This window comes from Emys orbicularis, chromosome 4, assembly GCF_028017835.1.
Source record: "Emys orbicularis isolate rEmyOrb1 chromosome 4, rEmyOrb1.hap1, whole genome shotgun sequence".
NCBI lineage: Eukaryota > Metazoa > Chordata > Testudines > Emydidae > Emys > Emys orbicularis.
The window spans coordinates 120,685,835-120,828,212 of record NC_088686.1 but is presented as its reverse complement, the minus strand read 5'-3'; the positions used below and the strand labels follow the sequence as shown (position 1 = coordinate 120,828,212).

The 142,378-nt window shown below is 43.2% G+C and overlaps 3 protein-coding genes across 3 annotated transcripts; 1 reads left to right on the top strand and 2 right to left on the bottom strand.

The window, feature by feature from the left end:
• Nucleotides 1-25,733: 25,733 nt before the first annotated feature.
• LOC135877698 (serum amyloid A protein-like) lies at nucleotides 25,734-29,006 on the bottom strand. The gene is made up of 3 exons (XM_065403233.1): nucleotides 28,904-29,006; nucleotides 26,619-26,757; nucleotides 25,734-25,875 (listed from the first exon to the last, which is right to left on the bottom strand). Exons 1-3 carry the CDS (start codon nucleotides 29,004-29,006, stop codon nucleotides 25,734-25,736), a joined length of 384 nt encoding a protein of 127 aa, XP_065259305.1.
• Nucleotides 29,007-36,529: 7,523 nt separating this feature from the next.
• Nucleotides 36,530-77,299, bottom strand: HPS5 (HPS5 biogenesis of lysosomal organelles complex 2 subunit 2). The gene is made up of 23 exons (XM_065403146.1): nucleotides 77,264-77,299; nucleotides 74,812-74,984; nucleotides 73,662-73,772; nucleotides 70,784-70,848; nucleotides 70,036-70,228; nucleotides 66,232-66,365; nucleotides 65,200-65,415; nucleotides 63,699-63,770; nucleotides 63,017-63,105; nucleotides 61,658-61,836; nucleotides 61,239-61,397; nucleotides 57,261-57,420; nucleotides 52,877-53,000; nucleotides 46,581-46,733; nucleotides 45,733-45,804; nucleotides 43,135-43,754; nucleotides 41,603-41,723; nucleotides 41,161-41,316; nucleotides 40,548-40,667; nucleotides 39,692-39,805; nucleotides 38,699-38,805; nucleotides 37,621-37,906; nucleotides 36,530-36,706 (listed from the first exon to the last, which is right to left on the bottom strand). The coding sequence occupies exons 2-23, from the start codon at nucleotides 74,917-74,919 to the stop codon at nucleotides 36,646-36,648; spliced, it is 3,420 nt and encodes a 1,139-aa protein (XP_065259218.1). The 5' UTR covers nucleotides 74,920-74,984; nucleotides 77,264-77,299; the 3' UTR covers nucleotides 36,530-36,645.
• A 5,634-nt stretch (nucleotides 77,300-82,933) lies between these two features.
• On the top strand, nucleotides 82,934-114,220 carry GTF2H1 (general transcription factor IIH subunit 1). Its single transcript, XM_065403172.1, has 14 exons — nucleotides 82,934-83,087; nucleotides 85,138-85,330; nucleotides 90,998-91,160; nucleotides 92,057-92,150; nucleotides 94,740-94,889; nucleotides 96,475-96,554; nucleotides 98,050-98,180; nucleotides 100,781-100,868; nucleotides 103,145-103,233; nucleotides 104,918-105,035; nucleotides 106,151-106,241; nucleotides 110,144-110,259; nucleotides 112,985-113,077; nucleotides 113,762-114,220. Exons 1-14 carry the CDS (start codon nucleotides 82,934-82,936, stop codon nucleotides 113,846-113,848), a joined length of 1,647 nt encoding a protein of 548 aa, XP_065259244.1. The 3' UTR covers nucleotides 113,849-114,220.
• Nucleotides 114,221-142,378: the final 28,158 nt, after the last annotated feature.

Below are 142,378 nucleotides of genomic sequence, written 5' to 3'. Positions count from 1 at the left end.
AGGATGACAGAGGAGTACCTGATTTCCAATCCTTTTTACACCTATGATAAATAAAACCTTGGTGTTCCTGAAGATATAGGATGGCACATTTGTGCTGTTTCCAAACTTCAGCTGAAAATCTCAAACCCAGGAAAAACTGAAGCTGAAAGAGGACGTTTTGTTGGCTTTTCACAGACAGGAATCTTAAGGTATGAAATACCTGCCACTGGGCCTATTTCTGTAGACTTTTATTCCTGCTCCAGAAGAGCTATGAAATGCTCCACCATAAGGCAGTAACTTGTTCTCGCAACTGAGACAAAGAGGTTACCCATCCAACTCCAGTTTTATATATCAGACCAAACTTCACAAATTAAAGTTACTTTGATAAAAATAAATACATAAATAAATAAAATCATTAATTTGGAATGCAGCCAACTATGGAGACAAAACTATGTACATAAAACATATAAAGGCTTTTTTTTTTAAAGGGATACTGTCAAGTAAATTTACTCACAAAATGTTGGTGTAGGAGAAAAAAAAATGAAATTTTTTTTGAAAGGGGGTTAAGTTCTTTGGGGTTTGACCATTGCCTAGATATTATAGCATTTTGCTAGTGAATGAGGCTCTAAATTTGAAATGAGATAAAACCAAAAGTACATCTCACTAGTCTGTTTTCACTATCCAAGCTCTAGGAAGTTCACAGAGTAAACAGAATAGGTATAAAGCTAGTTGCAAATCATTAAGTAAAATTGGGTGTTTTAAATATTCAGTTTTAATAATCTAATGTTTATCTTAACAGAGGTAAACGTTTTTTAAAAATAGGATTCTTAATTTGACAGTCTCCCTTTAAAAATACTTTTAAAAAGTCCATTTTAGATAAAAAGGTATGCAGCTACATCATTTCATCCAAAAAGAGTAAAAAAATCAGTTATGAAACACTGACATCTAAAGATATGTTGATTTGTGTGGTAACTCATCTGAAGATGACCTCGTGACAGATTCCTACAATTTTCGAATGCGGCATTTACACTTTTTTCCAGTGTTCTATTAATAAATGAGTATTTCAAAGATTTAATGCATATTTCAACACTATGCAATCAATACCCCATAACATTATTTTACATAGCTCTTAAGATAAAGATGTAGCTATTCCAAGAAATAAATCAAAAGGGTAGATATTCTATACAATTACGGAAAAAATCTGCATTCTTGCATGCATTCACTGCAGCTATTGGCAAAAGTGAATGTCAGAAGGGGAAAACAGTTTGGGTGAGTCTTAATGTTTACCGGGGGGGGCTGCTCATGCTCGCAACATACACAGAATTAATCATTTCAAAGTTTACATCTTGACCAACCTACAGAAAAGTTGCTGAAGGCAAAATGCACTATTTTCAAACCTAATTTAATGTTCAAAAAACTGTACCTTTAACCAAGTGTTTTAATTCATTCAGAGTTGTCATAACTATAAAGGGAAGGGTAACAGCTCTCCTGTGTACAGTACTATAAAATCCCTCCTGGCCAGAGACTCCAAAATCCTTTTACCTGTAAAGGGTTAAGAAGCTCGGGTAACCTGGCTGACACCTGACCCAAAGGACCAATAAGGGGACAAGATACTTTCAAATCTTGGGGGGGGGGGAAGGCTTTGGTGTGCTCTTTGTTTAAGGGGTTGTTCGCTCTTGGGACTGAGAGGGACCAGACATCAATCCAGGTTCTCCCCATCTTTCTAAACAAGTCTCTCATATTTCAAACTTGTAAGTAAAAAGCCAGGCAAGGCGTCTTAGTTTTACTTTGTTTTCTCAACTAGTAAATGTACCTTTTACTAGAGTGTTTATCTTTGTTTGCTATACTTTGAACCTGGGCTAGAGGGGGGTCCTCTGAGCTCTTTAAGTTTGATTACCCTGTAAAGTTATTTTCCATACTGATTTTACAGAGATGATTTTTACCTTTTTCTTTAATTAAAAGCCTTCTTTTTAAGAACCTGATTGATTTTTCCTTGTTTTTAGATCCAAGGAAGTTGGATCTGTATTCACCAGAAGTTGGTGAAAGGAAGGAGGGGGGGGAGGGTCAATTTCTCCTTGTTTTAAGATCCAAGGGGGTTTGGATCTGTATTCACCAGGAGTTGGTGAAAGGAAGGAGGGGGGGGAAGGGTCAATTTCTCCTTGTTTTAAGATCCAAGGAGTTTGGATCTGTATTCACCAGGGAATTGGTGAAAGGTTTCTAAAAGCTTCCCAGGGAAGGGAATGGTGGCAGCGGACCAGAACTAAGCTGGTAGTTAAGCTTAGAAGTCCTCATGCAGGCCCCCACACTTGTACCCTAAAGTTCAAAGTGGGGATATAGCCTTGACAAGAGTTATTATCAAATTCATTCAGCACTTTTAATCCTACTGTAAAAAAATAAATCTATCAGACACCTGTGGTCTTAATTTCAACAAAACATTGGAGTATTTCAATCTAACAATTTCTAAAACCTGTTTTAGAAGCACGTTTTAAACTATTTAGGAAGAACTGTAGAAGAAAACCCAATTCAGGTGCTATTTTCATGCAGTCTGACTGAATACATTATTTTGTGGACAAGAGTTTGTTTCTTTAAGAGGTTATGACGCTTAAGAGGCACTTTAATGTAGAATATGTACACTACACAACTTCATTTCAGTGTTTCCTGGCATATTTGCTATGCCTGCTGAGACCACAGAAAACGGTCACACCTTTCCAGCATGGACTGTATCAGAGCTCTACAGACAAAAGAAAGAAAAAACTCAAACATATTAGTTACCTAATTTGCTGGATGCTAGCTTTTAGAAAGAGTTTAAACTGGCTGATGCAGTGATAAATATGATTCAGTTTCAGAGAGAGCCCTATCATTCCCCCTCCGGCCTTTGAAGAATTATCACTATCATGAATGGAGAGCATGAGTGACAAACCATAAAGAATAGAAAAATGATGATAGCAAGGTATTTTTTTATTTTATTTTTTAGTAAAGGTTAGTATTTAGGGATTCCTAGATTCCAGATTCTTGCTTGTAACCACCCCTCTCTATTGACGTAACAGATTTCAACAGCACCTTTTTAAGTGCCATCTTCTAGAACTTAATTCACTTAATTCCAAAAACTCATGTTTTTCCATGCATGCTTTTTTGTTTTTAAGGAGTTAAACAGTGTATCTGTGGGTGAACTACTTTGACAGCAACAACTGCAGTGTAAGTAGACCCCCAAATTCCACATACTGTAATGTCTCATTGCACTATTACAGCATTTATGGAGAAGCCATCAGAACAGTCTAGATCTAGGAGGATGCAGTATGGGTAAAGAGTTGCTGAATTCTTCAGCGGTGGACATTTGATGGTTTAGTCATTGATCCTCATTTTTATTTTTTTTGGAAAATTTATTCTGAATATATTTTCTGTTAATACATTTTTTATTTTTAAGCTTCATGTCTCAAATATACCTTTTAAATTGGGGACAGAAGTATTTTCAGGTAGTTTTATCACTCTGTAACACTGTTTATACTCTTGGAGCTGAAGTCTGAAATGTTTTGACTTTTTTTTTTAATTTAATGAAAAACAAAACTATGGCACTGAGTGAAGTATCAATAACTGTTCTCTACGTACACACAGACACACGTCTTACCTTTGACTTTTTTCAGCAATTCTCAGTATTTCGCAGATCCTGGTAAATTTCTCAGACAATTCAGCCGTCAAACCACACTCCTAGCAAGTACTGGCAAGGCACGATCTGGGCCAATTACCTTAGCCAACAAAAGAGCTACATTCTCAACAGTAATGCAGTTTGACCAATTAGTGCTACCATTGCCAATAGTATTCCCATTCTGTCTACCATGATAGTGGAAATCAGTGCTGCGACTTTGTGCAAGATGGAGAAGGAAATTCCATCCTTCCACAGTCTCTGGAATTAAGCCTAAATATATTGGAGCTAATTGTTAGGGCTTATGGACATTTAGCGCTAAAAACAGCTTTCTTCATAGCCATTGTTGAGGTTCTGGATTAAATTAAGAGCCAAAGAGTTCCTTTGCGTGTCTTTTTAGGATATTGTAGATTTTCACTGCAATTCTGCCATCTGATACAGAAACTTGCTCACTATATCCTAGAAAAGTCACTAGATGGTGCTAGTGAATTAGCTGATTCTCCAAAAAGCAACAGATTGTCCTGTGGCACCTTTAAGACTAACAGGTGACACAGGACTCTGTTGCTTTTTACAGATCCAGACTAACAGGGCTACCCCTCTGATATCTGATTCTCCAAGGTACTGGGCAACAAAAATTCAGAGGGAAAGCTGGAGCCAAAAGAAATCTGATTGAAATGTCAAGAGATTTGAACCACTCAAGACAAGACTATGATTTAAAAAAAAAAAACCACTGCTGTTTTGTTTTAAGACAAGAATTAAGCTGCAAAGAGTGTCACTGATTTATACACTCAATTATATTTATGTTGTACAATATACTAGATGAAGTTATACAAGATGCCAAGTGATCTTCCTACATCAGTGCTTAAAAAACACAACACATCTTTCAACTCTGGACAAATGCTTCTCTATACTTAATCAGCAATCAATAGTCAATATAGATCATATATTATACTGGTGCACTCATGTGTTATTTGTTCTAAACTAAAGTCATTGGTAATGAAATGCTGATTTAGCAAACTCATCAGTAAGAGCAAATAAACCCAAATACTAGGAATAACCTGGCCATTTCAAAGTGGCATAAGTCCCCAGAACTGTCAGTTTACTGAATGAATTTGTGCCGGCCTTTTGTCAAACACCACCCTCACAAAGGTCATAAGTGCTCAATGATAAAACACATCCAGGTCCCATATTGCAGTGAGGGTTTTTTGGTGTATGATAGTGGGAAAGGGTCAAGGGGAAAACAACCATCATATGGAGGTAAGAACTGCATAAGGAAAAGAAGGGAAGTCATTAGGGAAATAAGGAAGTGGAGGTCATTAGGAACAGAGGGAATGTCTTTATGCATACAAGAGGTCCATGAAGACTGGTGGGTAAATTTCCCTCTGCTAAAGCAGGTTAAATATGGGAGAGGCATTAGTGTAATTATGAAGGTACAACCCTTGTGACTTGCTTTGGGGTTATTTCCTTGGTCACATTTTAGGTCAATAACATTTGCTGGGAGCAGGGCCGGCTCCAGGCACCAGGCAACCAAGCACATGCTTGGGGCGGCACCTGGTAAGGGGCGGCGGGGGGAGCGCGGCACGGCATTCCGCGGGGGGGGCGCTCCGGCGGCGCGGCACTCGGCGGGGGGGGGCGGGCTCCGGCGGCGCGGCGCTCGGCGGGGGGGCGGCGTGGGCGCGGCACTGGGGGGGGGGGTTCCGGCGGCGCTCGGCGGGGGGCGGGAGCGGGCTCCGGCGGGGGGGCGGCGCGGGGCTCGGCGCTTGGGGGGGGGTTCCGGCGGCGCTCGGCGGGGGGGCGACGCGGGGCGCGGCGCTCGGGGGGGGGGGTGTTCCGGCGGCGCTCGGTGGGGGGGGCGGGCTCCGGCGGCGCGGCGCTCGGCGGGGGGGCGGCGCAGGGCACGGCGCTCGGGGGCGGGGTTCCGGCGGCGCTCGGCGGGGGGGGAGGGCTCCGGCGGCACGGCGCAGGGCGCGGCGCTCGGGGAGGGTGGCGCGGCGCGGCACTCGGGGGGGTTCCGGTGGCGCGGCGCTCGGCGGGTGGGTTCGGGGGGCGGCGCTTTTTTTTGCTGCTTGGGGCAGCAAAAAAGTTAGAGCCGGCCCTGGCTGGGAGTAAACAGAGCTTAACAAGTAATGATGTAGTACGTGCTACAACATGACTTTGTTGCTTCTTAGCTACAAAGCAAGGTAATACTGCAGAGGTACGTTTCACATTGGCTATTTATAACCTATACATGATGACACTTTCAAATAAAGCCAGCCACAAAATACTTCATTTAAATAGAGTTAATTGAAAGTAAACTGGCCGGAAACATATTGGTTTTCATTTGTATGTTAAGTGGGACAAGATGCCAACTAAACTAGTTTCAAGAATAATCATAATTTTTCAGTAAAGTACAAAGTTTCCAGCTTACCCATATGACTTGCAGATGTCAGCCATCTTCTGTTTTGTTACAAAATCAGCTGGGAGTTTAAACAGAAGCAGAATCTGTCAGCTATAGCCCCAGGTAAACAAATGTGAACGTGGTTTGGAAAGACAGATTAATTCACAAGTTAAATGTTAACAGTCTCATGAGTTTAAAAAAACTATTTTTATCAGGGGGCCAAATAGATGAATGGGATTGTTTCATCTTTCACATTAAGTTTTGACAATATTAATTCAAAGAGCAGTGTGTCCAACTATTTTCTTGACAGACTCACTTAAAATGAGATTTTCTTTTAGGCACGGACTAACTTTTTTCTGTCCCTCTGTAATCACATGTTAATGTGGCCTTTTTGTGTACCAGCATCAACGTTAGGAGGCATGTGCACAGCTTGCTCAGGAAATGGCATTTTTTATATTCCAACTGAGCCAGTAGAGGAATTTCACACATTTTAAAAAATGTGTTCCCCAGAAACTAAATATTATTCTTAAAACAAAGTGGCAGCTTCTTAAGACAGATGTATATATAGTCGTTAAAGAGATCATTCTCAAGGCAAGACTATGCCTCACTTACAGCCCTTGCTTAACTGAAGGCTTTATGGGGATTCTCTCCATTGGGGTTAATTTCACCCTCTAGGGAAGTGAAATTACTCCGAGGTAGCCAGCTCCATCATGGAACATATAGCAAATCTGGACAACTACGTCTGGTTTGCACAGTGCAATTAAATATACATGATTTACTACCTTACCTAGGGTTTCCTTCAGAATCCACCGTATGTGTTCTTTATGGTGCATCATGGGAAACTGCCAAACACAGCCAATCCGGTTGTAATGCTTCAGGCTGAAAAAGAGATCCTGGGGGGAAAAAGTGTTAATTAGACATATTTTCTTCCTTTTTAAAATATAATATCCATATACAAATCAAATCTTTCTCTAATACAATCAGGCTGGATCAAGCAGTTGTTACATTCACTATGACAGGTGAGTTATCTACCAACCCATGCTGGCTTGTCAATTACAGTCAATAACAAAACAATATATATACAGTAACTCCTCACTTAATGTCGTTCCGGTTAACGTTGTTTTGTTGCTGATCAGTTAGAGAACATGCTCGTTTAAAGTTGCGCAATGCTCCATTATAATGTTGTTTGGCAGCCGCCTGCTTTGTCCACAGCTTGCAGAAAGAGAAGCCCATTGGAGCTAGCTGGTGGGGGCTTGGAACCAGGGTGGACCGGCAGCCCCCCTAAGTTCCCTGTGCGGCAGCCACCCAGCAGGCTATTGATTGTCAGGCAGTTCAGCTGTCCCTCCCCGCACTGCCGAGTGCTGGTCCTGCCCTCTGCCTTGAAGCTGCTCCCGGGAGCCTCCTGCTTGCTGGGGAGGGGAGGGGCGAAGAGGGGTGCTAATGTCAGGGTGTCCCCACTCCTGCCCCCCGCTCCTTTACCCCTATTTCCACAGAGCAGGGGGGGACATGACAGGGCTCAGGACTAGGGAGCTTGCTGGCAGCAGCTCCTGTCTCAACTTGCTGATCTACTTAAAAAGGCAGTTTACTTAGAGGGGCAATGCGCGTCTCTCTCTCTCTCTCACACACACACATGATGTGTATCTGTCTCTCCCTCTCTCTCTCTCACACACACACACACACACACGCACGGAGTGTTACTCTGTCTCTCTCTGCCATGCTGTGTCTCCTCCCTGCATTTGTGCTGCCTTGTAGACTGTCAGGCTACATTAACAATGCGTTAACCCTTGAGGGCTCAGCCGAGTGCTAGTTCATCATTTAGCAGCAAGGCATTCCCTGGGAAATATCCCTCCCTCTTCCACCCTCTGACTCCACCACCTCAACCAAGATTCACAATCATCGTTGCTGTGTACAGTATTCAATTATTTGTTTAAAACGTGTGTGTGTATAAACATAGTCTCTTGTCTGGTGAAAAAAATTTCCCTGGAACCTAACCCCCACCCCCCTATTTACATTAATTCTTATGGGAAAATTGGATTCGCTTAACATAGTTTCGCTTAAAGTAGCATTTTTCAGGAACATAACTACAATGTTGAGCAAGGAGTTACTGTACATTGATGTGTCCACAGGCTTTACCATCCTTATTCCTTCAATTGGATTAACGAGAAATTCTACAAACTCCTACTCAGCATATCTCCAAATTCTTGAATTATCAACAGTGTACCAAAAAAATTTATAGTTTAATTATTATTTTTCTCTCAACAAACTTGACCCTTCCCTAAGCCATGAGAATTTAACCAATGCCCTCACACCAGGCATATAAAAAGAAACACAAGGCAAGGGATTACCATTAGGATTTAAGTATCAGAGGGGTAGCCGTGTTAGTCTGAATCTGTAAAAAGCAACAGAGGGTCCTGTGGCACCTTTAAGACTAACAGAAGTATTGGGAGCATAAGCTTTCGTGGGTAAGAACCTCACTTCCTTGCATCTGAAGAAGTGAGGTTCTTACCCACAAAAGCTCATGCTCCCAATACTTCCGTTAGTCTTAAAGGTGCCACAGGACCCTCTGTTGCTTTTTACATTAGGACTTGATCAGAGTGTACAAGAGGAATATATTAGAAATTTTATCCTCCTCTTATTTCACCTCATTAAGCCACAAGAAGTGAAGGAGACATCTCCCAAGTTGTTTATTTTGAAGATCGAAAGAAGCAGCTAGAGAATGTCTCTTTTTCTTTAATTGAGAATTTGTTAATACTTCAGTGTTTGTAATCTTTGGGTATCAATCTGTCCCACAAAATAAACAAGTCATGTTATATCACTACTTTGGGACTTTGTCAATCAAACTGATAAACTTAGTCTATTTATCAGATTTAATTACATTTAATAGCAATAATAGTTATCATGGCTATAGAGAAATGTGTCATTTTAAAGGCAGCATCACATTAATCTTCAGCATTTTTAAGTATAGTGATAAACAGCCATTATAAATTTGAAAGCCATCAGAATTAGCATCAATAATGGCTGATGTATTGAGCTCTAATTACCGAAGGCTTTAGTTCAAATCATATGTAAAATACAAGGAACCGCAGCCATTTATCCCCGCTGATCCTCGACCAATGACCAACAGATGGTACTCCATGAGCCACTTCCCTGAAGCAACTCCCATAGCCCTGCTCCCTTACTTCAAAGATCAACCTGGGAACTAGCTTCTTTTTTGATTCCCATCTGCCAGCTCAACAGTGACGATGGGGCCAAATGAAGTCTTTCCATCACTTTCTGTCTTGTACCAGCTCCATGGTTTTGTTAATCTTTAAACCTTTTTGTTCTATATCATTCTTCACTGTGCCTATCCAAGAACATATCCTCAGTCTTCCTCATTTCTAGTTCCTTGCACTCTGGTATATATCACCATATATAATATCCTTTCAGGGTACATTCCTGACACGTGTTCAAACTGCAATTATCTTTCTTCACTCTCCCATAAAAGCATTATTTCTTGCTTTACCTGTTTTCTTATCATTTCATTGTTCATTTTCTGCAGTCTTGAAACTCTCAATACTCCCCTCAGCCAGTTCATTTCTGCAGTTAGTATCTTACATTCCTCAGCTTTCCTCACACTCCAACATTCCAATCTGTACAATGGTACAGGCATGGTAACTGTCTCCTACACACTGATTTTAGCCTTCTACATCTTGCAGAGTTTTCTGAATGCAGTAGCCACTAGTCCCACTCTTCTTTTAAATCATCTTCGCAAGTCCCATGTTTTTCCAATTGTTCTAGTTCTTTGTCTCTAAGTTTGATCTTGACCTCTTCCCTCTTCTCTTCCAGTTGTCACAGTTTTTGCCTTCCTCGTGCTGATCTTCAGTCCAAATTTTCTGCTTTCCTAATCTACGTTGACAGTTATTCTCTGTAAATTTTCCTTGGGACAATGCTATGAAATCAATATCCTCTGTGAATCTAAAGGTGATTCACTATCCTCCCACATGAAATAAAAGGAGTCATATTATCTCTCAGTGCTAATCAATACTGCTTCCAGTACCAAGTTGAACAAATCTAGCTAAAGTGTGCATCCTTGTCTCACTCCTGTGATTATCCTGAACCTTTCCATCAGCTTCTTGTCTACTCTCGCCACATTCATTGACTTGCTGTAGATGTTTTCTACCAGCTTGATCAATTTCTTGGGGATGCCATATATTCTCAAGACTTGTCATAATCTTTTAGGCCAAACGCTATCAAAAGACTGTTTGAAGTCTCTAAAGTTGTTATAACAAATTTGGTTGTGTTCTATCTGCTTCTCTGATATTTGTCTCATCACAAACAGCTGACTTTTTATACTCCATCCTGGTCTAAATCTGGCCTGTCCCTCTGCAAGCACTGCTTCTATGTACCTCTTCATTCTCCTCTGAAATGTCCTGGTGAGTACTTTTCCCCCACACATTCAGTTAGCGAATTCCTCCATAGTCCTTAAACTCATTCAATCTCCTATTTTATAGATCAGTACTATTATTGCTTTCCCCCATTCGCTCTGCACTTGCTCTTGCTTGTAAAGTTTGTTACATAGTTTGTGCATTGCCTTTAATGTGTGTTCCTCACCTGCGCCTAACTGCTCTGCTCATCACTTCCCAGCACGTTTCCTTGTTCAGACTTTCTAGTGAAATCTTTACTTCTAAGAACTCCAGCTTCTGTTCTTCCTCGTTTGTACAGGAAAACTTGTCCGGGACCATTTCATTTACTGTGTTTTGAACTCCATACAGCTCTGCAAAATACTCTTTCCCTCGTTTGTGATTTGCTTTTCATCCTCAACTATTTGCCCTGCTTGTCTTTCACTGTTGACATCTTCAACTCATATGTTCCATTCAGTTTTCTTATCTTGCAATACAACTTGTGTCACACTTCTCTTTGTGTATTCTCTGCTTCTTTACACTGTTCATTTATCCAGTTGTTTTGGACTCTCTTTGCTTTCTATCTCACCTCTCTGGTCAACCTACTATACTCACCTCTTAGACTTGCATCTTTCCTTTTTATTCTCCTTTAGCTTACCACACTTGTTGCTCAACCATAGCACTTCATCCGTTATTCAGCTTTACAGTTGTATTCGACACTTTATTACAGGCTGCTCACCAACATACCTCATCCATTCACATGTCCCACACTTTAAAAATGTCATTCTCCATTTCTTCATCTAGCTCTGTCTGTACTTCCTCACGGTTCAAGTTGGAGCCACTCTTTTCAGGGCTAATGACCTATCAAGTGAAGTAAAAGAAAATAGGGCAATAGTAAGGGAGTCACAATGAAGAACTACAACAAATTGTTCAAGACAATCTATTGCTTTAGTTATCCAAAGACAGATGTCACTAACAATCTACTCTTTCCAGACCTTCTAAAACTGTACTGCTCATTTTTAAGCATTTTCTAAATGAATATTCTTAGGCAGAAAAGACTTTCCTTTAACAATATGCAGGCCTTTCACCTCACCTTGCCTCAATTTACCCATCTAAAAAAGCAGGGACAACAATACTTACCTGCCTGACAGATTGCTGGGAAGTTTAACCAACATTTGTTAGAGGGTGGGAGGTCCTCTCTTGAAATGTTCAAGTATTACTTCCTTTGCAGAGATATTACACACAGGTGAGTAAGATATATTTCTCATAACAAATCTTCAGACTACTTAGTAAAAAATTATATGAGTGACAAAGTGAAACTCTTGTGGATCAGAATTAATTGTGTGGACTGGACTAGCCATATTAAAGTTATCAAATCATACAATGATATTAGAGATGTCTAGTGAACTTCAAATAACTAAAGCTTAGATGAGAACAAGTCAGTCTTACAGTTTAAGGCCAGAAGGGACAGCCAGATCATCTAGGCCTGGTCTACACTAGGAGTTTATGTCGAATTTAGCGCCGTTACATCGAATTAACCCTGCACCCGTCCACACCACGAAGCTATTTAGTTCGACATAGAGCTCTCTTAAATTCGACTTCTGTACTCCTCCCCAACGAGAGGAGTAGCGCTAAATTCGAAATGGCAATATCGAATTAGGCTAGGTGTGGATGGAAATCGACGGTAATAGCTCCGGGAGCTATCCCACAGTGCACCACTCTGTTGACGCTCTGGACAGCAGTTCGAGCTCGGATGCTCTGACCAGCCACACAGGAAAAGCCCCGGGAAAATTTGAATTCCTTTTCCTGTCTGGACAGTTTGAATCTCATTTCCTGTTTGGACAGCGTGGCGAGCTCAGCAGCACTGGCAACGATGCAGAGCTCTCCAGCAGAGATGGCCGTGCAATCCCAGAATAGAAAGAGGGCCCCAGCATGGACTGATCGGGAAGTCTTGGATCTCATCGCTGTGTGGGGCGATGAGTCCGTGCTTTCCGAGCTGCGCTCCAAAAGAAGGAATGCAAAGATCTACGAGAAGATCTCTAAAGCCATGGCAGAGAGAGGATACAGCCGGGATGCAACGCAGTGCCGCGTGAAAATCAAGGAGCTGAGACAAGGCTACCAAAAAACCAAAGAAGCAAACGGACGCTCCGGATCCCAGCCCCACACATCCCATTTCTACGAGGCACTGCATTCCATCCTAGGTGCGGCCGCCACCACTACCCCACCACTGACCGTGGACTCTGAGGATGGGATATTGTCCACGGCCGGTTCCTCGTCGGAAATGTTAGCGGACGGGGAAGATGAGGAAGGAGATGAGGAGGACGAGGCAGTCGACAGCGCTTGCACCGCTGATTTCCCCGACAGCCAGGAGCTCTTCATCACCCTTACCGAGATCCCCTACCAACCGTCCCCATCCGTTACCCCGGACACCGAATCAGGGGAAGGATCAAGCAGTAAGTGCTTTAAACATCTAAACATTTATTTTTAACATAACTGGAATATTTATATTATTAACAATGGGGTTTTCATTCAGTCATTTAAACATATAAACTTTTATTTGTAACACAACAGGAATATTTATAATATCAACAATTGGTTGTTCATGATTTCTTTGCCTTAGGCAACTATTTAGTCCCAACTATGTAAAAAAAATCAAATAATGTCCGGATTTTCATGATTAGGCAACCACAGGACGCTCCACTCTGTAGTCCCTTCCAGTACAGCTACACCAAAATACGGTCTATATGTCCGGGAATTGACACAAAATCCTCATGGGAGATCTTAGCATAGTTCTCCTGGAGGTAGTGCTCAAGCCTGTGCATCAGGTTCCTTGGCAGGGCGATCTTGTTAGGTCCACCATGGTACGACACGTTCCCACGCCATGACTCTATCAAGTAGTCTGGGATCATAGCACGGCAGAGCATGGCGGCATACGGCCCTGGTTTCTGCATGCTCTCCCGAAGCATCCGTTCCCTGTCGCTCTCCGAGATCCTCATCAGCGTGATGTCGCACATGACGCCCTGCTTTGAATTAGGGAGGGGAATGTTAGTATTGGGACTGCTTTACAGCCACGCGGTGGAGGCGGCAGAGGGGCAGCATACAGGGATCTTTCCCTGGGACAGCCGCGAGGTGGTGGGACAGGGGCAGAGCTCATGCTTCCCTGATTGCTGCCAGCAGAGACTGGCATTGCTTTCAATGCGAAAGGAGCCCAGTGCTACTATTAAAGTTTAAAGCTGCCACAAGTCTACGGCTTACCATGTTTGCCTGCTACAAAAGTTCAGGTGTCCTGCCCCGCTTCTCAGATCGCAACTGCAAGACCCCAGGCACTGAAGGCGAGGGCCGAAAATTCGACCTTGTCCTGAGTGCGCATGTGAGAGGTGCAGTGCATGGTCTTGTTCACAGAGAAAGACTATGTTCTTTGTTCACAACTTCATTTATCTGTCTCAGGAATTCACTCCCTTTTTCCCATTCTCACAGACACATCTGCGACTGTCTCCCAACCCAGCCTGGCATCACACTCCCAGAGGCTAGCGCAGATTAGGAGGAGGAAGAAGAAGACGCGTGAGGACATGTTCTCAGAACTAATGGACTGCTCAAGAGCCCAGGCAGCCCAGCAGACACAGTGGAGGGAGAACATGTCCCAAATGCACCGAGCAATCATGGAACGGGAGGAGAGGTGGCGTCAGGAAGACCAGCAGGCGACTCAAACGCTGCTTGGACTAATGAGGGAGCAAACGGACACGCTCCGGCGCCTTGTGGATGTTCTGCAAGACCGGAGGCAGGAGGACAGAGCCCCGCTGCAGTCTATCTCTAACCGCCCTCCCCCGCCACAAAGTCCCACACCCCCCTCACCCAAAGTCCAAAGAAGGAGGGGCGGCAAGGGCCGTTAAAACTTTCATTCAACCCCTGCAGACTGCTGTAGCACTAGAAGGCTCTCGTTCCCCAAAGTTTGAAAAGTCCTTTCCTACCCACCTCACACAAGCCCCCGTCCAAGTTTCCCCCCCCCCTTTTCATGTGCGGTTCATAATAAAATATTCGTTTCTCTTAAGTACTGTTTCCAAGATTTTCTGTTAGAGGAGAGTCTGTCTGAAGGGGGGGAAGGGGTTTGGTAATTGGACAGGACAGTCACCTTTAGCAGGGTACAGAGGCGGGGGCAGGTCCAGCATCAGGACACATACACAGTGCAGTCACCAGTTACCCTGGTCAGTCTGGGAGGTGGTTTTCATGTTCTGGGGGGCGGGGGGGGGTGATCTGTGACTTTGTGGCAGGGGAGGGCAGTTAGAGATCTTATGCCGCGGTCCTTATCCTGGATCACAGAGCCACGCAGCAGGGGGTTTGTAACCCTCCGCCCCCTGCCAGAAAGTCACTTGGCCGACACATACACGCAGTCCCGCCCAGGACTGCTGGCAGGCTCCGTTGAAACAACCAGTCCACCACTGCGGAGCCTGTCATTCCCGGAGTTTAGAAGCATCATTTGCATCAGAACACTAAACCCGCCCCCCGCCACAGTCTGCGTCCCCGGTTTAAAACATTCCCGCGAAAACAGTAATAAAGACAACGTTGTTCATTAACAAAACGGAACAGATTTTATTTTTTGGGAAGGTGGTGAAGGGGGTATGTAACTTGGAAGGATGGTCAACAGTAACTGGGTAAAGAAACGGGGGCAGGTTCAGCATCTGTGTCCACAAACTTAACAGTCACTGGATACCCTGCTCAGTCAGGAACCTAGCTTTCAAAGCCTCCCGGATGCACAGCGCGTCCCGCTGGGATCTTCTAATCACCCGGCTGTCTGGCTGGGCGTAATCAGCAGCCAGGCTATTTGCCTCAACCTCCCACCCCGCCATAAAAGTCTCTCCCTTGCTCTCACACAGATTGTGGAGCACACAGCAAGCAGCTATCACAATGGGGATATTGGTTTCGCTGAGATCACAGCGAGTGAGTAAGCTTCTCCATCTCCCCTTGAGACGGCCAAAGGCACACTCCACCACCATTCTGCACTTGCTCAAACGGTAGTTGAACAGTTCTTTTTCTGAGTCCAAGGCGCCAGTATAGGGCTTCATGAGCCAGGGCATTAGCGGGTATGCAGGGTCCCCGAGGATCACTGTAGGCATCTCCACATCCCCAAGACTTATTTTGTGGTCCGGGAAGTAAAGACCTTCCTGCAGCCGTCTAAACAGACCAGAGTTCCTGAACACGTGAGCGTCATGAACCTTGCCCGGCCATCCAACGTTGATGTTTGTAAAACGTCCCCTGTGGTCCACCAGTGCTTGCAGCACCATTGAAAAGTAGCCCTTTCTGTTAATGTACTGGCTGGCCTGGTGGTCCGGTCCCAGGATAGGGATGTGAGTCCCATCTATAGCCCCACCGCAGTTTGGGAATCCCATCGCGGCAAAGCCATCTATGATGAGCTCCACGTTTCCCAGGGACACTACCTTTGATAGCAGTACCTTGACCATTGCCTTGGCTACTTGCATGACAACAACCCCCACGGTAGATTTGCCCACACCAAAGTGGTTCGCGACTGACCGGTAGCTGTCCGGCGTTGCAAGCTTCCAGAGGGCTATGGCCACTCGCTTCTGGACAGTCAGGGCTGCTCGCATCCGGGTGTCCTTGCGCTTCAGGGCAGGGGACAGCAACTCACAAAGTTCGAGACTTTGTCTTCACTACCCGCCGATCCGGCGGGTAGCAATCGGTCTATCGGGGATCGACTTACCGCGTCTAGTGAAGACGCGGTAAAATCGATCCCTGATCGCTCTGCCGTCGACTCCGGAAATCCACCTCGGCAAGAGGCGGCAGCGGAGTCGGCGGCAGCGGTCGACTTTCCCACGTCCTCACCGCCAGGTAAGCCGACCTAAAATACGCAACTTCAGCTACGGTATTCACGTAGCTGAAGTTGCGTATCTTAGGTCGGACCCCCGCTGCAGTGTAGACCTAGCCCGAGGAAAGTCCCCTTCCGCATGCGAAAGTTTCGCAGCCACTGGGATTCATCCCAGACCTGAAGCACTATGCGGTCCCACCAGTCCGTGCTTGTTTCCAGGGCCCAGAATTGCCGTTCCACAATATCCACAAGACCCATTGCCACCGTGATGTCCTCGGCGCTGGGTCTCGTGGTTTCTGACAGCTCTGTGCTACTCTCCGACTTCAGGCCCTCACGGTGGTGCCGTAGCCTCCTCTCCTGATTTCTCTGCATCTGCCTCTGGTAAAGGTGGATGAGAAGCTGCGAGGCGTTGAGAACGGCCACAACTGCAGCGATGGTCGCAGCGGGATCCATGCTCGCACTGCTGTGGCGTCCGCGCTGTCACTGATCAGAAAAGTGCGCGAACTGATTTCCCGCCGGCGCTTTCAGGGAGGGAGGGAGGGCGGGAGTGACGGACGGATGACGACAGGTACCCAAAAGCACCCTCGACACATTTTTTTACCCAGAAGGCATTTGTGGCTCGACCCAGAATTCCAATGGGCAGCGGGGACTGCGGGAACTGTGGGATAGCTGCCCACAGTGCACCGCTTCCAATGTCGACGCTTGCCCCGTTAGTGTGGACTCACAAACTCTCACAAAGTCGAATTACTGTCCTTAGTGTGGACACACACGTTCGACTTTGTAATATCGATTCCACATATTCGATTTAAGTGAAATCGAACTACTCTTGTAGTGTAGACATACCCCTAGTCTGACCTCCTATATATCATAGGCCACCATCACCACCCAGCACCTGAACACTAAACCCAACAACCAAAATTTGACAAAAAATTTACAGCCCATAAGTGACTAGACTATTATGTGCCACATACAGAGAACAGGAAAGACGAGGTGTACCAGTGCCCGAGGCCCCTGAAATGGGAAGGAAATAAATCAATTACGTGAGATTATACTTAGATAAACCTGGCAAGTGACCCTAATCCACATGCTGCTGAGAAAGGAAAAATCCCCCAAGGCCACTGCCAATATAACCTGTAGGGAAATTCCGTCCTGACCCCACATATAGCAATCAATTAGACCCTGAGCATGGGAGCAAGAACTAGCCAGCCACGCACCTGAGAGAGAGAATGTTTGGTGCCACCTCAGAGTCCTGGCCCTCCCCGTCCAGTATCCTATCTCCAGCCCTGGTCATCCCTGTGGCTTCGAAGGAAGGTAATAAAAAAAAAAAAAGGGAAAAAAAACCCCTTCCAGAATACGGGGGGGGGGGGGGGGGGAGCAGGAAATCCCTTTCTGATCCCTGCTAGTGGCTGACTAAAACCCTGAAGCATGAGCTTTTAGGAACATAAGACATAAACCAGAAGTAAACCCCAGGCTCTTGAGCCTTAACCCCCTAATCACAATCAACTCTGTTATACAATTACACTCATACATTTCTCCAGCACTTTCTTAAAACTAATTGAGTTGGCTGCCCCCACAACTCCTACTGCGGTGCTGTTCCCACCCCTCTGATGACTAGAAACATTAGTCTAATTTCCAGCCTCAATTTGTTCATGGACCGTTTATATCCATTTATTGTTGCACCAAAGTTGTCCGTTAGCTAAAACAGCTCTTCATCCTCCCTTGTATTGACCCCACTAAGGCATTCATAGTGAGCAATCATATTGCAGGTCACTCACTGAGGAGGTCACTTTCTCTCCATGTTACAACACCATTATTTAACCTGCAGGCCAACTGTTAACACAGAGAGAGCTCAGTACCTAAGAGTGTCCCCAGCATGTCTTCTGAGACCGAGGAATGGTACTTATCATAGAAGATTAGGGTTGGAAGAGACCTCAGGAGGTCATCTAGTCCAACTCCCTGCTCAAAGCAGGACCAATACCAACTAAATCATCCCAGCCAGTGCTTTGTCAAGCCAGGCCTTAAAAACCTCTAAGGATGGAGATTCCACCACCTCCCTAGGTAACCCATTCCAGTGCTTCACCACCCTCCTAGTGAAATAGTGTTTCCTAACAGGGCCGCCCAGAGGATTCAGGGGGCCTGGGGCAAAGCAATTTCGGGGGCCCCTTCCATAAAAAAAAGTTGCAATATTATAGAATACTATATTCTTGTGGGGGCCCCTGCGGGCCCGGGACCTGGGGCAAATTGCCCCATTTGCCCCCCCCCCCCTCTGGGCGGCCCTGTTTCCTAATAGCCAACCTAGACCTCCACCTCTGCAACTTGAGACCATTGCTCCTTGTTCCATCATCTGCCACCACTGAGAACAGCCAAGCTCCATCCTCTTTGGAACCCCCCTTCAGGTAGTTGAAGGCTGCTATCAAATCCCCCCCTCACTCTTCTCTTCTGCAGACTAAACAAGCCCATTTCCCTCAGCCTCTCCTCATAAGTCATGTGCCCCAGCCCCCTGATCATTTTCATTGCCTTCTGCTGGACTCTCTCCAATTTGTCCATATCCTTTCTGTAGTGGGGGGGCCAAAACTGGACGCTGTACTCCAGATGTGACCTCACCAGTGCCGAATAGAGGGGAATAATCACTTCCCTCGATCTGCTGGCAACACTCCTACTAATGCAGCCCAATATGCCGTTAGCCTTCTTGGCAACAAGGGCACACTGCTGACTCATATTCAGCTTCTCATCCACTGTAATCCTCAAGTCCTTTTCTGCAGAACTGCTGCTTAGCCAGTCGGTCCCCAGCCTTAGCGGTGCATGGGATTCTTCTGTCCTAAGTGAAGGACTCCGCACTTGTCCTCGTTGAACCTCATGAGATTTCTTTTGGCCCAATCCTCCAATTTGTCTAGGTCACTCTGGACCCTATCCCTACACTCCAGTATATCTACACTCCAGCAGATCGAGGGACATGATCATTCCCCTCTATTCGACATTGGTGAGGCCTCATCTGAAGTCCTGTGTCCAGTTTTGGGCCCCACACTACAAGAAGGATGTGGAAAAATTGGAAAGAGTCCAGCGAGGGCAACAAAAATGATTAGGGGGCTGAAGCACATGACTTATGAGGAGAGGCTGAGGGAACTGGGATAGTTTAGTCAGCAGAAGAGAAGAACGAGGGGGGATTTGATAGCTGCTTTCAACTACCTGAAAGGGGGTTCCAAAGAGGATGGATTTAGACTATTCTCAGTGGTACCAGATGACAGAACAAGAAGTAATGGTCTCAAGTTGCAGTGGGGGAGGTTTAGGTTGGATATTAGGAAAAACGTTTTCACTAGGAGGGTGGTGAAGCACTGGAATGGGTTACGTAGGGAGGTGGTGGAATCTCCTTCCTTAGTGGTTTTTAAGGTAGGGTGACCAGATGTCCCAATTTTATAGGGACAGTCCAGATATTTGGGGCTCTCTCTTTCATAGGTGCCTATTACCCCCCACCCTCTGCCCCGATTTTTCACACTTGTTATCTGGTCACCCTATTTTAAGGTCAGTCTTGACAAAGCCCTGGCTGGGATGATTTAGTTGGGAATTGGTCCTGCTTTGAGCAGGGGGTTGGACTAGATGACCTCCTGAGGTCCCTTCGAACCCTGATATTCTATGATTCTACCTCCCCCCGAGCTTAGTGTCATCTGCCAACTTGCTGAGGGTGCAATCCGTCCCATCATCCAGATCATTAATAAAGAAGTTGAACAAAACCGGCCCTAGGACCGACCCATGGGGCACTCCACTTGATACCGGCTGCCAACTAGACATTGAGCCATTGATCACTACCCATTGAGCCCAACAATCTAGACAGCTTTCTATCCACCTTACAGTCCATTCATCCAGCTCATACTTCTTTAACTTCCTGGCAAGAATACTGTGGGAGACTGTATCAAAAGCTTTGCTAAAGTCAAGATAGAGCACGTCCACTGCTTTCCCCATATCCGCAGAGCCAGTTATCTCCTCATAGAAGGCAATCAGGTTGGTCAGGCACGACTTGCCCTTGGTGAATCCATGTTGACTGTTCCTGATCACCTTCTTCTCCTCCAAGTGCTTCAAAATGGTTTCCTTGAGGACCTGCTCCATGATTTTTCCAGGAACTGAGGTGAGACTGACTGGTCTGTAGTTCCCTGGGTTCTCCTTCTTCCCTTTCTTAACTATAGGGAAAACTATATAAGGGCACTATATTTGCCTTTTTCCAATCGTCAGGGACCTCCCCTGATTGCCACGAGTTTTCAAAAATAATGGCCAATAGCTCTGCAATCACATCAGCCAATTCCCTCAGCACCCTCGGATGCATTAGATCTGGATCTATCACGCACCTCTATCAGTTTTGTAATGATACTGAACAGCCAATGCTTGCTGTAGACTGTGTTCCCAATGGAATCCCCTGCAGCCTCCTCATCTTCAGCATCACTAGAAGGGGGTGAAGGATTCCAGTCCATTTTTCAGAAATCCAGCACGATCTCTGGACCAGAAGCTTTCCAGAAATCCTGCTTCTCTGGAAAAAAAAAAGATGACTGGGGAGTGACTCCAGGCAAGAGCTGTCCCTGTCCCCACCAAACCACGGAGGGGTCCCCTGCAACCACAACCTGTGTCCCCATCCCCACCATGACATGAACTCCTCATAGCACTAATTCCTCCTTCCACCCCATCTACTCTCTCTAAACCCAGGTCCCTACCCTGCCTGGATACCCTCCTCCACGGGGCACCGGCTCCCCCACCCTCCACCCCACGTACCCAGACCCCACAGCACACACAGCAAACGGGGCACAGGCTCCTCCATCCCATGTAGGCATACCCCACAGCGCACACACCCCACGGGGCACTGGCTCCCCTGCCCTCCCTCCATGTAGCTAGACTCCACAGCACACACAATACATGGCTAACAAGCTTTCCCAGCCCACGTACCCAAGCCCCACAGCGCACACACCCCATGGGGCACCGGCTCCCCCATCCCTCCCTGCCACACATACCCAGACCCCAGAGTGCACACACCCCAAGGAGCACCGGCTCCCCCACCCACCCAGGCAGCCACTGGTCTGAGAGTGCTGGGCTGGGACAGGCGGACTCCGCCCATCGCCTGGCGAGGCAGAGGTGTGCTGGGCACCTGGAGCGAGTTGCAGTCCACTCCCTCCACCCCTCCTCAGGGGCTCATGCCACTGCGGGGACCGGTGCAGCTTCTGCATCAGCCCCACCTGGCTTCGCTGCTCAGCCCCGCGAGTGTGGCTCCTGCCACACTGAGCTCACCTGGCAGCAGGGCCTTATTGAAAAACCTGGGAGGCGGGCGGGCACAAGACCATCCGCCTCTAAAGGCCCCTCCCCCAGCCTTGTGGGAGGGACCACTGGACCCGGGATCCAAATGAATTCTTGGGACAACTAAGGAATAATGGGGATGGGAGTGGAGGCCACAGGTTCAGAACTAGGGAATCCAGAGAGCGACACCGAGCAGAGAACCCCAACAGTGCCCACTGCTCCTCAAAGCTGTCTAAGGAGCCAGCGGATGCTGCCCAGAGGAACTTTGCCCGGATGCATGAGACCAGGGAGAAGCGGAAATAGGCCCCACAGTCACAGAGCACCTCCTTTGTCTAGCATCCTCCTCCTGGTGTTGTAAATGGCCACTTTGGCCAGTGCCAGGAGGAGGTTGACGAGGAGGTCTCGCAACTTCGTGGGGCCACGGGCAGTATGTGAATATATGAAGAGGGGTGGGGAAAACTGCAGCCAGAACCTCAACAGGAGGTTCTGGAGGAGCCAGAATAGGGGCAGCAACCTGGCACATTCGAGATAAGTGTGCGCCAGTGTGACGTTATTGATATAATCTGGGACCATATCGATTATTGTTGCAACCAAGGTCCTGTAATGGCACCCAAATCTTGTATAAAGGGGGTCAAATGGGGTGTCTAAGACAAGGTTATGGTTTACTGGTTATGATTATGCTGTCTATATGTGTGTATCAGTGTTATAGTTGAAGTTATGAATATTGGCTCTATACTGTCTGTATGGCAAATTTATGCTATGCTGCTGGGTGACATCCCAGACAAACTGGTGTTAGCTCTGCCTAGCCTGCTTGATGGCCCATTAAGGACCATCAGCTATACAATGGACCCATTGAGAGAAGGCAAATATGCCTTGAGACTCAGCAAAGTATGCAGGAACTTGCCCATATGACTCCAGACTCCATTTTGCTGTAATTGTCCACAGTAAGAACAAAGAGGTGTTCTTACACCTGGAAAAGACTATAAAAGGCTGATGCCTCATCTCCATCTTGTCTTCAATCCTGCTTCATACCTCTGGAGGAACTTTGCTACAAGCTGAAGCTTTGAACAAAGGACTGAGGACCCATCCCAGCGGGGGATGTATTCCAGAGACTTGATTTGAACCTGCAGTTTATTCTATCGCTGCTGCAAGCCTGAACCAAGAACTTTGCCATTACTGTATGTAATTGATTCCATTTAACCAATTCTAACTCTCATCTCTATCTTTTTCCTTTTATGAATAAACCTTTAGATTTTAGATTCTAAAGGATTGGCAACAGCGAGATTTGTGGGTAAGATCTGATTTGTATATTGACCTGAGTCTGGGGCTTGGCCCTTTGGGATCAGGAGAACCTTTTTCTTTTACTGGGGTCTTGGTTTTCATAACCATTTGTCCCCATAACGAGTGGCACTGGTGGTAATACTGGGAAACTGGAGTGTCTAAGGAGATTGCTTGTGAGACTTGCAGTTAGCCAGTGGGGTGAGACCGAAGTCCTCTTACCTGGCTGGTTTGGTTTGCTTTAGAGGTGGAAAAACCCCCAGCCTTGGGCTGTAACTGCCCTGTTTGAGCAATTTGTCCTGAGTTGGCACTCTCAGTTGGGTTCCGCCAGAACCGCATTGTCACAGCCAGGTTCTGCCTCACGCTGCAAAAGGGGTAGGTGTCAGGAATGGGGGTGAACCATGCTAGTTACACACCTGTGTTCATGGCTCCATGAAGGAGCCGCCAACCGATATCCCCGGCGGGATGTGGGACAAGGGTGGAATAGAGCCTGCCCCACCAGGGTTCCTCACTGTTTACAGGTGGTAAATAGTCCCGCCACTTGGTATCGGGGCGGGACACGAGGGTGAGGAAGTGAAACATGTGGAGCACGAGTTTGTATAGTTGTTCCCGTAGCACGGTTCGGAAGCGAACCAGCTGCAGGGCGCACAGCCGAGTCGGGGTATAAAGGGGAGGGTGCCGAGGGGGTCGCGGGACAGGGGCCTGATGAAAAGGTCTGGAGGGCCAGGGAGGAGCGGGGAGCACTCTCCCATAGGACCCACTCAATGAAAACCCGAGAGGTGGGCAAGAAGGCTGTCCCCACCTCATGGAGTATGTGCAGGGGGTCTGAAGGGTGGAGATCCCCATGCACCGACCGAGTGCTTGGGGATCCACCCAGTGCCTGCTGTCGTAGTCCAGGAAGTGTCCAATTCTGGTAGTTTCTGCCAGGACCAGCCTCCAGCACAACGAGGTGGTTGTGTAGCAGGGGCACCGTGAGGAGGTCCGCTTCCTTGGTGACCACAACGGACCTGGTCGCCGAGAGCAGCTTCCAGGTCTGGAGGAGGTAGAGGTGCAGCTCGGAGAGATCTCACTGAAGACCCCTTGATAGGCAAAAAAAGAGCTGCAAGTCGTATCGGAGCCCCCGGAGGCAGCGGATTATTGCAACAGGCTCCCCCGTCCCACGTACCCAGACCCCACAGCACACACACACCGCATGGGGCACCGGCTCCGCCACCCTCCACCCCACACACCCCATTGGACACCGGCTGCTCTGCCCCCCACCCCAGTACCGAGACCCCACGGAGAACCGGCTCCCCCATACCACCCAAGTAGCTGCTGGTCTGGGAGTGCCGGCCTAGGGCAGGCGGACTCTGTCCAACACCTGGCGAGGTAGAGGCACAGCGCTGGGGGCCTCCCACAGACAGACGGCCTCAGTCACCCCACAGCGCCCCCAAGCCCTGCCCCCCTAGACAGACAGCCGCCGCAGCCGCCCCACCGCGCCCCCTGCAGCCCTGCCTCCCACAGACAGCGCCTCAGCCACCCCATAGCGCCCCCTGCAGCCCTGCCGCCACCCCACAGTGCCCCCTGCAGCTCTGCCTCCCACAGACAGCTCCTCAACCACCCCACAGCGCCCCCTGGCTCCAACAAATAATAAGATTTGAGGCCTATTGACTATGCATTTTTACCCTAAAAATTTAGGAAAGGCCCAAAAAATTATTTGACCAGCATCACGCTATGAACCCTCCCCCCCCCACTGCATGCTGCAAATTTGTTTGATCTTTGGTTCAAGAGTGGGCCTAGGGGCTAATTATAGAGTTGTTGTAGCTCTAGTGCTCCCTGGCTATTAGAGACACAAGGTGGGTGAGGTAATAATGTCCATTATTGGACCAACTGCTGTTGGGGAAGAGAGTAAAGCTTCTGATTTGCACAGAGCTATTCTTCAGGACTGTTAGGCCAACACGATTTTGAGTTTCTAAGATTCCTCTGTTTTTAAGTGAAGATGTTAGGGTTAAACGCACTACCAGAAAACTGTAATGAGACTGCTGTCAGCTGCCTGGTAACTATCCAAAGACTAGGAAGCATACAACCAGAAAACACTGGTTTCATTTTGATTTGGTTTTGTGCTTCTCCTTTCCTTTACCTTCTTTTCTACTTCAAGTTGTGAGCATTGAGCCTTTTAAACCCTATAATCTTTCCAAGTTTTTATCAATGTACATTAACTAGTCCTGAACTTAGTTTTGCCACCCCTTTCTGATGCTGTTTCCACTCACTCCTGCTCTTCGGCAACAATGGGAAATTTCATCCAGTGATGACTCTGATCCAGCCTTTCTAGCCGGACCTCAGAAGGAACCGAGGTTCTACCCACCTGGCAACAATATATACTTTTAAAACATAAGCACCGTTACTGCTCATTAAAGTGGACCTAGACTCCTAGCACCATGGAAAATGTGTTTTCATCCTTTCATTTAAAATGTTAACTTTCCTCCTGACCTGCCCCAAACATTTATATTTTTGCCATGATACCTAAAACTTTGTATGGTGGTTTTTACGCCCCAAACTAATTAGCCAGGTAGGATGGTCTTATGGTTAGAGGACTGGACTCCATTCCTAGCTCTGCTATAGACTCCCCTATGAAGTTAGGCAAGTCAATTAACATCCTTGTCTGTAAAATGGTTATAACAATAACAAGGAGAATTATCATAATGGATCACAATAGTCCAGTAGCTTGTCTCTGACAGTGGCCAGTGCCCGCTGCTTCACAGGAATATGCAACAAATCCAGTAAAGGACAATCATTAAATAATCTGGAAGAATCTTCCAAATCCCGGGCAGTTAAGGGTTACCTTTGGCCCCAAGTCATGAAGATTTGTGTGTATATTGCTTTTTATCCTTTCTAATGTTGCTGAGGATATTTGTTCATTCACTGAGAGCTTCAGAAATTTAAGATTTTATTTATTGTGGTTTTGCACAACTGGTAGAAAAATGGAACCATTGTAAAGTATTACAGGCTGCATTAGTATTTTGAGGGAAGGCCCTCTGGTCTGTAGCGGTTTGGGTCTCCTCCACTTCTGCCCCATGCATTTGCTTCCTGGTCTTGACGTGTGTCTTCTGCTCCTCTGCCACTAATGCCACCCTGCCAACCTTCCCTAGCATCACTGGAAAAAGGAAACAAAGATTATCTTAGTTTATTATTAAATCTCAATAACTAAATTATTTACTTTTCACTTATCCCCCACAGTTTAATCACGACTTTTCCATAAAACTGAGGACCCGCACAAATACCTCACCAACAGAAGTTGTTCCAATAAAAGATATTAGCTCTCCTACCTTGTCACACACAAACACAGACACAAACCTTAGCCTGTCTGTGAATAGCAGAGGTCATCCCAGAAGTGCATCAGTGCAGCAGTTGTGAATTAAAAAGCTTTCCCATTACTTGCCTCCACTAAGTTCTACCCACTCCTCATAAGCTCCTTTATATCATAGTCATCACGTTCAACAGCAATATTTTAAAATAGTCCTTGTTAGAGGACTACAAGTGAACCTATGATCATAGTTTTCTTGGATGAAATAGCAAGGGCAATATGTACTGGTTCTAGATTAAAGTGAGGTCCTGCAATTATTTAAATTTTAAAAGCCCTCTGGTGAAAACATTGGCCTCCTGGCACATAGTAATGAGATCTGATATCAGAACATATTCAAATAGGTCAGCTCAGAAATCACCTTTACAACTCAAGAATGGGCATGGTCTTCACACTTAGCCAGTTCAGAGGTCAAATAAAAATGTCCTCACTTCAAACAGGACAATAACTAGTTATGAATTACATGTACTGCATAGTAATTTGATTGCATAGCTCTTTACCGACTTGTATCTCATAATCCAAGTAGAATCCATTACCTAATAACTTCTGCTGCCCATTTACCGCCAGGCCCTCTTTGGGCAGCATCATAATTCCCACGAGCATGGAAATATTTATCTGCATTTTTATAATTCGCCTCCCGCATTTCGCTGTATGCACGCCACATATCCCCAGCGCCTGGAGAAGAGAGAAAGGATTATAGAGACACTGCAAATTTAAAACAAAATTTGATGTTATTCCACCCACATTCCTCTGAAGTAGTCAAGCACCATTCTAGTCACTTCACCACTCTGGCTTCCAAGTAAAGTGCTTCTAGAGAAGGCAGAAAGGCTCCTATATACCGCTGAGTAAATACTTCATTTTTTTGTTCAGTAGAAGATCTGAGAAATCCCAAAAAGACTGTTTAGTTTCAAACCCAAACTGATTTGTTATGGTTTTTCTCATCAAAATGAAAAAAATTGTTCAGGTTGATTTGAATAGACATTTTTGCAGCAAAGTGTCAGAATAGGCCACTGTGAAAATTATTAGTTTTGATTTTTGTTTCTAGCCTTAACTATTTGCCAAATTTGACCAAAATTTGCAGTGTCCCCCTGAAATGCATTTTTTGGTGAATTTAATATTTGTCCCTCCAAAAAATTGCCCAACTTTCTTTGGTACCCAGGCCTCCCTTTAGAGATACAGGGATTTGCAGCTATTTATGCTTTATTAACTGTATCTTCCACCAGGTGACATCTTTGGAGGAGGAGATGAAAAGGAGTTCCTTTGAGAAGGATCTCATAAAACCATAGAATCTCCACAAAACTCTGTTGCAATATCTTTGGGGAATTCTTTAGGGGCAAAGAAACCCTCAAATTTCTCTCAGTGCTTTTCTAAGGGTCACCAGGACAATGGAGTAGAGGTGTGATTCCATGTTAGAAGCATCAGTCTCCTTTAGGGCTTTGTTTACATACAGTTTCTGCATCAATGTAACTAAATCTGTTTAGAAACCAATTTAGTTAAATCACTGACACACTTAAGTCCATTTAAACTAAATCCATTTAAGGCATTTGTAGGAGTGTTTATTCCAGGGTTTTGCAGCAATTTAACTAACAATTTCTAAACTGATTTAGACTGGAGACAATTGGGGACAAACTGATGAGAATCTTTAGGCTACGAGTGTACAATGTGAGAACAAGAAATCTGATTTCATAGACGTGAACCTCTATCTACCACTATAGTTTAAAAAATAAACAAAAAAACAACACTTCTTACAGCAAAAGGGAGAGATCATGGAGTATCAACCTAAAAGTTAAAACATGAGGATATTAGGGTCTAAAAAGTGCAATGGCAAATAGGAGACAATAACTAGAATCAAAGATGATGCTGAGTTGTTTCTTGAGACTAAATAAATCATAATAGAAGAAGACTTGGCGGTCCACTATAATGTGATCCACATCTCCATCCACATACCTCTGTGATTGAAAGCATCTCTATTCAGGAAGGGTACTTAAGCACATGCTTAAGATTTCTTAAATAAGGATTGATTTAAGCATGTGCTTAAGTGTTTTTCCTCAGTCAAGACCTAAGGATGTAGTTCTGCAAGGTGTTGAATGCCCTCAACTCACCAGACTGGGAATTAGGGAAGTTCAGCACCTTGCAAAAGATGCTCATTCCTGTAGTGCTGAATCAGGACCCAAGTTATCTGACCCCAGAAACATTTCCGGGAGGGGGAAGGAAAGCTTCTGAAATTATTCAACAAACATTTACAGTATGTTATATTTACTTTACTGGGAATTGGCATACACCTCTCACAAAACTAAGAACTAACAAATAAAAGGTAATCATTAGTTATCAATGCATTTTTATGCCTCCAGATTTTACTAGACCCACTGAGATCCACATCAGGAAGTTGAAACAGTTAAAGTCAGAACATGGTCAGCTGGGTGCACAGGTTGCAGTTAAACATCTTGCTAAATGTTAAATGAACCTTGTCTGGTGAAAATATCTGTTTAATTATAATCCATAGGATTTAGTACAATCTATGGCCCAGACCTGCCATCTGATTTGCTCTGGTTCAGCAGCCTTGTGCTTGGACTCCTAATGAGGGACCTAAAACTGCATCTTTTTAAGGGGTCAGAAAAAAATTCTAATGTATCTTTTTGTGAAGAACTGAGTAAATTTCTTATTTACCAGAATTTATCAAAAATTGTTCTCGAGCTCCTGTCTTTGGCTTGGCTTTGGTTTTTATTAATTAATTTATTTTATTAATAGCTACACCATGCTCCCTGCACATAACTTTTGAGAACAGTTTGGATGAGGAACATGCAGTGAGTAAAAAGCATACCTCGATAAGCATCCCTTATGAATGCTCCAGCATCAGTGAACCAGTTCTGGGCACTGACACACAGTACCAGGGACAACAACAACATGCAGTTGTAGAACTTCATAGTTCACTTATTTAGCCTGCAATAGAAGGAGAGTATATGTCAGAAAACTGGGCAATATTTTAAAGACTCCAGCCATAATGTTCATTCCTCTTATAACCGCTTTAGAGCAGGTACATGGATCAAAAGGATCACACACAATTCAGAAAAGTTACCAAAGTGATGATTTCTACTCAGAAAAATGAAATGCTCTCTGCCACCACAGCATCAGTCTCAGAGCTAAGATGTAAATATAGAAGTTTTAGTTTCTGGTTAACAGTTTCTATATCATAAAAATCACTTGTTCTAAGACAAAAATTGAATACAAAGCAAGGTAAAATGGTATAAATATGAAGTTTCCATTTAGAATTAAACTTACCGGTGCTGTATTGCAAAGCCCCTGAAAAATGGAGTTCTTTCTGGTGGATTCTCACAAGAAAAATGGTACTATATTTATAGGAAGCCTTATCTCAAAGAGCAAATAGGAAATAATTTACAGAAACATGGCTAAATTCAAATTGGGCAATTCTTTGCTTGTTGAATACAAACAAACATTGCTTCTGTTGGGAATTTACTGCAGTAAATTCCCTTATTTCTTCTTGAGGCTTCCTGCTTTCAATTGGTCAATGTCTGTATTGTCTCTTTATAGATCCAAAGATCAATTACTTAACCAATGCCTAATATGATGAAATGTCCAACATTTACTGGAAGTTGCAGGCAGTCACTTTTTCTGACTTGCTTCTATTTTTTTTAATTAGTGAAATGAGTAATGCTTTATATGAGATTTTTATGCACTAGTTTTAAGTAATCATCTTGCATGTACCATAAACGCCAAATCAGTTTTATCCTTATGTATAATTGTTTGTACAGTGCCTAGCCAATGGGTCCTGGTCCATGACTTTGGCTTCAAGAGGCTATGGTAATAGAAATAAATAATAAAACTTAAATTATCAGAGCTGGTCAGAAATGGGATGTCATCTTTGCAGACATTTTCATTTTTCCCCCTTTTAAATTTAGATGGAAATTTGTCAAAATTTTGAATTTTGAGTAACATCAACTAGCTTTTATTACCACCATTATGATCTCTAAAGGGAGAAGTTAATTTGTCTGAGTAGTGGTTAACTTATTGTGTAGCTTTGTTGGCAAGATCTAAGCCATAAGCTAGATGCAGTTATATGAAGAGTTACAAAAATATCTTTTAATTCAAAATATTACCTGTGGATTGGAATCATCAGCTCTATCAGTAATTCAGGTTACTTTGTAAAGTGTTTTCATTTGTGAACAATAATCTTAACTATCAAAATTTTATTTAAATGGAGTAAATACGGTTTACATTCATCAGTGCATGGGCGATAATATGTAAAACTCTTATTGATTCTAACTGGAAAAATGCAGGTAAATATCTGCTAGTTCAGGTCCGACTTTGCCCTCCAAAGTTTGCAAAGTAACCAGCAGATCTTGTAAATGGTCAGTGTGGTTCTTATGGGAATGTAATCTGAATAAAGTCATCACGATCAGGAAGGTGTTGTGAAACAGTGCTAAATCAGTCCCGCTCACTAGTCCAACAGAATTCTATGACTTGCAAACAACAAACCGTAGCTGTATTGTTCATGCTCAATGCCCTGTTGACCAATCTGGCTTTGAGCTTTCTGGAAGCTTTTGGAAGTGTCTATGTTCAACAGTAACAGCCTTGACAGCAAAATGACATATTAGGCTGAATCATGTAATTTTCCTTTAATCTTACTCATTTTATTCCCATGAGCATCTACACTTTTCTAGACAAACTCCAACTAATCTTGTAAAAAAGGGAAAGATAACTCCTAGGTAGTGTTATCCTGTATAGAATTTACTACTTGTAGTAACAAAACTGTAGAGATTTAGACGCTCAGTAGTCCCTGAGCTACACCTGCATTTTCCCTTAGATTAACTGAACTTGCTGGATACCACTCATTGTAATGCATTAGTTTTTCAGACCCTCTATGATCTGCCTACCAGAGACACTGCACATCATCATTTAAAGTAGCAGTGGGTTGTATAGCTGGAGTTCTCCTAACAGTGGTATTTAAGGTTATCTACATGTTTCCTTTAGCCCTCTTTTCATTCACTCAACATTCTGAAAACATTCAAGCTTCTGGACTGAAATTTTACAGGCCTGGTCTCCACCCAAAGGGAAACATTTTTTTTTTTTTTAATTTGAAACAAAATCCATTCAGTACATTTTGTCCTATTATAACAAAAAAGCTTGAAGGGCAAAATGACTGGAGATAAACAATTAACATTTGGTAAGAAAAAAGGAAATTCCTTGTAACAATACTTTGGATTTGGCAGGCATGCGGGTTTAAGAATCTCACCTTATATTTAAACACTGATTGGTATGATTTTTCAGCGCTTTTTAACTGATGTCCTAAGAAAGAATATGCTGCTGTGGCTAACTTTGCCAGACAGTATGCCAGCCAACTGCCTTCGGACCTTCACAGTTAAAATGCAAACAGTACGAAGCAGAGTGCTGGTAATTTACAATATCATGCAGACAGTCCTTTAACATTCCTCAATGTTAAAAGCTTCATCTGTTCCATGTATAAAGTTGTCAATTCAGTAATATGCATAATTCAGTGACATTCAGGGTTGTTCTTACAGAATATGTTTTTCTTTTCTTTTAAAAGCTTAAATTCCATAACTTTCTAAAGTTCTTAAATTTACACAGGCAAAAATAAGATTCCACAGTTGTTTGTTTGCATAGTTGAAAACACTCTCAAAGAATGCAATTATAGTATTTCTACAATCTTGTAAGAGGAGTGAAGAGTGATGTAGGGCCCTGGCCCTATTAACTATACATCTTGTGTATAAACTATTTTCACAAACTGCATGTGTGACTTATGGATTGTACACAGGGATATAAGTGTCACACAGGTGTCTAAGGCCATCAGAAAAAATGGCATAATATATAATGTTATCAAAAGTTTGACAAAGTATTTGAGGGCGGTATAGTGATGCATACATGCACATAAGCAGTGTTAAGGTTGCACATTCAATTTTAACGTTGGCATTTCCTGACTTCAGCATGTTTCAAGGTAGAATCTTTATTGCTCTTACTGGAGTTTTTCAAATGGTGTTTGTGCAGGGAACACACTTGACACCGACATCACATGCACCAGCCGCAGGCTGCATGAATCTCTTGCATATATACAGTCTCTCATATCCACAGATCTCCAAGTGTTTTACATAGGCAGGTAAGTATCTTCAGTTTACAAGTAGAGAAACTGAGGCACAGAGAAGTAATAGATCAAAGGCCACAGCACTCACTGGTAGAACCCAATTTTACTGATTCTCAGCGAGGTTGTCTTATCTTTTGAGACCTACCCCACCTCACTGAGAGGATATCCAAAAGGCTAGGCTTATTGTGAAAAGTTGGAAGTGAGCCTGGGCATTCCAGTAAGACAGATGATTAGGGTATCTAATGAGGAAAGGTACAGTTTCAGTCACAGATCAAGAAAGTCCTTTCAGTTTGTCCAGCAGAGGATGGCTAAGCATCAGAATAAAGTGCTGTCCTCATGCTTGCAGGGTAATACCTCCAGTTAAACCCATGATTGCCCTGTTTGTGAAACCCCATGATCTAATAAAACCTAATTACGGCTAAAATAGAAGTCAGAGTATTAGCACATCTTCTGAGTCTTAAGAACACCATGCATCCAGTTTACCTCCAGAGGAGTCCAGATGCTTTTACTGGATACAGAGTGGCTGGTGATCTTTCTAAGAGAGGGGATATAATGTTCTGATTCTTTCATGTATACTATTTGACAGTTGGGCTCTTTTGTATTTTTTTTCTTCTGAAACAATGTACAAAAAAGTAAATTCACTTAGGTATTATTGCAACTACACCTCTTTTGGAGTTTGACCAACATATTTGGATTTCTTGTCTTGACATGCAAACCCACTATACAGACAATCTTAATAGTAAGCCAAGTGACAGGATTTCACAAAGAATTAGCCAAAAAGGTTAAACATGAGTGTTAAATGGCTCAGAATGTATCTGGGTGACAGACTTTCCTTTCTTATGCTAGCAGTGTGCAACTGCAGCATTTCTTAGGATGAATTCACAATGTGTTCACGTATCCTTCACATCTTATTCACATATAAATAAAGAAATCAAGACTAAGTCAGAAACACTTTTCTTTTTATTGAAACCTCTTAAAATTAGTTGAAACCTGAATACAAGTTCATTGTAGGTGCAATAAATTTAAAAAATATTGTATAACTGTGGTTAATATGAACAGTGCTACGCAAAATGAAAAATAAGCTCTTTGAAAGTAAGTTTGTGATATATTGTAAAAGTCAGCATTGTTAACTGTGTGTTTTAAAATAAAGGTTATTCTGTACTGTGATAGACCCAGGCCAGTTGGGTACAACAAAGTAGTAGAAGGCAGATATACTGGCCACTGGATTAGCAGTTTTCTGTTCCCTGACTGACCAGAGCAGGGGCTGCTCTAGACTAATGAGAACACCTGACTCCAATTAACCTGCAAAGAGTCAGGTGAGTCCATTAAGGTAATGTGAACACCTGACTCTAGTTAAGGCCCTTTTGATACTATAAAAGGGCTCACTCCAGTCAGGATAGGGAGAGTCAGAGGAGAGGAAGTGCAGCTGAAGGGCTAGTTAATGAAGACACCCTCAAACCATTGGTAAGGGAGCCCTAAGGTAAGGGTGAAGAAGGGAGAAGCAGGAGAGCTATGGGGAAGTGGCCCAGGGAAATGTATCAACTCTGGCAGTGAAAGGTTGGCTGCCAACAGCTGCTACCATTAGGGTCCCTGGGCCGGAACCCGGAGTAGAGGGCGGGCCCAGGTTCCCCCCAACCTGCCACTACAGAAACACCTCCTGGGAAGGGAAGACAGGCCCCTGTCAGGACAGGAGGCTAAACTGTTCTGAAATAAGCCCTAGAATCAACAGAGACTGTGGGAGTTCTCTCACCAACCTCCTTGCTCGCTTATGATGAAAAGGGCTCAGTAGACTGTAACCCTGGCCTTAGGGAGAGAAGGGCTACGTGGAGGGTCACAGGTGAGCCACTGCGGCTAGCATAAACTGCCTAGAAGCGCAGGACCCACGGGGACAAGGTCAGAGCTCTGCCACAGTACAGAAAGCTTTCAGCTGTTTTTCCAGGTCACTTCATCCTCTAAACTGAAGAGATTTCACTAGACTTTTCCCAAAGAGAACTGGTTATGTATTTTCCTGAGACAGATGATTTCCATTTATATAGATCTTTACTTCTTTGAAGTGCTGTATAAAACTGAACCAATTAATTCTAACACCCACATGAGGTAGAAGTGCTCTCATTTTAGAGGTAGGGAAACAGGCACAGAAAGGTAAAATGATTTGTTCTAAGCCTCATGGCATTTCAATACCAAAGTTAGGACGACAGAAGAGTACCTGACTTCCAGGGCCGGTTCTAGGCACCAGCATTCCAAGCATGTGCTTGGGGCGGCACTTCTCAAGAGGCAGCATTCCATTTTTTGGGGGGGTTTTGCTTCAGCGGCGGCACTCCAGTTTTGTGTTTGTGGTTTTTTTTTTTGCGCTTCAGCAGCGGCAAAAAACCTGGAGCCGGCCCTGCTGACTTCCAATCCTTTTTACACCTATAATAAATAAGACCATGGGGTGCCTGAAGGGATAAGATGGCACACTTGTGCTGTTTCCAAACTTCAGCTGAAAATCTCAACCCCAGGAAATACTGAAGCTGAAAGAGGACATTTTGTTGGCTTTTCACAGACAGGAACCTTAAGGTATGAAATACCTGCCACTGGGCCTATTTCTGTAGACATTTATTCCCACACGAGAAGAGTTATGAAACGCTCCACCATAAGGGAGTGACTTGTACTCGCAATTGAGACAAAGGTTACCCATCCAACTGCAGTTTTATATATCAGACCAAACTTTACAGATAAAACTTACATTGACCAAAAAATAATTAAATTTTAAATAAAATAAAATCATTAATTTGGAATGCAGCAAACTATGGAGACAAAACTATATACATAAAACATATAAAGGCTCTTATTTTAAAGGGATACTGTCAAATAAATTTACTCACAAAATGTTGGTGTAGGAGAAAAAAAATGACTTTTTTTATAGGGAGTTAGTTCTTTGGGGTTTGACCACTGCCTAGATATTATAGCATTGTGCTAGTGAATAAGGCTCTAAATTGAAATGAGTTAAAACCAAATCTCACTAGTCTGTTTTCACTATCTAAGCCAGGGGTCGGCAACGTTCGGCACGCGGCTCGCCAGGGTAAGCACCCTGGCGGGCCGGGCCCGTTTATTTACCTGCTGACGCGGCAGGTTCGGCCGATCGCGGCCCCCACTGGCCGCGGTTCGCCGTCCCGGGCCAATGGGGGCGGCGAGAAGCCGCGGCCAGCACATCGCTCGCCCGCGCCGCTTCTCGCCGCCCCCATTGGCCCGGGACGGCGAACCGTGGCCAGTGGGGGCTGCGATCGGCCGAACCTGCCGCGTCAGCAGGTAAATAAACGGGCCCGGCCCGCCAGGGTGCTTACCCTGGCGAGCCGCGTGCCGAACGTTGCTGACCCCTGATCTAAGTTCTAGGAAGTTCACAGAGTAAACAGAATAGGTATAAAGCTATTTTTTGCAAATGATTACGTAAAATTGGGTGTTTTAAATATTCAGTTTTAATAATCTAATGTTTATCTTAACAGCGGTAAAGGTTTTTAAAAAATATGATTCTTAACTTGACAGCATCCCTTTAAAATACTTTTTAAAAGGAAATTTTAGATAAAGGTATGCAGTTGCATCATTTCATCCAAAAAGATCAAAAATCAGTTATGAAAGATATCTAAAGATATGTTGATTTGTGTGGTAATCCATCTGAAGATGACCTCGTGACAGATTCATACAATTTACGAATGCTGTGTTTACACTTCTTTCCAGTGGTCTATTAATAAATGAGTATTTCAAAGATTTAATGCATATTTCAACACTATGCAATCAATATCCCATAACATTATTTTACATAGCTCTTAAGATAAAGATGTAGCTATTCCAAGAAATAAATCAAAAAAGTAGATCTTCTATACAATTAAGGAAAAATCTGCATTCTTGCATGCATTCACTGCAGCTATTGGCAAAAGTGAATGTCAGATGGGAAAACAGTTTGGGTGAGTCTTAATGTTTACCAGCAGGGGCTGCTCATGCTGGCAATATACACAGAATTAGTCCTTTTGAAATTTACATCTTAACCAACCTACAGAAAAGTTGCTGAAGGCAAAATGCACTATTTTTCAAACCTAATTTAATGTTCAAAGGACTGTACTTTTAACCAACTGTTTTTATTCATTCAGAGTTATTACCAAATTCATTCATCACTTTTAATCCTATTGTAAAAAAAACAAATCTGTTAGGACACTTGTGGTCTTAATTTCAACATAAACATTGGAGTATTTCACTCTAACAATTTCTGAATCCTGTTTTAGAAGCATGTTTTAAAATATTTAGGAAGAGCTGTAGAAGAAAACCCAATTCAGGTGGTATTTTCATGCAGTGTGGCTGAATACATTATTGTGTGGACAAGAGTTTGTTTCTTAGAGGTGATGAAACTTAAGAGGCAATTTAATACAGAATATGCACAGTACACAACTTCATTTCAGTGTTTCCTGCCATATTTGCTATGCCTGCTGAGACCACAGAAAACGGTCACACCTTTCCAGCATGGACTGTATCAGGGCTCTACAGACAAAAGAGAAAAAAAATAATCAAACATATTAGTTTTACTAATTTGCTGGACACTAGCTTTTAGAAAGAGTTTAAACTGGTTGATGCAGTGATAAATATGATTCAATTTCAGAGAGAGCCCTATCATGCCCCTGCCTTTAAAGATTTTTCCCTAACCTGAATAGACAACATGAGTGGCAAACCGTAAATAATAGAAAATAGAAGATACCAGGGTTTTTTATTTTATTGTATTTTTTATTTAAGGCTAGTATTTAGGGCTTCCTAGATTCCAGGCCTTCACTCTTGCTTGTAACCACCCCTCAGGATTGATGTAATATACAATAGGACCTTTTCAAGTGCCATCTTCTAGAACTTAATTCACTTAATTCCAAAAACTTTTACATTTTTCCATGCATGCTTTTTTTAAGGGAGTTAAACAGTGTATCTGCAGGTGAACTACTTCGACAGCAACAGCTGCAGTGTAAGTAGACTCCCAAATTCCAAATACTGTAATGTCTCTTTGCACTATTACAGCATTTATGGAGCACCCATCAGAGCGGTCTAGGTCTAGGAGGATATAGAATTCTTCAGCAGTGGACATTTGATAGTTTAGTCATTTATTCTCTCTCTCTCCCCCCCCCCCCACTTTTTTTTTTTTTTAACATTTATTCTGAATATATTTTCTGATAAAACATTTTTCATTTGTAAGCTATATGTCTCAAATATACCTCTTAAATTGGGGACAGAAGTATTTTCAGGTAGTTTTACCACTCTGTAACACTGTTTAAACTCTTGTAGCTGAAGTCTGAAGTGTTTTCACTTTTTTAAATTTAATGAAAGAAAACTATGGCCTAGGACGGCACTGAGTGAAGTATCAATAACTGTTCTCCACACACACACACACACACACACACACACACACACCTTACCTTTGCCTTTTTTCAGCAATTCTCAGTATTTCGCAGATCCTGGTAAATCTCTCAGACAATTCTGCCGTCAAATCACATTCCTGCAGTACTGGCAAGGCACGATCCGGGCCAATTACCTTAGCCAACAAAAGAGCTACATTTTCAACAGTAATGCAGTTTGACCAATTAGTGCTACCATTGCCGATAGTATTCCCATTCTGCGTACCATGACAGTGGAAATCAGTGCTGCGACTTTGTGCAAGATGGAGAAGGAACTTCCATTCTTCCACAGTCTCTGGAATTGAGCCTAAATGCAAAATTAAATGACTGGCTGTAGTTATCTGTGAGGAAAAAGCATGTAGCAAACCTAATTTTACATCTATTTGCATTTAAAAGCAGCTAGTTTTCTAGAGTCAATATTCTACATTCATATCTTAGTTAAATGGCTTAAAATGCATTTTATTTTTTGACAGTTGCACAAAACTGTCAAAAAATTTTCAAGTGTATTGGAGCTAATTGTTAGGGCTGAGGGATATTGAGCAATAAAAACAGCTTTTTCATAGCTATTGCTGTGATTTTGGATTAAACTAGCCATTGCTGTGATTTTGGATTAAAGAATTCCTTTGTGTCTTTTTAGGATACTGTAGATTTTCACTGCAATTCTGCCATCTGATACAGAAACTTGCTCACTATAGCCTAGAAAAAACACTAGATAGTGCTAGTGAATTAGCTGATTCTCCAAGGTACTGGGCAACAAAAACTCAGAGGGAAAGCTGAAGCCAAAAAATCTGATTAAAATGTCAAGAGATCTGAACCACTCAAAACAAGACAGTTTTTTTGTTTTTTAAACACTGCTGTTTGGTTGGAAGACAAGAATTAAACTACAGTGTCACTGATTTATACACTCAATTATATTTATGCTGTACAATATACTATATTAAGTGTTACAAAATGCCAAGTGATCTTGCTATACCAGTGCTTAAAAAAATACATCATTCAACTCTCGATAAATGCTTCTCTATACTTAATCGGTAATCAATACATAGTCAATATAGATCATGTATTATACTGGTGTGCTCAAGGGTTAGGATTCACTAACCATGTTCTCCATCCAACAGGTTCATATCATCCAAATGAACAATATTAGTAAAGGCTTCTATTCTTCTATCCAGTTCCAAGCAGAGAGAGAGATATCCAGGCCAGAAGCTTAAAAAAAAGAGATTGAAGATTTCCAGAATCAAATACATATCTGCTTTAAACTAAAGTCATTGGTAATGAAATGCTGATTTAACAAACTCATCAGTAAGAGCAAACAACCCCAAATATTAGGAATAACCCGGCCATTTCAATGTGGCAAAACATAGGCCATGCCGTAAGTCCCCAGAACTGTCAGTTTATTGAATGAACTAGAGCCGGCCTTTTGTCAAACACCACCCTCACAAAAGTCATAAGTGCTCAATGATAAACACATCTAGGTCCCATATTGCAGTGCAGGTTTTTTTGTGAATGATAGTGGGAAAGGGTCAAGGGGAAAACAACTATGGGGGTAAGAGCTGCATAAGGAAAAGAAGGGAAGTCATTAGGGGAAATAAGGAAGTGGAGGTAATTCGGAACAGAGGGAATGTCTTTATGCATACAAGAGGTCCATGAAGACTGGTGGGTAAATTTGTCTCTGCTAAAACAGGTTAAATATGGGAGAGGTATTAGTGTAATTATGAAGGTACAACCCTTGTGACTTGCTTTGGGGTTATTTCCTTGGTCACATTTTAGGTCAATAACATTTGTTGGGAGTAAACAGAGCTTAACACGTAATGGTGTAGTACGTGCTATAACATGACTTTGCTCCTTCTTAGCTACAAAGCAAGGTAATATTACAGAGGTAAGTTTTACATTGGCTATTTATAACTTATACATAATGGCACTTTTAAATAAAGCCAGCCACAAAATACTTCATTTAAATAAATTTAGTTGACAGTAGACTGGCAGGAAACATATTGGCTTTCATTTGTATATTCAGTGGGCCAAGATACCAACTAAGCCAGTTTCAAGAATAATCATAATTTTTCAGTAAATTACAACGTTTCCAACTTACCCATATGACTTGCAGATGTCAGCCATCTTCTCTTTTGTTACAAAATCAGCTGGGAGTTTAATCAGAAGCAAAATCAATTGGCTATAGCCCCAGGTAAACAAATGTGAACGTGGTCTGGGAAGAGAGTTTAATTCACAAGTTAAATGTTAACAGTCTCATGACTTTAAAAAACGATTTTTTATCAGGAGGCCAAATAGATGAAAGGGATTGTTTCATCTTTCACATGAAGTTTTGACAATATTAATTCAAAGAGCAGTGTCCAGCTATCGTCTTGACAGACTCGCTTAAAATGAGATTTTCCCTGTGATTAGAGAGGGACAGAAAAAAGTTAATGTGGCCTTTTTGTGTACCAGCATCCATGTTAGGAGGCACGTGCACAGCTCAGGAAATGGCATTTTTTATACTCCAACTGAGCCAGTAGGGGAATTTCACACATTTTAAAAAATGTGTTCCCCAGAAACACTCTGAAAATTATTCTTAAAAACAAAGTGGCAGCTTCTTAAGAGAGAGATGTATTTATAGTGGTTAAAGAGATCATTCCTGCCTGGATTATGAAGATAGGAAAGTTGTTTAATTCTTTGGTTGCTGCTGTTAAACATCTTGAGGTACATGAGGTAACATACCCTAGAGTGAAATTCAGCCTACCGCAGAAGGGTAAGGCAAGACTATGCCTCACTTACAGACCTTTGCTTAATTGAAGGCTTTATGGGGATTCTCTCCATTGGGGTGAATTTCACCCTCTAGGGAAGTGAAATTACTCTGAGGTAGCCAGCTCCATCATGGAACACATAGCAAGTCTGGACAACTACGTCTGGTTTGCGCAGTGCAATTAAATATACATGATTTACTACCTTACCTAGGGTTTCCTTCAGCATCCACCGTATTTGTTCTTTGTGGCGCATCATGGGAAACTGCCAAACACAGCCAATCCAGTCGCAATGCTTCAGGATTAAGAAGAGACTGAAGCAGGGACGACCTAAAAAAGAGTGGGAAAATCCATGGGTTTTAAATGGACCAAATATGGAAGTGTGATAAACTTTATATATATACTATTTAAAGGAAAGACGATTTCGAGACAAGTTATGTTTCCTTTAATCTTCAGAAATATTACAGAATACATCCATATTTGAATTTTACATATTGAAGTGTTGCCCATTTCTAGTTTGAGTTAATTTGATACATTACAGTCTAATAAAACACTAAGTCATTAAAGAGTTGTTACAAAAATCTCGATAAAATGGAATCTGCTTTGTAATGAGGCGACAGGGGAAGAGATTGGTGCACAGAAATTAACTGGCAAAACAAAAGGTTATTTAATGTTCAGTTCCACTCTATTTTTAATGAGCAGGCAAAGTAGCATTACATTAAAAAAAAAAAAACCACACAGCTGCATGATATCCAGTCTTTTCATTACGTAACCATTTCCCAACAAGAAAAAAAGGCACACAGCACACATGCAGCCCCTTTACCTTTCATCTTCTGGCTTTGATTTAACAAGGCTGTCTAAATATGCTAAAAAGTGGGCAGGGTGATGTCTACAAAGCTGCATGATGTCAGAGGGCAAGATTGATGGGTAGAACTTGATCAAGGGCCTTACAGCTGTTTCCCCAAACTTTTCATAGAGCCTGTACAAACAAAAAAACATCTTTAATGCCAAATCACAGCAAGATTGCCACTTTGATAAGAAAATACAACTCTATTTCAAGATACTAATTTATTTACCAGCATGTTTCAAGTTCCTCTGCTTGAACACTGCTAACACTAGAACTATCATTGCAAAAAAAAGTCTCACAAAACATTGAAGAGGCTAGTGGGAATACAAATCCAGAGCAAGGCAAACAGAAGTGAATTGACAGTCTGAAATTTGTCATATTAACCAACATGAAAAAAAGAAAGTCACGCACTACAGACCTTTGAGCATGTGCCAATAACAGAGGACTATCCCAGGGCCCCAAGTCATTTAACAGTTTTAATATTTTCAACATATCTCCATTTTCCATTGCCAAAGTCACTGGACTAGCGTGAGTCAGTTCTGAAACACAAAACATTGTAAATGTTTTAAGTTTTTATTTTTTTCAACTCAGCTAGTTTAAAAAATAATTAAAGAAGAGAAAAATTTCCTTTATTCTTCCAAAGTCCCCATCATGGAAATGTATCTCTAGCCTGCAATGGAAGCAGGTGAGTAAGTCACACTTAAGCTGTGTGTTTGGCTTTGATTGAATTACCATCAATAGTGTTATGGCAAAGTTAACATTATTAAATTGATTTTTTTTGTTAGGGAATTTTTTTTATATAAAAATTTCAAGATAAAGTTTTCCGCTTCTCCTTCCCTTTAAGATTTAAGGCAACTTACTTTCTACTATATAAAGTTACATAACCCATATGAAATTTCAAAACATATGCTTCATGTGTACAGAACAGACCAACCTCAATTTATTTTCAGCACCAACTGTTAATGAACCACAAGTTCAATTTAAAGCTTAAATTACCAACAAAGGACATTATTAAATTCATAGGAAGCAAACTGGGCACGTAAGCCCTGATCTTGCGAAGCCTCACATCCTTAACTGCATGCATATAAGCAGTCCCACTCAAACCAATGCAAGGATGCAATACATACTTTTCTACTCTAAACTTCGCTTAAGCCAACATGGAACAGATTTCTGCATGCCCAAACATAGTCCTCCATCCAGCAAAGAACTTAAGCATGTGCTTAACTTTCTATGCTGAATCAGGGTTCTATCAATTGGTTGCCTTGAAGACCTGTCTATAAAGGTTTTGTTTCAGTTTTAGAAGTTGCATATAGCGGACCAAATACTGTTCCGAGTTACATCCAGGAAGCCTCATTCATTGGGATTGCAAAGGTATGAGAAAGGGCAGAAGGGACTTCTGAAGAAGGAAAGGATGCCTGCGGTGATCAACTGCATGCCAATATGGGGAATGCTTTTCCAGTTCACTAATGATCTTCATAAATGTGCTGTTGTCCAAGCTTTGGAAACAAGCTGAAATATTTGAGCATACTTGTGCCTACTTTGCCACTGAGGATGCTGAAACTCTTCCTAATTTTAGTTTTATATGTTAAATAATTGAAATTATTTGAGTTCAACAGCACCACATTTTTTCAAGTTCTCTTTGAAATTTGCATATTCTGTTTCAACACATTTGATTCATATCACTACCGTGTTCAGCTAACTGAAGTTGTACTATATATTAACTTGTTTAGAAATAATGTCACTGTAGTAACTAAATAAGAAGCATTTTCCCCTAGAAGTCACTGGTTCTTATTAACTTAGTTTTGTTTATTAAAAAAACCAAAGAGCACTTGTTTCAGAGGGGATTCAGAAAGGAATGTCCCCTCAGGCTGGATTTTTTCCAGAACAAAAACCTAAAACTTAGCTTCAATTGGTTTAAAAGTGAAAACAAAAAGCCACCACAGCCATTACCTTTCAATCCTTCAATGTAAGTTTCCCAAACACTGGGACTGCTAGTGTAATTGATTGTAATACATCGCTTCAGTCTTTTTAAATCCAAGAGAAAGAAATAGTCCTTTATGAACCGACAAGCCAAGACCCATGACACTGTTGGCTGTAAATCCTGTTCAGCACTTTCTTTCGCATTCCCATTCTCGCAAGGAAACACATTTAATTCAAAACATAATGTTGTCAACTCTACTAGGTCCTTTTGAATATCGCGTGCTATGAGACATGGAGGATACACTTGAAAAACATGGTCTGAGGCTCCCTTTGAATTGGCATTGTTTTCACATACTTCTCTGCCAAAATGAGCTTCGCTAGTTTGATCCTGTCCAGTATTTCCTTGCAAGGCATCTGTCTGTCCTTTGCCTACATGATCTTCACTGTGTTGATCTGGTTCAATATTTTCTTCTAAAACCTCACTCTGTTCTTCAGCAAGCACATTCTTATCTTTCTTAATGGATAAGCAGTCATCTGAAAAGGAAGGTTCTTTGAAACCAAATGTTTCTTCCAGATACAAAAACCACTCCTGCAAAACTCCTCTCAAGCATTGTGGTTCTAACAAAACCAGTGGATCTTGCAGTTTGTTTCTGTAAAACAAAGTGGAAATGCGTTGCACTTGCTATTTAATAAATAGCCAAGAGATGCCAGAGCTGATCTATTATACATATCAAATGGACAACTCAACAGTTAGTATATTCCTAGATCAGGGGTGGGCAAACTTTTTGGCCCGAGGGCCACATCGGGGTTGCGCAATTGTATGGAGGGCCGGGTAGGGAAGGCTGTGCCTCCCCCAACAGGCTGGCCCCCGCCCCCTATCTGCCCCCTCCCATTTCCCGCTCCCTGACCGCCCACCTCAGAACCCCCAACCCATCCAACCCCCCTCGCTCCTTGTCCCCTGACTGACTCCTCCCGGGACCCCCGCCCCTAACCGCCCCCTAGAACTCCACCCCCTATCCAACCCCCCCTGCTCCCTGTCCCCTGACCCCTGACAGCCACCCCGGGACTCTCACCCCCTATCCAACTGCCCTCTGCTCCTCATCCGCTGACCACCCTGTCCCGGGACCTCCCGCCCCTAACTGCCCCCCCGGATCCCACCCCCCTTGCTCCCTGTCCCCCGACTGCCCTCCCGACCCCTATCCACATCCCCGCCCCCCGGGACACCCACCCCCAACCCTCCCTGTTCCCCAACCCCTGACTGCCCCCAGAACCTCCGCCCCATCCAACCGCCCCCTCCCCCCTGACTGCCCCCCAGGAATCCCCGCTCCCTTACCCAACCCCCCCGATCCCCGCCCCCTTACCAGCAGCAGGAGCTCGCAGCCGCGCCACCCAGCCAGAGCCAGCTGCGCTCCGCATGCTGCCCAGCAGGAGTGGCGGGCCAGAGCACGGCCGAGGGTCTGTGGGGGAGGGGCCGGGGAGTAGGCTCCCCAGCAGGGAGCTCAAGGGCCAGGTAGGACGGTCCCGCGGGCCTGATGTGGCCCACGGGCCGTAGTTTGCCCACGTCTGTCTTGATATCGGTCATACCAATGCTGTTTTCCTCACTAGTAAGGACAGTAGGAAAGTCACTATATAATTTCCCCAAGCATGCTTTTGGGGATCTCACCTCCAAATGATTCACGTAGCTTGCTAGGCAACCATACAAGTCTACCTCTAATGCTACAGTCCTCTTTTTCTCAGCAAAACTCACAATGAAGTTATATTTTTAATGGAAAAAAGCCACTACTCAAGTAAGGACTTTCAGATAGCCCAGGGGAGGGCAAACTACGGCCCGCGGGCCGGATCCGGCCCCTCAGGGCTTTTAATCCATCCCATGGGATTGCCAGCCCCGTGGCACAGGGGGCTAAGGCAGGCTCCCTGCCTGCCCTGGCCCTGCGCCACTCCCGGAAGCGGCCGGCACCATGTCCCTGCGGCCCCTGGGGAAGGCAGGGCAGAGGGCTTCATGTGCTGCCCTCGCCTGCAGGCACCACCCCCTGCAGGTCCCATTGGCCGTGAACAGGGAATCGTGGACAATGGGAGCTTCGGGGGTGGTACCCGCAGGCGACGGCAGCACGCAGCGGAGCCACCTGCCCCACTCCACCCCCAGGAGCCATTGCCGGACATGCTGGCCACTTCCGGGAGCGGCACAAGGCCAGGGCAGGCAGGGAGCCAGCCTTAGCCCCGCTGCGCGCCGCTGTCACCCCGGAGACGCTTGAGGTAAGTGGCACCAGGCCAGAACCCGCACCCTGAACTCCTCCTGCACCCCGCACCCCAACCCCCTGCTCTGAGCCCCCTCCTGCACCTCACACCCCTCCTGCATCCCAACCCCTTGCCCTGAGCCCCTTCTTGCACACTGCACCCCCTTCCTCACCCCGCACTACCTCCCGTACCTCAACCCCCTGCCCCAGCCCAACATTCACAGCCCTGCATACAATTTCCCCACCCAGATGTGGCCGTTAGGCCAAAAAGTTTGACCACCCCGAGACAGCCGTACAGCATGTCTGGATATACCTGCACAGCATCATTTACTGCAGATATTTACAATAAAAGCTTTCTGCCAGAGTAAAATATAGCTCTATGCTCTCTACTTACATAGCTTCTGTCGTTGCTATCTTGAGATCTCTTAGCCGGTCCTCTTCTTGAGGCTGGCTCTGTAGTTCCAAACTAGAAAGAAATATAAAGACAAAATTATGCTATCTTTTTAAAACAGAGGGAGAAATAGCATTAATTCTGTTATGAGAAATGCTGCTCTGTTACTTTTCATGAGAAACAGACAAATGAGACTACAGTAATTATGGAGCAGCTGAGGAGCAGAAGAAAAATAACTTTTTTCATCTTGTCAAACATTACCTATGAGGGTTCTCAGATGTCAAGAAACAAAACTAACACAAATTCATTGCTTAAAATATTTCAATGATTTGCCAATTTAACTCCTGATAACAATTTAGCGCTCGTTCTTTATTCATACGACTAAGCCACTACAGTGTTTTCATATTCCTTTAAACAACCCAGTGTTGAGGGTGATAAAGCTGCTTGTTCCTCTTTTCATTAAAAATAGGATGTAGGCTTTAAAATTCACAGGCGTCAACACGTCTGGTTAGGTACCCAGAAGGGCAAGTAGGGAACTATATTAGTTTCCCCTTCCTCAACCATTCCAGCACCACGAATGTAAACTCTTAACATCCATTTTCTAGAAGAGTTTGACATCTGAACAAGCTTTGAGGTAAAAAATTAAGAAAGGAGGCAGGAGGTGGGGAGGGTGAGACCAGATGAATTCATGGAGCCTCTCTATACAGCCAGATGGGAAAAAAAATCTCCAACAGAATCATGTGATTCCCCATTCTATTGAAATGAATGGGATCATTGTGGAAGACATGAGTTCCCAGTCCTTTGGGCAGCTGGTACATTCGACTAGTAAAACCATGGGAGCTTGAACTTACTCGTTTTCATCTTCTTCCTGGGAGTATGCGGCTATACTAGCAGTCACTTCATGAGACTCATCATCATCTTTCATTTCCTGCCTCACTCTGACATCAGGACTCATATGAAGGGTGCCAATCTTTTCAGTAGTTTTGCGTACAAAGCTGGAAACACTAGGAGTCAAAAGTTCAAACAACTGAGATGGCAGTAGGAGAAGAGCTCATAGTCAACACAATAAATCTCGGTCTTTCTAGCCAGCCTCTCACTTCAGAAATCTTTATCATCTAAAGGAGGCAGGAAGAGAGGATGAGCACACAGGGAACCAGCAAGTATCAGTCAGTCAGAACCCAACATGAAAAAATGCATGTTGCACTCAGTAAGAAACATCTCAGAACTTATATGCTTTAGTCAAGTTCTTTACTCCTAAGATTTTCAGGCCCCAATGGAGATCACAAAATAAAACACTGGAAGTTCGGTTTTGTGCTGCCTGGTAGAGGGGATTTTACAATTATGCAAATGCTGAGATTTTTATTTGCAATGAGAGAGGCTAATTTTTCCATGATAAAGCCTCTAAATAAGCACACGCACAAGAATTTTGTTAATTATCTTTTAATTTGGTCTATAATGACCTTCACAGTGACAAGAAAATTATTCAGGAAATGTACAGTTATGAAGAAATATTAGAGAGTACCTCTGTTTCAATTATCCATTCCTAACCCTTAGAATGTCTCATTCCAAAGGAAGGCCTACCTACATTCCAAAACAAATATATTAGTCCATAACACGCAAGAGTTCTTTAGAAAACCAGGATTCAAAAGCAACTTCAAGTTCTTGTGCTCCAGGTCAGAACAGGCTTAGCCGTGTCAGAAAGAAAAAACAGTTACTTACCTTTACGTAACAGTCGTTCTTCAAAGTATTTTGCACAGGTCCATCCACTACGGGTGACTCACAAGCAGATTAATGTGGAGACAGTTCAGAGTCTACCTGAACAGCTATGGTGGAACAAGCCATCCAAAACTGGCATCGTTCCTGGACTGACGGGAAATGGCATAATGAGCAGCAAATGTATGAACTGATGACCAGGTGGCTGCTTTGCAAATGTCTCAACTGGGTACATGCGTGAGGAAAGCTGTTTGTGCTCTAGTTGAATGAACCAATACTCCAGGTAAGAGGTGGTGTGACATAAGCTAACTGGTAGCACAAACAAGTGCAAGAGAGGATTTCTTCCTAGATTTCTTAAGTGGAAAGCGGTTGATCTTTCACCCTGGCCGCAAATCACAACAAAACCGTGCTGAGGATCTAAAGGGTCTGGGACGGCCCAATTAGAAGGCTAATGCTCTCCTCACATCCAACAAATGACGTTTTTGCTCATCTATACACATGTAGGCTTTTGGGGGAAAGTTGGCAAATAAACTGCCTGGTTAATGTGGAAATTGGAAACCACCTTTGTTAAGAATTTTGGATGAGAGAGGAGGTACACTTTATGCTTATGGAAAACTGTATAAGGAGGCTCGGAAACCACGGCTCTCAATTTACCCACTCTCCTTGCTGAGGTTAACGCAACCAGAAATGCCACTTTCATAGAGAGACGGAGCAGGGAGCAATTCGCAAGAGGTTCAAAGGGAGGAGGTCCCATTAATTTTTTTAGCACCAGGTTGAGATCCCCTGCGGGAACAGGTTCTTGTACCTGAAGGTATAATTCAGTGGTTCTCAAACTTTTGTACTGGTGACCCCTTCCACACAGCAAGCCTCTGAGTGCGACCCCCCCCCCCTTATAAATTAAAAACACTTTTCAATATATTTAACACCGTTATAAATGCTGGGGGCAAAGCAGGGTCTGGGGTGAGGCTGACAGCTCGTGACCCCCCACGTAATAACCTCGCGACCCCTGAGGGGTCACGACCCCCAGTTTGAGAACCCCTGGTATAATTCATCCAACCCTTTTAGAAATATGATAGTTACGGGGTTGGAAAAGAGTGATTTATTACCCAGTAGAGGGTGGAACGCTGAAATAGCTGCCAAATGGACTTTAATTGAACTGTCTTGATGTTTGAGGTGCAACAGGTAATCCAAAATATGGTTAATGGAAGTCTGCACTAGAGAGACACTGTTTCTGTTGAGGAAAAAATAGAAAAACGTGTCCATGTAGCCAGATAAGTACACCTAGTTGAAGGATTTCTGCTACTCAGAAGGACTTCCTGAATATCTGTTGAGCAAGCTATTTCCAATAGTGCTAACCAAGAGGCATCCCTGCTGCCACGTAGAAGGCCTGTAGGTTGGGGGCAATATTCCCTTCAGTTTGTTTATATCTCCCCCTTCAAATCCCACTTCCGTGTCACTCTTCAGGGACCACTCTGGCAAGACCATTCTTCAGCAGGAGGTCCAATCTCTCCTAGCAGGAGCCTGAGAGAAAGTTCCTCTGTTCCTCAGGGGGAAGGGTTTTTATTTGTGCTGTTTCCTTTGTGCCAAAGCAAAAAGGCAGTCTTAGACCTATTTTAGCTCTAACAGAGTTAAACATGTACCCGAAGAAAATAAAATTCCTTAGTTACCCTAGCTTCCATTAGTCCTTCCCTGGAACAGGGCGACTGGTATACTGCCTCCGACTTAAAGGTCACTTACTTCCATATCACAACCCGTCCAGACCACCAGAAGTTTCTCAGGTTTGTAGTCAATGGAACTCATTACCAATTCATTGCTTCCATTCAGCTTATCAGCAGCCTGTTGCATTATCACAAAGTGCAGGGCGCAGGTAACTGTATCTGCAGATTCCTCCACCGGGACGACTGACTGGTGAGAGGCCAGTCCAAGTCTCAATCACTGTCCAGCATGACCATCATTCAGTCCACCTTCAAAACACTAAGGCTGTTCTTCAGTATGGACAAATCAGTTCTAAAACCTGTGCAAAGAATAGAGTTTATCGGAGCACGCCTCGATGCTACAAAAGCCAGAGTGTTTCTGCCCCTGTCAAGTCTCCAAATGCTCAGAGACATAGTCTTGGATATAAGAGCACATCCAGTTACCATAGCACACACTTGGCTGAAGCTTCTGGGACACATGGAGGCATGTACCTGCATAGTACAGCACGCTAGACTACACTTCAGCCCTCAGAAGGCTTCAGGGATGGCTAGCGTCAGTGTATGTCCCCTGCTGACGTAGTTTAGACAGAGTGATTAGTGTTCCATAGGTAACTTTATCCTCTCTGGACTGATGGACAGACCTTTGGCATGTTTGTGCAGCAGTTCCCTTCGTTTCTCCGCAACCAATGCTCAAGCTGGTCACGGATGCCTCATCCCTGGGTGGGACACATCAAAACCCTGTAAACTCAAGGGTTGTGGCCCTCGCAATTCGTATAAACATCAGGGAGCTACATGCTACCAATCTAGTCTGTTTGACCTTCCGTCCACATACTGTGGGGGGAAAACACAGCAACTATGTGTTAACGGACAACACAGCAACTATGTCCTATGTGAACAGACAGTTCCTTCTAGCTGTGCCAGGAAGTAATTCTGCTTTGGGAGTTCTGGATAACCAACTCCATTCACCCCAAAGCTGCTTGCTTCCCAGGCGAGCAGAACACACTGCCAGGTCCTCCTCTGCTCACCACGAATGGTCACTGTTTGGACGTGGCCAGGTCCATCATCCAGTTGTGGAGAACTCCCCAAGAGGACCTATTTGCAACAAAGACCAATAGAAAGTTCCATCAGTTCTGTTCCCGAGGGGATCACAGCCCAGGTCCTTTGACAGAGTTTCGTGCTCACAGACGAGCTCCCTCCTGTATGCATTTCCTCTAACACCATTACTATCCAATGTCCTGTTCAAGGCCACGCAGGATTGTGCTTACCTCATACTAATTGCACCAGCATGGCCTCAGCAAAATTGGTTCTTGGTCTCCCCAGCAACGCTAGTAGGATCTCCTCTGCCTTTCCCATTGGATTCAGACATGATTTCTCAGGCTGGAACATCCATAAACCACAAAGTTCTGATGGAGAATAACCCTCCCATCTGGTTTGGGACATAGAAGACCCCACTTCCAAATCTGACCAAGATGACCGAGTCCCGCAATAACAGCAGAGTAGAACCCATGTAGACAGGAGACAGGTAAGCTGAACCCAGAGGTGGTGGTACTCAGGATAGTGACAGTGGCTTTCCTCTGGAATATAGTGGCCCCTTAGGTATTGGAAGCAGCATCAGTACTGCATGCTCTTGCTGACCTGCTGTAGGAACTACCATTGCTGAAACCACACTTGCTCTGCTGGGGATGCCAGTACCAAAAGGTTAAGCAAGTCTCTGTGGCAGCGTACCTCTGACATCATCAATACCAGAATTGGTCTTCAGTCTGCTGTGTTTGTATAAGAAATTCAGGGGTCAGTCTCAGCAGACCTGGCATAGGTTCTGGAGTTGACAAACCCCCCTTTGTGGCAGAGGAATGCTCTAGAAAATGCTTCCCCTTCGAGTCCCCACAGAGTCCTTGCCTCTAGCTGGCCTTGCTGACCGAGGTACTGAGTCCCTGGAAGATGTGTCTCTCTTCCTTGATACCAGAAACACAGTACATGGTGCTGAAGACGTCTCAGGCGGTGCACTCTGTACTGATGGCGCCGGGCTTGGAGTACGCTCTGAACCCAATGGCTGCAAAGGAAGGCAAAGTGCCACCTCCATAAAGAGCTGTTTAAGTCTTGCTGCTCTCTCTTTTTTTAGAGTGAGGCTTAAACTCTCTACAAATGTGACACTTGTCACTGATGTGGGACTCCCCCAAACATTTTAGGCAGCGGGGCTGTGGGCCACTGACCGGCAAAGTGCAAGCATACGATCGGCACAACTTGAACCCCAGAGAACAAGGCATGGCTCCAGTACAGTGCCTGCTACTGAGAATCAAATTTGGTCCATAAAGAATCTAAAAACTGAAACCTAACACTAACACTAACTATAACTATAACATGAACTATAACTAACTACCAACTAAACAACAGACTATATACAAAGAGCGAGCGAAATCAACATGTAATAGCAAGACTGGAAGTGCTCCAACAGCCGTCACCATCATTTTATACCTGCAAGCAGCGGCGAGTGATGGCAGAGAGTGCTTGAGCCTCCCTGATGGGTACTACTCAGAGAAAAGGTTCTCCAACAATTGTGCAAGGCACACACACACCTACAGTGGAATGGACATATGCAATCACTGGAAGTAGAACTTCTGGATTCTCTGGTTAAGAAGTTAACATGCACCACTCAAAGAGCTCCTCCTAGTGGTGACACAGTATAACACAAAAAGAGCTGCTCTTCAAATTTAAGAAGAGGGAATGGGTTTAAACCCATTAGATTACTGATCTGAAAATACAGTGAGTGTTGAAGGGAAATTTTTATAAAAGATTATAGACCACAAAATAAAATTTGATACGTGACCCAAGCCTTTAAACTGGAGTAACTAGAATGTAGCATATGAATACTTATGGATTTAATTTTCTGCCTGTGTAAAAATTAATGTTCTCTGGTAATAAACTTTTTTAAAAGGATATAGCTTGATATTTGGAAAGATCAAAATGAAGGTGTGGATAGCCACATAAAGCTTATGGATGAAGCTTTCAATAGATTAACAGGCATCAAGTAATTTGATTAAAACAATATTTTATTATTGAAGGGTCTGGGAGAAATACACTTAAACTGAATGAAAGGGCTAACCCAACATTTCAGGATAATGCTACAAACACCATGGGCCAGCACTTCTCGTTTTAAATAAGATGCATTATATTCAAAGCTTTGAAATAACCAGTTTTATGTAAGCTATTTCCCCCCCTTATTTTAGTGGCTTGCTTGTTTTGTTTTTTAAAGGCGCACATTTGATTTTTAAACGTAAGACTTGGTTTGTTCACATACAGTATGTATAAGCCACACTTGATTCCAGATACCTGTGAGGAATGCATAAGATTTACTGAAGGAAGGAAAGGACAATTTAATTGATTTGGGGTACATATCTTGACAATACATACCATCATTAAAATACACAGCAGGTCCTTAAAGTCTTCAACAATCTAAGTACCAAAATGCTAAATCCCATAGCCACATTCAATAGACTCACTCAAAGTAGGAAACACTACCCACAAGACTATGGTATGTGTTCTTAACCTCCATTTAAAACTCAAGAGTGAAATCCTGGCTCAATTGAAGTCAATGGCAAGACTCTTATTGTCTTCAATGGAGTCAGGATTAAACTCTAACTTTCCTATCAAATTTGATTTTATCTTTTAGCAAAGTATGAATCAACATATGAATTCAGAAAAAAAGGAATGTAATGGATGAACAAATATCCTATGATTTTTACCTTTCCTTGACAGCTTGGAGGGAGACCAGAGGAGATGGTGAACGAAATGACAATGGAATACTGAATGGGAGAAAAGTCTCATTCCGATCAGTCTCAACCACCACAGAAGCATGAGATGCGTTGTCTAACAAACGGAATTGAAATAATAAAATTATGAAGCAATGATTTTGACAATGAAACATATAATCCAGTTATGACCCACACTTTCCTTTAATAGGGAAATTTTACTCTTGTGACCTAAATTGTGTTTTCTTTTTTACTTGCAGGTTCTTTCATGGATTTTAAGAAAATGGGAGACTGGAGACAGAATAGGGACTAGCAATATACACACACAGTCCTTGGGATCAAGGGCAATCTTAGCATTACTGGCCTTAGACCTAGTAGGTATTTGTTTTATTAATCTGTTGAAGCTGTATTTAATAAAGCGGCAACTGACAAATCAGTGGCAGTAAGAGGAGAACTCTCGATGGATGACTATCTTCTGTACATGGATTTCTGGCCTATTCTGAGGCAACAGCTCAATGCTATTTTCAGCAGGTAACCAAGATGGCTCAAAACAAAAATAAAATTAACAAATATGTCATATTAAACTATGTAGTGATATTTCATGAAAGTTAGATTACATTTGATTATACTGGTCTGTACCAGACTAGCCATTACTAAGATGTCCATCACCATTGCATTTAAGGAGATATCCATGTGTAACTTAACCCAAACACTGTGGCTCTTCATATCAGCCTGATATGAGTAACCAATGAGTAACCAAAAGAGCCTCCACCATGTCCTTTACTACTACCGTATATACTCGATCATAAGCCAGTTCGTTTATAAGCCGACCCCCCAATATGGATAAGTAAAAATGGAAAATTTTTATGACCCATTCATAAGCCGACCCTATAATTCAGGGGTCAGCAAACTTTGGCTCCCGGGCCATCAGGATAAGCCACCGGTGGGCCGAGATGGTTTGTTTACCTCGAGCATCTGCAGGCACAGAGGTAAACCTAAGTAAACAAAGCAGTGCCAGCTGCTTACCCTGACAGGCCAGGACGGCAACTGGTGGGGAAATGTTTTGGGGGGAGGGGGGGCAGGGGGAGGAAGCTGGGAGTCAGGGTAGTAACTCTGGCCCCGCCTCTTCCCTTCTGGCTCTGTTGGTTGTGCTGCCTCTCCTTGCTCCCTCTGTTTGGGGGAGGGGCTGTGTCCCATCTGTCCCTCTCTATACCCGTTCATAAGCTAACCCCCTTCTCTGGTGCTTCCCTTTTTTACTAAAAAAATTCGGCTTATGAACGAGTATATACGGTATTTTGCATACCAACAACTATGGAGTGATTTGGTCCATTTGTGCTTGCTCTCTACCCTTTAAAAGAGGCAAAGGCTGATGAAGTCAAACTGAAACCTAGTTACAGTTAGAAACACAGATGGTAGCTATGGTCAGCATTGTGGCAGCCATCTTATTTTTAGATCATTTACGTAGTCACCTACAACACTACTGACTCCAGGCTAGCTTGCTCTTATTTCAGAGGTCAGGTGCACTGGGGTGTTTTTTGTTTTTAAATCATATCCTAGTACAAGAAAAAGACGTACAAAGTGAACTCGATCACATTTTTTTAAAAAATGTGTGATTAAGGAAAAGGATTATTTTAAGTAATGGTGATAATGCTTTTACTAGTACCTCAAAACAAAAAGTTTCTTTTTCTCAAAATGGAGCTGAACTATCAGTTCTACTGCCAGCATTCAAAGCATCCTTATGGAAATGGGCCTCTAGATAGTACCGAAAGGTCAGCAAGTGGTGTTACACTGCTTGCAAACCAAACTTTTTGTTCACTAGGTAGAAAAGTAGCAATTTAAAGACTAATGGCCACTTAAGGTAATGGGAACAGAGCAACCAATTCCAATGTAGAATAGAAAACAGCATTCATTAAGATCCGTTTCTCAGGAAATTATCTAAAGCAGTGGTTTTCAAACTTTTTTTCTGGCAACCCAGTTGAAAAAAATTGTTGATGCCCATGACTCAATGGAGCTGGGGATGAGGGGTTTGGGGTGTGGGAGTGAGAGCTGCAGGGTGGGGCCGGGAATGAGGGGTTTGGGGTACAGGAGGGGGCTCAGGGCTGGGGCAGTAGGTTGGGGTGCAGGATGGGGGTCAGGGCTCTGGGCTGGGGGTATAGGCTCTGGGGTGGGGCCAGGGATGAGGGGTTTGGGTGCAGGAAGGGGCTCCGGGTTTGGGGGGGGGCGCTCAGGGCTGGGGCAGGGGATTGGGGCATAGGGTTGGGGCGCAGGCTTACCATGGGCGGCTCCCGGTCAGCAGCACAGCAGGAGTACTAAGGCAGGCTTTCTGCCTGTCCTGGCACCATGGACCACGCTGCCCCCCGAAAGCGGCCAGCAGCAGGTCCGGCTCCGAACGGCTCTCGCCCGCAGGCACCACTCCCTCGCAGCTCCCATTGGCTGCTGCTGGCCACTTCTCGGGCACAGCACGGTGTTGGAACAGGTAGGGACTAGCCTGCCTTAGCCAGACAGCACCACCAACAGGACTTTTAACAGCCCAGTCAGCGGTGCTGACCAGAGCCGCCGTGACCCAGTGCCTTACATTCTGCGACCCAGTACTGGGTCGCGACCCACAGTTTGCAAACCACTGATCTAAAGCACCAAATGAAGCTCACATACACTGAGATACAGAAGCATCTAGGACTTTTATAGTTTGAAATAACCAGCCACTTGAAATCACTAACTGAGCAGCAATAGGAAAACTAACTCCAAATGTGTAAAGCCAAGTCTCTTCACTTGAAAGTTTTACTTTCTAAAATACATTAAGATGGCATAACCAAAAAGTAAAGATGGGTGAATAAATATCACAAATGACAAGTGTAAAGTTCATTGTCACAAAACATGCATTTATTAATAGTACAAAACTACCTAAAGATGGCATTAGCTCTTAAACCTTTATTTTTTCCACTCGTTCTTGACACACATTGTGAGAAAGTCCACCAACACCTTGGCAAAAAAATTGTTGCACTATGAAATTTTAGTTCCTGACACCAACAGATTCACTAAAAAGAGAGGCCAAAGAAACCCTCTGACATATTTTCATACACTTCAGTATAATCCACCTTGATTTTAGAAAAGAATGAGTCTAACAATACAGCTGCATTCTTCACCTTCCCTCTTGCAAGATCAGGGAGATCACAATGGGCGCCATCCCTTCCTACAGGACACTCCCACTCTGCAGGGGATAGCAGGTTGATTCCCTGATGAGAAGGGAGTTTTGCTCTCTGGCCCCACTTAATTTTAGGTCATCAGCAACCCAGGGGTCAGGAGAAAAGAGACTCCACAACTTCTCATAGCTAGCAGCTCTAAATTGGGTGGGTGAGGTTGAAGGAGTTTAATATTTAATAGGAATGGGCCTTCAGGTCTGCCTCATCCAGCTCTTCTGGTGCATCTGAAGAAACCGCTCACTATAAAAAAAAAAAAAAAAAAAAAAAAAAAAAAAACACCCAATACTTTCCCTACAGCATTGGAGTATATTCCCAGCAGAAGCCCAAGAGCATCTCCCTCTCTGCAGGCCATTCTATCCCCCATTCCCCTCCCCAGCTTTAAACAGCTTCCTCTATCAACACAGACTGGCAGCAGCATAGAAAGGAGCTACTACCAAAGGTGTGTTTTTTCAGAAAGGAGAGATCACACTACTCCTTGAAAAGCCAGAGAAGCCTCTAACTTTTGTCTAGAGATGGATATTTGTTGGGGGAAGAAAAGAACAAAGCTGGTTGGGTGGAATAACAGGGTTACTCAAAAGGCTCCACCCCTCATACACTAATGTGTAAATGTACAGGAGGGAATCCCTTCCAAAAAAAACCCAGAAAAGAAACCCTGCAAGAAAGTTAAAAGCTCTTGACCCACATGTAGCAGCTCCCTGGCACCAATATAAGGCCGGGCTCAACTAGAGTTAGGATAGGACAACAAAAGCGGAAATCAGGCTAGCAGAGGCTGGATTAATACTGACACAGGGTAGTTTGCCTTAATGCTAATAACCTAGCTGAGTTACCTACAGAAAAAGGAAATCTTGAGTGAAATCCTGGCTCTACTGAAATAAATGGGAGTTCTGCCATTTAGTTCAATCGAGTCGGGATCTCACCCCTAAAGTTTTCAGTACAAGGTTTTACTACAAGAGGCCACAGAAGTGGTGACTTTAGGTTTACTACTAGCAAGATGTGGCACATGTGATTCACCGAACAGCTTATACGGTTTAATCAGGGATATCTAAATGGTTGAAGACAAACAGAATTTACAGCTATGAAGGGTTTTATTGTTGTTTTAACCTAGACACCATATCACCAGCTACTTGTTGAACACAAAGAAGGCAATTGAAAAGCATATTTTCATTGCAAGCCATTACCAAGCTCCACCTGATCTTCTTCCTGGTGTGCAGTAAACTCTTTAAGTCTCTCATCTTCTGACAATGTTTGGCTGTTTAAGGAACAAGAGTCTTCATCTGACTGACTGCCTCTTCGACTAATAACACGATAAATTCCAGAGTCTAAGACACTGAAACTTTCCTGTAGGGCAAATAATAAAGTCACATGAGCCACAAAAATATCCTTATTAACCCACACTGAGAATTCAGTGCACCACCAGAGTTTTTAATCTGAAACCTTGGAAATAAACACATATGCAACATAGTTCAATTTCTTTATAAATATACAAAGTAAGAGTTAAAATGAAACTTTTATAGGAAGAGTAACTACAAAAAAACCTGCAAGTCTGGTGGGCTGAGCACAAGATGAGGAACTAAGAACTCCTTGGGTTTAATATCATCTCTGACAAAGCCACATTGTATCTTGGACAAGTCACTTCCTCTCTGCACTTGCCTATAAGGGGAGTTTTGGTTGTGGTATAACTGCAGTTAATGGATTCTTAAATAACTAGTTAGCTAAAACAATTGTAAGTGCAATTATAGATCCTCCACAAAAGTTTGCTCCAAGACACATGTTTCTCCCTGGTCATGGTTCAGCTCAAGCTGTGCATTTCTACATCTCTACAACATGGATAACCTCACAGGATGTTGTGAGAATAATTAGTTGTCTAAAGTGCTTTGAAGATGAAAATAGCTATGTAAGTGCTAAGTATGAAGCAAGTTTTTCCTTTTCACAAGATACTAAAAGTTAGGGTCAACACCTAACCAACCACATGAGTAAGACAGCACTTTTGTAAGTAAGATTAAAGCCAATTTTTAAAACTGAGGAAAAAAGTCTTATGCCCAAATGATGTCACATTTCCACACAAACCAGCATTTTCTGAGGAATGTTACAGCACTCTAAAATATAGCTTTAAAAAAGAAATACTGTCATGCAGGAATCATGGTGGGTCAGAGAATAGAATTAAGTAGCCCTAGATGAACATGAAATCTATCGAATCATGCCGTTACAAATCTAGAAAACTGCATAATTAACATTTTTAGGTTCCCACCCCAATTAGTCTAGTTAGTAATAGACACCCTAAGTATCTTGCAGTGTGATTGTAGCCACGTTGGTCCCAGGATATGAAAGAGACAAGGTGGGTGAGGTAATACCTTTTATTGGACCAGCTTCTGCTGGTGGAAAGTACAAGTTTTTGAGCTATGGAGAGCTCCTATTCAGATCTGGGGAAGGAAATCAGAGTGCGTGAGCTAAATACAAGTTGGGACAGATTGTTAAGCATAAGGGATAATGCATGTTGTAGGTGGCCACTTGAAAGGAAATGGGCAACAGAGGGTTAGATTGTTATGCATAAGGGATTTGAAGTGGACAATTAAGGGTAGCAGGCAATGGGGGGTGGGGGGGGGAGAAGAGAGAGGGATTACAAATTGTTGTAATGGACCGTAAAACTAGTGTCCCTGTTGAATCCATGTTTTTCGGTGTCTAGCTGAGTTATTAATTTAAGTTCCCAGGCTCATCTTTTGAAGGTATTGTGGTATTTGAGGGCGAGTATTGAAAGAACAGATATGGAACGATCGCTTTGTGAGAAAAGTTTGCAATACGCGGTTTTGTCTTTGATCATTTTTTTGTGAGAGTTCATTCAAGAATGTAATGATTGACTGGTTTCACCCACAAAGTTGTTTTGGGGCATTTGATGTACTGAATGAGTTGCGATAAGCATGTGTAGGACCCATGAATCTCAAAAGGTGTGTTTGTCGTGTGAGGTACTGATCATTGTAACAAGGGAGATATGTCTGCAGGTTTTGCATCTGTTATTCTGGCAGGGGTTGGTGCTGCTTTTAGTTGGTTACAGTGGGGGGCTTGCTTCTGATGAAGAGCTTGGCAAGGCTGGGGTGGTTGTTTGAAGACAACAATAGGGTGCTCAAGAAAGGTTTACTTCAGGATGTGGTCCGCATCAAATATGGGTTTTAACTGTATGATGATACCCACTATGGGTTCCAATGTGGGGTGGTAGGTGTCAACTGGGAACTTAAATTTGTAACTGGTGGACAACAAAAACCATGGGACTCAAGAGGAACACTGGTTTTATGGCTCATTACAACAATTTGTAATACACTCCCACCACTGCCTGCTACCCTTAATTGCCCACTTCAAACCCTTTATGCATAACAGTCTAACCCTCAATTGCCCACCTCTTTTCAAGTGGCCTCCTACAACATGAGTTAACCCTTATGTTTAACAATCTGTCTTAAATTGTATTTAGCTAAGGGCTGGTCTACACTGGGGGGGGATCGATCTAAGATATGCAACTTCAGCTCCGTGAATAACGTAGCTGAAGTCGAAGTATCTTAGATCGATTTACCTGGGGTCCACACGGCGCGGGATCGATGGCCGTGGCTCCCCCGTCGACTCTGCTACTGCCGCTCGCTCCGGTGGAGTTCGGAATGGATGGGGAGCGCATTCGGGGATCGATATATCGCGTCTTAATGAGACGCGATATATCGATCCCCGATAAATCAACTGCTACCCGCCGATACGGCGGGTAGTCTAGACGTACCCTAAGACACTCTGATTTCCTTCCTCAGACCTGAATAAGAGCGCCGTGTAGCTTGAAAGCTTGTACCTTTCACCTACAGAAGTTGGTCCAATAAAAGATATTGCCTCCCCCCAACCTTGTCACCATAAATATTTGACCACTATCAGTGAAGAAAGGCAAATATAATATAAACCTTTTTTCTAATCTACAGAGTGAAGGATTATGTGACACTGAGCCAGCGAGGGTTAAGCAACCAGCAGGCTGGTTGAAACAAAATCCATCTTTAAGGACATATTAGAATAGTACTGAAATGCTAAACAGGACCATTCCTTGTATATATTTAAGAAAGCCATGTTAAATAGACCAGAGTTCTTGAAATATAAACCACTACTATTAGAGAATTAGGAGCAGCTATTAATTGTATTTGTCTGTTTACCTATATCTTATTATAAATTTAACAATGTAATCTAATTAGCATGTAGATGCTAAACTTCAGTTCCTGTCTATAATGTTTCATTACTATATTCTATTGATTCAGAGATCAAAAAGAGATATTAACATTTAGATGAGACTTGTGGTGTAATAATATCATTGTCTTTATTTCTCTTTGAAGTTTGTAGTACACTACCTATGAACCATTTGAATGGGTAATTTGCGATATGCTAATCAATGCAACTAGTTTATCTGCATATACATAGGAAATGCTTTGAAGCTAAATTTCTACATGTAACAATATAGTTCCTATTCTTCATCGGGAAGGCGCCTGCTGTGATCATTTGCTGTCAAAAGACTTATCTGCTGAGCTTCAGCTATAAAGGGCTCGGGCCTGACCCTTACTATTTCAGATCTGCTTAAACTTTGATGGGGAAGTTCAAGTCGTAAGACTGAGGTCTCCAGGTGTACCCTGAATTATCCCTGCAAATTCTCATGGAAGAATTTGAGCAAACTCTACACATCGACTGCCTGTTGGACTATAACCTACTGAACTGATTCAGGAAGGACTTTTACAAATCAGCATCCTCACTATCTCTACTGACCTAAGAACTATACTCATATCTGTATGTATAATGCTTTTTAACCACAGTAATTCTCTTTTCTTTTTAAATAAATCTTAGATTAGTTAATAAGAATTGGCTGTAAGCGTGTATTTGGGTAAGATCTGAAATATTCATTGACCTGGTGGGTAATGTGTCTGATCCCTTGGGATTGGTAGGACTTTATATATGGTGAATAAAGTTTTAAATAATCCTCACCATATAGACTTGGCTGTCTGGGTGGGAGCCAAAGGCTGGATTGCTTAAAGGGAACCATTTTCAGAATCGTCCCTCCAGCAACCACGGTTACAGATAGCAATAGACAAGGTTATAACAAAAGGAGGAAGAACTGAATTAGGGGGGAAAAAATCAACTTTATATACACCTACATGTGATGAAATACTGCTCCTTCTGCTGCTGCATGCAGAATCTAAAGGTTCCAGCTTTGATATCAATTCTTCCAGTTGGCTAATGACATCACTTTGGGTTGAGAGGTCCAGCTGCGATTTCAAATGCTCTAGTTTGTCTAGAGGCAAAAATTTTCTTGCCTAACAATACAAAAAGGAAGAGGTTTGTTAATATTCTTAATGCTCATATGAAACATAACAGAGTGGTTTTAATTTATTACCCATGCAATTATAGGCTAAGTTTTCTAATAAAGGAGTAATTGCTTATTAGTTCTACAATTACATTTCAACATGACAAAAAGCTCCAAAATCCAAAGTGCGAGTTTTATAGGATTTGGTTTAGGACAAAAGGACTTAACTGAATAGATGTAGTAGAGAGGTGGGAAGAGGTCATAACTTACTCTGCAGGAAATAATAGAGTTCTGGAAGAGACAGCAGACTCTGGCAGCAAGACTCCAGAAACCTCTTCTTAGCAGACGTTCTACACAACGCTCTACTAGCAGAAGAGAGAAGTGCGAGACTTTTCCATTCGTATGCAGACAGAACAACTCATTTCTGTACACTGCTATATCCTGGATATCTATATAAAACAGAGGAGTAGAAAGGTCTTAGGGATGAATGTACTTATCAGTATTTCCTTTCTGGGAAAACTTGGAAACAATTTACAGACACAAAATGGGTGAGGTAATGTCTTTTATTGGTCCAAATTCTGTATTGGACCAATACAACGTAGAACAGATTTAGTGTGACACTCTGAGTAAGTTCCCCAGACCTGAAGCAGAGCTCTGTGTAAGCTCGAAAGCTTGTCTCTCTCACCAACAAAAGTTGGTTCAATAAAAGTTGGTTCATTACCTCAGCCACCTTATGTTTCTAATATCTTGGGACTGACAAGGCCACAACCACATTGGAAACAGTTTGTACTTTTCAATCTGCCTACTAATGATTACAACAAATTTCCATTCCTGAAATACACCAGTAGAATATGGGATAACAATTAGATGGCACTATGTTAGTATATAATTACCATTGCATACAATTAAAATCTATGAGTCCTTTGACCTTTGCCAAGTTACTTGGAAGTATTTAATTCCACATTATGTACATATTTTTTCTTTGAAAAAACAAAAAAATGCAGAAACTACATAGCACAATGACAGGTGTTCAATTATTTGAAATTAATTAGTTGCTTGTTAAGGATTTAATTAATTTGATGTACAAGAAACACTAAATGTGCAAATACTCCATAACAGCGGCATTTTGAACTGTTAATATCAAAGTGCAGTTAAATACCTGTAGAACATTTATTAGTCCTTTTGTGTAACACGGCAGTTGTTTAAATTGAAGAATGTAAATACAACTTAGAAGAACACTATACAAAAATCTCCTAATCTGTTAGGGTTAGATCCACATCAGATATTCTTTGAAAGATGATAAAATGGAGTAAGGAGAAGCAAGGAAAGGAAACCACAATATTTATGATGTTTCATTGAATCACACTGGGCCATTTTCTTTTTGAGATTCAATACACTGTCCCCTACTACCTTTATTTCGCAAGCATCCAAACAATTTGTAAAGATTAGTTTTCAAAGTTTTTTTTTTTAAATATTCAAAAATTTGTCGCAAATTGCTGATGATTAACTAGAAAGTTATTAGTGAATGTTATTTAACCCCCTTGTGGAAACAGAAATTGTAAGTCAGGACTTTAGAGAGTCAAAATGTAATGAACAATGTAGCAAAAACTTAAGTTCCTTAAAGTTCACCTTTTACTTCACTCCAAAGTAAAACTTGAACATTCTGAGGAATGAAGACATAAATGCCCCTTTCTGTCCACGTCATAACACAATGCTCGCTGTAAGCAAAGAAAAAATATTAAGCATTGTTTCACAATACTCATTTCGGAAGGAAATTCTCTTGCCAGAGTACTCCATTTAATAGTGTATTTAATTAATCTATTATTTTTTTATTTAGAGAACAAGATCTGAACTTTAAGACACAGCCTCCTGACCTAACATCTCTGTTTTCTATAGTCTTTAACCAAGCCCGCATAAAGGGAATTCAGGTAGGAAGATTATTTTGTACATGTTACAGTTTAAAAAAAAGTATTTAAAAAAACTGACTTTTGGAGAAGGTTTGCAGATTTACATGAAACTGTGAACCTGTAAAAAAAATGTGTTTAGTGGAAATGCTGAAAGTTAGTACAAATTTATATTTTTTTGGCCAGAATTTGAAAATAATTCACTAGACAACAGGGTTGCAGGGTTTTTTTTTTGTTTTTTTTGGGGGGGGGGAGTGGGTTAAGAGGAATTGGAGCATGGGAAGAAGAGGATAAACAAATCAAAACTACTGCTCATGGGCTTTGCAGGATGTTGATTTGAACAGATGTGATGAAAGCTAACACAAAGACAATATTGTTAATAAAGCAGAGTGCTGGTAAATACTTACGTCAAATATAACAGTTTTGGGAAAGACAAAGACTGGAGGGAGCAGGCGGAAGTATTATACTGAGGATCCAACCTATAAAACATATAATATCTAAATGGTAATTGACAGTAATTCATTCTAATTACAAAACACATCATGTTAGCAAAATATTTAAGCCCTCAGTCCTGTAAACACTTACACACGTGCTTAACTTTAAGCATGTATTTAGTCCCACTAAAGTGATATGTATAAAGTTAAACATATGGGTATGTTTGTAAGATTGAGGCTTTAGTTATTACTGTCACTTATAAACAAAGTTTACTGGCAAAAGACCTACTATTACTAAAGTGGAATACCTAGGAATGTCAATATTTACTAAAGTCACAATCTGACTATATTACAATTTACCTCTAGAATTAATACAGGATGGATGGATTAGCATAATTCTTTTAACTAACAGCAGTAATTGTTTTTCAGTGGCATTTTAAATTGCCATGAACATGGAAGGAAGAGGTCATCATAAACTACAAAAGGACTCAAGAGTGGTAGCCGTGTTAGTCTGTATCAGCAAAAAGAACGAGGAGTACTTGGCCCAAATAAATTTGTTAGTCTCTAAGATGCCACAAGAACTCCTTGTTCTTTTTACAAAAGGACTGATATTTCAAAACAGGAGCCCAAGACCTCTGGTTGCCTTAACTGTTGAGATAATTTACAGTAAAGGTCAGAGATCAGTTTGTTTAGAAGTTTTCCATCAAAAACATTTAAAAATACAAATATAGAAAAAATTAATTATTCTATGAAATAATTATATACTTATATTTTCCATAGGTATAAAGTACACTGGAAGTATTTCTGAGAAAGCTATGACCCTTACCCCAAACCTAACCCATTCCAAAAAGAGTCAAACATATTACCAAACGGTAGTGAGTTAACAGCTCTATGTTTAGTAATAGTGATTTTCGAGCATCCAAAGGCAACACTGTAGATTTATAACTTTAAATTGCATCTCTGCTATGGAAAATGTAACCCAAGAGTCAAAGTGTGAATTCACTTCTCTAATCAAATATGACAACTTGCTACACCTACATTTAATTGGAAGCCAAAACTGAATACAAAATAAAGAAATTAGTTCTTAAAGCACTCATGCACAGAGCTACTGCCAACCCGAAGATATGTAATAAAAATTGACCACTTCTAATTGATTTGGCAAGCACTGCATTAGTCACTACTGAAGCATGAACTTTTGTCATGAATCAGATGGTTCCCCCCCCCCCCCCACTTTTAGAAGAACACAACTTTTGGATGCAAGTGGGTGGGTGAGTGGATGCTATAAGGAACAGCTGAACACATTTCTGAGAGCTGCAAAATGAAAACTCTAGGCTGCATGACAAGCTGAAGCTTTTGTTCATGACTTGACTTTTTATTACTATATTTTGTGACTTTCAGAGAGTAGCTTTCACAGAAAGAGTCACGGGATGAAAGCATAACCCGATTTATCACTAACCACCATCAATACCACTACCTTAGAGTAATAACTGGGAGAGGAGGCGACGAGAGCAGCTGTTTGAATTGATGGGTACTTAGCACTTCCCCTTCAAAGTTCACCTCCCACATCCTTGACCCAGGACGTGCACAATATATTAATGGCTGCTGGCTCCCACAATTCTTTCCAGCTGGGAAAAAACAGGCACCATATTCTCCATCTCTTTCTTTGTTACCAATTTTCCAGAATTTCTCTCTAGTGGGGGGAAAATATATATTTAGACAATATAGAAAACAGGCTCTGTTTTGTTTTAACATTTTCTTGGAGGACTGTATCCACCAAAGGAACATTCATAACTGTAAGCTTCCAAAATATTTTCGTTTATATTTGATATGGTAAAGTTTATTTATAAATTAAACCGAAAAATCTCACCATTATAATTCAAAGTATAGAGCAATGAGATAGTTGCAGATTAACAAAAACTAAACCTGTTTGCTTGATATAAGTCAGTTTTCCATTATTTTTAAATGTGTACTTTATGAAGACATTGCATCCTTTTTGCATTAATTTTTACTATTTATTTTGCTTTAGCAATCAAAGTAATTTCTATGCTATCTGCCCAGCCAGTTGGGTCTATCTAACTAGGGTCTACACAGCAGGACCAGTATTTTCCTTGCTGTCTCTGCTTAACTCAAAGTTTAAGGGTGTCCGTTAAACTGCATGTGCAGTGTAGACACTAAATACCGTACCTTTAGTTTACAACTCTTCAGAAAAGCTATAATTCATTTTAAAACCATGAAACCCAACCCCTAAAATCAGACGCAAAACCAAGAACTACGTTAATACTATTAAGATAATACTGTTACGGGACGACATCTGGTCTACAATATGCCAGTAAGTCTCTTCAATGATGACTATGTCTGACCAGCTAAATGATGATAATTTCGAGTGATGAAATTTACGAACGATAAATGTAAATGCTAAAGAAGAATGATCTTTCAGCTAATCCATTTGAATCAGTTTCCAACTTTAAGAGATGTCTTGATACTTTTGCAGTTAGGTATAACTTACCTCTCAGTATCACACAAGTAGGAGCGAGTAAGTGAAGAAATAAGCAGTCTTCCATCCAAATAATCAAGTTGAACTACACGGGAGTCAACAGTGGTTATAATCTGAACTGGAAACATCACAAAAGCAGCCGCTGCCTAAAGGAACAAACAAAAACACCACATACTGGGCTTAGGTCAATGTTGATAATATTCCATAAAAACAACATTAAGAAAAAGTTACAGTTGCAAAGTGCTGCACTCAAAGATCAGAAAATGGCAAACTTCAAGCTGTTTGTGGTTGTTCACATTAATTTAACTCTGCCCTGTATCCAATAACGTACACCATTACTTTTCCTCTAAAAACAAGACCCTGGATTTGAGAATGTTTATGCGTGTGAATAGCCCTACAGATTTCAATGGACTACCCACATACATACAGTTATTCACATACGTGTTGGCAAGATGGGAGCCTTGTTTATAGTGTCTTGTAATTTTTCCAACCATCAATGTATACTTATACTACATTGTTGTATATCATAGTCCTCTCTGACTTTTTTTTAAGTAACTTCTCTTTCTATATAAGTGTCATTACCCATGCAATGCACATTTTCTTTTAAGCCAGCAATAGTCTCCCTTAGGTGTATTCCCGTAGGGAATAAAAGTTATCTGCTAAGGTAACTTAACTTCAAATTTATGTGACCTACAAATGCCAGCAAGTTTCAGCGTTACTCTGCAGTATGTTGTCTAAATACCATTCACCAAATAATTCTCACATAGATGACTTGCACGGACTGTGGGACATACATCAGGTAGCACACACCTGGGCTCTCACTCATGACGACATTGATGCAGCTGAACCAGTAGTAGCACAAGTGGAAAGTTTGTTACAATTCTCTAATGTAGACAGGCCATAGCCTGACTATAAAAGCTTTGGGTATTATTTAGCTTCAGTGACCAATTAACATTTTGGAGAAAGCAGGTCTTCAACAGGCCAATCCCTTCTAGTGAGGGTTTCATGCACACATTATATATTCCAGAGACATTTTCTCCCCTTGTCCCCCAAGTAACCCAGTAAAACCAGGAAAGAATAGAGTTGACATACTTGATATTTCTAAAATAAAACAAGCAGATTTTTTTCTTTAATACAAAGGCTTTCGGGCCTCTTATAGGTAATACTTTATACATTATAAATAAGGCTATAGATTTGTCATGGCAGGAAAAAAAGAGTCACAGATAGCATGATTTTCCCATTTATCTGTGACTTTTCTTTTTACGTCCATGACTCACCCCCACACCATCAGCTCCTGCCCTGCAGGGCTGGGCCCAGCTCCCCGCTCCAGGTGTTGCAACCAGGTGTATGGGACTACAGCACCACTCAGGTTTGGCCTGCCCCTCTATCACAACAAAGAGGTGGCTGGGCCAAATCTGAGCAGTGCTGCAATCCCGCATGCCTGGTTGCAATGCCCGGAGTGGGGAGCTGGGGCCAGCCCCACAGGATGCAGGCTCTGCTGCTCCCTGTGCTCGAGGTGAGTGCAGGTTGGGCTTGCTCTGAAGCCCCCTCCCTTCCCAGGCTAGGAATAGGGTTGTGGTGTCGGAGCAGAGGGTGTTGCTGCAGATGGTCAGTGCCCCCTCATTTGTCAGGGCATATTTTATCAAGAATCACAGAGCAGTCATAATAAAGTTAGTAAAAGTCACAGGCTTAGCAACTGCTCCATGATTTTTTATATAAAACGCCCTGACAAATCTGAAGCCCTAATTATAAAATAGCAAAAAAGACAGAAGCCGGTTTTCTAAAAGTACTTTGCAGATTTAAGGCTAAAGGTATCGTTCAGATCTGACATGATATGAACCTCAAAACCCGAACTTCCACTTTCCTATAATTTTCAGTTCCAGTTTTGCTCTTTTTTGCAATTGTTCTGGTAACATGTTTAACTGTGGAGTTGTGACATGATTTGGGACTTTCCTTTTGTAAAACTTATGAATTCTGGTTCATATTATTAAATTGCTGTACCACGGAAAGCCTCAGTGTATACTGAATCAGACATTTGATAACAGGGACTGTATTATACATGGCACAGATCGTAACTAGACATCTATGACAGGAACATCAAGAGTCATTAACATTTTAACAGGTCTACCTTGGCCATAACAGTTACCTACACGGGGAGGCTGTGTTGCAAGAAACTAGTGTTTTCAGTCTGGACTTCAGACAGGCAGTAACCAAGCAACAACACACCTGACTATGGATCTTGATCACCTGAGGGAGGCTTTGAGGCTGACTAGAAGAGTAACATGGCAGAGGAACTGGAAAGTTATAAATGGACACCGTGTGCTCTGAGTAGTTCTCTCACTGAACAGAACAAGGTGGGTAGATGGTCAGGAGGAAGGAAGGAGAGGAGGTCCTGGGACCCTGAATGCACTAACCAAAATCCAAACACCTCTCAGCATGAGCACCTGAGGGAGGGAATTGCGTAAAGGTATTTAATTTTGCCTATATCTGTTTATCTCTTGTGATTTATGAATAAAGCATAACTACTTTAGAAAGTCCTTGTGCATTACTTGCTTTAACTTCACATGTCCCTAAAGGATTAAACGATGAACCAGAATACTCATGAGAATGGAGCTCTGGGGAAGATGTGCTTTAGCAATTGGGGAGACTGGAGGGTTTGGGGGGTCAGCACTGATCCTGGAGTCCAAGACAGCTCAACCACAAGGTCCCATTCCCCATAAGTGGCATCAGAGAGTTTATGCCTGGGAAGTGTGCCCGAGAAACCAGAAGCCTATCCAGAGGAGCTTAGCAGCACATGGATCCAACGTGTGGGTACAAACACAGCTGTCTGCCAAGCATCCAGTGGGAGAAGCTCAGCCAGGACTGTGACAAAGTGTTTTTTGCCTTGTCTACACTTACGGCAGTGTGTAGAGTACAGGCAATACACATGTAACTACATGCCACAGTGAAAGAGGGCTGCATTCACACTTGTCACTGAAGTGTGTAGCTAGACATGGCAGTAAAAAGCTCTGGCAGGGGGAAACAGCGAGGAAAGTCTCTGGCGGGGGGGAGCTGCTGGAGTGTTTCTCTGCTGCCTCCCCACTGCCAGAGCCTTTCCGTGTGGCAGGGAATGGACTCCGGCAGCACGACACTACACTGTTAAAAACAGCAGTGTAGACATAGGAGGCAATGCTTGAGCATGTAGAGAGCTACGTAGAGTATATACTCATGTGTTTAGCAACGGAGGGCACTCTACTCTACTCACCTAAGTCATGTCTACACGGCTATTTATACCTATGCTAGCTGGGTGTGCAGTGCCTGTATTCTATATGCCACTGTAAGTGCAGACAATAACTTAATATCATCCTGTACAGTGTTGGACTCATTCTACAATTAAGCAGAAGTACCATAATATGTGGTGTATCCATCTTTTGATTACTTAAGACAATTTAAAGTAACCGTCAAGACAGAAATTGTGGATTTACACTCAGACTTCTAAAAAGAAATTGCATCACTGTGCAAAAAAATCCATCCTGAACTCAATGTCTCTTAAAAGTGGTAAATCGTACCTCCAAATTGAATGCTAATGTATTTTAGAATATTTACATTATATTGCCACTTGCTGGACTAGCTATGTATACTGTCAAGAATTGAAGCAAACATTTATACCAGTATCTAGTTCATCACTCCTGACTAGTCACTAAAACGAGCAGAACTTAATTTGCTAGTGAATTCTTTCCCCCATCCTGATTTTACTAACAAACATGGACACACTGAATCTGTGTCTCTATCTGTTGGAATCTCCTCTCATTGCAAAGAAAATGGGTAATATTTTACCTTCCCTTGTTTGGACGTATTAATCTTGATAGCAGACACTTTTCCCACATGATCTCCTACAAAAACTCGAAGTGCGGCTGTATCCCAACAAAGAGATGTGACTTTTTTGCCTTTGTGCTCAGTGGAAACATAAATCCGCTCTGGCTTTCCACGACGCTCCTGATTGAGTTCCCAGACCACTACAAGGCCTTGACTGTAATAGTTAGGAGATTAACATTTTTAAGAGAACTGATCTTTTGAAAGTGACAATCATTTATAACAGTAGTAAAGAAGTGCTGCTTGCAAGAAAGAGGCAAGCTAAACAAAGAATACATTTTAATATAAGAAGCTGTGTTTGAATGCTGTGCATATGAAAAGTGTGAGGTTGACAATTCTGAAAAACAAAGTGCTACATTTATCCAAAGATAAGCACAATACAAGCTTCCACACACCAACCTACCAATGTATATCAGCCCTGACTTGGAGGGTTGCTCACTGAAACCTGGGCCTCTGTTCTGAAACTGCCAATAAAGGTGGCAGTTGTGAGTTAAATAAATGTAACTAACTGGAATTTCAACGTATAAATGTTTTAGTTACCCATTTCACTTTATCAGGTCAGCGAACACACTTTCACATGCCGCTGAAATGTCTCGGGCTTAGCTAACAGGGAAATTGACCAACATGGCTATGGTGGAATACACTCCACCCGAGAAGTTGCTTTATAGCCTTGGGGCAGGAAGGGGAAAATTAATTAAATAAAATTTCTCACCTGGTGGCAACAGCAACATGATCTTCATCATGTAAACAACAGGCGACCCGGGAAATGGCACCTTCCTGATGCAAAAAAGACCAGTCAAGTGATGAAGTGACTACAGTTCCAAGTGCAGTAGTCAAGTTAGTTCTCATTACTACATTTAGTTATACACAGTTCTTATCCTCTACCTGAGAACTACAATAAGAGATGAAAGTCAGTCTACATAGTAGCTTCGAGTGCTCTTGGATTCTTTGCCTTCTCGTCACTTTTTTTAAGTGGAACTTACTGGTTCTGAAAAATGTCCAACTGACAGTCCTGGAGACTGAAGACCTGTGGTTCATTCACTGAAGAGGAACATAGGTAGTGGCAATGAAAATTACTTCATCTGACACGACTACGCAATATCTTAAATTCTGGACTAAGGGAACCAGCTCCATGAATGACAAGGGTTCAGTTTTCAAACCCATTCAATTCTGCCAATGATGAGGGTTGTTTTGAGAATACAAACAGCGATGCACAAGGAACCAAAATGAGTTTGTGGTTTCAATTCACCAACTATTGTTAGACTGTAAAGATATCTGATGGCTACTGATCTGGATTGGATTCTAAACTGATGAACTCAATGCAAAAGGCTCATAACGAATTACCAATCCTCAGTGCAACCGAGACCAGCTGACAGCCTATTTTAGCACAGTGAAAAAGACAGTCTCCTGCACGTGGAAGTTAAGTATACCATCTGTATTAGACAGCATTCTCTTAACTCTGTGCTTCAAGTAACAAAGAAGATCTTTCATGTGGCCCTTGAGCCAACTGGAAATTTGTGGTTATATTTTTAAAGAATTGTACACAACTCAAGTGTTAAGGAGTACTTTGAAAAGTAACCAAATAAAGGGTAAATCCTGGCATAAAATACACAAGGATACCCATAAAGGCATAATTAGATCTAAAAATGCTCCTAAATTATGTCTGTCTCAAGGACTTGGACAAGTGAAAGACAGAGTTAGCACTGAAGGAGATACATTTACAAGAAGACAACGAAACAGAAATATTTGTAATAGAAGTGCCTCCAAATCATTTGGTTGACAAGGAGCTTTACTGATCCCATCACCGGCATCACAGCAGTATTAATTCTGTACTTTTTTAGAAATCAAGACTTGTAAATAAATAAAACCTTTATTCATCCATCTTCCCCCTACAACAGTGAAAAATGAACAGACCATTTGATATGCAATCACTTCATTATTAGTATAATACAGTCTCAGCTTTTTGAAAGCGAAGCCCCATTCCTCCCCATAGGAAAATTAAATCCATCATTCCTTGCCTCCAACCCTAACACATGTTGTTAAAAGCCAATGAGCCTTTAAAATCTTAATTTATATACTTTCAACACTTCCTCCAGCCCAAGTTAGTCCTTTGCACATGCCACCAACTTTGGGGAACACTGGAATAGATAGATCTTCATAATATACTTCCTTTCCTGTTTTACGTGCATTGAGCAGTGTAATAGCTAAGACTACATTTTAGTTACGAGTATTTTTAGTAAAAGTCATGGACAAGTCAGGGGCAGTAAACAAAAATTCACTGCCCGTGACCTGTTCATGACTTGTACTATACACCTGACTAAATATTGGGAGTGCCACGGATGCTGGGTGGTGGTGGTCCGGGGAGCGCCACAAATACACGTGCTGAGGGAGCAGTCCGGGGGGCGCCGCGAGTGCTGGGAGCATGGTCCGGAGGGCGGGGGTGGAGGGAAGCACCGCGAATGGCGAGGAGCCTGGGACCTCCGCTGGTGCTCGGGAGGGGGTTGGGGGGGTTGGCAGCCCCTACCCAGCTTCTGGGATGCAGCGACATGTCCCTCCCTAAGCTCCTAGCTCTGCACGCTGCCAGCTCTGCAGCTCCCATTGGTCAGGAACAGCGGCCAATGAGAGCTGCGGAGGCAGCAGGCAGAGCTAGGAGCTGAGGGAGGGACATGTTGCCGTTTCTGGGGAGCCCCCCCAAGGTAAGCTCTGCCCCTCCCATGCCCCAAGCCCACCACCCAAATTCCTCCTGCGGTGGCCCGAGACTGCCCCAGCAGAGGCTGGTGCAATTGGCCCAGGGGCAGCCCTGGAGCCAGCAACACCAGCCACTGCAGAAGTCACAGAAAGTCACGGAATCTGTAACTTCCGTGACAAACTCATAGCCTTAGTAATAGCTAACAGCGTTAATATTTAGAGAATCATCATTGGCATTTGAGTTAGCCCCTGTTGAAATGACTGAGGCAATTCACAGCTAGAGTTATTGTTTCGGGTTGGCTGTAAATTTAGATAGACACTCCAAACTGGTTATGCTGACTTCCCATTTTGAAGATTTTCTTTTGAACATAACAGAGAGAGAGACTTATTTTTAAAAAGATAAAATATGAGTCTGGAGAACAACTGCGTAGACCAGGGGTCGGCAACATTTGGCACGCGGCTCGCCAGGGTAAGCACCCTGGCGGGCCGGGCCAGTTTATTTACCTGCTGACGCGGCAGGTTCGCCGTCCCAGGCCAATGGGGGCAGCGAGAAGCGGCGCGGGTGAGCGATGTGCTGGCTGCGGCTTCCCGCCCCCCCCCGCCCCCCCATTGGGGGCCGCGATCGGCTGAACCTGCCGCGTCAGCAGGTAAATAAACTGGCCCCGGCGTAGACTATGCACCCTTTCAGGATACTCCTCTTTCAAACCCCCACACTTTGCAAAGCACTATTTTTGCAAACAACCACCTCTCTGTTCAAACACAAAGAAGTCAGAAAATTCAGTTTATTTGGATGATTCAACAGGCTGTACATTCCTGGGACTTTAATACGAAGCTACCATTTCCCCACTTCTGCAATTGAAATATTGCCCTTCCCTGAGGTTTTTGCACAATTCTAACCTTACCTTATGAGTGAGGAACAGCCTCTGTTTCCAGCCTTCTTTTTGAATCAGGTTTAATCCCCCTCCTGAACTGCCCAGAGCCAGCCATTTCCGAGATACAGCTATACATGTGCACTGAAAGAATTATGACACAGGACACTGTAGCTACTTAAATAAATGTAAATTCCACTGATAATGGCATCTCATATTTGTCCTTTATTTGTTAAAAACCAAAGCTTTGACAAAGAACCCATTCTATGCCTATCGTTCATCCCCCACCCCCACCCCCAAGATATGCAACAGCAAGGCCAGGTTGTCAGAGAAGTGCAACCAGTGCATTCTAAAAGAGGAGTGGACAACAAAAGCAAACAAACTCTTGAAGACTGTTTTCCTGCAAATATCTTTAGTGATAAAGGACACAGAAAGACACATTCAGGTTTTTTCATAAGCTGTTTGGGCACTTTAAACCTTGTTAGACTATATTTTTTAAACAAGGGCAAAAGTTATTTTCTTTTGATGGATCTGCCATCATACTCAATAAGCACAGCAAACTGTTCTATACTTTGATCTATGAAGTTGTCCATCGGAGTAAGGTAGCATCCACTTAAAGTTTAGCCAATCATCCTATTTCATGGGCTGACCAAAAAATAATTTGAATTAAAACATTTGTATTATGATTTAAGGTTTAAGTGACCATGCTCTTAGAGGCTTTGGGGTTAAATATTGCATTTTCCCTGCAACTGACTAATCTATTCTCAAAGTACCTTATATTCATAATTTGCTTCAAAAACAGAATTAAATAGCAAATTATTTTGACTTTAAGAATGGGCAAGCAACATATTTAAAGATAACATGCAAGATTTTTCTATTTATTTCATTATAGACAAGAGAAAATCCATCTTTGTTTGTTCTACACTGCTCTTAACTGTTCTTCCAAGAAGCCACTGCTCTCGACCATGCAGCTGACAGTAATAAAGCTGGACCCAAGGTTTAAGTAGCAAATACCAAGTCATAATCTGCAATTTGCATAATAGCTTCTAATCTAGAGCTATACAAATCAAAGTAATTTTATGCAGTCATTCACCAAGCTGTAGCATGACAAAAATATTGACTTCTGTGTCTGAAAAAAAAAAGAAACAACATAGTAAATGCAACAAGCATGAACCAAACTTACCTTCAGACGACTAGAATCCAGCCTGAGTGCAGAAAGCAATGGATCCAAACACTCAAGTTCTGCCAATACATGGCTGTAAGATTCTGGTATCATTGGCACAGATGTCATTGAGTTAAGAAAGCCTGGCAATACTCAATCATTGGTGCATTATTTACTTCAGCTTCTAGCTGTACCTGCAGAAGTTAAATTTAAGAATATAATCCCTTTCTTGATCAATTACAATTTACTTTCTTGCCCCACCTTTGTTCTTTAAGACCTACTCTACACATAAAAGTATGCTCACATAGCTATGTCACTTAGGAGAAGGGGGGAGGGGGGAAACACCCCTAACCCAATATAGCCTGACAGCAAACACGGGTATAGCAGTATAGCTTATTTTGTTCAGAGACTGGTATAAGCTATACCGGCAAAAGAAATCTTTTGCTGGTATAAACTTTGCCTACACAAAGAGGATTTGCTGGAATAGCTATACAGGAAAACACTTTTTAATGCAGACAAAGACTTAAGACTGCTCATAAAGATACAAAAGGGAGGGGGGGAATCTAACAGGCCGCAGACTTGATCCTCCTACATGGATCCGACTGCAAGGGTAGGGCCCTACTTTGTTTTGTCTATGAATTTACACTGAAATTAATTTAAGAAATGTTAGTCTGTTGGATAAGCTACAATTTGATTATTCCTAAAGGTAAATATCTGATGGGTTTACAGTCTCCTGTGCAATCTAGGCACAGCCCATAAACTAAATTGCATTGATTTAGCTAAAAATCAATTTTGAAGATCAATCTGGTTAAACCAGTGTAAATCACTGCACTGGCACACTTAAAATTGATATTACATATAAAATATGTTGTTAAAATATGAGTGTTACAATATCAAGCACTCAAAGGTTAAAAAAATACCAAAATTAAGGTAGCCCGTTCAATCTTAACTCAGCCTCCTTGCGCATGTGCACTCTGATACACCCTAACTACATACAACAGTTTCCACAGGACCCATCATTCATGCATTGAATGGGACAGCTATTCAGTATTTTTATCTTCATCTACCAGTTTGGGATCCCATGCATTATTTCCTGCACACCACCATCCAAACCTTGCACTGAATACAAAAATGGCAGTTTCCTCACAGGCTTTTTAAAAAATAACTTACCTTAAGTTTTTATACTGAACACGCTACATGTCATTAGCGTCATTGGGAGGGTGGGCATTTTTAGATCCGCAGCACAGACTTCTACCACTTAATTGGCAGTAGCAGCAGACTGTTATTTACTGAGGACCGGCCACTAGAAGGATAAGACACGTACTTTGACAGCGAGTTTCAAAGATATTTGCTGACAGCAAAGAAACACTGGGACTTCTGGAATTCTTGGCTCTGTTCCAGGATATGGAGGGGAGCATCTCTAGTGTTTACAGACTAAGATATCTGTTGTTGTTCACACGTTTTAGGGGAGATTTGGCCTAATAAACAAAATACTCCAATCCCACTCTAGTACATACAGTAGCAGATTGAACAAATCACACCACCCACACCTGGAAAAGGATAATTGTTCTCCCATCTGCCATAAGCTTTTGACAACTGTTGGAAGGGGCTTTGCCATTCATCCCCTCCTTCAGGTTCTTCTGAGGAACGGGTGGGGAGCTCCCCAACTTTTTTTGTAGATCCTCTTCCCTCTGAGGATACCTCCAGTACTCATGTCTACCACCCACAGTTTCCTCAAGCTGTAGTTGAAACTGACATACATGTTCCTTCATTGCTGCCACAGGAACCTAACTACAAGTCAGCCCATGGCTTTCCCAAGGGAGCAGCAGTGCCACTAGCGCTGTCTGCCTGCAAACTCAGGTCCATCGGGGTCACCTTCTTCCCCGCGCGTATGTTTCACCCATTTCTATGTTCACTTTAAGCTCAGATTGCAAGCACTTTGGGCAACAGGGCCAGGAGCTGCTTGGGGAGACTCTCCCTGCTGCCACTCATACTAACAACAACGCGTAGGGTGACCAGACAGCAACTGTGAAACATCGGGACGGGGGTGGGGGGTAATAGAAACCTATATAAGAAAAAGCCTCAAATATCGGGACTGTCCCTATAAAATCGGGACATCTGGTCACCCTAACGCAGAGCCGCCAGGACGGGAAACCGAGAAGCTATTACAAAGTTCAGGCTCCCAGTCTGCAGAGGGTGGCTCTCGCCCGCTGGGGTTTGCTGGCGTGTCAGCTGTGGCACCCAGGGGATGCCAGGGGAGGCTGCCAGGGAACACGGCAGCCCCTGCGAGAGCCAGCACTGCCCAGGCAGGGGAGCTGGGCGTCAGTCACATCTCGGCACCGGGACAGGAGAGGGGAGGACAGAAAACGGATGGGACCCGCCCACTGCACCTTGCTTGATCCCCAGCGCTGCTGCTGCGGCTCCCCCCACCCGCCTCCTGGCCCCCTGCCCAGCTCCCCGCGCGGACACTCACCCACCGAACGCCAAACTCGCCAGCTGCTTCTCCGGCCCCGCCCCCACGGCACGTGATCCTTCCCCAGGCCACCAGAAACACGTTAGCTCGCGCGCCCGCCCGCAAAAAAGTGCGTCACACGCACACAGCTAACCCCAGATCACGTGACGGCTACGCTCTTTTCACCCCTCCCCCCTCGGGCGGTTGCCTAGGGAAGTCCCCGCCCCCCCTCAGCGCTGCGGTACCCCGGAGCGGAACAGACGGGACCTAACAGGCGGAACGAAAGGGAAGGAGCCGGACTCCTCGGTCTTCGGGGCCGGGTGATCGGGATGGGAGGGACCGGACGGTGGCGGCCGCGTTGTTGGTACCCCGTCATCACCCCCTTCCGCGCACTGTCATGGCGACGGGAGGGGGGAGAGGGAGAAGCCATCACGTGATCTTGGAGTGTTGTGGTGGCGGGGAGAACCTGTCATGTGACCGGGAGGTGTCATGGCGACACCAGTCTCCCCCGTCACGTGACCCGGTCTCCCTCGGTGCGTCGCGGGACTTTAGCTAGTTCCGGTCACGTGCCCTTGCTGCCCAGCTCCCTGGCCACCCCATGGACCCGGAGGCGGCGAGACCCCCCTAGTAGCGGCACCGGCAGCGGCTGGACTTAGTGCCCAGCGCCACCCGCCCCCTCATCCCGCCGCGCCCGCACCCGGCGGCAGCAGCCAGCGGCGGCCTGGAGCCTGAGAAGCCGCCCGCACGGTAGGAGTCTGGACGGTGTCCAGGGGCTCGGCGGAGTCTCCGGGGGAGGGGGGAGCTGGGACTGCGGGGGCGGCGGCTGCTCCCCGGGCGGGGGCCCGTGTCTGTGGGGGAGGGGGTGTGCCGGGCCGGGGTCCCTGTGCAGGCTCCTGGCGGGGAGCGAGGCACCCAGCCCTGCGAGCCGGCGTTGACAGCCCGAGAGCACAACGGCCCCCGCTGCTCCGGGCTCCCCACCCATCGCCGGGCGAGGGCAGCTCGGCTTGTCCTGCGCTGGCCGCTACTGCTGAGCGAGATGCGGACAGGGGAAGAGGCGGATTTATTAATACACAGTGTGCTTGGGCGTGGGGGAGGGAGTGCAGCCGGGTTGGGGGAATGACAGGGCAAGCTGGGCGGGAGAGGACCCAGGGGCGTGTAGGTGCGGTGGTGGTGGCAGGAACATGTTCCTCTCTCTAGCAGTGCATAACGTGAGGGAATGTTGCCCTGCTGACGGTGCCCTTCCAAATAAGGTAAAACCAAAGTCCTGTTCGTGTGTTTTGTTAAAGATAAAAAATGCCATTGTGTAATGATCAGGATTTGATGCCTGATGGTCTGGTTGGAACCCAGCTCAGATAATCATGTGCCTCGCTAAAATATATACCTTGATCATGCACGCTGCTTTATGCAGGTGGACTTCTGAATCTCTGCAGAGCCCCATGTGGGTGTGAAAATCTGCTTGTGTGGAGTAGTTTGTAGGATCAGGTTTAAGTTACAGTTCTGTAAATATTTGTGAGGCTTATCTCACTCCCCCCCCCCCCCCATTTTTTTTTAAGAATCAGCATCCCATTTTAGACCTTGTTGCCATGTGTTTTGACTGACATGGTTCTGCTCATGTCTCAGTGTGCTGTGCTGCTACTAGCACAGTTGAGCCTGTTTGCCACTCAATACACTACGCTGTCAGTGCTGATAAAAGCACCACTGTGCAGGAGCACAGATGGCATCAACAGATTGGGTGATCTTTTTCTGTTTGATGTATACATGAGACACTGAAACTTGGGAAAGGGAGGGATAAGATGAAGTTCTGGGACAAAAGGTTAAGGAAGGGGAGAGATGGAAATGTCACCAATAATTGTCCATCCTTCAGCATTGCTATCTTGCCATAAAATCCAAGATAGTGAGAAGTACCAAAGAGGGCAGGAAACTACAGTATTCCTTTCATTTTAGATTTAAGAAGAGGTGGCAGCTGCCATGCATTCACATCTTCGTTTTCTCTCTCAATTAAGCAAGTAATGTGTTGTTTCTTCTAGTCTTACTGCAACTAAAATACTACATTAGACTACAGATGCTTCTAACCATACCAGGGGTCCAGACTTGTTGTGTAGACAGGCCCAAAACACAAGTTCCAGAGTTCTTCAGCTTATTGTCTTGCTTGTCTAATCAGAAAAGTTGTAGCTCTCTACCCTTCCTTACAGTAAAATGACAGATGAGCACCCTTTCTTGTCTGCCTGTCACAGAAGCCTAGGACCATTTCAAAACCCATTTTTGTGTCAGCCAAATCAGGACTATTAGTGGCATCTCTTCTCTGTCCAAACCTCACTTGCCAAAGCAATCCATGTGTGAGGGGAGTGGATAAGATCCCCTGGTTGCCACTATGTTACTTGGCTACTCTAGAAGGAGCAGAGAACAGGAATGGTAGGGGAGAGCTAATTAAAGAGAAACAAAAGCCAGGCAGGTGGCTTAAAAGTAGCTGCTAGCTAGTCTCTGCTGCCTGACTTCATCCACCAACTAGGGAAATGGAAGTGGGTATGTTGAGGATCCTTTTCCCCACTACTGCTGTCCAATCTTTGCTGGGCTCTTCACATCCTGCATTTATCCCTCCTTCCCCAGTTTCAAGGGGAATATTCACAAATGAGTTGGGAAATAAACAACCCTTGTAGCTCAGTCTTCCTTTGTTTTTGGTTTTTTTAACCACCACTTATGCTGCAGGATGAGTGTCATATACAGCTGAAAGTTTCAGTCCCAGGAGAAGTTTTGTGCCTCCTCCATGGAGTCCTACCCACAAGTTGGAACCACTGATTTATCTACAGGCTCTTTGGAAATATTACCTACAGTGGAGTCGTATCATAGGTGCATTTAACTTACACGATTTTAACTATATGCGCTCGGCAAAACAAAACAAAAAAGAAAAAAATAACAATTTAAATACTGTACCTGTAGTGCGGGCGATTCCGCCCGCCATTCTACTCAATTAGCATTTGACTATACGCGATTTTCGTCTTACGCACTGACTTCAGAACCTAACCCCCACGTAAGATGTGACTCCCCTGTATTTTGTTATTTCAAAGGTCCTGGTGCAGAACACAAATGTTCAACAACATAGCCTCATGTTTCATAGATAAATTACGGTCAGAGATAGCTAAAAGCTGTATCTAACAAGTTGTATTTTCATAATGCTTAGTACATGGCATGTACAATCCTCTTACCAGTCTTGATTGGGGGTCCCTAAGCCATCAATTTCTGCAGAATTTAAGCTTTTAAATAAAACCGGGTTTCTAGCCTTCATGGTTGCAAAGGTAATCTTTCAAATTTGAAACAAGTGTAAACTGACACAGAGCCATCTTCCTGAGTTTCAACTAGACAACTCCAATGCCTTTGCTGCTAATTTATAGTTTTGCTAAGAAGCAGCAGATTAAAATTAACAAAACTTGTCAGCTTGACAACTGTAGTTCAGACCCCTGGGAGCAGTAGTGACACTGTCATGAATCATGTCACTTTCACAGTGCTGCTGCAGACATTCAATAGAAAGTGCACCCCAAAAATGGAGTCTGGGGGGAATGGATATTGGGGAACTTTTCCTCCCTCACAGCAGCTAGAAAACTTTAGATGATGGAGAAGACAGTGTCTTTTTCATTCAGTTCAATAGACACATATTATCTAGACAGAATACAAAAGAGAGCCCTCCCACCAGCAATTAGAGGAGAAGCTGTTGGATTTCTATTTTAGTATTTGTATTAGTATTGCCTCAGAACTTAACTGGTGGAGCCATTTTGTCTTGTTAGATAGTAGGTTTGTAGTATTTTTTTAAACCCTGATTAGTGAAATATTTTGATTCTTAATGCACTGTTTAAAGAGGACTCCAGGGTTCTCCCCTCCCCTCCCCCCCCCCCCCCCCCATATCTTGGATAAATGTTTGCTACTTGCGAGTAATTTGTAGACAGTTATGTCAGAGCTGCCATCTTTAAAGTGCAATTATAACAGAGGCATAAAAGCAAAAGAAGTAGCAATGACCAAAAAAGAACAGAAAAGCATGGAGGTACTGCATTCAGTTTCCCAGACAATGGAACAAGCCACTTGTGGGATATTATGCATTCAGAAGCTGCATACTGCAAAGTACTGTGCCAGAAACATTAAGTCTTTGTTGGTAAAATATCAGCTGTTACTGGTTTTTCTAAGTATTCTAGTGATTACCACAGTTTTGTCACAAACAGGCAGAAATCATATACGTGCCCAATACTGCAGCGTTAAAGTCAATAGCAAACCTGTTGATCTGGTTCTGGATCAAAACCTAAGTGCAAATACATCTTACTACTAAACATCTTCTCTCAAATATCGTACTTAACACACTTGTCTGATTGCTCAGCTTGTAACATTTTCACTGAGCAGAGTGCTGGTCCTTACTAATTATCCATATAGATGTTCAAGTTTAAAACAATCAGATTTTTATTTTCAAAGTTGTACAGAATTTAAAATCCAGGTAAAAAACATATCCATAAGTAAGTATAAATGGATATATATATAGAGAGAGAGAGATTTCTGATACCTATTCTTAATACGTGTTTAAAAGAACATCTGTATAATATTTTAAGTATTGATGTAGATCTTGGCAATTAAAATATAAGAAAATGTAAATGTGCATATTCAAAGTATTGAAAGGATCTCTAAAACTACTTGATACACTGGTAGCAAAGTGAGGCGGGGGCAGTAAGGTACATGGCAAATAAAAAAAACTGCAGGAGTAGGATGGGAATGAAATATTTAAAGGATATAGTACGGAAGGAAACTTCATGTCATTCTGATAGGAGTGAAATTTGTAGTGATGGAATATAGTAAAATTTGTATGTTACTATTTATCTGTTCTCTTGAGAAATTTAAGATTGGGAAAACTATAAAGGAAAAAAGACATTGGCACTCTCGTTATCCTTCTTCCCAATTACAGAAGGGCTTATTGATGTCAATGACAAAACTCTCAATCTTTCTGTGGTTGCAAGATTAGAGCTTGAGTATTTTTGGAACAAAATAAATAGGCCAGTTAAAATTATGATTGTGTCTGAAGTCTCATTCGAGTCTTGCATGGTAATCAGTGGATCGTGCTGAAGGAAGGGGAAAGTAATTAGTTCATCGTTTTACTCGGGAGGTACAGTTGCAAGAACCTGTAAGTCTACGATACTTTCGTCCCTCTCCCCTTCCAAGTAGTTTTAACAAATAGAGTTCCCATCACAAAAGGAAAGCACTATGAAATGCCACCGGGGATTTGGAGTGTGCACACTCTCTGAGGTATAAGCGCTCTTCACAACTTGACAAACCAGTAAAGAAACATAAAAGAGAAATAGAAAATATAGGAATTAGATGAAATGTAGGTGTAGCTGGAGCACAAGGAGGATTGGAAAAGAAATCTAAGTATAATATGGCTGTGGGTTATTATAGTTGTATGTGACTATTTTATTTAATCCGAAAAAGTTTGACCGCATGTATAAAGTGGAGCTCAGAGTGTTTGTCTGATAAGGCTTGGACAATGACTGTATGCTGCTGTTAGTTTACAGAATGTAAATATTGAAGTGCAAATGCAAGTTTTGAAGTCTTGAAACAAGTTGGAATACTGGAAAAAATCTGTCAATGGAAATACTGTACTAATTGCTATTGAATTAAGTAACTAACTGTACCATGTGCTTTTAATAGCACCTTATAGCCATCATGGCAACATCATCTGAGGAAGTGTTACTGATCGTAAAGAAGGTGCGTCAAAAGAAACAGGATGGGGCTCTCTACCTTATGGCTGAAAGGATAGCATGGGCACCTGAAGGCAAAGACCGATTCACAGTCAGCCATATGTATGCAGATATAAAATGTAAGTGAAAGCTCTTTCTATTGCTCTTGTATGCAAATTCTCAGTAAATATTTAAATAAGACTCAAACCTTATTTTACATGTATTTGGCCAATTTGGTCATTTCATTAGATTATTCTTTCTGGCAAACATGAGTGGATCCAGGAGTAAATTGCAGGCATAGAAGATGCTGCAATTCAAAAGTTTTTCAGGTGTTTTTAATATAGATCCCAAATTTCTTAAATATTTCTTTCGTTTTCCCACTGTGCTAACAATCTCTGCAATAGCTTGGAAGCAGAAATATGTATTGTAGTCTAATGGAAAATCACCTAGGCCATATGTCTTGTTTTGGGGGATACAGGATTTATGGGGTCTAAGAGGAAACTACCTAACCCAGGGGTAGGCAACCTATGGCACGCGAGCCAAAGGCGGCACGCGAGCTGATTTTCAGTGGCACTCTCACTGCCCAGGTCCTGGCCACAGGTCCGGGGGGCTCTGCATTTTAATTTAATTTTAAATGAAGCTTCTTAAACATTTTAAAAACCTTGTTTACTTTATATACAACAATAATTTAGTTATATATTATAGACTTATAGAAAGAGACCTTCTAAAAACATTAAAATGTATTACTGGCATGCGAAACCTTAAATTAGAGTGAATAAATGAAGACTTGGCACACCACTTCTGAAAGGTTGCCGACCCCTGACCTAACCTATTTTCGGCTAATTAGGATGTGCATCTAGCTCTGCGACAGTCTATTCTATAAAAACCCAGCTCACAGTGAGATGTAAATTGATTAAAGTTTGATAGAGTTATGTGGTGTGATGGTTTATTATACTAGCCTCTCATCTTTGGAAATCTAGATTAGAATATGATATATTGTGGGGTCACAGCTGAAAATATGTTCATTCATATCATCCGTGTCCTCCAAAATTACTTGACAGTTTGGCTTGACTAGTAATCTTGTTCAATAAACACCCACAACTGAAATAGTAGTGTGCTGTAAGTCAAAACTGAGTTTCTATAGTGCCTGCTTGTGCTGTGCCTGCATCAGATTAGTGCTGTCTGTCCTTACTCAATACCAAAAGCACAAACCCTTGCAAATTGCATACATCTTTTTCTGTCTGTAGCCCTAGAACATATGCTATCTAAATTCATATAGGATTGTTACAACGTTTTTAAAAGGTATATGTGGCTGTTAATCATGCTGAGTCAAAACTCTAAAATGCAGTGCTCGCTAACAGATATCTGCTTAATAACCATTTAGAAAGTCTGTTCACCTATTTTATATCTAGAAGTAGTGTGAAGCTATTATCCTCTCCACCTATTGAGCCTATCATAGCATTTACATATTGTAGTTTAGAAGACTGGAGGGGGAGATATCAGTTCTTGCAGACATTGAGTAAATGGAGTAACATTCTCTCAAATTCCAGCCTTTACATCTGTAGGCATAGAGAGAATCATAGGAAGCTGAAAGATGCTCCCTTTGTTGTTTGTGGGCTCAGATCTTGAGGTGTGGTAGGGCAGTTTATGCTGGCTTTAGGGAAACAGTGCAAATAGGACAATGCCTCCATTTAGAAGCAGGTAGATATGCACTATGGGCAGTGTAGATTTCCCATAGTTGGTCCTATATCTACTTTTTCTCTGTGGCTATGGGAAAGGAGGAAGGGCTCAGGCATCCTTATGACTTAGTGATCTCCATCTGCTCTAAGCAGCGCTTTGGGGCCATTGCTAGGCCCTGGAACTTGGAGGGACCTGAGGGCTGCTCTGAGTTTTGCTAGAAAACTAGCAAAGGTGGCCAAGGAGTACTCTGCTGCAGCTCAGGATCTGGGCCTCTCAGGATGTCTTTGGTTGCAGTGGGAAAAGTGAGATGCAGCTTTTAAAGCTAACTTGTAGAGGCAGCTGCATGCTTCACTTCCAGGGCTGGAAGAAATGTGCTATAATGCCACCAATGTGGGATATCAGGATTTAATGGGATGATGCAGACAACAGCATATAAATGAATGTTCTGGGGAGAAAGTTTGTTACATAAATGTACTTATATCACTAATTGCTGTTCTTTATATATTCTAGGCCAGAAAATCAGTCCTGAAGGAAAGGCTAAAATTCAGCTACAGCTGGTATTGCATGCAGGGGACACAACCAACTTCCACTTCTCTAATGAAAGCACAGCAGTGAAGGAGCGAGATGCAGTGAAGGACCTTCTTCAGCAGCTGTTACCCAAATTCAAGAGGAAAGCAAATAAAGAACTTGAGGAAAAGAACAGGTAAAGTGGCAGGGGAGAGGGAGAAGATCTTCAAAAAGGAATCTGTCATTTCCCCCTCTCTAAAAACAACATAAATGTTGCTTGTGACTTGTGAACAGATCTTGAGCTATATTGCTGTAGCACAAGAGTGCTTGTTGTGTTCTACTTCAGTAGTAAAAATCTGTTGGCTTTAGATTCTGGTAAAATTCCTCTGAATTTCATGTTTTCATGTTACAGGACTTATGTAAGCAAGCCATTTATTTTGTTAAAAGCTTTGTGACTAACCTGTTACCTCATAAGGATCAATGGATTTCAGAGAGAGAGAGAGAGAGATTAGAAATTACTTCCTTCTAGCAGACAAGCAGAGCAAGATAAATGATGCATTGGAATCTATGCATTTCCTCCCCAACCCTGGACTACAAATACTCCAATCAGTTTCCTTCCTAAATTGAACATAGCTATACCATTTTTCTAAATAGACTTGTGTTCAGCAGGGTGGAAATAAGACTTGAGTGCACAGTTCATTAAATATTACAGTATTTTTAAAGAGTAGGAACAGTTGTATAATTTTGAAGTATTGGCAAACACACTCCAGTTTTGTGTTTTTAAAAAAAAAAATTTGAATTTTTCCTCATGGTATCCATTTAGAAAGGACATGATGGAGGGTTTGCAGGCTAGAATTTGCTATTTCATTAGTAATTAGGCTTTTTTTTTTAAACTCCCCATTTCTAAATAACCTCTCAAACTCTGATTTCTGTCTACTTCTGTTGTATTTCTAGATTGGAATTTCTGATAGGTAACGTTTGAGACTGAGTAGGAAATTCTTAACTGTCTTGACTTAACATGTGAAGTGCAATAAATACACTGCCTACAACAAAACAAAACATAAGCTATTTGAGTTCTTGTCCATATTCTGCTTGCTGAGCGTGTGCTTGGACTGGAGTCTTTTTTGGCCAGCATTGTCCTTTGGGGCTGCACATGCACATTGAGTGTCCTTGTACCAAGGACATGAAGGGCAGAGTGGGTCCCCCTGCTGCTCAGTTCCTTCTGACCATCCATAACTGCAAAATGGAGCTCCTCAGTGTCCAGGTCTCAATGCAACCTTTTTCATAGTCTTTATAGATAATTGTGTGTGTGTATGTATATATTTATATTTATATTAGTGCTAGGATAGTTATTTGATTAGTTTGGAAATTTTTACCTTCCTTATTTTGATTCCCTCCCTCCCCCAGAACCTCTGATCAGGATGTTCTTGTCAGTACTGAGGATTAAATTACATGGCTTTAAGTATTGTCCCTTTTGCCAGACAGCAATTCCAGTTAACAATGGGCATCCCAGATTCCTTTTTGTCTTGGAAAGGCTCATATCTCTGACAAACACTCACTGTGCATGTCTGTCGTTGGGTGAAAGTTGCTGTCGGAGCTCCTCCTCATGTCAGTACACAACATTGCAGGGGTTCTTCCAGTCCCGCACTTCCTTTTGTTGGCTGATCTGTTCTGCAGCGGTCATCTTCTTCAAGCAACCTGGCGCTATGGCCTGGTCACACTTAAAGTTCAGTCTCTCTCTTGGATAGCAAAGGTCCAACCAAAAGGTCAGACAAACAATTCTTCTGCCCCTTTTGGGTTACTCTTCAGCCCACCTTCTTGATTCTGTTCTCAGCTCCTTCTGGGCCATCTTTAAATTAGGGCTGTCAAGCTATTAAACAAATTAATTGCAATTAATCATAGTTTTAGTCGCACTGTTTAAATAAATGGTATTCTATTTAATATTTTAGGATGTTTTGTACATTTTCAAATATTGATTTCAATTACAACACAAAGTGTACAATGCTCACTTTATATTATTATTTTTGATTACAAATTTGCGCTGCAAAAAAGACAAACAAAAGCAATAGTATTTCAATTCATCTCATACAAGTGCTGTAGAGACTGGTGCAGGGAGGCTGAGCTCACCAGGCCTTTGTTCTCTATGGGTTACCCCCCAGAGTGAGGGGCCGGTCGGGGGCAATGGAACATGGAGGGAGTAGTCCCCGGAGCAAGGAGCTGGGCAAGGACAATAGGGTGTGGGGGGAGGTTGGTCCCCAGAGCAAGGGGCCGGCTGCGGGCAGTGGGGCACAGTGGGGTCAGGATCCCTTCCTCTCCACCGGAGCTGGGGGGGAGCCACTTCCTCTTCTCTCCTCTCCTCTTCCTGCCCTCCAGAGGCAGATTGGGTTACTGCACCTAACCGGGCACTGTAGGGTCCCTCCAAGGCCGATGCCTCCTTCCCCTCCCAGAGATATGCGATTAACACATTAATTTTGTTTTCAGTTAATCACAGGCATTAACTGTAATTAATTGACAGCCCTACTTTAAATCCTTCTAATACAGCACTGATTTTTTAGGCTGCTTTTCCTGGAGTCCTTTTCATAGTAGGTTCCCCCCCCAGTGTCTCTCATTCCAAGGACCTCCCTGCTTCTTGCAGACTCGTAGCTCAAGGCCTCCCATAGGAGCTTAACTTGCTCCCTGTGGTTCCTTATCCCTCCAGGAGTTTCTTGCTGTCTGTAGCCTCTGGCACAGCTTCCTCTCCAACTATTCTCTCTCAAGCCTTTTTATGAGGCCCAGATGTTCAGCTTACTATCGCCTGATCCCATTAGTCCAGTCCCCTCAAGTTAAGTTAATTGTGGCCTAAAAGACTTTAAAGATTTGGGAGATGCATCTTACTTTGTTTGTTTTGTTTTGTTTTGTTTTGTTAGACCATTCAATGCACCCAGCCTCCAATTCAGGCAGGGCAGACTCCCCCCTGGACAAAATAGGGAAGACCTCATACTTATGCCAAACAGAGACCATCATCTGTACCTTCTTTCACCAGAGAGCCTCAAAGCTTCCAAGAACAAGGCAGCATTTTCAAAAAAGGAGCTCTTCTGTCTTGGCTATGACTTCATCCCATTCTCCGTCTATATCTAAATGATTATTTCAGTGGGTTGGTTGAGAGTTGCTCTGATCAGTCTACAGGATCAACACCCTTCCTTCTTGTGCCACTCCCTACACACATGCAATTGGGAATCTTCTTCAATTTTTCAAGGAGTCGTGGAACCTGATAACAGAGATACTCATAGCTGGATATTCTCTACAGTTCCATACTATGCCCACTCCGTCTCCCTGTCCCTTTCAGGGTTGGGGAGCATACCTGGACCATCATCAGGAGATTCTACTACATATAAACATATTGGAGCCTCGAGCTCTTCGCAAAGCCTGGTCCACATTCCTACCATTGACTCAAGGACTGACTAAACAAGTTATGAAATACAACACAATGGCTATGTTTTATATAAACAGGCAGGGAGGGGCCCATTCATCCCCATTATGGCAAAAGGACGTGGTTTCGCTATGGAATTGGTGCATGTAGCACCAAGTATCTTCCAGGTCTACAGAATGCTCAAATGGTCTGCTAGAGCAGACATTTTTCATCAGACCACCAGTGGATGATCAAGGATTCTATTGTCTGCTGCATTTTCTAGGAGTGGGATCATCCTTCAATAGACCTGCTCACAATAGACAAGAGCAAGAAGTATGTCCGCTTCTGCTCCAGGATCTCTGTTAAACACACTCCTCATTCATTGATTCCCCAGGGATGATATATGCTTACCAGCCAATCCCTGATTCCCAGGGTGCTGAGGAATAGCAGATAGGATGCGGCCACAGTTATCATGATAGCTCCTACCTGGCCAAGGTAGTTTTGGTACCTGGAGCTGATGCTGTTATCAGTTCATCCACTGAAAACCTTTCCTCTTCTATCAAACTTAATCTTTCAAGACAACATGAACAACTCGCATCCAAATCCAGCCTCCCTCTATCACTGCTTGGCTCCTGAGTGGATGTCAGACAGCGAGATCATTCTGGACATCTGAGGAACATGTGTTAGTCCAGAGTAGGACTAACTTATGCTGCTAAATGGAAAAGATCCAGGATTTGCTGTGAACAATGTAAATTACAGCCTATTGACAACCGGGTCCCTCCTGTTTTGGATTGCTTGCTTACTCTAAAGAGTTTGGGACTGTTGATTAGCTCTGTTAGAGTGCGCCTCGTAGCCCCTTCTGCTTATTACACCTTCCCCGCCCCACATTGAAAACTACAGTTTTTTCCCACTACCTTGTGGTGAAATTCCTTAAAGGCCTTATATATGTTTTTCCATCAGTAAGGAAACCTCCCAGTCCATAGGACCTTAATGTGGTTGTGGCGTACTTAATGCTCTTCCCCCTCGCTTGACTTATCTATGAAAACATCCTTTTTAGTAGCAGTTACATCAGCTAATTAGAGTTGGGGCAATACAGGTTCTTATGACAGGACCTCCCTATACCATATTTCTTAGAGATAAGGTATCACTCACACCCCATCCCAAGTTCTTGCCCAAATGATTCACTTACCAATATTCTTCCCTAAGTCACATATTAATCAGGGGAAGGTTAGGCTGCACACCTTAACTTATTTGCAGAGCTCTATCCATTTATTTGCAAAGGACTAAATCCTTCAGGACCTCTCTGAATCAATTTACAGCATTTGCTGAGAGAATGAAAGGTTGAGCAGCATCAGCCCAGAGGCTATCCATGTGTGTTTCAGTTTGTATTAAGATTTGTTACAAATTAGCTAGTTTAGATACCCAACAGCTTCCTGGCAAAGCATACCTATTTCAGACACTTGAAAAGAAGTTATTTGTGGTTCAATCCATACTTTAGTAAACCTGTTCCCGGGTAGAAGCATTGAGATCTGATGCTGTGCTGCAGTCTTTATGTAAACTCCAGGCACCTACCTACTTGCATCAGGTCATTGCTTGTGAGTCACCAAGAATGGAATATATATTGACAGCCACTTAAGGAAAAAAAAAAGTTATTTGAAATGTGTTTTCCATATATATTCCGAGACCCATCCTTCTTCCCTGCTACTATGGAGTCCTAGGACGTCTGGATTCGGTGATGGTGAAGGAAATAGTGGCAGTTGGGCATACTCTGCCCTTTATATCCTTGGAACAGGAGCATGAGGACACTCAGGGTGCATGTGCATCCCCACTGGACAGTGCTGGCCAAAAGACTAAGACTCCAATCTCAACCACGTGGGCACCAAGAATGACTGTAGATTGACAGTAGCTTTCAAACTCCAGTTACTGTAAGGCAAGTAACCTTTTTCTTTTTGTGGCCACCATCTTCTTTCTAGGGATCACCATTTTTCCCCATTAAAACTACCCCTCGTCTTGTCTACACAAGGGCACTCACAAAAGTTAAGATGAATCAACTAAAGATATGAAATTAAAGTGCATAAATTAAAGCATGTTAAACCTGGGTGGACTCTTCTTAAGTGAGGATTAAGCTACAGTGAACTATGGCCATTTTACTTCTGAATGAGTGACCACACAGGGGTTTAATACCTTTTAAACTAATGCTTGTGAACTTCACATCTTCAGTTGATTTTTCTTTACTTCCCTGAGTGTCCCCATGCAGACAAACCCTTAGTCTCTCCACTTTGGCCAATATGAATAGCAGTATTGGCCTCAATATCTCACTTGTACAACTAATTATAACTTTTCTTTGACAATGCTGTGCGTTTCTTACCTCACTATGATCTGTTCCCTTCAGGAACCCATATGGCTTATTGACATGGAAATCCTGATGAATTAGTGTGGAATGTTTCAATTTTATTCAATACATTCTTTTACTAGAATGCTGCAAGAAGATCCTGTTTTGTTTCAGCTTTATAAAGACCTCGTTGTGAGCCAAGTAATTAGTGCTGAAGAATTCTGGGCCAACCGTTTAAGCTTGAACGCTGTGGATAATTCTGTGGCACCTAGTAAGCAGGATGTGGGCATCTCTGCAGCTTTTCTGGTACGTTTGACCTACATAACGTAGGAAGGATTTTAAAACAAAAACATTTATTTCTTGGCTAGACTTGCTCTGTAAAATGTGGATAAATTAAAATTTAAATTTTACCCTAAATACAATTGCTTTGAAATCTTTTTCTACCTAATGAAATACAAACAAAAAAAAAAAGCCCTGACCTGAGCTTTAATATGTGTGTGTGTGGGGGGGGGGGGGGGGTGTTTTGTTTTTTTTAAGTGAAATTCCCCACTTTTAAACAGGAGTATTCATTATCTTTCCATAGTCTCAGAAGTTAAGCCAATCTCCTTGTCAGTGCAGGATTGTTCTCTGCATATACCCTAAAGTGTTCTGTCTGGTCTATTTATAAACGTCATGAGAAAGGAGGTTTCGTCTATTTCCTGTTACAATTCCATATTCTGCTATACCTCCGTCTAAAAGATTTTCCTGATAACCAACCTAAATTTTCCCCTTCGATTTAATTCTTTTACTCCTTGTATGATACTTCCTCTGCCCTTTTTCTTTATACCTTCAGATATTTGTAGGCTATCATCCACCCTCCCCTTAATCTTTTCTTAGTCAAGAAATATATGTGTATTCAGTCTTTTAATATTTATTGATAAATCATTCTTCCCACCTGAAAAGACAATTTTGTAGTGAAAGACATTTGCTGTGAGCAAATAAATTAGTGTCCTTAAAAGACAATCAAAGCTGCTTTTCATTTGGTACTGTGGCTTTAAAAAAAAAAAAAATCTATCCACTCTGCTACTTGTTTTTGTTTATATAGGTTAATTCTCTTACAGCTATCTTAAATGTGGGTTCACACATCAGTTTTAACAGTGTTTTAACTCAACACATAACAAGGTTTTACCCAGTTTGACAATATTCTTATATTATTCCCGTAGGCTGATGTTCGGCCTCAAACGGATGGTTGCAATGGTCTGAGGTATAACTTAACTTCAGATATTATTGAATCCATATTCAGGACGTATCCTGCAGGTAGGCAGAAAAATCAATACATATGTGATACAAAGCACTCTAAGTTGATTTTATTATGTTTGATCATTAGAAGACTAGAGGTTAGTCCTACACTTGTTTCTGTTGGTAAAATGTGCAGGGCTTCTAAACATTCCCTCATACTCTCTTCTGCACTTCTTATATGGTCTTACTTCAGTGTTGGTTTTTTTTGTAGGGTCTGGAAATATTTTAAGTAGGGCTGTTGATTAATCACAGTTAACTCATGCGATTAACTCAAATTAATCGTGATTAAAAATAATCACAGTTAATCGCAGTTTAATCGCACTGTTAAACAATAGAATGCCACTTGAAATTTATTAAATATTTTTGGATTTTTTCTACATTTTCAAATATATTGATTTCAATTACAACACAGTATACAAAGTAGACAGTACTCACTTTGTTTTTATTACAAATATTTGCACTGTAAAAATGGCAAACGATTTTTCAATTCACTTCATACAAGTACTATAGTGCAATCTCTTTGTCGTGAAAGCGCCACTTACAAAATTAGATTGTTTTGTTACATAACTGCTCTCAAAAACAAAATGTAAAACTGTAGAGCCTACAAGTCCACTCAGTCCTACTTCTTGTTCAGCCAATTGCTAAAACAAACAAGTTTGTTTACATTTACGGGAGATAATGCTGCCTGCTTCTTATTTACCATGTCACCGGAAAGTGAGAACAGGCATTCACATGGTGCTTTTGTAGCCAGCATTGCAAGGTACATCTCTACCTCGATATAACGCTGTCCTTGGGAGCCAAAAAATCTTACTGCATTATAGGTGAAACCGCGTTCTGTCAAACTTGCTTTGATCCGCTGGAGTGCGCAGCCCCGCCCCCCGGAGCACTGCTTTACTGTGTTATATCAGAATTCGTGTTGTATCGAGTCGCGTTATATCGGGGTAGAGGTGTATTTACATGCCAGATATGCTAAACATTCATATGTGCCTTCATGCTTTGGCCACCATTCCAGAGGACATGCTGATGATGCTCATTAAAAAAATAATGCATTAAATAAATATGTGGCTGAACTCTTTGGGGGAGAATTGTACGTCTCCTGTTCTGTTTTACTCGCATTCTGCCATATATTTCATGTTATAGCAATCTCAGATAATGACCCAGCACAAGTTGTTCGTTTTAAGAACACTTTCACTGCAGATTTGACAAAACTCAAAGAAGGTACCAATGTGAGACTTCTAAAGATAGCTACAGCATTCGACCCAAGGGTTAAGAATCTGAAGTGCCTTCCAAAATCTGAGACGGACGAGGTGTGGAGCATGCTTTCAGAAGTCTTAAAAGAGCAACACTTCGATGCGAAAATTACAGAACCCAAACCACCAAAAAAGAAAATCAACCTTCTGCTGGTGGCATTTGACTCAGATGTTGAAAATGAACATGCATTGGTCCTCACTGCTTTGGATGGTTATCGAGCAGAACCCGTTATCAGCATGGACGCATGTCCTCTGGAATGGTGGTTGAAGCATGAAGAGACATATGAATCTTTCGTGCATCTGACACAAATATCTTGCAATGCCGGCTACAACAGTACCATATGAACACCTGTTCTCACTTTCAGGTGATATTCTAAACAAGAAGCGGGTAGCATTATCTCCTGCAAATGTAAATAAACTTGTTTGTCTGAGCGATTGGCTGAACAAGAAATAGAACTGAGTGGACTTGTAGGCTCTAAAGTTTTACATTGTTTTATTTTTGAATGCAGTTATTTTTTTGTACATAATTCTACATTTGTACGTTCAACATCCATGATAGACATTGCATTACAGTACTTGTATTAGGTGAATTGAAAAATACAATTACTTTTTTTTTTACAGTGCAAATATTTGTAATAAAAAATATAAAGTGAGCACTGTACACTTTGTATTCTGTGTTGTAATTGAAATCAATATATTTGAAAATATAGAAAATATCCAAAATGATTTAAACAGTCTTCTATTGTTTAAGAGTGCGATTAATCATGCGATTAATATTTTTAATCATGCAATTAATCGCGATTAACTTTTTTAATCGTTTGACAGCCCTAATTTTAAGGCTTGAGGTTGAAAAGAGACTCTTGAATTATTCAGTTTGCTTTGCCTTTAAGCCATGAGTTAATGTTCATGCCCAAGTGTCACTCTCCATTTGAAGGATTTATTTTAACTACTCTAAAATTTTCTAATGAGAGATTTACAAATGCTAGATTGGACCCTGATACTGACATTAGTTTTTTCAGTCCTGGATGAAAAAGAACCAGTCCATCTTGGGAACAATATGGAAGGATTCCTCTTAAATTACTAGACTTCTGACATTTAAAATTTTCCAGAGGTGCCCAGCTATACCATTTTCAAAGTTTATATGCTATTGGTGTTTGTTTCCAATACGTTATAAGCATTGTTGGGCATGACAGAACTTCCATTTGTTGCATAATACTAAAAAGATATGGAGTTTGGATAAGTTGCATGTGTTTACGCTTATTCAACATAAGCTTAGGTCATTTTCCATCACACGCTGACAGGTAAAACGGTATCTTGAATTGCAAAATAGCTTATAAGCACTTTGGTTTGTTTGCAGTAAAAGTGAAATATGCAGAAAATGTTCCACATAATATGACAGAAAAAGAATTCTGGACACGATTTTTCCAGTCTCACTACTTCCATCGAGATAGGCTAAATACAGGCTCAAAAGACCTCTTTGCTGAATGTGCCAAAATGGATGAAAAAGGTAAGCTTTTCTTTCTCTGCAACAGGTGATTGTGGTGTTAGCTTTATTTTTTTAATTAATTTTGAAGTTTCAGTATACTGTGGCTAAGTTTTTTTGAAAGCCACATTATTCAGATAAAACCAGCATTCTCATTTTTAAAAATAATATATTTGTCCTGCTATTTGATAAATGCTGCAAGATGTCAGGAGCCAAGACCTATGATGTAATCTTTGGACAGTGTTGATCAGGCTGAATGTTTATATATTTACAGTATCTGATTATGGAAGACATTTCAGGTGCCATACTAAAATGCTTAGAAACAAATTAGTGCTTAAAAGATGCCAGCACTAGAAACTCCTTTTTTGCACAACTCATGCAGCATGAATAATGTCAGTGAAAGCTTCCTCAGAATGTACAACCAAGGGGCCTTAACCGTACCTCTGATAGTAGGGCATAGTTTTATTCACGTGACTATTTATTCTGTGATGTCTCTGCTGAGACTCGCAACAGATGTGGGTTTTGTGATAAATCAGTTCTCTAGAAAGTGGATAAAGATTGGTTTCTTTTATTGACCATCACTGTTCTGGGCCATATTTGAAACAATGACCTAGAGATGAAAGACTTCAAAGTTATATTCTGAAAATGTCATCTTCTCTTGATGCATGTGTATAATCCATGAATGATACACACATATATGGAGAGAAGACTAGATCCTGAATATTGAATGCTTTTCATTCTGATAGTGTCCTTTATCTGACAATCCCAAAGCAAAAACAAACAAAAGCCATACATCATCATCAGATGGGTGAAGTGATGCATAGAAAGGTTAACTGTTTTACCCAAGATCACACAGCAAGACAGTGGCAGAACTGGAAATAGAGCATAGGAGTTATGGCTTCCAGTTCCCTGTTCTAACCACTAGTTAATATTACACTATCTACTTAAAAATTAAATATAATAGCCTATATTGAAGGCAGTACCATTGATGAATTACTAGAAAATGTTCAGAATTGGGGGGGGAGGGGAGCGCAAGGAAGTATCTGGAACTAGTTAGAATAATTCCTGCAATAATTTTCAAAAATACAGAGCAAAAGACTGACTTTAATGATAGATGCTGTAAAGGGCTGAAAGTTACTGCACATAATAGCTCTTGGACACATGCAAAACCTTCTGACACTACCCTTTTTCCCAACCATGGAACATTCAGAGGATTAAAAAAAAAATCATTGTACTTTTTAGAAATACCTGTGATCTAAAATAGATACAGCCTTGGTTTTTTGATACCTGTAAGTGTTAAGTTCACTGGTTCCTGCAAACCCATATAATCCAAAATGTACCAGATATCTTAAATGTTGGTTGTTTAAACTACAAATTCAAGTTTAGCAACAACGAGTGCTGTTTTAGAAATAAATTTCCTGCACGTATATTGGTGTCTAATAGTAATTTAGTACTATATGTTGTGTAAGAAAATTATGGAATCATATTAAGGTACTGAAGTCCAGATAACTTTGAGGCTTACACTTTATCAACCCTGAGTGTCGACAGATATTCTCGTTTAGATACTACTTTGCAAGAAAACGTTTTTTGTTTTTTGTTTTTCTCATAGGGTTAAAAACAATGGTGTCTCAAGGGGTGAAAAATCCACTGCTAGATTTAACGGCCTTGGAGGATAAATCGTTAGATGAGGCAAGTACAGAGACTGTAAAACAAAAATGTAAGAGTTTCTACATTTTTAAAACTGGATCACCTTATTAGCTTGAAAAAGGACCACAAACAATACTAAAATACAACTTTCCACTGAACAACTTCTGGTGCCCCAATGCTAATTTGTCACTGAATTTCTCCTCTTTGTGTTGATGTTCTGGGTCTGATTCTAATCACATCAGTTCTACACCAGTGTACCTGCATAGAGTTACTTCTGATATACATTGGGGTAGGTGGATGGAGAATCAGAACTTGTATTCTCAGTCTGTGTGCTATGAATTTTATTTTTTTATTATTATTATTTTTTTCCCTATGGCGCTGCATTACCTCACCTGGCTTCCTAAGCACACTGGTATAAAATCTGACTTTGCTTCTAGAAGCATTCTTGTACAGCTTTTTCATTTTAAAATAAACCTCCCCTTATTTAATCCTTACCATTTAGAGGCTACCTGGCATTGGTAAATAGGAATCCTACAATACAGAAGATTGAGTTCAAAGTGAAGATAAATATAAAAGTTACCACATTTTTGGTCGAACTTATTTACTTAAAATGAAGTTAAAACAACATTTCTTCATATCAGTTTAAAATATTAAATAGTTTGCACCACACACAGTATCAGACATGTTTGATAGCTCCAAAGATACCATTGACTTAATGGTTAGAAAAGAAGAATTAGTAGCTAAAATCAGAGTGCAAATTAGTACAACTTTATATTGTTTTACAGGGATATAAGCTGTATCTCTGAGCACTTAATAAAATTTAAAACAAGATGACTGATTTGGTGAATGACATTCCTATTCATTTGTTTACTACTGAAAACTTAATAGTCCTTGGCATGCTGGATTTCTATAAACTTCTATAAGAATTTGGTAATTGCAGCTAACAGTTTGAAAATAAAGAATTAGCATTTATACAGAGGTTTACATGTTCAAAGTGCAAAACCAACATTAATCCTCTCAACATCCCTCTGAGGTTGGGAAGTACTATGCCCAGTGTACAAATGGGGAAACTAAGGCGGAGAGGTGAAGAGGTCACACTGCACGTAAGCAATAGAGCCAGCATTAGGACCCTGAGGACTCCCAATACTATGTATATTCCTCTAGACCACACTGCAGTGCTGTTCATTCAGTAAAGCCCAGAAAATGGGAAATGCAGAATCACTGCTACATATCTGATCTAATGGAAAATAGGGAATGGTCTCACTTTTTAGACTCATAGACTTGAAGGACAGAAGGGACCAACATGAACATCTAGTTTGACCTCCTGCACATTGCAGACCACAGAACCTCACCCACCCACTCCTGTAATAGACCCCTAACCTCTGGTTGAGTTACTGAAGACCTCAAATCGTGGCTTAAAGACTTCAAGTTACAGAGAATCCACCATTTACATTAGTTTAAACCTGCAAGTGACCCGTGCCTCATGCTGCATTTAGTTTGGAATAACCTAACAAACTGTTAATTACTTTACTTGCAGGGTTATGGTGTTTCCTCTGTGCCATCCACATCAAACTCCTCAAAGTCCTTAAAGGAGAGTAGCAATGCTGCCATTATAAAACGCTTTAATCATCACAGTGCCATGGTCCTTGCAGCTGGGCTCAGAAAACAGTAAGTTTCAGCACAGGAAAAAGCTCTCAGAACTGGCGAATAACTCAAACTTGAAAACGTTACAAGTGTTATCTTGAAGCCTGTGGAATATTATGATCTAAACACAAATCTGATCGTGTGGATTCCATTTTTACTTTTAAAATTCCTTTCAATGTATAAGGCCATGCCAACCACCAAAATTAAAGCCGCGTTATTTTTGCACGAGGTGGTGTAAAATATTGCAGGCTGGAAAATACCTTCCTATATTCGTCGTCTGTTCTGTATCTCTGGATTTTTTTCATGTTTTATAAAAAAAAAAAAAAAGTGCCTTGACTGATGCACCTTAGAGAATATTTGACAACCTCATCCAAACTATAGCCTAAATTAAGGCCTAGAAGGCCATGAATGCAGTGAAATTGGTCCAGTTTTTGCCATGCAGAGGGATAGCTTGGTTGGATGCAAGGACCTCACATGCAGTTCATACCACCTGCACATTGAGCATAGCTCTGTAGGGGCTTCTTATACTGCAGTGTTCAGGAGGAGGGGACAGAAGAGCCAGGGCAACTGTGTCTACTAATGCAGATCCAAACCTTAGAGAGGCGAGGTGGCTGTTACAAGTCTGTTGCAGTAGTAGCTGCTGTGCAGCCCAGGAAGGATTCCTTCTCCACCTGAGTCCTGCAAAACTCACCCAACTATAGTCCACTTATCCAATCTGTTCTTTAGGAGGAACATTTTTTCCCCTTAGTGCTTCTATATTTGCTCATATGATGTATTTGTGTTTTCATTTAAATAGAACACTGTACCTTAATAAGCCTTTCTGGTAGGAAACATTCCATCCCCCAAAACTTAGATTCCTCCTTTCTACAAAATGCACAAACTGGATGTTAAAGTACCTTTACTTTCCCGTCCTTCTGTGTAGGAGTACTTCCTCTTGTATGCGCACAGCAGCGGTCATGATCAAAGTGCCATTTGGAGGGAGAATAGCAACTCTCATACTGGGAATGTAGAATGCCCAGCACTCCCACACTCCAGACAAGTTTGTGTGGAGGTGGCAGTGCGGTGTTGGGCAAGACTTCTTCAGTGTGATACTACAGACGATGATGGAGGCAGTGGATGCAAAGCTTAGAGAAGAACAGGATTGAGGCCCAAGAGAGCCTATGTAGAGCAGATATTCGTACTAAGTACTCTCATAGAAGAATGTATAAAATGGCAAGCTGCCCTCCTTACCTATTTCATTGATTTTCAAAAGGCATTTGACAACCTGCACAGACATACATCGTGAATATTCTTCAGTCCTACTGCATCCCAGCTAAAGTTGTCAATATCATCAAGGCCATGTACAGAGATAGGAAGTGTTCTAAGGGGGAACAACCAGACAAGAGTGGTTTAACATGGAGAGTGGCACAAAATGAGGGCCGCATTTTATCACTGCTGCTCTTTGGCATTGTCATAGACTGGATAACAAAGTAGTGTATTAGCAATACAAAATAGCATGGATAGATGGCAAATGCCTAGAAAGCCTAGATTTTGCTGCTGCTAATATTGCTGTACTGAACAACACCCCTGAAAAGTTACAAACAAAGACAACCTGGCAAATACAGCATGCCAAGCAGCACTCAAAACAGACATCTGCTAAAACAAACATACTGGAAACCCAGACATCAAACAGTAACATCACATTTTGAAGGCAAAAACATCAAGAAAGTAGAATAGTTCACCTACCTGGGCAGCACCATAATGGCCAACAGAGACCTCAAGAAGGAAGTGACATCAAGGATAGGAAAGGCATTCAGAGCATTTATTAAGCTTAATGTATGGAAATCTAAGATACCCAGAACAAAACTGAGAATTTTCAATTCAAACATAATCTCAGTGCTAACACATGGCCTCGAGAACTGGAAATCCATCAAAATGTTAGACAGAAAACTAGACGCCTTTGAAAATAAGTGCCTATGACAGATCCTGGGCATTTGGTTGGAAATATTTGTTTACAGGTGACAAGATTTGAGAAATCAGCCACTCATCCCCACCTGAATCAGAAGGAATAGCTGTGCTCCGGAAACTAACATGGACTCCCACATGAAGATGTTAAGTAGAAACCATCTGGTATGAGGAAACAAGGGTGTCCAAGAGAAACCTTAAGAAAAACCCTTAGCAGGAAAGACAGAACAGTAGATCTCAACACCATAGAGCAGAGGGAAGCAGCAGCAAATGACAGAGTAGTTATTACCCTGTGTGCCAACATTGGCACGGGAATGATGTGATGTAACTGCATTAACAGTAGCACACAACGTGTGTGACTTAAGTTTTAGTTGGCAAGAGGACTGCTTCACTGCACTATGGTCCTGTTACCTCCCTGTCTGTCAGGAGTACACTATTTTTTTCTTTGTGCAGAGATGAGGAATCCTATCCCCATTGCCTGTCATGAACAAAATACTGACCCTTTTTAGAGTGACACCCATAGGTCAGTCATTTAAGTGCAGACCTTTTTGAAAGAAATAAATTTGGAATTAAACATATTTTGAAACAGATTAACCTACTACATGTCCTCAGTCTAAATGTCAGTCTCCCACGAGATGCCTTATTGTTCACTTCCTTTTAATACTGTCTTTTATTTTAAGAGAAGCACAAAATGATCACTACAGTGAGACCAGCAGTATGGATGGAAACTCCAGGGATTCAGATTTCTTTCAGCCACCAATAAAAAAGGTATGAACAATGTGAGTTTGCCACTGCAATTCCAGTTGAAGTATAGTACTGCAAACAGCTACATTAAGCATCATCTACTTAAATGTATGAAGAGTGATATGACTATAAAGTATTAATTAAATACAACAGCCTTAAGATGAACATGCTGTTGACAAAGAGCTCTTTAGTTATTTAAATGCAAATAACTTTAATTGATAATACAATCTTCCTGTTGATTTTTTTTTTTTTCTTTCACTGAGTGAACATTGACATTTTTCCCCAGACCTTTCTAATGGATCTTAAAATGCATGTTCTGTTCATTGTGTGTGGTTATATTTATGTATTACCACTGTAAGTGCCTGAGTACCTTTAGGAGAATATCCAGGCAAAGAATTAAGATAATAGTAGTTGCAACCACGGCATGGAATTAATATATTGAATACATTGGGGAAGGAATGCACACTTACTACTTATTAGTAAGCAGAATGCTAATTTGATACTGCAACTTAAAGGGTTGACCTTGCATCAGAATCATCGTGCTCAACTGAAAATGAGTGTCAGATTTGATTGATGATTGGTGCACAAAAATGAGGCAACTATAGTGTTTCTCTTAGATTACTGGAATTATGTAAAAATTGCTAAGAAAATAAAATGTTTTGAATGACTGTGTAGTGCAATCCAAAAAGCTAAGGGGGGGAAACTCCACTAACTTAACCTTTGCACATACACTTCCCCTAGCCCCCAAAAATTACTTGAAATCCACACAAGTAGCAAATAGTTTTTAGAAAATACCCATTGTAGCTTTTGGGGCAGTCACTAGCTCTGACTTCACTGTATGGTGCAGCTTTCAGTGAGAATGAATAACAGAACAGGACTAAAGGAAAATCTCTCTACACTTAATGGATGAAGAAAGCAAGAGATCTCCAAAGCAGTTTTCATTTAATTTTCATTGTATCATATTTAAGTATACTACTGTTAATGCTCCTTAATATTTTCTACCACAAATGAACACCTTATTTAGCTACATATCTGCACTAGCTCTAGGTTTAAATTCCTGCACTAAAAACATTAACCCTGTTCCTTCCTCTTGTATTAAGTAACACATGCACATAAACATGGACTACAAAAGGGTTGTTTATGTATGTGTGCGCTTTTTTTTTTTAAATGAGGTGGCTCTGATTATATAAAAAAAAAAAAAATCCTGGTCAGGATCTGCAGAAAAAGTAGTAAAGGCCACTAGTACTAAAACAAGTGTGTGAACATGTTTTTTTAAAAAGGGAGGGTGGCGTGGAGCTCGGCACGTGGGATTTCAGTAGAGTATTTACCTAAATATGGCTTCAGTCATGTTTTTCCTGTTCATATATTCGTAGAGCAAGTGAGTTTTACTGTGACTTCCTTCAAAACTGGCAGACACTAGGTTCTTTGACAAGTTTCTGATTTTATTAAAATTTCTCAAATGCCATTTAAAAAATTATTTGTATAACAAGACAGTGATTTTGGAATTCTTAAACATTTGAGTTTTTCTTGGCTTCTGTGCTTTAATTTATAAATATTAGAAATTTTACGATAGGATTTGTTACCATGGAACTTCCAATGCATTTAGACACTCAGCCCAATTCTGACGTCCTCACACAAGCATTGACTCCAATTATAATTGTCTTACATTTTCAGAACTGACCAGTGTTATTGGGTGTCTTAAGTTTTGGGTGCCCAGTTTCAGACCCTTAACGGGACCTGACTTTCAGAAAGTGCTGAGTACTTGCCCTCTGAAGACCTGGATCCTTTAAGATGTCAGGTTGGATACCCAAGAATGCTAGTCACTTGTAAAATTAGGCCTGTCTGTTTGTGTAAATGTCTTCAGGATTTGGCTGAATATATTGGCTGAGATCATAGCACAGCGTTTGGCCACTTTGTGCTGCGCTACTGAGGGAATCTTAATCACAGGGCCAACAGCCTGCCATGGAAGGAAGACCCGTGTATATGGCGGTAATCCTCTTGTGGCATAGAGAAAATACCGCAGCTCCCTCTATGCCATGGCAAATAGTATAGGGAACTTGTGGCCTTCACAGCCAGTGTCACTGAAAACTGTGCTAGGCAGCCAAAGCCACCTCTCCTCCCAACCTATGCTGGTGATGCACTGCCAGCGCAGAGGATCTGAGCCACTTGGGCTTTTTTTCATTTATCTTGGGTTTTTTCCATTCTTTTCCCAGGAAACAATGGACAAGGAAAAAAGCACAGTCTACGTATGTGCAACTATATCATAAGTAATTAGTTTTGATTTGTGTCTCATATTGCAGGTGAAGCTACAGGAGGCTATTGAATATGAAGATTTAGGAAAGAATAATAGCATTAAAACTATTGCACTAAACCTAAAGAAATCTGATCGGTAAGTTCAATGAATAAAAGAAAACTGCAGTTTTTTGGATGTTTCAACATATTAAAACTAATAAATCTCTTTATGATCTATTCAGAATCAATCTGTCCCTAATCTGCTTTGTATTTTACATGGCATTTGAGTGCTTCTAGATTAAAATTTAATTAATCTGAAACCTTGTTTAAACAAATTTAAGTAGTTACCATTTTCAAAACTGTATCTTTAGTTAATAATAACTTTTGTGAATTTAGTAAACCTATTACAAACTATTGCTAGAAGAGATCCATAATTTTAGTCTGAGTATGAAAGTCTAACAAATTTACCTTATTAATGTAGTTTGAGACCTCTTATCAGCATTTCTGTTGGTATGATGCATTTGGAAATATTTGCACACACTGCACAGACACAGATCTTACTTGGGTGTTGACTTGGGTCAATTCTCAATGGTTTGATTCACTTCTTTTGTGATGTGCTTCCCTTTTGTCTTCCAGAACCTAACCTTTCAGTTTGAAAAACGTTATATCTCTTGTCCTGACAGTTGCAAAGATATCCTTCCAAATGTGAACCAATGGGGTAGTGGTGTTTGTCAAATACTAGTCCTGAGAGGTGGGACTTGCCCCATTCATCTGGAGTCTGACAGTCTAAGTGACAGTACTGCCAGTGCTGAGCAAAGCATAAAAGGGGTGATGACATTAAGGCCAGGTCTATGCTACAGACCTGTGTCAGTATAACTACATCACTCAGGTGTGAAAAATCCACTCCCCTGAGTGATATAGTCATACCAACCTTAACCACCCCCCCACCCCCAACCCACCCCATGTAGACAGCGCTTTGTGAACGGGAGAGCTTCTCCTCTCAACATACACCTCTACCCCGATATAACGCGAATTCGGATATAATGCGGTAAAGCAGCACTCCGGGGGGCGGGGCTGCTTTACTTCGTTATATCCGAATTCGTGTTACCGCAAGCGGTTCCTCTGCGCTCCCCCCTTACTTGCTGCAGCCCCCCCCCCCCCCCCCCCCCGCCCCAGCTCACCTCCGCTCTGCCTCCGCCTCCTCCCACGAGTGCGCCGCAGCTCCGCTTCTCCTCCCTCCCTCCCTCCCTCCCAGGCTTGCGGCGCCAATGCTGTTTGGCGCGGCAAGCCTGGAAGGGAGGGACGGGGGGAGAAGCGGTGCGGTGGCAGCGCGCTCAGGGGAGGAGGCGGAGGTGAGCTGGGGCAAGGAGCGGTTCCTCTCTCTACCCAGATATAACGCGGTCTCACCTATAACATGGTAAGATTTTTGGCTCCCGAAGACCGCGTTATATCGGGGTAGAGGTGTAGCTACTGCCTCTCACAGGAGGTGGATTAACTATGCTGACAGGAGAGCTCTGCAGCTGTGCCGATGCAGCATAGACCTGCCCTAAGATCTGCATAACAAAAAATCAAGAATGGCCTGTTCTTTCTCATTTTGCTGTCACATATGGGGAAAACTTAGGTTGCAGGTGGAATTTGAAAGCTTACAGTTACGTTTTTATTTTTTTTTACATTTCCAATCAGACCCCTGATTTATTTAATTTTTAATAGAGGCCAAAAGCCAAATTTGTACTGCACCTAAAATCTGAGAGGTGCAACTGCTACATTACATAAATCTTAGTCTACTGGGAATTAAGTTACCTTGTGTTTTTTTGGTTTTTTTCCCCTTTCTCTTCCCATAGGTATTATCATGGTCCAACTCCAATTCAATCACAGCAATATGCAACTAGTCAGGATATTATTAATTCTTTTCATAGTATTAGAGAAGAAATGGAAGCCTATGTACCCAGACTAACTCAGGTAGGAAAATTCATTTTAATTTAAATACAGAAAAGTAAAACTCCCTCCTTAATACTAGTCCAGATATTTCTTGACTTACTAGAATTATGGTACTTGCACAGTTTTGTCCCTCAAGGTGAACCTGATACTTTTCCTATTAAATTGCATAATGTGGGAAACTGTTTTAGAAGAAGTCTTCAGTCAGAACAACACTTAATTAAGTTGCAGAGCAGTGTTTTAGCCATACCACTTCAGCTCTTCTCTGAAGTTGTAATATTAAGACAAGTAACTACCAGATTTGCTGGTACTGATGGACAAATCCTACAGCCCTCTCATACCTGTGAGGAAGCTCCAAATGTAGTGGAATCAGTATTGCTGTACTGCACAGGGTAGAACAAAGCCACACACTGGGACTTAGCTCCACAAGGTGAAGGTGAAGCTATTTCTGGTGGCCCTTACCTCAGGCACAAGGAGGGGAGGAATCAATAGCAATACAAGGTCACAGCCAGTGGGTTTGTGACTAAGTGAATCAGTAGGACACAGGTCCTACTACATCTCTGAGGTTATCAAATGGCTGCCTGTGTGCTGTGCCCTCAGGTTGGCTGGGGCAGCTGGTTCTTGTAACCTCCCTTGCATTCAGAAAATTTACATTTGGCCCTTATTAAATTACCACAATTGTTTGTGCCTCACCGTTCTAGTAAAGTCATGAGGACCAGTGAAAATTTTCTTTTAATTGTTATATTGCCTTATTAAAAGTTTGGATGTAAGTCAAGATCACTCAATACATGCACCAGTTCGGCAATATCATGTGCATGTTAAGAACCCACACTATAGACATTAATTTGAGAGCAATACTGGTGGACAGGTGCTGTCTGTTCCCATCATGGTTTCTGGAACTTCCAAAGGCAACATGAGTTAATGTTTAGTAGAACTACATGTCCAATTCCCTCTCACATCAATGGGGAGATTACTTTTATACTTCCAAAATTATTTCAGTCTAAGATCACTAACTAACGTCCTGATTGATATGTCTGAGCCAGTGCAATTCACACTTTTCTTTAAGACTTCATTTGTCCAAAATGTTTTAAAGCAAGTCACTGGGGAAAATGATATGAAAGGACTTTGGTTTTTTTAAGGTTCTTTCCAGTGGTGCTGCTACTAGCAGCATCACAGCCCTGTCACCTGGAGGAGCACTTATGCAAGGTGGGACACAGCAAGCCATAAACCGTAAGTTTTTACGTAGTATGTTATCGTTCAGCCGTATAGACTATACCAACAACACGGTGGGGTGCCCTGGCTTTTTTATTTTTGGCTACAACAGATTATGCTGACAAAGCAAATGCAGAGACATTCATCTAAAATACAGTTGCAAAGTATAAAAGTTATCAGGTGGAAGTGACAAAGGAAAAATTCTGAAAGAAACTAGCAATCCAGTCTGCCCAATAAGGAGGCAGTGGTGGCTCTGGTGCTGAGGTAAATGGAATTAAGATAGCTAGGAGCAAATAAAGTCAGACTGACTCACAGAATATTAAGTTATTTAAAGGTAAGACCATTTTACTCCTCCACTAAAGGCCCTGTCTAGCTGCTTCCAACCTGTGCCACCATTTTGAGCAGATAGGGTGAGGCCCAAGTGGCCATTCTGTTCAGTTGAGGACAGCCAGTAAGGCCTTAGCTACACTGCCACATTACAGTACTGCAACTTTCTTGCTCAGGGGTGTGAAAAAACACCCCCCTGAGCACTGCAAGTTTCAGCGCTGTAAAGTGGCAGTGTAGACAGTGCACCAGCGCTGGAAGCCGCACTCCCAGCGCTGGTAGCTACTCCCCTCGTGGGGGTGGGTTTTTTTACAGCGCTGGGAGAGCTCTCGCCCAGCACTGGTGCCGCGACTACACAGCCATGTTAAAGTGCTGCCATGTTGCTAGTGACGACATACCCTAAGCCTAGTTTCTCCTCCAATCTCTCTGCTCACACTTAGGTGCTTTCATCTCTATACCTGCTTTGTGTATTCTCCCCCTTCTCTCTCCCCCTTCTGGCTTTCTGCTGTGGTAGCAGTGAGGAACCACAGGAGAGAAGAGGTAGCAGCAGCAGTCCAGCTGCCAAATGTAAACAAATGAAAGTTCTGAAGCCTTGAGTTAAGGGCTAAAACTCAACACTCCCTGGCCTTGGAGTGTAAAAGCGGAGGGGTAGCTTCTTGGCTCTTATGTTTTCTCTGCCATTTACAAAATAAAACTTCATTTATTCTAGGGGAACAAGCTGTAGATTTGATTTGGAAACAGATTTTGTAACCAAATCTGTCTATGAAATAATTGTATGCAGTGTAGTTGTAGCTGTGTCAGTCCCAAAATATTAGAAAGATAAGGTGGGTGAAGTGATATCTTTATTGGACCAACTGCTGTTGGTGAGAGAGATGAGCTTTCGAGCTACACACAGCTCTTCTTCAGGTCAGGGAAAGTTATTCCGACTGTCACAGCTAAATGGACTTAGCTGTGATGCTCAGAGTACCTTTCGAAGAGCTCTGTGTGGCTCAAAAGCTTGTCTCACCAAAAGAAGTTGGTGCAATAAAAGTTATTACACCATCCACCTTGTCTCTATGAAATAATTGCTCGGTGTTAATATTTCCTATGGATTACAGAGGCATAACTGTTCTACACAGGCCCTATGTGTCCACTTGAGTTCTTCCCTTTCAACCGATCCTGCTTATACTTCCTTCAGCCCCTGTCTCTTCAGCCTTGCAGAGACTAAGCTGTGTCCCTGTAAGGCTCAGTTTGCACTCTTCACTTCCCTAGTAACTGACAGGAAGCATCACAGAAACAAGGGCAGAAGTAGTCACAGTCAGGTAACCACAAGGGAGAGTGTAGAGTGCACTTCAGAATGGATGAAAAGGGGGCAATAAAGGGTGGGAAAGGACCAGGTTATCCCACCCATGCTGTCGGGTTTGGGTTTGTTTGCTGTCTTTTCTTCCAACCCCTTAATTTTGTATTCTACCCCACTTCTGCAACCCCAACTCCACTCTTAAAAAATAATACCTTACTCACCAGGCCACCAGTTCCTCTACCCTCAAGAATGCAGAAAGGGTGGAAGTGAATACAAATTAAGCAGGCATAGGAAGTTGCTATGTAGGATGGATCCGCCCAAAATGCAAGGTGTGTAAGACCTTGGGGGTACTATAGAGAGCTAAAGTGCACAATTCTGGTGATGGGGTAATGCATAGGTCAAAGCTTACAAGTGCCTGCAAATAGTATTGGGGAACATGTTTCATAATGAAGCCAGGCTCAGTTGCAAGCTCTTTAATGAAATAAAGCTCATACAGCGGCATTGTTTGCAGGCTCTGTTTGGAGTTCTGCTGACACCTTCAAGTCAAGGTCAAGTTGTTGATAGTTACTGTGAGTTTGCATTACTTGATCACAGTTATTACTTTTTGTGGCTCTGCTGCATGGAACCTCTTTGCACTACACTTTGGCATGGGGAAGGACCGTGTGACTGCTCTGGAGAGCTGCAATTAGGTATTTAATTGAACCAGACTGAAGAAAGCACTGCCTGCCTGTGAGAAGCCAGGAGAGAGCAGCGTGTGTGCGAACAAGCAGAGGGTGAGATGAACTCTGGCCAGGAACAGTCTTAAGGCCTGGCTTCACTGCTCAGGAGTAGCTCAGACACAGTAGTTACCCTGAAGGAAAAGACTCAGCTTTTTTAGCAGTGAAGACAGAGTCCTTAGAGACTTGGGCTCAACAATACCCAGCCCTAGGTAGTTGTGGAAGGGGTCAAAGATCCTTCCTCTCACAGCCCTGCATGGGAGTCTGAGGCCTTGCATTTTGGGAGCACAAGGACTCCATGCAGTTAGTACTCACACTGCAATGGCACTAACCTCCCAAAGGGAGCAGGCCCAGCCATCCTCATGCAGGAGCAAGGGCACCATGCACCTTTGAGTGTGGCACGGCAGCCACATACCCTGAGTCAGGCACAGTGTCTCCCAGCATTCCTGGGACTGTGCTCTACAGCTTCCCCCCCTCCCCAAAGAGCCACTGCAGAGCGCATTGAGAGAAATTTGGGGCCCTGGTATATCATGTTTGCTGGGGACCCACCCTTCTCCATTTTATCCCCATACAGACTTTTGGGGGCTCCTTGTACTGCTGCTTCCTCATTGACTGTTTTACATTTCTGCTTTTTAACTTCTCTTCCTGGGCATCTCAGGGCACGTCTTCACTACCCGCCGGATCGGCGGGTAGCAATCGATCTATCGGGGATGGATTTATCACGTCTAGTATAGACGCGATAAAATCGATCCCCGATCGCTCTGCCGTCGACTCCGGAACTCCACTGCAGCGAGAGGCGGAAGCGGAGTCGACGGGGGAGCGGCAGCGGTCAACTCGCTGCCGTTCTTACAGCCAGGTAAGTTGACCTAAAATACGCAACTTCAGCTACGCTATTTGTGTAGCTGAAGTTGCATATCTTAGGTCGACACCCCCTCCCCCCCGTAGTGTAGACCTAGCCTCAGTCTCTAATTCTTTTCCCTTGCTTCTTTCACTCCTATGGCTTCTTTGTTCTCTTTCCTTCCCGGTATTTTTCTTCTCTGTACAAGGTCTCTCTACCTCCTCTGCCACCATGATCTCGCCCCTACCCCTACCCTTGTATGTCATGAGGAGGGAAGGACCCTGATCCAGTGCTGTTATGTGAGTCAGTAAGATCCAAACTAATTTGTGCTGCTTCTGCTCCACAACAAGTGGATTGTGATAGGGTTGCACGCTTCAGGTTGGGGAAGTGCTCAGGGGGCTCTCACCCTCAGTCCCCATTGGAAGAAGATGGAGGATGTAGCAGCAGGTTAAGGTCCAGTGTTCCTAACGACGGTGGGTGGTTTTTTGGGTCCTATTAGCTCCAGGGGAATAAGTTTAATAAACACTCTGTTCTTAACTTTTTAAATGATCATCTGTTTTAAGAGACTGATAAATAGACTACAGAGAAATAGTGTAATTGACTCTCTGCTTGTGGACTGACACAATACAGTTGTTTGAGTCCTAGACTGCTCCTGTTACAGGTATCAGACAGCTTTCGCTATGTATTAGCCAGCTCTTATTTTACTTACATATTACATAATTTAAGTAACATGCCTTTTAGAAAATTTCTTTTCCTGTTGCAGAGATGGTGCCAAATGATGTTCAGTCTGAACTGAAACACTTGTATGTGGCACTTGGGGAGCTACTACGTCACTTCTGGTCCTGCTTTCCTGTTAATACACCATTCCTAGAAGAAAAGGTAAGAGGGATTGAGGATATAAACTTGCTAGTATAAATGTCAGTGTATCTTGTAACCATATGTGTGTTCTGTAATGAGACAATTGAAAGTATTTTTATTCAAGCTGTAGTATTACATTATTAATCATGTGGTGTGTATATATAACTCTACATATTTGTCCTTTCACTCCTTAAATGATTATGGACAGAAAGCCACTATGTAAAAATAGCATATTTAACTTAGCAGATCTGCTCCCTCTGCGTAATTGGAGTGTGATCTGCCAATGCTATTGCCTAAATCTGTTTTTCGCTGTCCTGTTAACCACAATACAGAAGAAGTGGCTGAATTCTTGTGGCTCAAATTGTCATATTACCTATATTCCAATTGCAGAATCCTGATTACTGGTAATGAGAACCAGAAAGAAAATACAATCAACCTTGGATCTCAAAATCAAGATAACAGTGGTAGGCAGGAAAGAACTTGTCTAAACTGAGCAAGTTTAGTATAGAATCACACACACATCCACAGAATCATTGTGCCATTCTAGTCACCTTGCAGAGTATAATTGCACTTCAAAAAGGTTAGAGCATGGGATGAGGAATCAGAAACAAAGCATAGGATTCTAGCTCTGCCACTGTCTTCCTATTTGACCTTGGACAAGGCATTTAACTACCGTGCCTCATTTTGGATCAGACAAAGAAGGTTACTGTGGGAAATGAAAACTTCTATTCAGATGTCTTGGGCCTTCTACTGCAAAACTTTTAAAAAATCATAGTACGCTGTTGGCTTGAAGCAGAGAGATAAATAATGTTAAATGTAAAGTGTTGCTGACAAAGATACTGTAGAAATTACCACAGTACATTTGTGAAGCATATTATGCTCGGTTAAACCACTTAAGTTTAAGAACATAAGAATGGCCATACTGGGTCAGATCAAAGGTCAATCCAGCCCACTATTCTGTCTACTGACAGTGACCAATGCCAGGTGTCCCAGAGGGAGTGAACCTAACAGGTAATGATCAAGTGATCTCTCCTGCCATCCGTCTCCACCCTCTGACAAACAGAGGCTAGGGACACCATTCCTTACCAATCCTGGCTAATAGCCATTAATGGACTTAACCAGCATGAATTTATCTAGTTCTCTTTTAAACCCTGTTATAGTCCTAGCCTTCACAATCTCCTCAGGCAAGGAGTTCCACAGGTTGACTGTATGCTGTGTGAAGAAGAACTTCCTTTTATTTGTTTTAAACCTGCTGCCCATTAATTTCACTTGGTGGCCCCTAGTTTTTATATTATGGGAACAAGTAAATAACTTTTCCTTATTCACTTTCTCCACACCACTCATGATTTTATATACCTCTATCATATCCCCCCCTTAGTCTCCTCTTTTCCAAGCTGAAAAGTCCCAGCCTCTTTAATCTCTCCTCATATGGGACCCGTTCCAAACCCCTAATCATTTTAGTTGCCCTTCTCTGAACCTTTTCTAGTGCCAGTATATCTTTTTTGAGATGAGGAGACCACATCTGTACGCAGTATTCAAGATGTGGGCGTACCATGGGTTTAAATAAGGGCAATAAGATATTCTCCATCTTATTCTCTATCTCTTTTTTAATGATTCCTAACATCCTGTTTGCTTTTTTGACCGCCGCTGCACACTGCGTGGACGTCTTCAGAGAACTATCCACGATGACTCCAAGATCTCTTTCCTGATTAGTTGTAGCTAAATTAGCCCCCGTCATATTGTATGTATAGTTGGAGTTATTTTTTCCAATGTGCATTACTTTACATTTATCCACATTTTAAATTTTATTTGCCATTTTGTTGCCCCAGTTTTGTGAGAGCTTTTTGAAGTTCTTCGCAGTCTGCTTTGGTCTTATCTTGAGCAGTTTAGTATCATCTGCAAACTTAGCCACCTCACTGTTTACCCCTTTCTCCAGATCATTTATGAAAAAGTTGAATAGGATTGGTCCTAGGACTGACCCTTGGGGAACACCACTAGTTACCCCTCTCCATTCTGAAAATGTACCATTTATTCCTACCCTTTGTTCCCTGTCTTTTAACCAGTTCTCAATCCATGAAAGGATCTTCCCTCTTATCCCAGGACAACTTAATTTACATAAAAGCCTTTGGTGAGATACCTTGTCAAAGGCTTTCTGGAAATCTAAGTACACTATGTCCACTGGATCCCCCTTGTCCACATGTTTGTTTGACCCCTTCAAAGAACTTTAATAGATTAGTAAGACATGATTTCCTTTTACAGAAACCAAGTTGACTTTTGCCCAACAATTTATGTTCTTCTATGTGTCTGACAATTTTATTATTTACTATTGTTTCAACTAATTTGCCCGGTACTGACGTTAGACTTACTGGTCTGTAATTGCCGGGATCACCTCTAGAGCCCTTTTTAAATGTTGGTGTTACATTAGCTATCTTCCAGTCATTGGGTACGGAAGCTGATTTGAAGGACAGGTTACAAACCATAGTTAATAGTTCCGCAATTTCACATTTGAGTTCTTTCAGAACTCTTGGGTGAATGCCATCTTGTCATAGCCATTTAGTGCTTGTTTCCATAAGTTTAAAACAGAGATCATATTTTCAATACAGTAAGTGCTTCCTAGCAATTTGTTTTAACTGTGCATATTTACAGTAACCCTAGGTACTAGCTTCCAGGTATTTCAATTTGCTGAAAGCAAGAAAATGTTCATATGCAGGAGTTTGTACACTTTTTTCCTATTGATGTCTTTCAGGTTATGAAAATGAAGAGTAACTTGGAAAGATTTCAAGTTACAAAGCTCTGTCCATTCCAAGAAAAAATTCGGAGACAGTATTTAAGCACAAATGTAAGAGGAAAAAGTATCCTTTCTCATTTCAATTATTTGTGTGCATATTGACCTTGAAAAAAATAACTGACTCATATTTATCACAGGATGGCAGATTTTGGTCTCCTGTATTTGGGGTTTTTAATTTGTTCTGTTAACTATATGTATAATGCTTAATTCTTCTAAAAAGTGTGTTTCTCTCATCCTCCTCCTGCCCGTCCCCGTCCCTCTCCTTCCCTCCCCAGCCCCCCCCCAAAAAACCTATGGCTGATGGAGAAAAGGATGTAGGGGTATTACATTCTGGAATAATTTTCTCCTTTTATCATCTTGCAAGTCTGATTTCTCAATGATTGGATGAATGGCCTGTTTAGCTAGTTTCCAGTGACTATTGAAAGTGCTTTTAAGTACAGCACTTGAACATAAGTCATCCACATAGTTTCCCTTGAACTAGCTAACTGCATATCCACTGTCTTTACTGATACTCTGCCATACTTGACTAATAAAACTTCGAGACATTTTGTAATTGAAACAATTGTGGCCAATTCTCCTCTCACATCACATACCTTGATGCAACTCCCTAGGCTTTAGTGGTTACTCCTGATTCCTCATACTGAGAGAAACGACAATCAATCCCATTTAGGTTTGATCAGAGTAAGGGCACACGTTTCTCAGATACTGGGAAGATCCCTTTGTTTTATCTTTCAGTTGATAAATCATATAGAAGAGATGTTGCAGACAGCCTACAACAAGTTCCACACGTGGCAGTCCCGACGTATGCTGAAGAAAACGTGAAGACTCCCGCTATAAAGTTTGGAGAGGGAAATCTGCAATAGCTGTAGGAACACAACCTGGCAAATGTGCAGTTCTTAGATATTGCAGGAACATCTGCAACATGTGGATTCCTGGAAATGTTCCTAACTGAACTTGCACATTTTTTGGAAAAGGACCTGTGATTAAACTTGAAACTAGGGAAAAATTAAGGAAGAACCAAAACGGAAGAGCTGAGAGGCAAAAAAAAAAAAACATATTTAAGACGCTGTTTACTGCAGTTACTCAGGAACTGCTTTTGATTTGCGCAAAGAGCTGCTTTCAGAAATAAACTTTAAAAAGGGTGTATTAATAAAATCTGAAACTGTTTGTCTAATTTTTTTAAAACGTGTATGGCACAGGGTAGAACTTAACATTTTTCTTCACTGGATTCTGGCATTTTATTGAATTCTGTTTGTACTTATTGAAACAGGTTAACAATGACATTTTAAATATAGCTGAGACTGTTTTTGCTTCAAACATCTGACAAGATTAGCTGTCAGAAGACAAGCTTCGGCCATATGTTTCCCCACAAACTGGAAGCAACAGACATTGCACTGACAGCTGTTTATGGTTTGGAGCCCCTAAAGGCACGAGTGGGGGAGGGCACACTTTTGCCTCGTGTCGTGGATTTTTATGCAGAATATTTTCAGCCATCAAGTTTGCATGTTTTCCTTTGAATGCAGGGGTTGCTATTGCAATTTTTTTTTAAGGTGGCGTCTGGTTTGAGGAGGAGAGAATGCATTTTCTAAAATAAAGTTTCTTACTAAAGAACTAGAAGAAAAGTCACTTACTTTCATCTCTTAGAAGAGAAAGATTTCTCCTAAATCTGTTTTTCTCCACTCTTGTTGACTTTTACACTATTTTTGGCGAATTGATAATCATTGCAAAAGAGGGAAAAGTGTGTGAATACACAAGCTCCTGAGAGATGTCTGGAATCTGTGCCATACTTTGTTCCAAATAGATAAACTGTGAGTTGATCATAAGACCTACCTGTCTTGTATTAAATATTTGACTTAGAGACAAAGTAAACCTGTTCTATATTAGTAGATGCCGTAATGACACACTGTATTTCATTGTTTCATTTTGATCATTAACAGGGCCCATGGTATGGGCTACTGAGTTTTTGACTTGGGTTAAATGTGACTGTTAGAGAATTAGGATACATTTAATACACTGAGACAACTCAGAACGACAGTACGTATTTAAGAGCAGACAGCCATTCTAATCAGCCTCCAGAATGGCTTACCTTAGAGAGACTGATGAGCATTGGAATGGTATTTAAACCCCACCGTATGTTGTCAGTAAGGGGATGGCACCTAATCCTGACAGAGAGAGAGAGAGTGTGTGTACACACACACACAGTAGCAGAAACTCTGTGGTGTCCATGCTCTACTGCTGCTCCCTTTGGAGGAGAGGAGGATTTTCTCATTGAGTAAAGTATGTAAGCTACATGCTTACTGTATGCAATTTTGGGGGGATTGCATAGTTTGATAAGGTTTTTGGTACAATCAGAATTTCTGTCCCTGTCTGCACTGATGAAGCCGTGTTTAGAAATGTAATAATGCATTGTTAACCTAGCTTCCCTCAATCTGCCCTTGCAGATAGGTGCATGTTATCTGCTCTGTGGTAACTAATATGGTTCTGCTACCACACAGACTGCTGGGTTTAGTAAGAGGAACAGTTTTTCTAACCTTACATGGTGAAAAGTGTAGTAAGAGGAAGAGGTGGGAGGAGCCAGCTTGCTAAAAATGCAATGTGTGCACTCTGGTAGTATATGGTCCTACTGTCTGTGTGTAAACAGCGTAACCTACTTCTCCAGGAACTAAAAGTAAGCCTGATTCATCCCTGCTCTCATTGCAATGGATGTTAATAGACTCATACCTGGGAGACGTTGACCCACAATAGTTGTGTTTAACATTGGGCACCTATCAGTGTCGTAAATCTAACTGTTTAAATAGCCACAAAAATAGCAGCGTACTCCAAAATAAAGAAACATTAAGTGGCTTTTTCTAAACTATAGTACAATTCTCAGTGGAAAAGCTTTCATCAGACCAGGAATGAGGAAAATTGATAGTTATATTCTAATTTTCCCTGAAGCTATGATAAACTTAAGCAAGATTGCACTGAATTTTTTTTTTTAAGCAATCGCACTGTTTTAACATTACAAAGGTAGGGTTTTGAACATCAAATTAAGTGACATTTAGGCTGAAGCAACAGCATTAACCACTCCTGGCAATGTTGTTGGGAAAAATGTTTAGTAAGTTTCAGTGCATATGCACACAGTCCCTGCACTCTGGGGAATCCTTGCCTTGCAATCATTGTTTGAGGGAGGGATATGTTCCCTCCTCACAGGTCCTTAGGTTTACATAGATACCAGGGAGCTTGTTGCTACCTAATGTGTCATGGATTAATAGAAAGCGTGCTGTGAAGAAATGCTGAAAGCAGCAGTTCTGTCCAATTTGAGCTAGGCTGCTATGCACTTCACATATTGCTCTTTAAAATATTTTGGCAATAAAAGATGCAAGCCCCTCCTAAAGTAAGGGACGCAGTCACTCTCTCGCCTACAAATTGAAATACTCCTTCCTTTAGGCAGCAAAGAGTCCTGTGGCACCTTATAGACTAACAGACGTATTGGAGCATGAGCTTTCGTGGGTGAATACCCTCTTCTTCGGATGCAACTTGCATCTGAAGAAGTGGGTATTCACCCACGAAAGCTCATGCTCCAATAGGTCTGTTAGTCTATAAGGTGCCACAGGACTCTTTGCTGCCTTTACAGATCCAGACTAACACGGCTACCCCTTTGATACTTACTTCCTTTTAGGTACCTTTCTCCTTTTTTATCTCCTGACAGCATTGATTTCAATACTTTTGTAGCATGGTCCAAAAAAAGACCTGATAATTCCTTAACCGTTTTGAAACTGAATCATTCTCTACCTTGCATTATATGCTAATTGGAATCTTTTATACTGACTTGTATTTTTAAAGGAAATTCATACATCTTGTATCATTGGCATTGATTCAAAGTATTTGTAGAATAAACCCTACTGAATTCTGCAGTCAAGTCTTCTCTAATGCTTTAGGCTGTGTATTTTGCGATGTTCAAACAAATCTAAAACAAAACAAACTGGGTCTCAATCAAAGGCGCTGCATATGGTATAAGCTCCGCTCTCTTCTTGGCAGTCGAGTGCTTTTTAGAAGAGGACTTACTAGTGGCAAAGGAATCCTCCTTATTCTGTGACAAACATCTTTTGAAATTCCTCATTAAGCTTTTAAATGTAGGAAGCATTTAATTATTGCTGCAATAGTAGAGTACAATATTCCCATTGCTACTTGGGTCTCTCGTAACTTTTCCCAGTCAGTCATATAACAGCGATTGGCTAAGAGGACATAGGTGGTATATTAACCTGCTCCCCTCTTAAGTCTTGGAGCCTCACTGTAAGATAGGAAAACCCTAGTATTTATATATACTAACATAGCACTTTTAATTACCAAACATACTGTACAACCTATAGGTACTGTAACAATTGCATCATCTACCACTCAAATGCAGGCTTTGCTAGGGTGGAAGATGGCATCTACTTAACAGCATATACTAACCCTAAAATGAGAATGGAAAGTGAAGAATTTCATTTACTGACTTCTTATGGCTGTGACTTCTTATACCTAGTGACTAGTTACACTGGAATCTGGCAAAAAATAAACACAGGACTAGTCCTTGTGGGATCTTTAATGAGAATATGGGGTTGGGTCCTTCAGCTGGAGGCCTCATTAAAAGACTGATGCTATGCTGCTACCAGAAGCACTACGATAACATTGGGCCAGAGGAAAGTGTGCCATCTGTCTTATGGGCAATGCTACTTCCTCTGCATGCGTGAGTTGTGTTGTATAAAGTCTGACCCATCTTGATCCTCTATAGTTTCTACACAGTCCAAAGTCATAGGGCTGTACTATCACATCTATGGTCCTTGCTTCTCTCAATATAGAAACATCGTCCTTTTTAGGTCACGGTCTACCTTGATTGAAAATAAAGTTAATCGAGGTGCTCTCACAATTAAGTATACAAGAAATAGTAAGCTGCAGCATCTTTAAAATCATCACTTCCACATGAGCTCAGCCAGCCACCCACCAACCCCGTCATCAGCTAGAAAACATACCTTAATCTTCTCTGAAAACCTGCTCAAACAGGTATCGTTTGCAGCTTGCCTGGAAAGTCATCAAATTTGGGCTATTTTGGATCAGGGGAAGAGTGCCACAGTCTGAGCCTTTGCCAGCCCTCTTTCATAGTGAGCTTCAGTTCCCCGGCTGACCACAGCTGTGGCAGAATGGCACAGGGGGATGCGTGATCCCTCCACTAGGCTAGTCCTGGGCCATTCAGGGCTTTGCAGGTCATAACCAAGCCCTAAAATTCCACCCAGACACCAACAGGCAGCCACTGCAGATCCTAAGGCAATGCTGTTATTTCTCCCCCCACCCCCTCAGTAAGTAAGCCCCGGTGTTCTGCAACAGCTTCAGTCTCCAGTTGATTTTAAGGTGTAACACAGAGCTGGCCAAAACGTGGGATTTCTAGTTCATGGATAATGTTGCTGATTTGGTCCAAATCAGAATAGATCCAAATTTTTCAAACATTTCACATGAACCAGAAATCTCTCTTCCCCGCCCCCCAAAAAAGTAATTTTGGAAACACAGACAGGTTGTGCTTACAAAACCAAGTTTGCTGCCCAAGATCCTGATGGCTGCTGAGTGAAAATGACATTCCTGTCAGTTTCGTAACGGCTATTAGCAGAGGTAAAACTGACATCAATTTCACTCAACAACTACTGGAGCTACCAGGGATAGGGGCAGCCCTGCCATGCAGACTGTCCTGGGCTGGGGATCTCAGGACTTGCAGACTCTTGGGCCAGCTGGCTCCCTGAACTGGAATCTCATACAGTGGGACTTTCCCAGAGCCATAGACCCTGGAAGACTGGGTTCCCCAGCAAGTTGGCAGGTGTCTACTGGAACCCTGACACTGATATGCCAAAAGTTCACTGTACCCTGTGATGTTTCCCTGAAATATTTTGGATTCAACAAATCGGCATTTTCTGATAAAATGGTTTAGTCAGAAATTTTCCAACCAGCTCTAGTACACCCTCATGTAGAGTGCATTGCAATAATCTAATCTTAACAAAAAAGCCTGGATAAGGATGGAAAGGTGACAACATCTGAGCTAGATGCAAATGAGTCACTACTGTAATATGGAATAAACAGCACCTGGGAGTGGGTCCAAAAGTTACCCCTAAGTTGCAAACACTAGCAATTAATGGCAAACATACTCCTTTAGTCAAAGGGAGGGACAAGTTTAAAGCCAGAAGGGACCATTAGGTCATCTTGTTTGACCTCCTGTATATCACAGGCCATTAAATTTAGAACCCTAGAAATGTAAGGTGGGAAGGGACCTCGAGACATCAAGTCCTCCCCATGGAGGCAGGATCAAGTAAATCTAGACCACAGTAGCGTAGCTAGCGGGGTGCAGGGGAAGCAGCCACTTCCCATCAGCAAATTCGCCAAAAGCGGCGCCTTTCCAAAGGCGGCCAGAGGAGCGAGGGGGGGGGCGCAGGCTGGCCGCCCGCAGCGTGGCCGGCAGCCATGGGGGGGCGGCTGACCGCGTGCGTGGCCAGAGGAGCGGGGGCGCGGCCTGCGACCCGAAGCCACGGCCGGAGGAGGGGGGGGTGCAGACTGGCCGCCCGCAGGCCGCAGCACAGCTGGCAGCCATGGGGGGGCAGCGGGCGCGCGGCATGCGGCCTGCAGGCAGCCACGGCCAGGGGGGCGCAGGCTGGCCGCCCACAGCGCGGCTGGCCGCCATGGGGGGGCGGCAGGCGCGCGGCCGGAGGAGCGGGGGGGGCGCAGGCTGGCCGCCCACAGCGCGGCCAGCAGCCATGGGGGGGCAGTGGGCGCGCGGCCGGAGGAGCGGGGGGGCGCAGGCTGGCCGCCCGCAGCACGGCCGGCTACCGCGGCTGGAGGAGGGGGGACGGTGGGCTGGCGGCTGGCAGCCGCGGGGAGACAGTGGGCGCGGCCGGAGGAACGGCGGGGGGGCGCAGCATGGCGGCTGGCAGCCGCAGCCGGAGGAGCGGGGGGGGGCTGCGGTGGTGGCACGGCAGGGCCAGAGGAGCCATTGGGGGGGAGGTGCTGCCGGAGGAGCCAGCCAAGGGAGGGGGGCGCGGAGCGGCCGGAGGAGGAGCCAAGGGGACGTGGCCGGAGGAGCGGGGGGTGGGGTACGGGGGTGGCACGGCAGGGCCGGAGGAGCCAATGGGGGGGAGGGGCAGTGCGGCCAGAGGAGGAGCCAAGGAGGGGTGCGCCTTTTTTATGTTTGCTCCCCCTCCTCTTAGAAGCTGGTTATGCCACTGCTAGACCATCCCTGGCAGGTATTCTTCAAAACCTCCAGGATGATGGGAATTCAACAACCTCCTTTGGAAGCCTATTCCAGAATTTAACTACCCGGATAGTGAAGTCGTCATCTTAGCGTATGCGCAACATGCCTCAGGTGGCATCTGACCAGGATTCATCACCAAATTTGGTCCGCTGGTTGGATCATTAGCTTTTCCCAATATCTAGCTATCTCCCTTGCTGCAGATTAAGCCAATTACTTCTTGTCCGACCTTCAGCGGACAGGGAGAACAATTGATCACCGTCCTCTTTATAACAGCACTTAATCTTTTTTTTTTTTTTTTTTTTTTAAACCTTTCCTCATAGGTCAGATTTTTCTAAAGCTTTTATCAACATTGTTGCTCTCCTCTGATCTCTTCCAGTTTCTCCACATCATTCCCAACGTGTGGCGCCCAGAACTGGACACCGTACTCCAGCTGAGACCTCACCAGTGTCACGTAGTGTGAGACAGTTACATCCCATGTCTTACATACAACACTTCTGTTAATACACCCCAGCCTTTTCACAGCTGCACCACATTGCTGACTCGTGTTCAATTTGTGATCAACTCTCATCCCCAGATCCTTTTTAGCAGTACTACTACCTAGCCAGTTATTTCCCATTTTGTAGTTATGCATTTGGTTTTTCCTTCCTAAGTATATTCTGCACTTGTCTTTAATGAATTTCATCTTGCAGATTTCAGAAGAATTCTCTAATGTGTCAACAGCCTGCATTCTCCCAGTTACCTCGGTATTGAGACCAATAACTTGTTTGACTGGAAGCATAACTTCCAGAAAGGCGTCCAGTCTTGATCTGAAGACATCAAGAGATGGAGAATCCCCCACTTCCCTTGGTAGTTAGTTCCCATGGTTAATGACCCTCCCTGTTAAAAATCTGTGTATACATTTCTAATTTGAATTTGGCTTCAGCTTCCAGCCACTTGTTTTTATTATACTTTTCTCTGCTAGAATCAAGAGCCCTTTAGCACCAGGGTATTTTCTCCCCATGAAGATACTTATACACTGTAATTAAGTCACCTCTCAATATTCTTTTTGATTAGCTAAACAGCCTGAGCTCTTAAGTTTCATAAGTTCATCTCTGGCGTAGCTCAGTCATCCCAGGGCTCTATTTGTTCCAATATGAGCTGTTCCTAAAAAGCGTATATGAAGGGAGAAGGGGATTTGCCTACCCAATCCCAGTAATAAGCTAAATACCCGTTGTGCAGGGCCTACACTTGGTTTACCATTGTTCACCATTTCTTTATATAACACGACACAAGAGAGACCAAGTCAGTGCATGCTGTCCCCATTTCTATGATGCTAGCAAGTTAAGCATCTTAAAAAAAAAAAAAAAAAAACCACCACACACACACAAAATGTCCACTAGAGGGCACTTAAATAAAGTCCTAGCTGCAAAAGCAGGACCAGCCGGTGATGTCTACTTGCAAGCAGTAAATCAACAAGGGGAGGGAGAACTGCAAAAGAGACCACAGTAAAGTGAGCTAAATTTATACACCCAAAGTTCACGTACACCCTTCTATCCAACTTAAACAAATCAGCCCAATTTCCTCATTTTTAAACTACCCCTTTGCTTATTCGGTCTTGGTTGTAGGTGTGATGTCTGTATGGGCCCCAGCAGAATGGGCCCTGATCCTGACGGGCCACTGGATGTTACTACAATATAATAAAGTTGATGAACATCAATTCTGAAAATGACACAAAAGATACCTCAATGAGCCCCAAACACTAAGCTGTGAGCACAGACCTAACGCGTTCTCTGTAAAGCACCGTACAGCCCCCATTGTCTGGAAGGTAGCAAGAGATTTCAGCGTGAACCTTCTGAAGCTGCTTTTCCTTCTCCGTGGATTTATTTTTCAGAGATCAGACATCACCAGCTTCTCCACCATTTCCTACTATGGGAATTACCCTCCTCCCTCCACCTGTGACTGAGCTGGGCTTTCAGTCAGCCCATGCCCTGCTGCGTAAGTGCTATTTAGCCATTTCAGCGGAAACACTTTATTGGGCTCATGTCCAACCCAGCTTCCTTCTCCTCTCTGGCTCCCTCCAGAACACCCCATCAGGCTGCCCTACTGCTCCCCAACCAGAGAGGGCCAGGCAGCCTATTGCTGCTGCATCCTACCTGAGCCAAACTCCTCCTCTTCCAGCAGGGCTGGCTCACTGCCTGACCACATAAGGATGGAAGCTTGTTCTGTCCAGCAGCAAGGTAGGCACTGCCTTTCCCTGCTGCTTCAGAGGGGCTGTTGGTCCCTCAGGTCGCTCTAGGAATGCATTCACCAATATCTGCAACAGGGAAGATGTCTCTATGCGCTTATCAAGACCAGAACCTAAAGCTCTCCAAAGGGAACAGTTTCCCCAAAGCTATTGGAGCCTAAACACCATTTCGCTCTCCAAAATTTCAGTGCTCACATAACTCATTCCTTTCCCCATGGACTCAGGTTAGGAACGATCTGCATTATGATAAGCCCTTGAGCAAGGGGCGTATCCTCACGCGTACTGCTTTGTTGTCTATCTCCCAGCCACCGGCCTCCCCCACCTGTAACCACAGCACCATCCTTGACCCTGAGTTCTCCTAGATCTGCCTGTCATCGCTTCCTCAACACTGCCCATGTCAGCCACTGATTTGACTCCGCCTCTGCTCAAGTCCTCATCTGTGCCAGCGTCTCCCCTAGCCTTTAGGACAGCAGCTCCCTTCTCTCTCTGGCCTCCCCAAGCATCAGCTGTCCAGATTCCAGCATGTTCCCAGGGCCAGATTTCTAATTAGGCGCAGTAGGTACAGTCCTAGGGGCACCTTACATCTCTCAAACGGTGCAACAGAAAGGTCAGCTGTAGGCAGGGGGGCGCTGAAGATGCTGTGCCTAGGGGCGTGTAAGGTGTAAATCCGGCCCTGCATGTTCCCAATATTGTCCCAGCAGTGTCCCAACCTTTATCTAGAGGGGGACCAGCTTTAGGTGAAAAGTATTGTTCAGGCTCCATGCTACAGTCAAACCCTGGCCTCTCTCCCGCAGCTACCAGCAAAGGAGCCAGTTTTGAGCCCTTCCTTTCATTCTTTACTCAGGTCAAACTCCCAATAAAGGAGATCAGGCCTCAACACGGTATTTTGTTCTGGGAACTGGATAGAGATCATCAAACTCTTCGGGGCAGGAACGCTCTCTTTGGAGGCGTATGTACAGCACTTAGCGCAATGGGCCCTGATCTCCATTAGGGTCTCTAGTTCAGTGGCTCTCAACCTTTCCAGATGACTGTACCCCCTTGCAGGAGTCTGATTTGTCTTGCGTACCCTCAAGTTTCACCTCACTTAAACACGACTTGCTTACAAAATCGGATGTAAAAATACAGAAGTGTCACAGCACACTAGTACTGAAAAACTGCTGACTTTCTCATTTCTACCATATAATTATAAATCAATTGGAATATAAATATTGTACTTACATATCAGTTTATAGTACATAGAGCAGTATGAACAAGTCATTGGCTGTATGAAATTCTAGTTTGTACTGACTTCGCTAGTGCTTTTTATGTAGCCTGTTGTCAAACTAGGCAGATATCTAGATGGGTTGATGTACCCCCTGGGAGACTGCTCCCTGGTTGAGAACCACTGGTCTAGTTTATACTGTAGTATCAACAACAAAAGCACTAGTTTCCTACCATATACAGTTTGTAGTTTTACCTGACTCTGTGGGGCAGGTTGGGATAGAAAAACTCTGTACAAAATGCAGCCGTCTAGTGATTCAAATGGAAAGCTCTGATGCAATGGCCCAGAAATAGCCAGTTCCTGGTTAGAAATCTCCTAAATTTTTCCTTTATCCTATGGGTGTGGCTCTAAACCCTGCCTAGTGGCTGTAAAATCAGACTTCCTATCTGACTAATGCTGAATCCAGCTTATCTTGATAGGACTTTACACTTCCTGGTGCATGCAGGGCGTACAGAGCATGCTTATGCAGGCAGCCCCCATATGATCCACTCTTAGGAACTACTCATCAAATGAAAAAATAGCCTAGAAAACAAGTGTTCTTTTCCTACCAGCTTTCAGCAGCCAGGCACAAACATTGCATGGGGTGACAGCAGAGAATGGATACTACAGCTGGGAAGCAGGGCTCCCAAAGTGTTCTGATTTTAAAAATCTAGCATGTCCCTGTGTGAACAAGGCACCTGGCAGTGCTGTGTTGATAGAGGTGTATTACTTAAGGGCGGAAATGGAGACTTGATCAAATTATCTTGCTTTACTCAGAACTCTTGCCGTTAGCCCTATAAATTTAATAGGCCCAGGAAATTGAATCCTTCAAGATTTTTCTGCTTTCTTGTGAAAGTTAAGTATCCCAGCAGGAGGAAAATCTCTCGCTGCCACTTGTTAGTCCATCCTAACTAGAGATTAGTCACTAGAGTGAAACACCAAGAAAGACCAAAGAGAAATGGCTGAAGAGTTACTAGAGGAAACGAGAGAAAGCCTGTTCGTTCCCATCTATAAACTCAGTGCTACGATACACTGGAGCGAAATCTCAGGAACGTATTTGTAGATGCTACTTTATCCCTAGTGCAGTACCATGCTCATAACATGGCCTGGATTTAGGGAGCAGACCGATTGGCTGAGGATGGGTGCAATTCTGAGACCAGCTCCATATGGTCAGGCTTCATTAAATAAACTGAGGCTCAATGGCTAATGGCAGCTATCAAAATATGGGATTGGTTTACACAGGGGCAACTGACTCCATGTTTGTCCACACACCCCCAGCCAGAGGAGCTGACTCCTAGGCAGGCTGCTGACAATCTCACTGCTCAGGGGCCACCCCATCTGCATAGGGAGATTCTCCTCTCAATCCCCCTCATGCTGTAGGTTGAGTAGCTGAGTGCATTTGGAACTGTCCCATACTCCAGCATGGGAGGGGGGTGGATTGCTAGGGGAAAGTCATGGGCAGGCACAGGGCATTGACCATTCCTTCAAGACAGGGATGAGAGGGAAGAGCTAGATGGGACCCTGCTAAATCTAGGATTGAACACAATCAAAATCATCATCTAAGTATCAGGGGACCAGAAGTCACCCTCCTGGGTGAGGGGAGAAAGGGCAGGCGCAGCTCAGTTTCCCCCCACATTATTCTGGGGAGCTTAGAGGGGTAGTCACCTTTTGGGGAATGACCAGAGACTGTGGACTTGGAAGGAGCTGCAGGAGTTGACCTCCACACGCATGACACCCATGTGCTTTTGCACCCGCTCTGGGATCTCTTGTCCTGACTCACCACCCAGCACAGGCAGCATGGCACCACTGCTTCTTCTGCAAGCTCTCCTAAAGAAAGACTCCACAGCCTTAGGGTATGTCTACACTAACAGTAATGTCGGTGTAACGTACGTCACTTAGGGGTGTGAATAAGCCACCCCCCGAGTGATACAAGTTACACTGACCTAAGCACTGGTGTGGACACTTATGTTGGCAGGAGAGCTTCTCCCACCAACATAGCTACTGCCACTTGCTGAGCTGGTTTTAGTATATCAGCATAATGCAGCTACACGAGTGCTCTTTGGCCTGGTCTACACTACGAGTTTATCTCGAATTTAGCAGCATTAAAGTGAATTAACCCTGCACCTGTCCACACAACGAAGCCCTTTACTTCGATATAAAGGGCTCTTAATATCGATATCTGTACTCCTCCCCGACGAGGGGAGTAGCGCTGAAATCGGTATTGCCATTTCAAATTAGGGTTAGTGTGGCCACAATTTGACAGTATTGGCCTCCGGGAGCTATCCCACAGTGCACCATTGTGACCGCTCTGGACAGCAATCTGAACTCGGATGCACTGGCCAGGTAGACAGGAAAAGCCCCGCGAACTTTTGAATTTCATTTCCTGTTTGCCCAGCGTGGAGAGCACAGGTGACCACACAGAGCTCATCAGCACAGGTAACCATGCAGTCCGAGAATCGAAAAAGAGCACCAGCATGGACCCTATGGGAGGTACTGGATCTGATCGCTATATGGGGAGAGGATTCCGTGCTAGCAGAACTACGTTCCAAAAGACGAAATGCCAAAACATTTGAAAAAAATCTCCAAGGGCATGATGGAGAGAGGCCACAATAGGGACTCACTACAGTGCCGCGTGAAAGTTAAGGAGCTCAGACAAGCCTATCAAAAAACAAAGGAGGCAAACGGTCGCTCCCAGTCAGAGCCGCAGACATGCCACTTCTACGCTGAGCTGCATGCAATTCTAGGGGGCGCCGCCACCACTACCTCACTTCTGACCGTGGATTCCAAGGCGGGGGTAATCTCAGCCATCCCTGAGGATTCTGTGGATGGGGAAGATGAGGAGGAGGAGGATGACGACGAGCTTGCGGAGAGCACACAGCACTCCATTCTCCCCAACAGCCAGGATCTTTTTCTCAGCCTGACTGAAGCACCCTCCCAACCCCCAGACAATGAGGCCATGGAAGGGACCTCCGGTGAGTGTACCTTTGTAAATATAAAACATGTTTTAAAAGCAAGCGTTTTTTAATGATTAATTTGCCCTGAGGACTTGGGATGCATTCGCGGCCAGTACAGCTACTGGAAAAGTCTGTTAACGTATCTGGGGATGGAGTGGAAATCCTCCAGGGACATCTCCATGAAGCTCTCCTGGAGGTACTCCAAAAGCCTTGCCACAAGGTTTCTGGGCACTGCACCCTTATTCCGTCCTCCATGGTAGGACACTTGACCACGCCATGCTAGTAGCAAGTAATCTGGTATCATTGCATGACAAAGCCAGGCAGCATATGGTCCCGGTGTTTGCTGGCATTCAAGCAACATCCGTTCTTTATCTCGCTTTGTTATCCTCAGGAGAGTGAAATAGTTCATGGTAACCTGGTTGAAATACGGGAATTTAATTAAGGGGACAGAGGTGGCCATTCCTACCGGGCTGTTTGCCTGTGGCTGAAAAGAAATCCTTCCTTGCAGTTAGCCAAGCGGGGGGGAAGTGGGGGGGGAAATCATTGGCGCTGAGCTTTTCGTGTTTGGCTAGCAGGGATCTTCCCTGATACCAGCCACGCGGTGGGGGGGAGGGATAAAGCGATCATCCCAGAGAATTGGATGGGGGGGGGTAGTTTGGTTTCTGCTGCTGCACGTTAACAGGAAAACTGCAGCATTCAACGGGCTTTGCTTGGTATGTGGGAAAGGAGGGCGCTGCTTTAAGACTGCAGAAGCCGAAAGACAATGGCTTACCATGGCCGCATGCAAGCCGAATTCTGTTGCCCGGACCTGCGTCTGTGATCTCTAACACCAAAGCCGCAGGCACTCAATATTAAGATGCAAAATGCGACCTTGTACCGAAATCACATGTGCTATGTAATGTGAATAGTGTTGTTCACCGTGAAAGAGTATAAGCATTGTTCTGTAAAATGTATCTTTTTAAATACTTCTCTCCCTTTTTTCCCTCCCTCCCTCCCGCAGCTGCAAATTTTTCAAGCCTCCCTCCTCCGTCCCGAAGGCTATCTCAGATAAGGCGGCGAAAAAAAGGACGCGAGACAAAATGTTCTCTGAAATCATGGAATCCACCCGCAATGAAAGAGCTCATCTTAATGAGTGGAAGGACACGGTATCAAAGTACAGGAAAGATGCCAGTGAACGTGAGGCCATGAGGGACGCTCGAGATGAGAGGTGGCAGGCTACAGCGCTGGGGCTGCTGCGTGATCAAACGGACATGCTCCGGCGTCTGGTGGAACTTCAGGAATGGCAGCAGGATCACAGAGTGCCGCTGCAGCCGCTGTATAACCTCCCTCCCCCCCTCACCATGTTCCATAGCCTCCTCACCCAGACGTGTAAGAACGCAGAGGGGGAGGCTCCATGCACCCTCCCACTCCACCCCAGTGGACAGCCCAAGCAAAAGGCTGTCATTACTTTGAACTTTTTTAGTGGCCTTTTCCTTCCCTCCTATCCTCCTCCCAAACCCCACCCGGGCTACCTTGTCAGTTCTCTCCCTATGTTTATAATCAATTAATAAAGAATACATGATTTTTAAATGATAGTGACTTTATTTCCTTTGAAAGCAAGCTGTGATCGAAGGGGGGAGGGTGGTTTGCTTACAAGGAATGAGTCAATCAAGGGGGCGGGTTTTCAACAAACAGAACTTTCACACCGTAGCCTGGCCAGTCATGAAACTGGTTTTCAAAGCTTCTCTGATGCGCAGTGCTTCCTGGTGTGCTCTTCTAATCGCCCTGGCATCTGGCTGCACGTAATCAGCGGCCAGGCGATTTGCCTCAGCCTCCCACCCCACCATAAAGGTGTCCCCCTTACTCTCACAGAGATTGTGGAGCACACAGCAAGCAGCAATAACAATGGGAATATTGGTTTGACTGAGGTCTGAGCAAGTCAGTAAAGTGCACCAGTGACCCTTTAAACATCCAAATGCACATTCCACCACCATTCTGCACTTGCTCAGCCTGTAGTTGAACAGCTCCTGACTACTGTGCAGGCTGCCTGTGTATGGCTTCATGAGCCATGGCATTAAGGGGTAGGCTGGGTCCCCAAGGATAACTATAGGCATTTCAACATCCCCAACGGTTATTTTCTGGTCCGGGAAGTAAGTCCCTTGCTGCAGCCGTTTAAACAGATTAGTGTTCCTGAAGACGCGAGCGTCATGAACCCTTCCCGGCCATCCAACGTTGATGTTGGTGAAACGTCCCTTGTGATCCACCAGTGCTTGCAGCACCATTGAAAAGTACCCCTTGCGGTTTATGTACTGGCTGCCCTGGTGCTCCGGTGCCAAGATAGGGATATGGGTTCCATCTATCGCCCCACCACAGTTAGGGAATCCCATTGCAGCAAAGCCATCCACTATGACCTGCACATTTCCCAGAGTCACTACCTTTCGTAGCAGCAGCTCAGTGATTGCTTTGGCTACTTGCATCACAGCAGCCCCCACAGTAGATTTGCCCACTCCAAATTGATTCCCGACTGACCGGTAGCTGTCTGGCGTTGCAAGCTTCCACAGGGCTATCGCCACTCGCTTCTCAACTGTGAGGGCAGCTCTCATCTTGGTATTCTGGCGCTTCAGGGCAGGGGAAAGCAAGTCACAAAGTTCCATGAAAGTGCCCTTACGCATGCGAAAGTTTCGCAGCCACTGGGAATCGTCCCACACCTGCAACACGATGCGGTCCCACCAGTCTGTGCTTGTTTCCCGGGCCCAGAATCGGCGTTCCACGGCTATAACCTGCCCCATTAACAGCATGATCTCCAAAGCGCCGGGGCCCGCGGTTTGATAGAATTCCATGTGCATGTCCTCATCACTCTCATCGCCGCGCTGCCGTAGCCTACTCCTCGCCGCCTGGTTTTGCGGGTTCTGGTTCAGCATAAACTGCACGATAACGCGTGAGGTGTTTACAATGTTCATGACTGCTGTCTTGAGCTGAGCGGGCTCCATGCTTGCCACGGTATGGCGTCTGCACTGTTCACCCAGGAAAAAGGCGCGAAAAGGTTGTCTGCCGTTGCTTTCCCGGAGGGAGGGGGAGGATGTACCCAGAACCACCCGCGACAATGGTTTTTGCCCCATCAGACATTGGGATCTCAACCCAGAATTCCAATGGGCGGAGGAGACTGCGGGAACTATGGGATAGCTACCCACAGTGCAACGCTCCGGAAGTCGACGCTAGCCTCGGTACATGGACGCACACTGCCAAATTAATGTGCTTAGTGTGACCGGATACACTCGAATTTATACAATCAGTTGCCAAAAATCGAACTCTGTAAATTCGGATTAATCCCGTAGTGTAGACATACCCTTACAGAGGCACAGCTCTATCAGTACAGCTGTGCCGCTGTAAATTTGTTAAGTGTAGACATGGCTTAAATCGTCATTAATTTTTCTGGGGATTACCTGTAGTGCTCAGGGCAGGGGAGAATGGGACAACGTGTCATCCCCATAGCTCCCCCCAGCCTCGATTCCCCTCCCCTCCTCGGGCAAAGTCTTAGGAGGAAGAACTGTGCAGAGCTGGGCTCCCTGCTGTGTGCAAGGGGGGAGGGAGGAAAGCTGAATGCAGATCTAGGAGACCTGATCCACCCAAAAATGTACAAGAAAACTAAATCAGTCACTTACTTGTATCAGTAACTGTTCTGTTGTATTTGGAGACCATCCAAAATCTCTAGTGTTGCTACAGATTAGCTCCATGCAAATATTTACCATGTCATGGTGTTTGTGAACTTAAATATTCAATAATGTATGGTCCACTTACATAACCATTTATACATTCCTGGGGCAAGACACTGCTCCCAGTTTCCCCAGCGCAGATCCAGAGAAACCCTACTGATTTCAGTGCATGTCTGTGTACTGCAGCTTTATGCACCGATGGAGCTGGGCTTGTTTTCCATACCCAAGCCAGGGATGGTGATGGTTATGAGGCACTGGCCTGTATTTCTGAAATGGTTTATTCATTGGAGAGGCAGCCACGCAAGCAGGAAGAGCTGAGCGATGCTGACTTTGCACATGTTCCACTGCCAGCATCTCCACATATGTACTGCCTTGGGGAACAGCACCAGAATCCGTGGAATAGAGGCCATCACAGACGCAGCCTCTTCCCCTCCCTCCCCCCTTCACATTCCTATTTCAGCTTTTCAAACAGCAGCAGTGGGGATGCACTGCAGCAATTAGCAATGTCAATGGGACATGCGCCAGCCAGCTTCGAAGGGCCTCCAGGGAGGTTACATGTTTTCAGTGGTTTTAGAAGTCTGGGTGCACCAAGCAGCCTTTTGCCACCCACAGACAACTCAGAATCAGGTCAATGTAAGCAGGCTGGGAGGACCTCTGGACTGACCCCATCATTCTGCTGGAGGTCATGGGGAGACACCAGATGTGCAACTAGGCACGGCAATCTCAATGGCACAAAATCTGGGCATGCTTTAGATATGCATTCCTCACACAGAGATCTCTTACTAGCATTGATATCTGATGGGGACACTGCTCATTGCAATAGGCTTGTGTACAACAGCTAATGTCCTAATTGGTCACACTACTCACGTGGCTAAGTTAGGGGTCATTTCATGCACTGCGGAAGCAGGCAGCACGTTGTGCTCGAGCCTTGTGCGCATGTACAGGCCACAGAAAGCAAATAGAAACGCACAGAATCCATCACACGGATTTGGTTACGTCCCAGATGGACTCTTCGGACCCTTTAGTATCGACTCTTGTCTGATACTAAATGGTCGAAACACTGTCCGCCAGACACACAAAATTAAAGGGTTATTCTCTTGCCTTCTGCTGCTGTGAGATCTCCCTCCCAGCTCTGACTCAGCACTCAAAAACTGTCTCCGCCTATCATGTCAAACCACTTCACTTCCTCCCAAGAGATGCTGCTTCCCAAAGAGATAATTTGGTGCAGGGAAGAAACACACTGTCGAATCAGCTGCACATGCATGAGACAGAGACAGACAGACACACACACATTACAGAGATAGTGCTGCAGCTTCATATGATGGCCGTGCTGCTTTTTAACCAGCCATCATCAAGCAGTTCAGTTCTATTCTCATTCTAGTCTCATTTTCTCTCTTCTCATCACATTTGAAGTAATAAATAGCTGTACATCAGGCATCAGTGTGTTTCTAAGAGTCTGATACTATATTAGGTACACAAGGCACTTATTGTGGTATCTAACCAAGATCTGAATATCCCTGCGCACAGTCACAGTCCTGTATAACTTAGAATCTCAGATACTATTGCTAGACACAGTGGACAAATCATTGGCACTGAATATATTTTGATTATAGATGGTCCAGACACAAAAATCTGGATCCAAACTCCCACAAACATTGCTGGTTGGCCCATTATAACCATTCCTGCTTTCCGTTCCTGTAATGCAGTAAGTTACTTCTTGGACTTGCTACTCCAGGTGGTCACTGAGCAGCCACAAATTAACAATTATTTCAGATGAATGGACTGGACAAATATTTCGCATTGTTTTCACATGAAGCTTTTCCAGCTCATTAGCGTAACAACAGCTCCTTACACGAGTGGAGAGCCCACTTCAGCAAACACTGTTCAAAAGGCATTTGCTCTGCACCAGACCCAGATAGATGGGATGATACAACAGCCTCAAAGGGCCGGCTTTTCAAAAACAGCCTCCCATGGCACATACTGCGAATCACACCCCTATAACTTTGCGCACTTATTTGTGTCTCTGTGGTCTCGGCACAGAATGGAACCCGTTGGCACTAAGTGCCTCGGTTCTACCACTGATTTCAACAGGTGCAAGCTCATGACCCAGTTGGGAAGCGTGGTGCTTAACTACCCTGTTTCAATGCACCCATTAATTATTAACTCATTAGCTATTTCCATGTAAGCACTTCAGGAAACACAAAACGGTCAAATCATTTGACTTCACTTAGTATTTGTTAATCTGATATTTCCATCCACCTGTGATCATAACTTGTTATTCGCAACCAGGAAATGGCCTTGGTGCAAAGTTCAAAACCAATTAAACCTCTAGGGTTTGATCCAATGGGCTTTGTAACAAGTCATTGATTAATGACCGTTCTCCTCAAGTTGCAATTTAAAATATTTCAAGGATTAGGGGCATTGCCTGGGAGTTTGGGCAGGACAGTTACGTTTTCTGTAAAATAAACATTTTTAAGCCATTTCTCCAAAAACGAAGTCAATCAAATTCTAAACACACACCCTTACAAAATGTACAGGCATTTCCATTGCACACACCACCACAGTATCCACACACTGACAACCTACCCTGACATATTAATGTTTGGATTTATTTTGAAATTCACAGCTCAGTATGATGGCCAAGATTTTCAAGTGTGATTAGTAATGTGAGGAGACGGCAAATTTGGGGCAACCGATATCTTAATGGGACTTGATTTTCAGAGAGCGCTGAGCATCTGCCAGAATCAGACAAAGGTATCTCAAGTTGAGCACCCAAAAGTGAAGACTGAGTCACTTTTGAAAATCTTGGCCAGAAATACTCTCTCCCTTTTTCTTAACTATGATGACATCAGCAGCATAACTGTAATAGTGAAGCAGGTAGGGTGATCGTGTGATCACTTTGGGGTCTGAATTCTCCTCTTTTAAGTCTGACAATAAGGCGCTGTCCTGAGTCATGTGCAAAACTCTCCTTGGGCCAGATTCATCCGTGGTGTAATGCCAAATTGACTTGAGGAGTTAGACCAGGGATTAATTTGCCCCATTGACCTTAATGAGAAATTTGCATGAGTAAATTCTGCAGGATTAGATCTTTAATACTATTCTATTTTATTTCTTTTTAAACTGAACTAGATGTGAAATGTAACAGATGCATGTACTGTATTTTGTACAGTCCCTGAACCCATCAAAAGTGCACATTAGCAACAATTAGCCTGTTTGCAAGCAGGCTGGAGCAAAGCCATACAAATGTGAAAGTCCATTTCTAGCGGCCATTGATGGAGTTGCAATCCATAGTAATTTACAAGGATCTTAAGGCAGTGGTGCCCAAAAGTCATGCCCTCCCCCCACACCAGTAATGGAGTCTGTCCATGCCCCCCTCCATTACTGCACAGTTGGCTCAGCAGAGGAGCTTGGGCTGACAGCAGAGCTGGGGGCAGAACTGGGGATGTGGGGAGGAGCTGGGGCTAGAGTGGAGCTGGCCTGGGGGGCAGAGCGGATCTGTGGCTGGGGGTGGGGGTGGAGCGGAGGCTGTAGCTGGGGGGGCGGAGCTGGGCTGGGAACTGCTCCCTCCTTGCTCCTGTGGGGGCTGGCGCAGGCCCTGCTGCACACGTCTCGTCTTCCCTCCCTCCCCAACGTTCCTCTGTGCCCCAAACTGTTAGGCCTTAAGGCCCCATTGCAAAATAAGACACATGAATTATTTGTAAACTTCCATGAAATTCCACTTAAAATTGTGCAGTCAAAAAGCTTAGGTCCAAAATTAGACATTAAACTGTTTTTTAAGTTGGTGAGAAATATAGATCAAGATTTTTCATATCTATTTTGGTTTTTTAATTTGACTTTTTTTTTACCTACCTAATAACTAAATATTGTGCTCTTGTGCTGCTCCCCCTGCTCGCTCGGCAACACTTAACTAGCAAGCAACATTCCAGTGACGTTCTGGGCCATCGGCCTGCAAGACACAACCCGTCACAGCCACTGAGTACAGACCTTGCCACGTACATCCAAGCAGTAGCCGAAACCTACGCTGTACGGTGCCATTGTTAAAGCCTATCCCCCAGTCTGATTCCTGGAGTAAACACACAGGTTTTCTCCTCTTCATTTTCTTTACTGGTTCAGTGCTACCATCTCATGCAAGAGTTGTTTTTGTCTTAAAGCTCCAGCTTCTAGAGTCACGTGAATATGTAAGAAACTCAGCTTTCATTTGAAGAAACATTTCTAGCCTTCCTGGTGCTGGCGAAAAGCTTGACAACATGAACTAAGTGCTCGCTACAGGTTCAGAAACCAGAGATGCAAATAAAACGATCCCGAACGATCTTATTTTTAAATCTCTCATGATTTTGAAGCTAATCTCGTGATTTTTTGGGCAGGACTCCTGATTTTTAAATGCTCGTGGCACACAATGCTGCTCTTTTATCTTGCACTGACCAGGCATAGAAAAACCCTCCTGTTCCCCATGAGCAAGTTATCAGTTAGGATCTTTGGACAAACCATACAGGGAAATACAGCTACCTGCAGGCCTGACAAGGAGGGAAAAAGAGAACAACTGTACCGGGGCCCTGAGTTCAGGGCAACCCCCCAAAACATCTTAACTGGGGTGAAATGGGAGGGGGTGGGGCCCAGAAAACATGATGTACCGGGGCCCAAATTTCTCTCAATGCTCTCTGCTGTGGCTCTTTAGCCATTGGGGTAGGGGTGGGGGGAAGCTGTAGAGGCACGGTCCCAGCAGGAATGCTGGGAGACACTGTGCCTGACTCGGGGTATGTGGCTGCCGTGCCACACTCACCAAAGGTGCATGGTGCCCTTGCTCCTGCATGAGGATGGCCTGGCCTGCTCCCTTTGGGAGGTTAGTGCCATTGCAGTGTGGGTACTAACTGCATGGAGTCCTTGTGCTCCCAAAATGCAAGCCCTCAGACAGGGGCGGCTCTATGTTTTTTGCCGCCCCAAGCACGGCAGTCAGGCGGCCTTCGGCAGCATGCCTGCAGGTGGTCCGCGGTCACGCGGATTCGGCGGCATTTCTGTGGGTGATCTGCCGGTGCCGCAGCTTCGGCGTACCCGTTGCCGAATTGCCGCCGAAACCGCGGGACCGGCGGACCTCCCGCAGGCATGCCGCCGAAGGCTGCCTGACTGCCGCCCTCACAGCGACCGGCAGGCCGCCCCCCGCGGCTTGCCGCCCCAGGCACGCGCTTGCTGCGCTGGTGCCTGGAGCCGCCCCTGCCCTCAGACTCCCATGCAGGGCTGTGAGGGGAAGGATCTTTGAACTGTCTCCCCTGTACCCCTTACACACCTACCTAGGGCTGGGTATAGTTGAGCCCAAGCCTCTAAGGACTCTGTCTTCACTGCTAAAAAAGCTGCATCTTTTACTTCAGGGTAACTACTGTGTCTGAGCTACTCCTGGGTAAAAACAGGTTTTTTAGCAGTGAAGCCAGGCCCTAGGCTGTTCCTGGCCAGAGTTCATCTCACCCTCTGCTTGTTCGCACACACGCTGCTCTCTCCTGGCTTCTCACAGGCAGGCAGCGATTTTTTCAGTCTGGGCTTGATCTTCTCAAGGGCTTCCAAATGAGAATGGCCCCAGCATGAATGTAAGCCCTGGCCCCCAAAACTATCTGCAGGCACGTGTACACCTCGACCAATGCAGCACCCAGGGCCAATCAGAGGAGGGCCAGGAGCGCCATTTGGCCTGGGCCTCAAGCTTGAAGGGGGCCTAAAATTTAGACACGTTAATTTTTTTGGCATTTGATAAGTTTCGCAACTTGTTTTTATGCGCATCTCTATCAGACCAAAATGTGACACACGCTCTCAGCTTAGAGCTACAAATTTAAGCAAATAAGAGATGTGATTTGGTAAAAGACATAATTTTTTTGTTAACTGATATAGATTTTGTCATATTAAAGAGTTTAAAATGTTCATAAATATTAATAAAAATATATCGGTTCTGATGGCACAAGATTAGACCGTGATGAAGGTGTCCTCTCAGATCAGCTGATGATATAAACAAACCACTAATGGCTGGTGCTGGATCAAGTGCATGTTGAAAGGTAGAGAATTGTTAAATTTTAGTGTCTTTATAGTTTTATGTCTAGTTGACTAAGGAATTATTTGTGTGTGAGAATTCCTCATTATTACCCTCATATGGTAGCTAAAAGAGGTGACTGGTTGGTTGGCCGAGCCCTAGCTTGGTAGCTTGGCCATCATCATAGGTGGTCTTCTCAAAAGATCTCAGTGACGAGTTCATCTTCCTCAAACGAATATCTTCCACGAACTTTAAATTGGATTGCAAACCAAAGGAATTGCTTCAAGAAATACTCGAACTTGGACTCGCTGGGGTGTTTCCTAATATCACAATTGCATTTCATATTTTTGTCAGTTTGCCTGCATCAGTGGTTTCAGGTGAACGCACCTTCAACGTGTTGAAGCAGGTAAAGAACTATCACCATTCAATTATGGGATAAGAGCGTTTGAATGGGCTCGCCATGCTGAATATCAACTGTGACATTGCACAAAAGCTAGATTTTTCCTCAATAACTAGTGCATTTGCACAGAAAAAGGCTAGAAAAGCATTTGTTAAATAAAAAATGTTCAAATTATGTCTCACTTTTTTTGGTGCCTTATTTTGTTTTCATGTGTCGTCATGTTTAATTTTTATTATGGCTAGGGGTCTCAAAAGCTGGAAGTGGTCCGGGCCTCTCTGGACCTCTGAGAGGGCTTGGCAACACCCCAACACCAGAATTGCACAGTACCGTAGGGGTTGCATTTGGAGCCGATCCTTCCTACATAGCAACTTACTATGGCTGCCTAATGTGTGTTCACTTCCACCCTTTCTGCGTTAGTGGGAATAGAGGATCTTGTGGCCTTCTGAATAGTGCTGTTGTGTAGTGTCAAACATGCTTTAATGCCATGGGCCCTGCACGTATTTATTCACTGTTTAAAGTTCAGGCCTGTATCTGCCAATGTTCACATGCTCCCTTTGGAGGAGAATAATTCATGCTTTTCCTTAACATTCACCTGGCTGCAGAAAAGCTCATGGTCTACACAAGTGGTCCCCAACCTTTCTGTTGCAATAGCATATTCATGTTCCCAGAAGAGTATGGCGGGCGCCGGACAACCAGCCGCCGAAATGCCACTGAGAAGCGGCATCATCGAGGAGCATCGCCGCCAAAATGCCGCCGAGAAGCAGTGGCATTTCGGCGGCAACGCTTCTTGGCGGCATTTCGGTGGCTGTTTGTCCCACGGCCGCGCTCCTCGGCGGCGGGTTGTCTGGCGGAAGCGCTCCCTTGTCAGTAGGCGGGCGCACATAAATGCCCTGGCGGGCGCCATGGCACCCACGGGCACCGCGTTGGGGACCACTGGTCTACACTGTCAGCAAACAGGCACGCTGGAAATGGTTGCTAAATAATATGTAGCATGCCCCACTGCAACCTTGCCTGGCTAGATCAGAGCAAAGCGTCCATGATACAGCACAAAAGCAGGCAACACACCTGTGGTTTGGAGCTTCTTTACAAAACCAACATGCAAGCCCACGCTAAAATAAGAGGGAGCTTAGGCCAAGATCTTGAGCTAAGGAAAGGATTTGCAGTTTCAGGTGGAAGCTACAGGAATCTCACTAGTGTGGCCTGGCACAGACTGGAAGGTCTGGCTTTGAGTGTCAGGGTTTAGCCCTGAAATGCAAACTCTGGTAAAATGGAAACAAACAAAAAAAGTGCATGCACGCACCTCCCCTGCAAAACCACCTGCCGAGTCTCAGTTCTGGTGATGCGTCCTGTCAAAGCTCCATCAAACAAGACCTTGGTGCAATAAGCCCTTCACATTTCAAACGAAAGGAGAGTTTGAGCTGCAGGATTTGGATCCAGCTACTGAACAGCCGAAAGCTCAGATACCTTGGACATGAAGCGCTGAATCAAACCCTGAGATCAGACCAGAGGCTGTTTGCAAAAAGCGGATCCACATTTGGATTCGGAGTCCCCCTGAAGCTTGGGGCTCTCAGATCAGAAATTCTGGTTCCGTTTCAAGACTATTTGTAACTAACTCCTCTAGTACACAGGTTTGCCAGGAACTCAGGCTGCCAGCAGAACCCTACATCCTTTTTGCAAACTGAAGCAAAACAAAGGTAGGTTAATGATGGTGTTTGTGGGCATGCTGGCTCCCGTTCATGACAGACTCCATGATATTCAGGCAGGCTCATCTCTGACGCACTTCCATTTTCACAGCCTCTGCCCAAATAACTGAGTGCAGTGAGGCTGAAGTTAGATGGCGTTGCTGGGTACAGGACCAGAACGTGCATGTTCTGCTGTGTAACCAGTTTAACTACTACAGGACTTCAGGGTCTGGGCTCTGCAGATGAAGTCAGGAGGGTGTACGCATCTTGCTCAATGCACAGCTACATTGTTTAGCAAATTTGTCATTTGTTCTGGGTTAAAGAAAAATCCCTGTTAGTTAAAAAGCACACACAAACCACCACCAATGCAGCTCATGAGTCATGCTCAGACAGCAACATGTTAAAGAAGCAAAACCCATTTCACTTCAGGCTTCCTTCGCTTCTGTTTAGTCACATGATCCAGGAGACCAGACCCATGCATTTCCCTGTGTGGAGATAGCTAACCAGCACGGATTTCAGGAGCTGAGCAGAGACTGGGGGGGGGGGGGGGGGGGTTAACAACAGTTTGATGCACATCACTGTAATATCTGGAGCATGTGCAAAGTGAGTATTTGACCGTTTGGAAATCTTCTCTTTACTAAATTGGCTCCTGCTTTAAATGCAGTTAGCTCCCTTTGCCTTGACAACAGGGAATATTTGGTTTCTACCAATGCAGCATTCCACTCCCTTTGTGAAACAGGATGCACATAACCTCATTAACCAAGGGGAGTCGAGCAGGGTTTCATTTGCACAGAATCACTGAATTCTTTGCTTTTACATTTGCTCTGGTATACTTCATTTATATGTTTTTTTTTTTAAAAAGCAGCATTCTACAGCAGATGTGAATAGGAAGCTTTATAAATGCTCTCTCTATAAACCTCTCTTCCTGCACCGACACAGACAGAACGTTCAGTATGACAAGCTGAAATTCATCCCTAGTTCTGGGACCAATCAAAAGCTCGAATAACCTGAAAACAGATCAATATGAACTGCTGGCTCCATTTTAAATATAAACATTTCTTGTGCTATTGCCATCCTGTTGGCAAGCCAAGATTTAATTCCTAAACAACAAATCTCATCGGAAATATTTTCATAAAGGTAGACATGGGCTCTCTGTTTTACAAAGGGAAAGTCTCCCAAGCAGAGAGTAGTTCACAAGGGCTGGTCTGAGTAAAGAATCCATTACACAGACTTGGTGGTCCTAAGATTCCCTCTACTGAATTGTGTTTGGTAGCCTCTTGTGTTTTCTATCACAATACAGTTATTTGCCATGAAATACAGAGCTATCCTCGTGCAAAAGATGTGCTTTTTCTGACCTTCCAAGGGGTTATTTTTGACTTCTCTTATATGCCCAAGATCTCTTACACAGGTCACACACTGAATTAACTGACCTTTAAAAAACCTTTGCCTGAGGGGTCTGAAACACTGCAGATGATTCATTATTCTCCCTTTTAAAATATGTCCTTCTCGCATTCAAATCCTGCAGACACCAAAGCCGTGTGCATGAATATTTTATAGGTTGAATATTATGGATAAATGTCAACAGGCAAACAGCAGATTGCCTATGCGGATACATTTACTGCAGTACAGATAAGCAGCAGCAACAAAGATAAGGAACCAAGGGCCCACCAGGTGGTAAGCACTGCCTCAGATGTATGGAGCTCCCTCAACTTTCAATACTCTGCACCTCACAGGATCAAGTCCACTACAACACTTAGCCATAAAGGTTTTAAAGGAAAATAGATTTGTGTATTTGATGTACTTCCCTCGTCATAATCATGCACAACTAATTAGAAACAATGCAAGAATTGGTGGACCAATGTCAACCAAATATATGGACCCAGGCCCAGAATTAAACAATTAAAAATAACAAATACACCTTACCCACATGCGCCTGCATATGTAAACGGGCTTTACATTGCATTCTGATGGCCACAGGCCTGGGCTCTATTTACCTAATGGCTGAAGCAAATTCTGGAGTCAATACACTCTCCCTAAACTGAAAACGCTCTACCTCAGTTTGCAGGGACTAAGTGTAAAGAGATCAGTTGATAGAGCTGCCACATTTGTAGGTGGGAAGGAAGGTGATTAGTCAGAGATGACTAGATGACCAGGAGCCAAGGCAAGGAACTTTACAGATCAAAGTCAAAATCCTGACAGTTTATTTTACATCTGATTCACTTTGAGGATCCACAACAATACATCACTAAATCGTGTCTGTAACTCTCCTTCTTTCTGACCTAAAAACATTAAATATTAAAAATATTTAATGGAACATACAATGACTCAAATGCACCAGCATACACAAAGGGGCCCAAAAAGATGGAAAACAATGACCAAATCAGGGTAAAGATGGTCAGAAACAGAAATACTGCACCAATTAGCAAAGAACATTCCTAGCACACATGCACAAGGTGAAAACATTCCAAAGACAGAGCTTCCAGAAGGCCACACCATACTCCACAGCATGCAGCAGCAGTACCAGGGTGTTGCCAATTTCCTCCTCTTTTTTTTTTTTTTTTTTTTTTACACAATCACACATATCTATTTTAAAATACATTTGCATTCTTGGCATTGCCACACCTTGGTTGTTAGTGCAAGCACCAGCCAGCTGCTCAGTACATATGGATGTCCTGGACTGTATGTAAAGCAAAGAGAAAAAGAACAAATGTAAAGAAAACAAGTTGTATAGATCCCGATCCTGCCTGGGAGCGAGTGCCCACATTTCCAGCCAAGACAATGGGAGTTGAGGGCGCTCAGTTCCTCTTAGGAGGTACATCCCAGGATCAGGTCCAAAATAAAGAAATCTGAAATCCTGTTGATGGTAAGATTTCTCCTTGAGAGTCTGGAGTCAGATATGCTATTTCCCTTGGGTAACAGTCACACTCATGTTATTAAGCAAAATTTATCAGGGCTTGCAAAGCAACATGGCTACATTGAACTTGTTCAGTGTGATCTGGATAAAGGCACAGGGGACTGGGATTCAATGACCTCTGAGTTCTAGTACTAGATGTACCACTGACACTGTATATCCCTGGGGAAGCAGCAACTGTTATGTGCCTCGGTTTCCCCATCAAAAAAACTGAGGACAACAATCATACTTAATTACCTAGAAGGATGGGGGGGCGGGAGTTAGTTAATATTGTGAAATGCCTTGAAGAATGTATGGCATTATATAAGTGTAACCTTGGGCAAGACATTTTGCCTCACTGTGCATCTGTTTCCCTCTCACCCGTTGTCTTATTGAGATTTTAAGCTCTTTGAGGTAGTGTTTCTTTTACTACATATTTGTACAGTGCCTAGCACTGTGCCACCTTGATCACAGTTGGGGCTTCTAGGCACTACAGTAAATAAAAAATGGTAGGTGCTAAGTATCAGTATCCTAGTACGTGTGATGCAAGCTCAGGCTAGCTAGTACCTGTCACCTGCTTACAGTTTGTTACTGATTTCAGCTGTGCTGCGTGATGAGCCTGAACCAACAGACGGGGTCATATAGAAAACAATCAGACATGCCTCACCCCAAGCTCCCTGCTCTGGCCAGTGCTGTTTTCCTCATTTGAAGACTTCCACCAGGTTAAATGATGGGATTGTACACACTATCCAAAGCCGTACAGACAGATCTGTGCCTCATCCCAATGAAAAGTATGGGAGAGGGGCTGTAAAAAAAGCCCCTTTGTTGAGATGGATCAAAACTACCACCCCTAGACCTGAGCTGCCCCAAACGCTGGGCAAAGCTGGCATGGGATCCACATCTGAACTCTGTGGCTAACCTCTAGATTTACAATGGACAGAACCAGCTCTCTAACTCCAAACCCCTGCCTCCCCCAGACCACTGGGAGAGTTCAGACCCCATGGCCTGCCCACC

Bases quoted from the DNA above. Each gene is read 5' to 3' on its own strand.
- LOC135877698 (XM_065403233.1), bottom strand. From the start codon at position 29,006: ATGAAGTTCTACAACTGCATGTTGTTGTTGTCCCTGGTACTGTGTGTC. The intron at 26,758-28,903 runs GTATGCTTTTTA...TCTCTTCTCCAG, and splicing joins CATAAGGGATGCTTATCGAG to GCGCTGGGGATATGTGGCGT. The intron at 25,876-26,618 runs GTAATGGATTCT...TCCTTTTTCCAG, and splicing joins TGGGCAGCAGAAGTTATTAG to TGATGCTAGGGAAGGTTGGC.
- HPS5 (XM_065403146.1), bottom strand. From the start codon at position 74,919: ATGACATCTGTGCCAATGATACCAGAATCTTACAGCCATGTATTGGCA. The intron at 70,849-73,661 runs GTAAGGTTAGAA...TTTTTGCATCAG, and splicing joins GGCTGTTCCTCACTCATAAG to GAAGGTGCCATTTCCCGGGT. The intron at 61,837-63,016 runs GTGAACTTTAAG...TGTTTTATATAG, and splicing joins ACTTTGGAGTGAAGTAAAAG to ATATCCAGGATATAGCAGTG.
- GTF2H1 (XM_065403172.1), top strand. From the start codon at position 82,934: ATGGCAACATCATCTGAGGAAGTGTTACTGATCGTAAAGAAGGTGCGT. The intron at 92,151-94,739 runs GTAGGCAGAAAA...GTTTGTTTGCAG, and splicing joins ATTCAGGACGTATCCTGCAG to TAAAAGTGAAATATGCAGAA. The intron at 103,234-104,917 runs GTAAGTTCAATG...CTCTTCCCATAG, and splicing joins AACCTAAAGAAATCTGATCG to GTATTATCATGGTCCAACTC.